The 144,179-nt window shown below is 39.4% G+C and overlaps 3 protein-coding genes across 7 annotated transcripts in view; 1 reads left to right on the top strand and 2 right to left on the bottom strand.

Annotated features, from left to right (window-relative positions):
* LOC106881776 (anaphase-promoting complex subunit 5) overlaps window positions 1–27,119 on the bottom strand; it is a 41,137-nt gene extending 14,018 nt beyond the window's left edge. For both annotated transcript variants that reach the window (XR_016238640.1, XM_014932281.3), the window contains exons 1-11: window positions 26,516–27,119; window positions 25,026–25,289; window positions 22,161–22,243; window positions 20,306–20,418; window positions 17,322–17,487; window positions 16,050–16,110; window positions 14,025–14,126; window positions 4,902–5,107; window positions 2,540–2,621; window positions 1,588–1,662; window positions 665–732 (exon numbers count right to left, since the gene is read on the bottom strand). Coding sequence is in view for 1 of the 2 variants with exons in the window: in XM_014932281.3 (XP_014787767.1) it covers window positions 665–732; window positions 1,588–1,662; window positions 2,540–2,621; window positions 4,902–5,107; window positions 14,025–14,126; window positions 16,050–16,110; window positions 17,322–17,487; window positions 20,306–20,418; window positions 22,161–22,243; window positions 25,026–25,271 (1,202 nt within the window). In the remaining variant the exon portion in view is untranslated. The remainder of the gene's footprint in view (window positions 1–664; window positions 733–1,587; window positions 1,663–2,539; window positions 2,622–4,901; window positions 5,108–14,024; window positions 14,127–16,049; window positions 16,111–17,321; window positions 17,488–20,305; window positions 20,419–22,160; window positions 22,244–25,025; window positions 25,290–26,515) is intronic.
* Window positions 27,120–30,590: 3,471 nt separating this feature from the next.
* Window positions 30,591–102,481, top strand: LOC106881777 (ubiquitin carboxyl-terminal hydrolase 20). Of its 2 annotated transcripts, none has more exons than XM_089343401.1 (23): window positions 30,591–30,845; window positions 36,192–36,253; window positions 42,801–42,902; window positions 51,828–51,947; window positions 55,795–55,892; window positions 59,671–59,798; window positions 61,037–61,106; window positions 62,541–62,654; window positions 65,225–65,303; window positions 66,241–66,991; window positions 69,275–69,363; window positions 71,533–71,693; window positions 74,187–74,291; window positions 77,761–77,806; window positions 82,318–82,429; window positions 83,610–83,675; window positions 84,361–84,487; window positions 86,026–86,089; window positions 88,975–89,080; window positions 92,954–93,035; window positions 93,284–93,392; window positions 94,125–94,227; window positions 100,813–102,481. In XM_089343401.1, exons 3-23 carry the CDS (start codon window positions 42,825–42,827, stop codon window positions 101,790–101,792), a joined length of 3,588 nt encoding a protein of 1,195 aa, XP_089199527.1. In that variant the 5' UTR covers window positions 30,591–30,845; window positions 36,192–36,253; window positions 42,801–42,824; the 3' UTR covers window positions 101,793–102,481. The 2 variants fall into 2 exon arrangements, with proteins under 2 accessions (XP_089199527.1, XP_089199528.1); XM_089343402.1 differs by having other exon boundaries at window positions 30,591–31,078.
* A 22,535-nt stretch (window positions 102,482–125,016) lies between these two features.
* The window catches only part of LOC106881775 (uncharacterized), a 74,116-nt gene continuing 54,953 nt past the window's right edge, over window positions 125,017–144,179 (bottom strand). For all 3 annotated transcript variants that reach the window (XM_089343681.1, XM_089343682.1, XM_089343680.1), the window contains one exon: window positions 125,017–132,937. In XM_089343681.1, coding sequence (XP_089199807.1) covers window positions 131,391–132,764 — 1,374 coding nt within the window. In that variant the 5' untranslated portion in view covers window positions 132,765–132,937 and the 3' untranslated portion in view covers window positions 125,017–131,390. The remainder of the gene's footprint in view (window positions 132,938–144,179) is intronic.

Raw genomic sequence — 144,179 nt, 5'->3', positions numbered from 1 at the left:
TTGTGGCATGGTTTCTATGACTGGATGCCCTTCCTAATGCCAACCACTTTACAGAGTGTGTCAGGTATTTTCTACGTGCCACCGGCATGGTTGCATTCATGTGGCACCAGCACAAGTGCTTTTTAAGTGGCATCAACACATGAAAGGACAAACCTCTATGTATGGGAGACAACGATTTTACTTAGCTTGGCACATCTTATCAAGTACAGCAAATCACCACATCTCCTGGTCCCCAGTCATTTCCTCAATGAGGCCCAGCATCCAATGATCCTTTCTCACCACTTCGTCCTACATCTTCCTGGGTCTACTCCTTCTACAGGTATCCTCCACATTCAGAACCAACAAGATCTGACGAATGTAGGAAAGACAGTCCAGAGTTGAGAATGGTGGAGAGAGATCATCAATGGCTCATGCTCTGTAGAAAGCAAAGGGCTTAAGTGAATGAAAGTTCTCTATTGCAAGCATTCATGCCACATCTCTGATCTGAATCTAAAGTCCTCCTTTCTACTCATCAGACTCGTGAACACAGCCCTTCCTCTTCTCTAAGCCAAAGAAATTCTAGAAAAAAGAAACTGAAGTGGAAATTGAGATTTTGTCAGGTTGAAATGGTCACACATTTCAACTCTGTAACTTTGTGACCGAATTTAAAAGTAACCCTACTTACTTGGCTGGTTTCATTTTAGCAAATGCATTGTACTTAGCAAGGGACTGGATATTCAACAATGCCAAAGCCTGAATAAAAAAAGAGCATAAGACACGATTCCATGACAAAAACGTTAACCATCATCAACAGATAAAAGTGAATACAAAGAAATACGATTAAAGATTGTTGCTTCTTATTATTTTCTTTATTTTTCAATAGATTAACAATGGTTTGGCAACAGCTAAACAAGAAGAGCTAACTGTTGAGATATTTATGTAAGTATCAGAAATCCTAAGTGGCATGGCTGTGTGGTATAAAGCTTACTTCTCAACCACATGGTTCCGGGTTCAGTCCCACAGCAGGGCACCTTGGGCAAGTGTCTTCTACTATAGCCTCAGGCCAACCAGAGCCTTGTGAGTGGATTTGGTTGGTAAGACGGAAACTGAAAGAAGCTCATTGTATATGTATACACATGCACGTTTGTGAGCGTCTTTATGTTTGTGTAAGTCTCCCACCACTGCTTTCCAACCGGTGTTGGTTCGTTTAAGTCCTAATAACCTAGCGGTCTGGCAAAAGAGACTGATAAAATAAGTACTAGGCATAAAAAAAAAAAAATTACTGGAGTCGATTCAGTCGACAAAAAAAATTCTTCAAGGTGGTGCCCCAGCATGGCCACAATCTAATGACTGAAACAAGTAAAAGACACAAGAGACAATTCAAGAGGAAAAAGTAACATTAATAGTACAACTAGGTGAACGAAAACTATGTATAAGGGCTGTCCCCTTTTAAGTCCATAGGGGTTGCCTGATAATTGATAGCAGTTCTTCATGTCAGTGTGGTAAACAGACATATGACAATGATGGTCATGATGACAAACAGTGATGACAATGATGATAATGGCAACAATGATGATGATGATGTAGATTTTATATTTCAATACTTACTGGGAGAGAGATTTGTCTCTTCATAAGTTTTGCTGTTTCAGCACTTCCCTCATCTCCAAGACGATGCAGCCAAACCTGGAGAAAAATGGATTGAAAGCAGTGAATGAGCGAAAGTTTAATTAATTAAGCTTATAATCGTACTTGGAGAGGCCACAAGACAAGGCATGTTGGGGGGGGGGGAGGTGACATCTTTTCTACTCTAGGGGAGAGGGGTGCTGTCAATTAGATTATCCCCAGTACGCAACTGGTACTTAATTTATTGACCCCCTGGATAAAAAGCATAGTCGACCTCGGCGGAATTTGAACTCAGAACGTAAAGACAGAAAAAATAGTGCTAAGCATTTCGTCCAGCGTGCTAACATTTGTTATTTCTTAATTGCCCACAAGGAGCTACACACAGAGGGGACAAACAAGGACAGACAAAGGGATTCAGTTGATTACATCGACCTCCAGTGCGTAACTGGTACTTAATTTATTGACCCCGAAAGGATGAAAGGCAAAGTCGATCTCGGCGGAATTTGAACTCAGAACGTAGCGGCAGACGAAATACCGCTAAGTATTTTGCCTGATGTGCTAACGATTCTGCCAGCTCACCGCCTTAGGAGGTGACATAATGTAAAAGAAAGAAAGAGAGAGAGAGAATCAATTAGAACAAGCAGGGAGAAAGAGACAGGTTGATGACAAAGAAGAGAGAATAAGGGAGAAAGACAAATGGAAAGAAATAGAGAAAGAGACAACAGACAACAGCAGAGAGCGAGAGCATAGTGACAGCCAGAGAGAGAGAGAGATAGAGAGAGAGGAAGGTGAGAGACAGGTGAAAAGAGAGAGAGGGAGGATAGTGACAGACAGGTGCTCAGGTTGATGACAAAGAGGAGAGAAGGAGGGAAGAAAGAGAATAAGGGAGAAAAAGAATAAGGAAGCTAGAAAATGCCAAACTGTATATTGTTCTTACCAAAGCATGCTGGAGACATAAGTGATCGTTATTTTCCTGAGCCATACGAATGGCTTCTCGCAATGCTGCGATAGCTTGTTCTCTGAAAAACGGATGGAAGTTGGTTTAATGGTTGTTAAACAGGAAATAAAAAATGGTTGGTTGGTTGACTAATTTGTTAGTTACATACGTACATAATACATGCATACGTACACACACACACACACATACATACAGTGCAACCTCAATTTATGAACAATTTTCCAAATACAAAACATCTTGGGTGACAAACAGTGTTTCAAGTAATGAACACACAAGCTGGGAGTATAAGCGGGAGAGCTGTTTAGCTTTCACTCAGAGCATATCCCTGCTCGAATCTAACATTTCTCATCTTGAATTAAATTCATAAGCCAAGGTTCAACTGTATGAATGTTGTTGTCAAAAGCAGGATACGTGAATCATACGAAGTCACATGAAAATCGAAATGCCCAGGTAGCTAATAATCTTGAACCCCAACTGCCTCTTACAACTTGTGTTATATGTCACAAAAACTTATAAGACAGTATCTGGGCTAAAAAGACATATGCTGGCGCAAAGAAACATTCCTTCAGAATCAGATTCCGAAGGGCAAAGATGCAGAAGAAACTTTAATAATATCTGTTGCTTGTGTTTTAAACCCTATCGGTCAGCAGCTGGTCTTAAAAGTCATCTGAGGGCTCATCAACAGAGGGATGGTGCTATGTGACGGGGTGTGGGGTGTGTTGCTGAGACAGCTATCATCTGTCAAGATGAAGCAATCATCATCGTTTAACATCTGCCTTCCTGCTGGCATGGGTTGGACAGTTTGACAGTAGCTGACCAGGCAGAAGACTATACCAAACTTCTGTGTCTGTTTTGGCAAGGGTTTTACAGCTGGATGCTGCCCTTCCTAACACCAGCCATCCAGCAGAGTGGCATCAGCACAGGTGAGGTCAGTTTTGCTATGGTTTTTACAGCTGGATGTCCTTCCAAATGCCAACCACTTCACAGTGTGGACTGGGTGCTTTTTAAGTGGCACCAGCTCTGGCAGGGGAGAGGGCATTGGAGGAGGTGATCTTGTGCCAGATGACCAAAAGGTTAGAGTGTGATAGAGGGGCAGACCAGTGTGAGAGAGAAAAATAGAGAGTTAACAAGCATGAGGACAGAAACAGGTGTACTGCTCTAAAGGAGATACCTGGTTATCCAGCCAGAGGGAAGAGCAAGGAGAGAGAGAGAGAGAGAGAGTGATCAAGAATAAGGGCAGAAACAGGTGTGCTGCGGTAGAAGAGATACACTGTGTGTGTGTGTGTGTATGTATGCATGTATGTATGTATCTTTTGCTAGCTTCAGTCACCAGACTCAAAAAACTGTGTGCAGGGGATGATTGTTTCGCACTGCTCCAGCATGACTGCATATTTACTTGATTTTTCTTTCCTCCCAATATAAACAAAACACAAAGTCTAACAGATGCACCATGTATTAGCACACCTTTGATGCAGGTCTGAGGAAATGCCACTCATAAATTTTCACTTTAAACTTTTGCATAAACTGGCAATGAAAGCAGTGCTGGTACAGAAACACTTGTGAGGAAATGTCCCTTTAATGTTTAACCCTTTAGTTTTCAGATTACTCTGTCAAATCTAATGCTTATTTATTCACATTGTTTTGAATTAATCCTGCTTTATCTCATAGCATTTAAGATTTCAATGACGTGATTGTTTATTTTCACAATGACATTGTGAGGTAGATATGAGAGACCAGATCTGGCCAGTTTGAACATAAAATGGGTAGATTATATTGGTCGAATATAGCCAGATTAAATGCTAAAGGGTAAAAACTACAAATATTACATAAGCTTTTGCGTGAACTGGCAATAAAAGCAGTGGTGGAACAGAAACACTTGTAACTGGTCAATAACGACATGCTAAAGTTTTTCTTTGTCTTATTAATTGCATTGTGTGTGTGTGTGTATGTGTGTGTATGTATTTGTCCTCATTGCACTACTCGACAACTTGTATTATTTTGTTCATGTTCCCATAACTTCACAGTTCAGCAAAAGAGTCCAAGATAACAAGTACCAGACTCACATGTGGTCTAGTGATTAACATTTCTGCCTTTCACCCAGGGGGGTGAGGAGAGGAGGTTCAATTCCAGGCACGGGAACACATATTTTGTCCAACCCATGCCAGCTTGGAAAAATGGGTGTAGAATGACAATGACGATGACTTTAGCAATAAGTTCTGAAGTTGATCTATTCAAACAAACCCTTCAAAGCTGTGTCACAGCATGGCTGCAGTCCAATGACTGAAACAAGTACAAGATAAAACAAATTCAAGGTCTTAACTGAAAAATCAATGAGACTTACTTGTGTCCAAAACTAAAGTGCAAAGCTGCAAGATTCAGTGCAGCATAACGACGGTTGCTGTCGTCAATATTCTCTTTAGTTTTGAACTGCTGGACATTGCTTTGGTCCACTGACGGCAGGACATATCGGTCAAAATAGTGATAGAGGTTGTGAGAAGCTGTGCAGAATTCCTTGACACGGATGTTGTTTAAGTAACTCAAGAAGTGCTGAGGATGAAGAAGAAAAGAATCAAAGGTCATGACCTTCACCAAAACCTCAACAGAAACACAGATAAATGAATGAAGGTGCATCTATTCTTGATAACAGCCGAACCAAAGCTAAACAACAACATGGGAGCGTTAATTAAATCTTTAATAATCCCTGCATTAAATATGTTAACACAAACACAGTACGTGTAGGTTATGGTTATGTGGTAAGAAGTTTGCTTCCCAACCACATGGTTCTGGGTTCAATCCCACTGCAGGGCAATTGGCAAGTGTCTTCTACTATAGTCTCAGGCCACCAAAGCCTTGTGAGTGGATTTGGTAGACAGAAACTGAAAGAAGCCCATCACATATATATATATATATATATATATATATATATATATATATACTCTTTACGCTTACTCAGTCTTTTGACTGTGGCCATGCTGGAGCACCGCCTTTAGTCGAGCAAATCGACCCCAGGACTTATTCTTTAGAAGCCTAGTACTTATTCTATCGGTCTCTTTTGCCGAACCGCTAAGTTACGGGGACATAAACACACCAGCAACGGGCGTCAAGCGATGTTGGGGGGACAAACACAGACACACAAACACACACATATATATATGTATATATATATATATATATATATATATATATATATATATATATATATATATATATATACATATATACGACGGGCTTCTTTCAGTTTCCGTCTACCAAATCTGCTGACAAGGCTTTGGTCAGCCCGAGGCTATAGTAGAAGACACTTGCCCAAGATGCCACGCAGTGGGACTGAACCCGGGACCATGTGGTTGGTAAGCAAGCTACTTACCACACAGCCACTCCTATGCCTATATATATATATATATATATATGGGGGAGGGTATTTATATATATATATATATATATATATATATATATATACTAGCAGAAATACCCGGCGTTGCTCGTGTTACATGCAATTGAAAAATTAGACTTTTCTGTTATATTTTCTCTAATGAACTGGAATACCTATAATTCAAATTTCATCAAAATTGCAGATGAGGGCTCTTTCCCCCTGTACACACCCTAAAAAATTCTAATCATGACACATGTATCCCATACTACTGATCTTTATGTGCAGAATCCAAAATTCCAGTCTTATGGAACCTGTTAAAAGGATTTTGCTCCTGAAAAATGGATATCATGGAGCTCTAAAATGTGGGAGTTAAGCCCCTATTGGGGGTGCGTGTCTTAATGTAAATCAGAGAAGTTGAATTGTTGAGAATCTTTTTAACTTGGGTCTTATATGTATTGTTCGAATTTCTTTGAAATAGGAAATATGTGTATGTTCACTGGGTTTGTAAAAGAGAGAAAAGCTACAGGAAACCAAAAGACGAATGATTACAATAAGCAGTCAGCTACCCTAGCCTAGTCGTTACTACTCCCCAATGTAGGATTCTTCACTATACAGGTGACAGGCACAGCCGTAAGATGCATTACGGATCTATAGCAATTGGAAGGGTGTGACACAACTCAAACATTAACAACTATGTGACGTGAGGGCTAAAGAGAAAAGAAAGTGTCACCTCTGGAGTTTGCAAATAACCACTATACTGAGAGGTAACTGGACAGAATAAATTTACAATCTATAAATGTCTTTCAATAACCAGTCACTCATCTGGGAAGGTCTTGAAATCAATGTTACCAATCGAGGGACACTATGTGTGACCCAGTGATAATACACACATAATATATGTATATTATATATATATGTATGTATGTATATAGGTATGAATGTATGTATGTATGAGATAATAGTTTCACTTTAATAGTTTCAGTATTAAAGTGAAAATATCTGACATTACAATAGAGAGATGTTGTTTCACTTTTGACACATAATACTGAAATAGTGGAGGAGATATGATATTGCTCTGGGCTCACACTAGGCAAGAAGTTATAAATTTTTTTAGCCTATGACACTACATGGACCCTAAGTAAGGCATGTGTAAAATTTGAATGAAATTGGTTGTGTAGTTCTCAAGTTTTAGGGATTCACACAGACAGACACACATTATCATCTTTATATATATATAGATATATATACATAATATATATATATATATATATTATATATATGTATGTATGTATATAGGGAGAATTCACAAAAAAACAACAGATGAAGACAGGTGGTGTAGAAAACAAACAGATGTATTAGTATAATGCTCGGGAATTGAAAAAGTCTTTAACATTTCGAGCCTACGCTCTTCCACAGAAAGGAACACAGAAAGAAACAAGGAGAGAAAAAAAATGTGTGTAGTGGTTAGCGATTTATCATGGCGATTATATGTATGTATATAGGTATGTATGCCTGTATATATGTGAGATAATAGTTTCACTTTAATAGCTTCAGTATTAAAGTGAAGCTATTAAAGTGAAAATATCTGACATTACAATAGAGAGATGTTATTGTTTCATTTTTGACACATAATACTGAAATAGTGGAGCAGATGTGATATTGATCTGTGCTTGCACTAGGCAAGAAGTTAAACATTTTTTGGCCTATGACACTACATGGACCCTAAGTAAGGCATGTGTAAAATTTGAATGAAATTGGTTGCGTAGTTCTCAAGTTTTAGGGATTTACACAGACACACATTCTCATCTTTATATATACAGATATATATACATAATATATATATCTATACTATATATAAAACAGAGATGTGTGTGTAATCGCTTATCACGTGAAAACGGCTTCACCATTTACTTCCATACTTGTGATGCATGAATAATTTGACCTCGGATAAATGTTACGCTCTTCATTTGATTTTTTTTATCTCTAATTAAAAATAAATAATATTGCTTTATATTTAAGATTCACTTCTTTAAAAAGGTTTCTCAATGTCAACTTCCGGTACGGACATGACAAAAACGGCGACGTCTCTCACTCTCTACTTTTAATGTTCGCTTTCTGTAAACAACTACGATCAATTACTAAAACACATATTTACGAACTTCATAAATTTAAATATTCCGTACAAGATAGTTTTTAACATGCTTTTATTTATACGATTTTTGGGCGTTCCATGTTCATCTCATTCATTCTTTGCAATGTTCTCTCTCTCTCATTCACACACTCCCGGTTTGATTTCGTTCCAAACTCGCACACTTCGTTAATTTCTGTAAATAAATTTTTTATTATTTTTTTTATTTTGGCACGCCGTGTTCAGCTCTATGTATTCGTAGTGAGTCACACACGCACATGTGTGTTTATGTGTGTGAGTGAAGGGGTGTTGTGATGTCTACGTACATACATAAATACATATGCATACATCTTTTCCGTGTGTATATCTGCACGTGTATGTGAGAGAGAGAGAGAGAGAGAGAGAGAGAGAGAGAGACAGAGAGATGTTTCAGTGAATCTCTCTCTCTCACACACACACTCACACATACGTACAAGAAATGTATGACTATTTATGTATGTACGTATAATTGTCGACACACCCCTTCACTGGCTCTATCTCTCTCTCTCTCTCTGTCTGTGTCTCTCTCTCACACACACACAGCACGCATACACACGTGTTTCTTTGTAAATATGTTTGTATACATTTATGTATGTGTGTTTGTAACAGACAGAGTGTGAGTGAGTCAAGGGGTGTGTTGTCATATGCATCCATCATTTTTGGATGTATGTGTGCGTGTGTATGTGTGTGAGACAGAGTGAGAGAGCGGTGTGTATGTAGTATTTACTCTCTCTCTCTCTCATACACACGCACACACACACAAAGATGTATGCATATTTATACATGTACGTATACATAACAACAAACCTCTCTCTCTGTCACACACACACGTCCATTTCATCTGATGTGTGATACTCTGTGTGTGTGTGTGCGCGTGCGTGCATGAGGGGTTCCACAATCGCCATTTATTTCAATTACTCTTGTGAGGATATTCGCGTAAATCATTTTTTTCATTTAATCCCCATTTTAATTTTCGTAAAAATTTCCAAGTACCAATGAGGCTTTTTGGCGCATCTTCAATTGTCCAATTCATGAGAGGTGCCCAGTCATCATTCATCTGAGAGTCCATCTACAGAATGTCCTCAGATTTCTATACAGCATATTTTGCTTTTTTCCTTCCAGTATATAAGCAACAATTTCATTCCCGGGCAATGCCGGGTTCCTCTGCTAGTATATTATATATATGTATGTATGCCTGTATATATGTGAGATAATAATTTCACTTTAATAGTTTCAGTATTAAAGTGAAACTATTAAAGTGAAAATATCTGACATTACAATAGAGAGATGTTATTGTTTCACTTTTTGACACATAATACTGAAATAGTGGAGGAGATTTGATATTGCTCTGGGCTCGCACTATGACACTACATGGACCCTAAGTAAGGCATGTGTAAAATTTGAATGAAATTGGTGGTGTAGTTCTCAAGTTTTAGGGATTCAGACACACACACACACACATTCTCATCTTTATATATATATATATATATATATATATATATATAATGAATTTTCATGCTTATTCATGCTTATTCATTTTCTAAGCTTCCTAAATTCATGCTACGTTATATTCTAATCACCTAGAATTCATTGCTCTTTTAAAAATTACGATTTATGCATTGTTGTCTCTCAAATATTTAAAATCTACAATTAAGAGCCCTATCTACTCGCTGGCGGTAACCTGCCCTCCCAACCCCCTCCACCCTCCCCACCGGAAGTTCATTCCTCTGTCATCCTGTCAACCTCGGCTGTCTCCCGGAACCCATCTAGTGGCCTTGGCCATCCTCTCCCCTACCTTTGGGTAGCGCATTAAGTTTGAGAAATGTTTGCAGGTTGTAGGTACTGTTTTGCTTATGAATTCTTCCAATTGCAAGTTTTCTTTTCAGGTACACGACACTGCTTTTCCCCTTCCCAGGCTACAGGCCCACACCCCCAACACCCATACTGTTAGGATTGGCACTCTCAACGTCGGCACGCTGAAAGGTAGATCTGGTGAAATTGTTGAGATGCTTGAACGGAGACGCGTAGATATGTGCTGCATCCAGGAAGTAAGATGGAGAGGAGGTTCTGCGAGGTTCCTCACAGGCAAAGAACACAGGTACAAGATTTTCTGGGCAGGGAACACTGACGGGGTCGGGGGCGTAGGAATACTTCTAGCGGAGAAATGGGTGGATAAGGTAATCGAGGTCGTTAGAGTAAGTGACAGAGTACTTAAGATCAGACTAGTGCTTCATCATAGATTAGCTACTGTCATCTCAGCCTATGCACCTCAACCGGGGCTACCAGATGGTCTGAAAGACCAATTCTATGACACCCTCTTGCAAACTACCTCGTCGACGAGTGACAGGGACCTTCTCTTTGTGGCTGGAGACTTCAACGGTCATGTCGGACGTCGTGCTGGGGGCTTCCATGGCATACATGGAGGCTATGGCTTCAGTTCCCGCAACGAGGAGGGAACCAGACTGCTGGAGTTCTGTGATGCAACCAATCTTATGGTCTGCAATACCAACTTCAGGAAACCTGCCAGTCACCTAGTCACCTACCGCTCTGGCAGACACTCTAGCCAAATCGACTACATCCTCGCCAGAAATAGGGAAAGAGGGCGGCTTATAAATGCCAAAACCTACCCTGGCGAAGAATGTACCCCACAACATAGATTAGTAGTTAGCGACTTTGGGATCAAGGCAAAATGGGTGCCCAGAATTAGACAGGCTTGGAGAAGAAGGGTGTGGAAGCTTAAAGACCCTGCAAACGGACAGAGACTTAGAGACAAGTTACTTGAAGTATTTAACGAAATAGAAGGGGATATAGCATCATACAACGTGGAAGACAATTGGAGATTTCTGCGGGACAACCTGTTGAAAGCCACCGACCAGATTTGTGGGTGGTGTAAGGTCCCCTCCCGACCCAGAGTAACGTGGTGGTGGAACAAGGAGGTAGACAGGGCTATTAGACAAAAGAAACAGGCTTGGAAGGATTGGAAGAACGGTGGTAGCAGGGAATTGTACCAATGTGCCAGAAGGGAGGCTAGGCGACAGGTTTATTTAGCCAGAGGGGAAGCAGATAAGGAAAGATTTGCCAATGTTCTGCGCCGTGAGGACCAAAGACTCGAGGTATTTCGTGTTGCAAGACAGTGTAGGAGAGAGAATAGTGATGTTGTAGGAGAGAAATGTGTTCGCATGGATGATGGTACGTTTGCATTAAATGAGGATGCAAAGAAAGAGGTCTGGAGATGCCACTACGATAGATTGCTTAATAAAGAGAATGAATGGGAGAAAGAGAGCCTGCCGTATGTCGACCCAATAGAGGGACCAGCTATCCGAGTTGATAGTACCAGGGTAGATAAAGCAATTAAGAGTATGAAGACCGGGAAAGCCCCCGGCCCATCAGGAATCACTGCAGAGATGCTCAAAATATCTGGCAGTGTTGGCTATAGCCTAGTCACCCGTATTACGAACCAGGTGATACACGAAGGAGTCATACCCAATGACTGGTGTAGCAGCATCATAGTCAACTGCTACAAAGGTAAAGGGGACGCTTTAGATACAAATAATTACAGAGGCATCAAGCTGTTAGATCAGGTTATGAAAGTTACAGAGAGGGTCATAGCCCAACTAATTAGGGAGCGAATCAATTTAGATGAGATGCAGTTTGGGTTCGTGCCAGGTAAAAGCACTACTGATGCCTTATTTCTAGTGAGACAGTTGCAGGAGAAATACCTAGCTAAGGATAAACCTCTGTACCTGGCTTTCGTTGACATGGAGAAAGCCTTTGACAGGGTCCCCCGATCCCTTATCTGGTGGTCAATGAGGAAACTTGGGATAGAAGAATGGTTAGTGAGAGCTGTGCGAGCCATGTACAGAGATGCTGCCAGTAAGGTGAGGGTTGGAAATGAGTACAGCAATGAATTCCGGGTAGAGGTAGGGGTCCACCAAGGTTCCGTCCTCAGCCCCCTATTATTTACCATAGTCCTCCAGGCAATCACAGAGGAGTTCAAGACAGGTTGCCCCTGGGAGCTCCTCTATGCTGATGACCTTGCCCTAATTGCGGAGTCACTATCAGAACTAGAGGAGAAGTTTCAGGTGTGGAAGCAAGGTCTAGAATTGAAGGGCCTTAGAGTCAACCTAGCTAAAACCAAAATCCTAATAAGTAGGAAGGTAGATAAAACACAAACCCCTTCAGGTAGATGGCCCTGCTCAGTATGTAGAAACTCTATAAGATGTACCCAGTGCAAGCTATGGACACATAAGAGGTGCAGCAACATCAAAGGCAGGTTAACTAGCAAGTTAGCTTTTGTTTGTGGCAGATGTTCAGGTGCAATAAAGACTGCAAACAAACAGGAAACAACTTCTATCTCATTCCAGGGTGAAAAACTAGAGGTAGTCGATAGCTTCCGCTATCTGGGCGACCAAGTTAGTAGTGGGGGTGGGTGCGCTGAAAGTGTAGCTGCTAGAATAAGAATAGCCTGGGCAAAGTTTAGAGAGCTCTTACCCCTGCTGGCGACAAAGGGACTCTCACTCAGAGTAAAAGGCAGACTGTATGACGCATGCGTACGAACAACCATGCTACATGGCAGTGAAACATGGGCTGTAACTGCTGAGGACATACGTAAGCTCGCAAGGAATGAAGCCAGTATGCTCCGTTGGATGTGTAATGTCAATGTGAATACCCGTCAGAGTGTAAGTATCTTGAGAGAAAAGCTGAACATTAGAAGCATCAGTTGTGGCGTGCAAGAGAGACGATTGCGCTGGTATGGACATGTGGTGAGAATGGAGGAGGATAGCTGCGTGAAAAAGTGCTACACCCTAACAGTTGAGGGAACCCGTGGAAGAGGTAGGCCCAGGAAGACCTGGGCTGAGGTGGTGAGGCAAGACCATCGTACATTGGGCCTCACCGAGGCGATGACTATGGACCGAGACCTTTGGAAATGTGCTGTGCATGAGAAGACCCGGCAAGCCAAGTAAGATCGTTGCCAGTGCCCCTGGACTGGTTCTTGTGCGGGTGGCACATGAGATGCACCATTTTGAGCGTGGCCGTTGCCAGTACCGCCTGACTGGCTCCTGTAGGATTTTCGAGCGAGATCGTTGCCAGTGCCCCTGGACTGGCTTGTGCGGGTGGCACATAAAAGACACCATTTCGAGCGTGGCCGTTTTCGTGCGGGTGACACGTAAAAGCACCCACTACACTCTCTGAGTGGTTGGCGTTAGGAAGGTCATCCAGCTGTAGAAACTCTGCCAAATCAGACTGGAGCCTGGTGTTGCCATCCGGTTTCACCAGTCCTCAGTCAAATCGTCCAACCCATGCTAGCATGGAAAGCGGACGTTAAACGATGATGATGATGATGATGATGATGAATTTATAATGAAGAAGAATAGAGATTTATATCTAGTTTTATTCAGCAGTAAATTATTTCTTTTCATTTCTGCACTTACATGTTTCTGCAGCAATTAACTAATGCACACTGCATTAATTTAGATTCTATCTGAACAATGTGGTTGTATCCACCCTGAAAAAGTAACAACTAACAATAAGTGCACATAAAGATGCACATTTTGCAGTGTGCATTAGTTAGTTGCTGCAGAAACATGTGTAGGTGAAAAAACGAAAAGAAGTAATTAACTGTTGAATAAAACTGGATATAAATTTATAAATTCATCACACACATACATATATATATATATATATATCTGCTCGTGTGTGTGTCCCCACCCCCAACACTGCTTGACAATTGATGTTGGTGTGTTTACGTCATTGTAATTTAGCAGTCAAGCATGAAGATGTGTGAAATAAGAGATCTCTTACTTGAAAAACAAGTAAGTGTTAGCAACAGCAAGAATATCAGGTTTTGAAATAACATTTTAAATAATGTATTCACCTAACCCATGCTATCATGGAACAATAGAAGTAAAACAAACAACAATACTTACAGCTTCTGCTAAATTTGGATTCTCCTTAAGTAAGTTTCTGATCCGCTCTTGTAATTCATTGGGCGGTGCAGCTTTAGTGACATTATGGTGAATGAGGAATGCCTGAAAAGAGAAGATGAAAGAAACAGAATGAAAAGAATATTAAAATCTATAGGTGTGACTGTGTGGTAAGAAGCTTGCTTCCAAACCACATGATTCCAGGTCCAGTCCCATTGCATGGCACCTTGGGCAAGTGACTTTTACAATAGCCTTGTTAGTGGATCTGATAGTCAGAAACTGAAAGAAGCGCATCATGTGTGTGTGTGTGTGTGTGTGTATATATATATATATATATATATATATATATATATATATATATATATATATATATATATATATACATATATATACATACACATATATATATATATACACATACATACATATACATACACACATATACATATATATACATGCATATATATACATATACATATATATATATATATATATATATATATATATATATATATATATATATATACATATACACACACACACATATACATGTATGTACATATACATGAAGATATATATATATATATACACACGCACATATATATATAGGTATAAGACCCGGCAAGCCAAGTAAGATCGTTGCCAGTGCCCCTGGACTGGTTCTTGTGCGGGTGGCACATGAGATGCACCATTTTGAGCGTGGCCGTTGCCAGTACCGCCTGACTGGCTCCTGTAGGATTTTCGAGCGAGATCGTTGCCAGTGCCCCTGGACTGGCTTGTGCGGGTGGCACATAAAAGACACCATTTCGAGCGTGGCCGTTTTCGTGCGGGTGACACGTAAAAGCACCCACTACACTCTCTGAGTGGTTGGCGTTAGGAAGGGCATCCAGCTGTAGAAACTCTGCCAAATCAGACTGGAGCCTGGTGTTGCCATCCGGTTTCACCAGTCCTCAGTCAAATCGTCCAACCCATGCTAGCATGGAAAGCGGACGTTAAACGATGATGATGATGATGATGATACACATAGCCATATATATACTTCATCATCATCGTTTAACGTTCGTTTTCCATGCTGGCATAGGTTGGATGGTTTGACTGGGGACTGGCAAGCCAGGAGGCCACACCAGGCTCCAGTCTGATCTGGTCACTCCCAGAGTGTAGTGGGTGCTTTTTATGTGCTACCGGCACAGGAGTCAGTCGGGGCAGAGGGGCTGGCATCGATCATGTTTGGATGGTGCTTTTTACATGTCACTGGCACAGGGAGCCAGTCAGGCAGCACTGACATCTGCCACAACTACAATTTCCATTTGATTGTGATTTGATTTTGATTTTACTTGACTCAATAGGTCTCCTCAAGCCCAGCATGTCATTCGATGATTCAAGGGTACTTTTTAAATGGGCTGGTTATGTGACACTGGTGTAGGCTAAGGCTGTGATCTCACTTTACTTGCAGTCTCCTCAATCACAGCATATCTCCAGAGGTCTCAAGTCATTCATCATTGCCTCTGTAAGACCCTCGTTCAAAGGTCATGCTTCACCACCTGATCCCATGTCTTCCTGGGTCTCTCTCTACCATGGGTTCCTTCCACTGTTAGGGAGTGACACTTCTTCACACAGCTCTCCTCATCCATTGCAGCACATGACCATACCAGCAGTCGTCTCTCTTGCACACCACATCTGATGCTTTGTAAGTCCTTCCATCATTGCTTGACAAACGATGTTGGTGTGTTTACGCCCTGTAACTTAGTAGTTCGGCAAAAAGAGACCAATCGAATAAGCACTAGGCTTACAAAGAATAAGTCTTGGGGTCAATTTGTTCAATTAAAGGCGGTGCTCCAGCATGGCCACAGTCAAATGACTGAAACAAATAAAAGAATATATACTTGCATATTACTTGCCAGTATTTGGTACCACACAAAAAGCATCCAGTCCACATTGTAAAGCCGAAAACCCTATGAAGCTGGCAGAAAAACAAAAACACAGAGCATAAAAGCATCAAAAAAGAATCCAAGAAATGAAGACTCTCACCTGGTTGGCTATGTAATATTCTGCCTGTTTCTGAGATTTATACGTCACAGGGGGCGGTTGTCTGTTGGGGGCAAGAAATATAAACGCTTGGTTAGGCAGGAATATATGAATAAACTTTTTTTTTTTTCGCCCTTTTAAAGCCTAGCCAGGCTTATGGGCCCGGTTTCCCGGTTTCAATGGTGTATTTGTTCCCCAGCTGGACGGGACGCCAGTCCATAGCAGCATTACTCATTTTTGCCAGCTGAGTGGACTGGAGCAACGTGAAATGAAGTGTTTTGCTCAAGAACACAACACGTCACCCGGTCCAGGAATCGAAACCTCAATCTTACAATCATGATGCTGACACCCTAACCACTAGGCCACGTGCCTCCACATATTAATAAACTAGCAAAACGTAACACAGCTCTCACACACGCTTCACATCTTGACCCCCACCCTGCCCCTCCATTTCCATTCTCCCCACACTGCCGTCGCTATCACCAACACCATCAAATAACCTGGCTGCACTTTACTCCAGCCATGCAACACAACCACACCACACAACATTCACACAAATGCACACATGGCTAAACTACACCTACCACACATGTACACATACATACTCGCACATGGTTACACTGAGCACCTACACCACAACTTGCACACACACACACACACACACACACACGCATCCATGTTACAATCGCGACAAAGCATGGTCAGACTACTACCACCACACATCATCATCATCCTTTAACCCTTTAGCATTTAAACCAGCCATATCCAATGCAAATATTCTACCTATTTCAACCAGCCAGATCCAGCCTCTCACACCTACCCTACAGTGTCATTCTAAGAATATGCAATCGCATCATTGAAATCTCAAGTTTACAAGATAATGCAGGATTAATTCAAAACAATGTGAATAAAAAAGCATTGCATTTGACAGAGTAATCTGAATGCTAAAGGGTTAACGTCTGTTTTCCGTTCTGGCATGGGTTAGATGGCTTGATAGGAACTGGTAAGGCCAGGTGCCACAACAGGTTCCAGAGTCTGATTTGGCTTGGTTTCTACAGCTGGATGCCATTCCTAATGCCACCTACTTTACAGTGCATACTAGGTGCTTTTTATGTGGCACCATCACCAGTGTTTTTCTCATGTCACCCTAATTCTTTTTACGCATCCACAAATACACATTCAGGTTACAATATCTCCACCACACAACACCCAGAAACCATCCTCCACACAACAGGGACAGACATTTCAATATATGTTACAGCAATCAATACTAACGTCTTGCCCTGACCGAAAGCATCGTCCGGACCAACTGAGTCTCTACAATTTTTCTCTTTATCAGCAGTAATACTCATCATTTCAGCATGAAAACGGTTGAATATGTTGACCACTTCACTCAACGATAACATGTTGAAAGTTACCATCATCCTCCGGGCGAACAGACCTGAAATGTTAATTAATCCAGTTAATTAATAATTTCTAATTTTGACACAAGGTCAGTCATTTTTGAGGAAGGAGAGAGTCAATTACTTAGACCTCAGTGCTCAACTGGAACTTACTTTATCAACCCTTTGAAGACGAAAGGCAAAGTCAAAGTTCAGCAGCATTTGAACTCAGAACACAAAGCATTTTGTCCAGCATGCTAACAATTCTACCAGCTAACTGGTTTAATACTCCACTTAATATAATACATTATTATAATTAATATAAGTCAAAATTAAAAAGCACCATCGAATGTGGTCGATTCCAGTGCCCCCTGACTGGCTCCTGTGCCGGTGGCACGTAAAAAGCACCATCTGAACGTGGTTGATGCCAGTGTCCCCTGACTTGCACCCATGCTGGTGGCACATAAAAAGCATCATCTGGACATGGTCAATGCCGGTGCCCCTGACTGGCTCCCGTGCCGGTGGCATGTAAAAAGCACCCACTACACTCTCAAAGTGGTTGGTGTTAGGAAGGGCATCCAGCTGTAGAAACCTTGCCAGATCAGATTGGAGCCAGGTGCAGCCTACTGGCTTGCCAGTCCTCAGTCAAACCATCCAACCCATGCCAGCATGGAAAGCGGATGTTAAACGATGATGATAATGATGACATTATCATCATCTTTATTTAACATCCGTCTTCCATGCTAGCATGAGTTGGATGGTTTGACAAGAATTGGTAAGCCAAAAGACTATGCCAAGCACAGCTGTCTACTTTGGCACAATTCTTACAGCTAGATGCCCTTCCTAATACCAACGACTTTCCTTTATAATTAATGTAAACCCATTATCATAATATAAATGAATTATCTTTAAAAGAAACACATTATTGCTATTACCGTAGCATTTTTCCCAAGCATTATTATTATTAACAGTCTGGGCTTTTTTCACATTATTGTTTGGGCATGAGGAAAAGGAGCTAATCAAGATCCCTTTCAGGGCCTCCAAGACAGGTGGACAGAAGGAAGGGAGAAAGTGAGGGAAAGACATTATCTTCAAACTGGAGACATGACTCAAATAAAGACTCAAGGGGTCAGGTGACGATGTTAAACAGGGTGAAAGTTTAAGTTTACCACCTAGGTAGACCCTGGCAGGATTTGAACTCAGAACACAAAGAACCAGAACAAAAAGTACAAAGCATCTTCTCCAATAGTCTAACGGTTTTTGTTTACAATTCCCCAAATTATACTTTTGTCACTTTAGGAAAGATAGCAGACGATAATGAAGATGATGATAATGACGGTGATGATGATGGTGATGATAATGATGTTGAAGAAGATGATGATTACGCTGGTAATGATGATGACAATGATGATGATGGGGATAATGATAATGAAGATGATGATGAAGATGGTGAGAATGGTGCTAGAGATGGAATACATGATAAAATTGGAGATGAAGTGATTGGAAGAAGACAATGATAATTAAGAACATGGCAATATTCAGTATGATGATGATGATGATGATCATTGTTGTCGTCATCATCTAACGTCTGTTTTCCATGCTAGTATGGGTTAGACGGTTTGACAGGAGCTGGCCAGCCAGAGAGCTGTCCAGACTCCAATTGTCTGTTGTGGCCTGGGTCCAGATGGACTATATGTAATCTGAACCTTTCCCCCCTTATTTTTTTTTTTTTTTTTTTACGGAATCCCACGTTTTAGGCTATGGAGATTCCGATTCTGAAAATTTTTTTTCAAAAATCTCAATTTCAAAATTTCGATCCCCCCCACCTCGTTTTTTATATAGATCCACAGGGTAAACCTAACCCTAACCGTAACCCTGAACCTAACCCTGACCCTAATCCTAGTTTTGTGAGATTTGGCTGTTATTTGTAGCATGTAAATAGCCTGCTTGGTGGGGGGGGGTGTATTGAAATTTTTCAAACAATTTTTTTTTCAGAATCAGAATCTCCATAGCCTAAAACGTGAGATTCCGTAAAAAAAATTAAAAAATAAGGGGGGGGGGTAAAGGTTCAGATTACGTATAGTCCGTCTCTACCGTGGCCTGGTTTCTACAGCTGGATGCTCTTCCTAATGCCAAACACTTTACAGAGTGAGCTGGATGCATTTTACATGCCACTGGCATGGGTGCATTTAGGCAGCACCAGCATGAGTACATTGGAACCTGTAAAGGACAAGCCTGTATCTATCATCAACATCATCATTTAACGTCCACCTTCTATGCTGGCATGGGTACGATGGTTTGACAGGAGCCAGCAAGGTAGAAGCCTGCACCAGACTTCTGTGACTGTTTTGGCAGGGTTTTAATGGATGGATGCTCTTTCTAACACCACCACTCAGCAGAGTGGACTGAGTGCTTTTTATATGGCACAAGCACAGGTGAGGTCAGTTTTGGCAAGGTTTTTACACCTGGATGCCCTTCCAAACACCAACCACTTTACAGTGTGGACTGGGTGCTTTTTAAGTGGCACCTGCACTGACAGGGTAACCAAGTAACCTGCAAGACAAAAATCATTTGAGAGAGGAGGAGGCATTGGAGGAGGTGACCTTGTGTCAGATGACGAAAGGTTATAGTGGATGAAGATAGAAATGATGTGAATAAAGATGAAGTGATTGATAAGGATGGTGATGATGACAATGATGAAAACAATCACAAAAGAATTCAATGCATGCGTGTGTTAATGTACATAGGGTATGTTTTAAACAATCATTAAATGAAACAAGCCCCACCACCACCACGTCTGGAGCATGGAATGGGAGTGGAGACGGATACAGGAAGGACAAAACAAAAACAAACAAAAACTAATTTTTCCAAACTTACCGAACAATGATGATTTATGCATTAATGTTTCTGAGAAATGCAAAAAATCGTCTGTAAATTGATTAAAAAACTCATTGAGGGCTCGGATTCCTCCTTCAGCTATGACAGTCAACCTGGAAATTAGAGAGAGGAATTGTTGAAGTGCAATTTTATGAGAAAGCAAGCCACAAGACATAGCATAACAAAAATCTTTGACTCCAACTCCTCTACTATTGGTACCTCCAACTCCAACTCCACCTTATGTAATTAAGTGATTGGGATCTTTTTTAAAACGGGGGCCACATTTTTCATTAATGTTTTACGAAGTGTTTTTGGTACCGAAAGACTTTCAAACTTCGTATACTTATCTATTTTGTGTTGTAGAACAGAAAAATATTTTTGTATTCAAATTTATTTCATGTAAAAAATTGTCTTATTTCGATAATTTCAACCAATCACTGACAAGTATTCAGTTGTTTATATTTACTCCTTTGGCTGATTAAGCCATAGCTTCGTTTTATTTGGTTTTTTCATTTTAAATTTGCTTTTTTCATCATCTTTTTTTTCTTCGTTTTATTTGCTTTTTTCTTTTTAAATTTGCTGTTTTACCCTAACCCTAACCCTATCACCGATAGAATTGTTTCAGAATCGTTTGTTTATGTAGTCGGCACTTAATGTATATCGGCTGAATGGACGTCAGTGATTGGTTGAAATTACAGAAATACGACAACTTTAACATGGAATAACTTAGGGATTTCTTTTTTTTTAAAGAAGACTAAGAGAAAAAGATGTTTTATGACACATTCTACCAGTGTTCCAAGTTTCAAAGTGTTTCGTTAATGAAAAATGTGGCCCCCGTTTTAAAAAAGATCCAGTGATTGTGGTTTACATATCTCATAAAGCATATGTAAACGCTTGTACTTTGAGTAGGCCTATATCTTATAACCGGTTCATATTAAAGAATAAAGACATTGTGAGTTGGAATCAGAGTCAGTATCGTTTTACTGACTCTGACTCCAGCTACCCCTTAATTGTTTCTGACTGACTCCATAGCCCTGTACTTTACATAATTAACTAAGTAACTAACATGCTACATAACTGACCTAAGCACATAAACCTATCTACCTACCTACCTCTTTACCTAGTTGACATGTAGAAAGAAGATAGGGGTACCATAATGCCACAGGTACCACCCACACATCATATTTACATAAGCACCTTTGTAAGTAGACAGTCAATGTGACGATCACATGCTACACACCTTCCTTCCAAGCATTGCCGTAAACAGCGGAAGTGAGCTAGAACATTAAAGCATAGTATGCATGCACAACAGAGTCCAAGGTCAGTCTGTGCCAAGTGGCTTCACTCTGCATGCTTTAGCTTTGTTACTGTGGCAACAGTCTGGATACTTATTGATCAGACCATATATACATATAATGGGTAAGAATGTGTCAGATGGCATATAATTGATACAGATTAGTGCTCAGACTAGATAAGATGTCTAAACTCCATCTTTAAACAATGGGGGAGACAATCCAGGCAAACAAGCGTTGACTATAGGCTTTGTACATGTCAAGCTAAATATATATAGATACACATGCATACACACACAGATAGACTCAAGCACATGCACAGAGAAGCAGGCTCAGCAAGACTTATTAGGCTAAAGCTTAGGGCTGGAAAATCTAGAGAGCTTCTGACCAAGTTGTATAATATTTTTGATTCTGTCATAGGCCCTTAACTACAGACAAGTTTTCTTCGACTGACCACATTCTGATAAAGGAATCCCCCCAACCCCAACACACACACACAAAATAAAAAAAAACAATGAGGACACTACAAATTAAATAAAAATATTACAAAAATCTTCTCAAACCTTCCTGTAAATCTGTCAGCCAACTTTGCATTGGTCACTTTCTTCACACGGGGAATTAAGTCACGAAGAGCTTTTTCAGGTCCCTATAATGTGGATAAAAGATTAAAAAATAACATCATTGGGAAGGAAAATTATTTATGAATTCCCTTTTCACACTTTCATAATCATAATAGTTTTAGATCATCATCATCATCATTCAGCATCTGTATTCCATACTGGGGAGGCGCAATGGCCCAGTGGTTAGGGCAGCAGACTCGCGGTCATAGGATCGTGGTTTCGATTCCCAGACCGGGCGTTGTGAGTGTTTATTGAGCGAAAACACCTAAAGCTCCACAAGGCTCCGGCAGGGGATGGTGGCGAACCCTGCTGTACTCTTTCACCACAACTTTCTTTCACTCTTACTTCCTGTTTCTGTTGTGCCTGTAATTCAAAGGGTCAGCTTTGTCACACTGTGTCACGCTGAATATCCCCGAGAACTACGTTAAGGGTACACATGTCTGTGGAGTGCTCGGCCACTTGCACGTTAATTTCACGAGCAGGTTGTTCTGTTGATCGGATCGACTGGAACCCCCCTCGTCGTAAGCGACGGAGTGCCAACATATTCCACACTAGCATGGGTCAGACACTTTGACAGGATGTGACAGTCAGTGGACTGTGTCAAACTCCAATGCCTATTTCAACACGGTTACACACTGATGATGCCCTTCTTAACACCAACCACTTTACAGAGTGGATTGGGTACGTTTCTATTTTTATGTCACTGGCACTTGTGAGGTGGCAGGCACCCTGCAAAACAAGACTCCTCGACTGAGTGGAGTGTAGTACTAATGGAGGTAGCTTATACCAGGTGTTGAGAGGAAAGAATATGATAGAGGAATAGGAATAGGAGTCTTGCTGTAGAGGGGGTACAGAGAGAAGAGTGATGATGTGTAATGAAAGTTTGTTAGAAGCACAAAATATTGGTTTCAAATTTTAGCACAAGGCCAGCAATATCAGAGGAGAGGGATAAGTTGATTACATCAACCCCAGTACTTAAGGAGTCTTGCTGTAGAGGGGGTACAGAGAGAAGAGTGATGATGTGTAATGAAAGTTTGTTAGAAGCACAAAATATTGGTTTCAAATTTTAGCACAAGGCCAGCAATATCAGAGGAGAGGGATAAGTTGATTACATCAACCCCAGTACTTAAGGAGTCTTGCTGTAGAGGGGGTACAGAGAGAAGAGTGATGATGTGTAATGAAAGTTTGTTAGAAGCACAAAATATTGGTTTCAAATTTTAGCACAAGGCCAGCAATATCAGAGGAGAGGGATAAGTTGATTACATCAACCCCAGTACTTAAGGAGTCTTGCTGTAGAGGGGGTACAGAGAGAAGAGTGATGATGTGTAATGAAAGTTTGTTAGAAGCACAAAATATTGGTTTCAAATTTTAGCACAAGGCCAGCAATATCAGAGGAGAGGGATAAGTTGATTACATCAACCCCAGTACTTAAGGAGTCTTGCTGTAGAGGGGGTACAGAGAGAAGAGTGATGATGTGTAATGAAAGTTTGTTAGAAGCACAAAATATTGGTTTCAAATTTTAGCACAAGGCCAGCAATATCAGAGGAGAGGGATAAGTTGATTACATCAACCCCAGTACTTAACTGGTACTTATTTCATTGACCCCAAAAGGATGAAAAGCAAAGTCGACCTCAGCAGAATTTGAACTCAGAAGGCAAAGACAGACATGATGCAGCTGAGCATCTAAAGATTCTGCCAGCTTGCTGCCTTATGCCTTAGAAGCACAAAATATTGACACATAGTATCATTACCCTCACCTTAGCAAAGGCGAAAGTATTGTTTTCAGTTGTGTTTGTTTGTTTGTCCATGGACAAGATATCTCAAGAACCGCTGGATGGATTCGGCTGAAACTTTCAGGGATGTTTGGCCTCATGACTGGCACAAACTGATTAGATTTTGGGATTGATCCAGCACCGGACAAGGATTCTAAATTATTTTTCCAGCTTTTTTACTTAATTTTTGAGAGTAGTCAGGTTCATATTTAGTATTCTCATTTGTGAGAGCAGTTGGGTTTATTTCAGATATCCTTATTTTAAAAACCATCTCTGGCTAATCATTGAGAGGACGTTGGTGTTGCCATGGTGGAGGATTGCGCTCTCTGAGTACTCTTATGATTATTATTATTATTATTATTATTACTATTATTATTATTACTATTATTATTATTATTATTACTATTATGAGTGAAATCTGTGGAAATTCCACTAGTTTTGCAGTGAGAAATTTAGTTGTCTGTTGTTGACTGGAACTGATAAGCTGGAGAGCTGTAGCAGGCTCCAGTCTGGTCTGGCTCGGTTTCTATGATTGGATACCCTTCCTAACACCAACGACTCTTCTCAAGCACAGCAAATTGCCAATGGTCTCGATCACTTGTCATCACCTCCCTGAAAGCCAACATCCAAAGATCATGCATCACCACCTCGTCCCATGTCTTCCTGGGTCTACATCTTCCATAGGTTCCCACCACAGCCGTCCTCATCCATATGTATCACATGACCATAACCAGGTCTTCCTGGGTCTACCTTTTCCACAGGCTCCCTCCACAGCCGTCCTCATCCATATGCATCACATGACCATACCAGTACAGTCTTCTCTCTTACACACCACATCTGATGCCTCTTATGCCCAATTCTTCTCTCAAGAAGCTTACACTGTTTTGTTCATGCACACTGACAGTACACACCCAGCAAAGCAAACTGCTTCATTTCTTTCAAGCCTTTGCATGTCTTCAATAATATATTCTTCTAACCCATGCAAGCATATAAAAATGAATGTGAAAACAAATGAAAGAATCCTGTGTAAGCTTACCTGATAAAGATCTAATATCAATGTAAGAATAGCTTTCACTTCTACATCAGTAAAATCCATTTCCACCTTGAGGTCCAAATTCTGTTGGTACTGTTCTCGAATTTGTGACTTTTTCTCATAAGCATTTAGGAATTCATAAAGCAGAACAAGTAAGGTCACTTTGTGAGAGGTGACTTGTTCCTTTGATGATCTTTTAGTTGAGGGTTCAAACATGAACAAATCTGAACCTGATGAGACGTAAGACATTTTCAGAGTTGGATGATCCTAAAATAAAATGAAAATAAAAATGATTGTTGATTATATTATTGATTTCCCTTAGTACATGCGTTCCTCCCCATACACACAAGGCGCATGACTCAGTGGTTAGAGCATCGGGCTTACAGTCATAACATTGTGCATTCGATGAACCGGACCGAGCTGTGTGTAGTGTTCTTCAGCAAGGCACTTTATTTTCATGTTGCTCCAGTTCACTCATCTGTAGAAATGAGTTGCGACGTTACTGGTGCCAACCTGTATCGGCCCCTTTGCCTTTCCCTTGGGTAACAACGGTGGTGTAAGGAGGGGAGACTGCTGGTCTTCCATAAGTCAACCTTGCCCGGACTTGTGACTAGGAGGATCACCAAAGGGGACCTTTACTCTTTTACCCTATATATATATATATATATATATATATATATATATATATATATATATATATATATGTATATATATATATATATATATATATATATATATATATATATATATATATATATATATATATATATATATATATATCGCAGGAGTGGCCGTGTGGTAAGTAGCTTGCTTACCAACCACATGGTTCTGGGTTCAGTCCCACTGCGTGGCACCTTGGGCAAGTGTCTTCTACTATAGCCTCGGGCCAACCAAAGCCTTGTGAGTGGATTTGTAGACGGAAACTGAAAGAAGCCTGTCGTATATATATATATATGTGTGTGTGTGTGTTTGTCCCCCAACATCGCTTGACAACCGAAGCTGATGTGTTTACATCCCCGTAACTTAGCGGTTCGGCAAAACAGACCGATAGAATAAGTACTAGGTTTACAAAGGATAAGTCTTGGGGTCGATTTGCTCGACTAAAGGCGGTGCTGAAACAAGTAAAAGAGTAAAGGGTATATATATATAGGCATATAATATATATACATATATTTCTTTTCCGGATAATATTATATATATATATATATGGTTAATGTTTACAATATTATCCGAAAAAGAAATATATGTATATATATTATATGTCTATATATATATATATATATATATATATACTCTCTTGTGATCAAAAGTGATCGATATTTAACTGAAGCAAGAGATATGTGGGTGCAGAGCCATGGCACCATTTGTTGGTGACTGGTTGCTAAGTAAAACTAGACTAAGACCTACACTACGTGTAAGCGATAAAAAAAAAAACACAAAGCTTAGAAAGAATTTTAAAAGTCAAGTATCAAATAAAAATAGTCAAAACTTACCAATTACTTTATCTAAAGAGAGGAGAGGAAATGTTCTATTCTAGTGGATGCTGCGATTTGGAGAAAGATGTGCGATGTGTATAACAGTTAGAAAGACAGATGCATATGAGGTGTGTGGGTTGTATTATTGTAACATTTCTTCTTTTTTAATAATATCCTGGGCTTCACGTTGAATTTTCTCCAATTTCTCTAAAGTGACTGACCGAAGCGGCAGTAATTTCGGTTTACAGAGGATGGCAGATGGCACTGCCCTGTCGTAGACTCGCTCTTTCTTCGGCAATATTTCTTTGATTGTCACATTAGAACTAGACATATTCAGATAGGTTTAAATATTCTTCTGTAACTTTTGTTTCTAGTAATTTATTTCCCGTCTTCGGTCTTTTTCTACAAGAAAAATAACTGCTTTAAACCCCAATTATAGTTTAAGACAACAAATACATGATTGGTCTTGTAGTTGAAGAAACTGTGTCGTAAGACAGCTTTGCTTTATATATCTCCTTGTGTTTACCCAATACTTAGTTTAACATACTAATCCTATTAAGCACAAAATCTATCGATCACCGTACCGCCACCTCTCACTCTGCTTAAACAATATTTATAAAACAGAATCCGCGCCGTTCTTTTAATGTCACTTCCGCCTAACATCCAAGGGAGATAATGTAAACGCTCCCAATTTTAGGGCAGTCATGGGAAACCTGTGACCCGCGGTACTTTCTGCATACTCTTTTACTCTTTTACTTGTTTCAGTCATTTGACTGCGGCCATGCTGGAGCACCGCCTTTAGTCGAGCAAATCGACCACAATGACTTATAAGCCTAGTACTTATTCTATCGGTCTCTTTTTGCCGATCCGCTAGGTTACGGGCACGGTTGTCAAGCGATGTTGGGGGACAAACACAGACACACATACATATATATATACATATATACGACGGGCTTCTTTCAGTTTCCGTCTACCAAATCCACTCACAAGACTTTGGTTAGCCCAAGGCTATAGTAGAAGACACTTGCCCAAGGTGTCACGCAGTAGGACTGAACCCGGAACCATGTGGTTGGTAATCAAGCTACTTACCGCACAGCCACTCCTGCGCCTATAGTACACCTAAACGAAAACTTACCTTCAATATTTAAGTCGTGCAGCCCACCTAATGATGACTTATATCTCGTGTAGCCTGCTTCTAGAAAAAGGCTACCCATGCCAGTCTTACAGCCTATGCAGTGGCTCGCTTGACCTGTTAGAGATAGCAGTCAGATTTCTCATTTACACTGTGTCATATGTGCACACTGACATTACCCATCCAGCAGAGCATGCTAGCTGCATTTCTTTCAAGCCTTCGCATGTCCTTTGTAGTCACAGCCCATGTTTCACAGCCATGTAGCATGGCTGTCCATACACAGACTTCACCTTTCGCTCTCAGGGAGAGGCGTCTGTTACCAAAGCTTTCTGAACTTTGCCCAGCCAGTTCTCAGTCCAGCAACTATGCTTTCAGAACTTCCTCCTTCACTGCTAACTTGGTCACCTAGGTAGCAGAAGCTATCTACTATTTCTAAGGACCCCCCCCCCCACTCACCCACCAAGCATTTGAGGAAGTCTTTTCTTTGTACATTCTTTGTCCTAACTGTTCCTGCACATTTACCATCACCTGCATCCCTATCCTTGTTCATAACTCATTACCTTAACCTCCACTCCTCACTCACCCTCAAACAAAAGCATCTATCTCTTTTCGAACCCCTCCCAAAACCCACTGTCCACATCCTCTCCTATGTTCATCTTCTTGCTCTTTGAGAGTTTGTTCTTGTATCTTATCACTATCTTCCTATTCAGCCATGTATCTCCTCTCTAGTAAGACATCTGTGCTTGTCCTCATAACATACTTTAACCTTTCAACATTTGGCATAAAGCCACCCAATCTCCACTTTCCCCTTCCCCTCCTAAATACTTCCTTTTAGTAGTGAGAGTTTTTTTTTTACCTTTTCCACTCCCTCTGTTCCCTCCTGTCTTGCAAATTACATGACAACATCACTAGCACTGGTAACATGCAAAAAAGCACTAACCCACCACCTTCTCCAAAAATTGCCAGTATCAAAATTCAAAACCCCATAGTACTCACTTCCCTTCTTCAAGTGCCTGTTGTATTCAGTAACATCCTTGGAATTTCAAACACAACCCTTTATTAAATCTACAACAATAGAGTGTTCTCATTCTGCTGTCCGTACTTGGTTCAAAACCCCAAAAATATAACCTGAACAGGGCTGGAAGGTACATTGGCCCAAATTTTGCATCTATAACCACCAAAATGAGGACAATCCTTTCTACTACAGGCACAAGGTCTGAAATTTTGCAGGAGTTTTTTTAGTTGAATACATTGACTCCTTTACTCAACTGGTACTTGTTTTACTGACTCTGCAAGGATGAAAGGCTAAGTTGACCTCAGCAGCATTTGAACTCAAAACATACAGATGGATGAAATGCCACTAAGCATTTCATCTGGCATGCTAATAATTCTGCCAGCTTACCACCTTATCTGTGTCTAATAATGGTTTCAAATTTTTGCACAAGGCCAGTAAGTTCAGGGGAGGTAATATGTCAATTACATCGACACCAGTGTTCAACTGGTACTTATTTTATTGACTCCGAAAGGATGAAAGCAAAGTGAACTCCAGCAGAATTTGAACTCAGAACCTAAAGACAGACGGAATACCACCAAAGATTTTGCATCTGTGTCTAATAATCCTTTTTACTATAGGCACAAGGGCTGAAATTTGGTGGGAGGGACTAATCGATTTAATCGACCCCAGTGTTTCACTGATACTTAATTTATCGACCCCCCCAAAAAGGATGAAAGGCAAAGACAACCTTGGCAGAATCTGAACTCAGAATGTAAAGTCGGACGAAATACCACAAAGCATTTCGCCCATTGTGCTAACAATTCTGCCAGGTCTCTGCCTGCATTTGTGTCTAATAATGATAATATCTCAGAAATTCAAACAGAAAAATGTGAGGTGTATCTATTTATTTAAGACAGTATGTGTAGGGCAAGATTTACATATAACATGGGCCATAGCCCAGAAGCCTCCAAGCTTAGGGGTCCCTGAGTATTGGAACCTCCATTTAACTCACAGAACCCTTTAGTGAGTTGAAAATTAAAAATAATATATTTACAGTAATCAAATAGTTTGTAATTTTAATTTTAAGATATTTTTTAATCCAATCGACTTCTTATAAAATTACTGAGCCCTTATAGATTTAACAAGCTATTAAATTTAACTGAGCCCCTCTTAATGTACTGAAGTCCTTTTAAGTTTTGGGGCCTCTTCAAACTGTTTGCAACTACTAAATTTAATGGGGATCTCTATATTATCTCATGTTTTGAATTGTCATCGTAAAGCCTTTGCCAAAACCTATTGAACCAGAGACCCCACAGGGTCTAAATCAGGCTCTGAGTAGGTGCTTGATTAGAGGGAGATTTAGTTACTATTTCTAGCAGGTCAAGTGGCTACGTATAGGATTCCGCGAAATAATACATTTATGGAAAATAGTAGCATCCTAATTTGTCATAGTAGTATTGATACATCTGTAGTAATAGTAGCCGTGGTGATATATTGAAAATTTATTACCAAAAATTTAATCGATTCTTACAAGTACATTTACCAATAACAACAACAAAAAAATCCATCTATCCGCTAAAAATAAAAACAACAACAACGACAACAGAAATAGGCTAACATTAATTATATATCACTAATTATACAACATTAATTAGGTTCCGAAAATATAAAAAACTGCATAAAAATGGATAGATAAAAATTAAAGTGTTCGGTAATCTCCGTAATTTTCCGTCAATGAATGTTAACTCAGGCGTCGTGCATTTACGTAATTATTTCTGATGCTTTCATATTACCGAACTTGCTTTGAATCTTTATTCATTAATATTAATAATAATAATTTTTTTTCAAATGATATTTTAAAAATTAATCAAAAATTACTGTTTCATTTATCAAAATACTTGTATATATTATATCACTAGTTAAAAAAAATAAGATTGAAAATATCGAAAAAAATTTATTTATTTATTAGTACTGTTCCTCGTTTCAAACAAGGTCCATGTCTTGGACAATGAATGCTACTGGCTTATGACTTATATTTATATACATATGTATATAAATATATAACATCAAACTATATATGTCTCTATAGACGATCTTAGGCTATTTAAACCTTAAATTAACAGCTGCTATATTACGAAAAGGGCCTTTATTTTGCTCCCCCCCATCATCACCTCGTTCATTGCTGCAGGTTTTTCTGTTCGAATTCTTTGGTTTTATTTCAGGTAAATTTAATTCCTTTCCGATTTCTTCTTTTGTTTCCTTATCTCAATCTTTAACATGATTTGTTATGGTGCGTTATGTTTGTTAAGGTTTCTATTTTTGGCCAAGCATTCTTGTACCTATTATTTATTATATACACGAGAGTGGTCAGTGTGAATATATTTGTGTTGGTCAAAAGAGGTTTTCGGACAGACACAAGACACAGTACACGGCCAATGGAAGGAGGGGCCGAAGGGTCAGTTAACGGTCATCAGACTAACATATACATTGCTGAGTGTGTATGTGTTTTTGTATGTGCGTATATATATATATATATATATATATATATATATATATGTGTATATATATATATTGTGTATATATCTGATGAATTAACAATATTTGTCCAATGTATTTGATATACTAACAATGAATGTATGTTATTTTTGATGTAGGCCTATTGACCATGTGTGTGTGTGTGTGTGTGTGTATCTATATATATATAATATTGATTGTCAATGTATCATATATATATACTCTTAAAGTATAGAGCAGTAAAGTATTGAATATATATATACACACATACTCGCACATCCATTATATATTTTATATTTTGTTTTTCAAATGTTGATGTTTATACTGTATATTTAAATTTATTAATGATGTGTGTGTGTACATCTATCTATCTATCTAGCTGTCTGTGTGTGTGTGATGTATTAACGTATGTCCAATATATTTCATGTTTCAACGGCGTATATGTATGATTGCATATGCGATATTGATTTACAAGCATATTAAACATGATGCATTGACCATGTGTATACGCTATATAGTTAATGTATGGTATATGTGGTGCGATACACTACTTTTGATATATTGACGATGTATATACAGTATATGTATAAGCTATATTCGGATGGTCTGTTTGTATTAGCAATGTATGTAGTTTGATGTTTTAATGTCATCAACTATGCATTAGCACTGTATATATGGTGTATATAATGCATTGACCATGTACATGGTGTATGAGACATTAACGCTGTATGTATATCTAATACATTGACTCTGTGGTGTATATAATACATTAACGCCGTTTATATGGTGTATATAATGCATTAACGCTGAGTTTGTGTATATGATGCATTAGCGCCGTGTATATAATCTACATCTCGAGCATGGACCAATATTAGGGTCGCGTGTGGCTCTTAATGACTTTCTGTGTGGCCTGCGAAAGGTCATGCTTATAAATCGTAAACATCACTTTTGTTTTTAGCTAAAATTCCACAAATCTTTAGGCATATCCCTGTTAATATGAACAATTCTCTCTCTCTTCCTCATTCGCTCCCGATTTCTCTCTGGTTGAGTAAATGTTGTTAAGACTTACTCTGTACTTAGAGAATTACTGTTTTAATAATGGCGTGGATGATTAACGACGAGGATGAATGAGCAGTTTAATTAAAGCTTACTGCTACTTAAAAGTTATCCACGCCTTATGTAATATGAAGGATTGCATCACATAACTGGCCCTTGTAAAGGGTTACGGTCCAGCTAGGCCAGATGGTAAGGTGCTTCACTTTTAAGGAAATCTCCCAATGACAAGAAGCTATAGGGAGCTCTCACGTAACGGATTATGATCATACTTGTTCTTTCATTTCGTTCTCTTGTAGATACATTATCTACACTGCTTAGAGATAGGTGTGGCTTCATGGTAAGATGTTTGCTTACCAACTACGTAGTTTAGGGTTCAGTCCTACTGCATGGCACCTGGGGCAGGAGTCTTCTATTATATCCCCGAAGCAATCAAAGCTTTGTGAATGGATTTATTAGACAAACTAGAAGAACCTGTTGCATGTGTGCGTGTGTATTTGTCCACCACCGCATGACAACTGCTGTTAGTTGACTTACGTCCCCGTAACTTAGCGGTTCGGCTAAAAATGACCGAAAGAATAAGTACCAGGCTTTTGAAGCAAAAAAAAGTACTGGGGTTGATTTGTTCAGCTAAACCCTTCAAAGTAGCGCTTCAGCATGTCCGCAGTCCAATGATTGAAACAGGTAAAGACTCACAGATACATCAGTCATCCAGCATTTTAAAAATTTAAGATACTTGAATTGTTTGAATGGGGGTGTCTTCATATCACATTTTGCCATGGACCAAATTATCAGTTGATCTATATTTAAGGGTATATATTTCACATCTGGCCTGGGCTTGTTAGCAGTTTTTGCACAGTCATGTGTGTATGTGAGACATCGATGTTATTGTCTCTATGCAGTCCTTTCTGGTTTCTACTGGAAATCATTCACGTACATCTTTGACAAGTTTACGGACACTATATGCCTCCACACAACTACATACGCCCCAAGAAACCATACACACCCTAAAAATCTGCACAACCAGACCTCTCCCACATCCATCTCTACACGTATACCCCTCCCCCCTTCTTAATTCCTCCCATAGAATCGTATTCCCACCTGACCTCTATCTACTTTGCTTCACCTTTTCTCATTCTCTTTATTTTTTACTTCTCTTTCTCCTGACGAAGAATTAGCATCCAAAACGTCAGGTTCCCTTTTTAAGTTTTAAACTTAAATTTTGTCTCACATGTGTTTTCTTTTTGTGCTGTTGCCTTATAAAAGCTAAAAAATTCTTCACAAGCTGTTCCTCAGTTTCACATTTGTTGGAGAGTCGTGATCATTCTGCCTAATGAATGGTAACCGGAAACTCTTAGTAGCAGTTTGCCAAGATTTTTTCCAGCTTTAATAAAAGCATGGAACTCTGCCTTTTGGTATTCAAGTAATATTTTTTTCCACCTTGTTTTGCATTTAAGTGCTTACTTTGTGTGTGTGTGTGTATATCAGGGACGTGCCGCTTGGGTAGGTAAGGTAGGCACCACCTACCTTGAATAAAATAGATTTATAGCAACATTTCCCTTTTATGGCAAAATATGCACCTAATTCAATAAAATTATGAAGGTTACTCTCATTACTATGCATAAAATGCAAAATATTTGATTTTTTTTTTTGTAGATTAGGTAGGCATAATTTGCACCTGCTTTTCAGTCTTGGTATTTAAGCTACGCATAATACTGCTGTAGTACATGTGATGTGTACACTCCTACAACTCTGTTTTCTTTACATGCTATAAAGGCAGAAGTAAATCTGCCTTCAACTCGGTCGCACGCCTGTGTTTTGCTTATATCTCATCATTGTCATTTAATATCTGTTGTCCATGCTGGCATGGGTTGAACGATTTGATCAGGGCTGCACCAGACTCCAGTCTGATTTAGCATGATTTCTATGGCTGGACGCCCTTCCTAATGTCAACCGCACCGAGAGTGTAACAAGTGCTTGTTATGTGCTTTTTATGTGTTACTGGCATGGCTGCCAGTTGCGTGACTCTGGTATCTGCCACAACTATGATTTCACTTGGCTTGATGGGTCTTTTACTCAAGCACGGCATATTGCTGAAGGTCTCAGTCATTTGTCATTGCCTCCGTGAAGCTCAACGCCCTAAAGGTGCTTTCTATGTGCCACTGGTATGGGTACTAGTTATGCAACACCAGCCTCGAACACATTGCCTTATATGATGCTATATATACAGTTTATTTGATGTATTGACAGGTTTGATGGGAGATGAGGTGTTAATCATGAAGATGCTCTTCTTGACTGAAGAAAACGAAGCCCAAATCTGATTTTTATGCACAAGTTAATTGATTTGAGTGTTTATGTCAGTTTAGCAAGTCGTTGGTTACCTGTAATACACTGGGATCTTGGAGATTATTTGAGCTTTTGTTCTTGAAACCTTAGAGAATATTTAGATGTTGTTGTTCAAATCCAGGTCTCTTTTGATCCTACAAATCAATGCTCAAACCTGTACCTGGTGTGACCACACAGTCTTTTCTTTTCAGACCTTGTATCCAAGATTATATTATCCATGGCCTTTTGTATTTCAAAATGGCCGAATTTTATTTGAAAGATTTTTAGTTGCCATTTCAAGCATGTTGAGTGACTATGCACACGTTCCCTTTATTAACTCAACATCTCAGTAAATATGACATGGAATCCAGTGTTTGACAAGAACACTGAAATACTACTCCCAGAATGAACATGAACTAATACCTCTCTCCTCCCCTCTCTTTCTAACTGAGGCAGCCATATATCTCCTCTACAGCATGACACCCGAATCTGTACCTTCTCATCACCTGGCACAAAGGCGCCTCTTGTGCTGCTCTCTCTTTCAGTTGAAGGGTCTTGTGTTGTGAGTTAATTGGTGACCTCACTGGTGCAACATTAAAAAGCACCCAGTTCACTCTGTAAAGTGTTTGGCATTAGGAAGGGCATCCTGCTGTAGAAACCAGGCCAAAACAGACAGTGCTTGGTACAGTCTTCTGGCATAACAGTTCCTGTTAAACCATCCAACCTATGCCTGCATGGACAACAGATGTTAAATGGAGATGATGATGAACTAGTAAACTAGTATTTTAATAACTGTATCCACTGGGTCATATTGCTATTTATAGTTCCTATTAGAAATTCTTCAGATAAAGAATAATTATGATAAAAGTGTGTGTGTGTGTATATATATATATATATATATATATATATATATATATATATATATATTCTTGTTTCAGTCATTTGACTGCAGCCATGCTGGAGCACCGCCTTTAATTGAACAAAATGACCCCAGGACTTATTCTTTGTAAGCCTAGTGCTTATTTTATCAGACCCTTCTGCCAAACTGCTAAGTTATGGGGATGTGAACACACCAACATCAGTTGTCAAGCTATGGTGGGGAAACAAACACAGACACACAAACACATACATATATATATGACAAGCTTCTCTCAGTTTCTGTCTACCAAATCCACTCACAAAGCTTTGGTTGGCCCAAGGCTATAGTAGAAAACACTTGTCCAAAGTGTCATACAGTGGGACTGAACCCAGAAACATGTGGTTGGAAAGCAAGCTTCTTACCACACAGCTACGTCTGTGCCTATACATAAATATATTTATGAAAGGCAACCTTTATGTCCAACTTAATGTGAATGCTTTGTCAGAACACTAAATGCTGCATTATTTACTTAGAGAGAACCTCTTGTATAAACTTGCGGTGCATAAAAGCACTCCTATCATTGACAGACAATCACTTGCAGTTTCCAGCGGCTGCAGCAGATGATTCTCGTTTGCCAATGATATAGACATGAGTGCTTTTATGCACCAAGGGTCTGTATGAGAGGTTCTCTCTCGGTAAATAATGCAGTATTTGGTGTTCTAACACAACATCCATGTTAAGTTGGATATAAATATTGCCTTTTGATATTAATACTGCTTCTGTCACTAATAATTATTTATATTTTCCAATGTTTCAGATGCCTTTAAAAGCTTTAGCTAACATTTGATCTTCTTGAAGACAGCTGCTGTGTTTGATTTGGTATGTACTGCTGATTGTCTTTTTTTTTTTAAGTTTGTATATGTGTGTATCTATATATCTTTTACCTTTTACTTGTTTCATTCTTTAGACTGTGGCCATGTTGGGGCACTGCCTTGAATTTTTAGTCAAATGTATTGACTATTCCAGTCTTTGGAATGTCATCCTCACTGTGTGTGGCTGAGCATTATCCTGATGGAAGAACATCTTTCGTCTTGAAACCAAACATGGTCGTTTTTCTTTTAGTGCCCACTTAAGCCAATCAAGCTGCTTGTAGTAGATCTTTATTGTTTGCTTTGGGCTTAAAAGTTCAAAGTGGACTAAACCTTTCATATCCCACCAAACAGATAACAACACCCTAAATGGGTGAAGACCTTCTTTCGCCCGGGATGCCAGTGTTTCTCCTGCCCCTACCCACTGTCTTCGGTGCTTGATGTTTTTCTATAGAGAACCCATTTCTCATCACCAGACACTATTCAGCCCCGAAACGATTCATTCATGTGACATGACAGCAAAGAAGAGCACACATTCACTCCCTGCATGTGATTAGACTCAGAAAGTTTGTGAGGAACCCATTGACCCAATTTGCTGACTTTTCCAATGACACGCAGGTGTCGATGGTTGAATGACCAAATCCAAGTCTCTGCTAGTTCCTCAACAGTTATAATCAAAGTCCAAGGCAAAATTACTACCTGCTTTTATAGCAAGTTGATGCAGGTAGTTTATCCCATCTCTCTCTGACTTTTAGTTCTTGCAATTGAAAAAACTGCATTATTTATGGGATGACCCAATATATGACAGGCTTCTTTCAGTTCCCATCTACTAAATCCACTCACAAGTCTTTGGTTGATACAGACACAAGGTGCCACACAGTGGGACTGAACCAGGAACCATGTGGCTGGGAAGCAAGCTTCTTACCACACAGCCATGCCTGTGCCTACACACCCATGCCTGTGCCTACACACCCATGCCTGTGCCTACACCCCCCCCCCCACACACACACGGATGAGGTGGGGCTGAAAACTTCCTGGCTTTGGGTAAAAGAAAATGCAGGAAGATCAGTTAATTATGATTTTATTCAACATATTCCCCTTTCAGATTCATACAGTTATTGCAGCAGCCCTTCAGTTTTTCTCAGCCCTGTAAAAGAACTTGGAAGGTTGGGCCTCAAACCAGGCCTGTCACAATACCCTTAAAATCAGAAACTTTTCAGCACCTTCTCTTACATATACATGTGTGTAATATACATACATACATACATACAAACACATACATACAAACTCTTCCATTGGTTGTTGTGTGTTATTTCAGGCATTCTTTGTCTGACACCATATTCAGTTCCTGGGTTGTGCTAATTGGCTGTTAAATTGCTTAAGAGCTATCATCTTCATTATTTAACATGCTGTCTGCCATGCTTGCATGGGTCAGATAGAATTTGGTGATGCAGATTTGCTACAGCCAGATGCCCTTCCTAATGCCAATCCTCACCTGTTTACAAGCAAGGTAATATTTTTCATGGAAGTTTCCATCTACAAAATCCACTCACATGACTTTGGTCAGCCTGGGGCTGTAGAAGACCCCCTGCCCAAGTTGCTGTGCAGTGGGACTGTACTGAACACCTCATAACTGGGAAGCAGTCTTCTTAACCATGTAACCACATCTGCATCTTGGCTGTGTGTTTAAGAAACTTGCTTCATAACTATGTGGAGGGTACCTGTGGAAGTGGTAGGCCCAGGAAGACACGGGATGAGATGATGAAACATGATCTCTGAATGTTGGGCCTTGTGGAGGCAATGACTAGTGAGATGCCATGCTTGAGAAGACCTGTCAAGCCAAGTGAAATCTTTGTCATGACCAATGCTGGTGGCACATAAAAACCACCTATTGAGTGTTGGGCCTCATGGAAACAATGTGGCTGATGCTGGTGTCGTGCAAGTAGCACCTGTGCTGGTGACAGTGTTGGGCCTCACGGAGGCAATATGACTGATGCCAGTGTTGCACAACTGGCACTTGTGCTGGTGGCATGTAAAAACCACTTTTGAGTGTTGGGCCTCATGGAGGCAACCACAAATGACAAACCTTTTAGTAACATGCCTTGCTTGAGTACAAGACCCACCAAGCCAAGTGAAATCAGTCATGATGGATACTGGTGTCACGCAACCAGCACCCGTGAGCTGGCAGAAACGTTAGCACGCCGGGCGAAATACTTAGCAGTATTTCGTCTGTCTTTATGTTCTGAGTTCAAATTCCGCCGAGGTTGACTTTGCCTTTCATCCTTTCGGGGTTGATAAATTAAGTACCAGTTGCGTACTGGGGTCGATCTAATTGACTGGCCCCCTTCCCCAAAATTTCGGGCCTTGTGCCTAAAGTAGAAATGAACCAGCACCCGTGCCAGCGGCACGTAAAAGCACCCATTACACTCACGTAGTGGTTGGCATTAGGAAGGGTATCGAGCCATAGAAACCATACCTAATCAGACTGGAGTCTGGTGAAATCCCTCAGCTTGCCAGCCCTGGTCAAACCATCCAATTCATGCCAGCATGGACAATGGACTTTAAATGTTGATGAAGATGATGTACATTTCTCTGGTCCAACACTCAAGCCAAATTGATCCACAGAGGGAGGCCTCTACGTCTAGGGCTCTGAAATTAAGATGAATTTTACCTTCTCATTAGGTAATTTTGCTGGTTCTGAATTTGTACTTTTTTTTTTTTTCTGGTTATAATTCTTCAAAATTTGATGTTGAGAAAATATGAAGTAATCCTGTTTTGTGAAAGAATACCAAATCTGGTCATTGTTTCACTTAGAATTTAACAATTTGTATTGTGTAATTCATAATTACTGTTGTTAATTCAGTCTAATTTAGAAGAATGTGTTTGGTTCTGGTATCTATTCATTAGGTCATTATTAGGTGTAATAACATTGTGATGTAACTGTTTTTATTGTTATTTGTAATTAAAAGAATAATGTTGAAAAACAGTTATTTAAAAATTTCCTCTTTGTTTGTTGTTTTAGCTTGATAAAAGTGCAAGGTCATATTGAGCAAAGTAAGGAGAGTGGGTGGGGTAAATTTAGTTTTGAAAAATTGCCAGGAGGTGGGAAATGGAACGAAAAATGGTGGGAATGCTTTCAATCAACCTATTAGGAATAAGTTAAATATCCCTTATAAATAGCAGGGAAGGACATTGTATAATATTTATTCGTAGCTAGCTTTAAAAAGACAGGATTGTCATGGCTGGAATACTTTTCATCATAAGTGTTTTTGATCAAGACTGACCAAGAGGTAAACAACTACTTGAATATATCGAACTCCTTTGATAACCAGCCCATCATTTTAAAGTGACCAAAACTAAAACCTTCCATCAAAATTTCATGTCCATTTATATTCCAAACATAGGCTTAATAATGACAAAGTTAATATACCAAATTCTTTAGTTTCAAAATTAACTGAAGTAGAGGTAGTGTTTTTCAAGAGAAAGGGTTAAACATGTAAGTGCTTTCAGTTCAGTTTTAGTTTGGCCATCTTCCCAAATGCTTCAGTGATTTCATACAAGCACACCATCCACCACGGTCCTCCATGTATTTTCTTAATTTCTCAACATTTGCCATTCCACTGTCCTTAAAACAAGTTGTCCACATAGGTTTGATGCTTTCTTCCCCTGTTGATTCTTCTCTCAACTAACTGTCATAAGACCAATTGACACTGACACAGGTTCTTCTGGGTGACCGATGCAATGACCAGCAATTCTCATTCTTTTCTACTGAATCTTCTCAGTCACTTTGGGTAAATCTTGGTTGTTATTTTCAGGCCTGCAAAACAATAGGACGCTTGGACCTTCCTGCAAATGTATTATTTTAATTTATGTTCTGCCCATGTGAACCTGATCAAGCATTTCAGCCTTGTTTATTTCATGAAGTTTATTTGGGTGCTATTTCTAGCAATTCAAGCAACCACATACAAGCTCCCTCATTGACTCAGTTTATTAATTGTTAATTTTAAATTACTTCCAAGTCATGTGACAGTGATTGTGGGTAACATGATTACAACAAAGAAATAATTCAGAACTTGTTTTAGTTGTAGTTCATCCCCGGTTGAGCTAACCCATAATCAAAAGTGGTCCAACCATGACCATCTCATCTGTTTGCATGTGTTGAGCATTACTCAGTGTATCCCTTCTTTCTCACTCAGTACTCTTTATTTTACCACTTCCAAACAGCTGTTCCAATAGTCATCTCTCCAGCATACTTTAGCCCAGTGGTTCCCAAAGTGGGTGGTATTGCCCCCCTGGGTGCAGTGGAAAGGTCCAAGGGGACGTTGAAGAAAAGTGGGGCAATAACAGGGTAGCGATTCATGTAAAAACAACAAAATAATGGGTTCATTATGTTAAGTTTTTATTTGTTAAATACAGTTGTTTTGAATTTGCTTCAGAAAGAGGTCTATGTTTGTGATGGTTAGTTGGGGTGGGGACTGGGTGTCAAGAACGGCAGCTCGAAAATGTTTGGGAACCACTGCTTTAGCCAACGTCTTCAGCACCCAGCCATCAACCTCAAAGCTCACTTCTGCTGCAACTTTGCATTCTGGATAACATTACACATCCAATAGACTATACCAACTTTCTTACACAAGCAAATGTCTTTAGTGACCATCCCCTCTCACGCAGCTCACTTGTGCTCCAGGTTTCATGCTTAACATCTCTTATTTGTTTCAGTTGTTAGACTGCGGCCATACTGGGGCACTGCCTTGAAAAATGTTTTAGTTGAATGAATCTGGTACTTATTCTATTGGTCTCCCTTGCCAAACTGCTCAGTTACAGAGACATAAACAAACCATCCCTGGTTGTCAAGCAGTAGTGGGGGACATCTGTTTCAGACCCTCTATCCTACTTTAACCTTTCATCACCTAGTATAAAGCCACTTTCCTCAATATTACTTCCCCCTCTCAGTTAAGGGGTCCCATCTTTTGAGTTACCTTGTGGTGTGCCCTCACTGTTGTTGGTGCTACAGTAATCCCTCGCCATATTGTGGTTTATTATTTAAGCTTACGTCAATTCCTCCGTGGTGTTGTCTTGCATTTATAATAAAATATATACAAATTATGAAAATGATAATACTGTTTCTACTTTGCGGATTTTCACCTGTCATGGTGGGTTTTGGAATGTAACACCTGCGATAGTCAAGGAATTACCATATTTAAAAAGCATCCAGTACATTCTGCAAAGTGGTCGGCATTAGGAACGGCATCCAGCCATAAAAAGAACCATGCCAAAGCTGATATTGGAGCTTGGTGCAGTTCTCTGGCTTGTCAGCTTCTGTTGAACCATCCAGCCCATTCCAACATGGAAAAACAGGCATTAAAAGATGATGAATATCAGTTAGGAATTTTGGCATAAGGCTGGCAACTTTAGGGGTTTGGGTAAGTCAATTGTATTGACCCCAGTGCTTCATTGGTACTAATTTTATTGACCCCAAAGGGATGAAAGGCAAAGTCCACCTTGGCAGCATTTGAACTCAGAATGTAAAGATGGACAAAATGCTGCTAAGCATTTTTCTCAGTGTTCTAACAATTCTGCTAGCTCACTACCTCAGTAATAATAACAATAATAATAATAATAATAATGGTTTCAAATTTTGCAACAAGGGTAGCCATTTTGGGGGAAGTGATGAGTCGATTACATTGATCCCAGTATTCAACTGGTACTTAATTTATCGACCCTGAGTGGTATTTGAACTTGGAATGTAGTGATGGGCGAAATACTAAGCATTTCGCCCAGCATGCTAACAATTCTGCCAGCTTTCTACTAAAGGCACAAGGCCTGAAATTTTGGGGAAGGAGACTAGTCTATTACATTGATCCCAGTGTTTCACTGGTACTTAATTTATCGACCCCTGAAATGATGAAAGGTAAGGTCAACCTTGGCAGAATTTGAACTCGGAACGTGAAGACGGATGAAGTGTCATAAAGCATTTTGCCTGGCATGCTAATGATTCTGCCAGCTTACCACTTTAATAATAATAATAATCCTTTCTACTGGAGGCACAAGGCCTCAGATTTGGTGGGAGGGAACTAGTCGATTACACCAACCTCAGTGCGTAACTGGTACTTAATTTATTGACCCCCAAAAGGATGAATGGCAAAGTCAACCTTGGTGGAATTTGAACTCAGAACATAACAACTGGCAAAGTACTGCTAAGTATTTCATCTAGCGTGCTAACAATTCGGCCAGCTCACTGGCTTAATAATAATAGTAATGATTATGATTTCAAATTTTGGCACAAGGCCAGCAATTTTTAGGGCAGGTGTAAGTCAATTACATAGACCCCAGTGCTCAACTGGTACTTATTTTGTTGACCCTTGAAAGGATGAAAGGCAAAGACCACCTTGGTAAGATGGACAAAATGCCTTGATGATGATGATGATGATGAACATTGCTACTTATTTATTTACTTTATTGTGTGTGTTTTAATGTTTTAAAAAGTAACAAACCAAAAAATTCTTTATGATTAATATAGATGCTCGTTAATTTTTATTCGCTTTTTCTTTCTCTTGTAGAGTGTCCAAACGAAGCCAGCTATAATGCGCCAGTCATCCAATTGTCCACATGTTCATGTGATCAGCGAAAACCAGTCGTGGGAAATATGCAAGAAACATGATGTTAGTATTTATTTTGATTTCTGTCTGTCTTCGGAACCAGTTTTTTTTTTTTTTAAAGTCAGGTTGGATCATGCAATAATTCTTCACCCAATTTGCATCCTTCATGAACATAACATCCATACAAGCAGTTTTCCTTGTCTGACATTACTCATCAATTTTGCCTTTCACCCTTTCGAGGTTGATAAAATAACATACCAGTCACACACTGAGGTTCGATGTAATTGACTAAACACCTTCCTCAACTTTCAGGTTTTGAATTGGAATAACATGCACCAGCAGTGACCCACAATGCTCTGCTACCCAGAATGCATTAACTGTTGCTTGTGTTTATATGACTGTTGGAAGGCTTCGTATTTTTTATACAGTTCTACATATTCATACCCATTGACTCAATGCCCCTTCCTTCAATGCTCCACCCCTCTCAAAGGATCTTTTGCTTATGAGTTACTCAGTGATCCTGGTGCCATGTAAAAAAACATCCAGTCCACCTTGTAAAGTGGTTGGTGTTAGGACAGGCATCCAGCTGTAAAAACCATGCCAAAACGGATCTTGCTGGTGCCATGTAAAATGCACTGAGTCCACTCTGCTGGTGATTGGTGTTAGGAAAGGCATCCACCTATAAAATCCGTGCCAAAACAAACACACAATTCTGATGCAGTTCTCTGCCTGGCCAGTTTTGGTCAAACCATCCAACCCATACCAGGATGGAAGGAGGACGTTAAACGATGATGATGATGATGATGATCATGATGTGCCTATAGTAGAAAGGATTATTATTATTATTAACACTGTCATATCACTAATATACTCTTTAACCAGTTCTGAGTTCTCACAGATGATAGACACACATTGAATATTTTGCACTATTCACATTCGTAGATCTATATTCTAATCCCTCAGAAATAGGTATTGCGTTTTTTTTCCTTTTCTCTTTTTCTCATCTTTTGCACATCCTCTGCATTCAACATATCTCACCGCCATGTAATTCTACACTTTGCCTACAAGCAAAGTGTGATATTGTAATCGTTCTTCACTTGAAGATGGAAACCTTTTATTGCCAGCAGAGGTAATAGTTCTCTCTTGTAACACTGGTTCCTATGTAAATCTTTATTTTTTTTATCTGTTACTTGTTTCAGTCATTAGACTGTGGCCATGCTGGGGCACCACCTTGAAGAGTTTTTAGTCAAATGAATCAACCCCAGTACTTTAAAAAAAATTTTTTAAAGTCTGGTATTTATTCTATTAGTTTCTTTTGCTGAACTGCTAAGTTACAGGGACGTAAGCACACCGACACCGGTTGTCAAGTGGTGGGGGAGATACACAAAGATACACAAAGATGCACACACACACACACACACACACACACACACACACACACACACACTCACACACACACACACACACACACACACACACACACACAGTGAACTTCTTTTCAGTTTCCATCTCCCAAATCCACTCACAATCCACCTGGAACCATGTGGTTGGGAAGCAAGCTTCTTACCACACAGCCATGTCTGCTCCTATTCATAGTCATAACAACTTTAATCGCTCTATTTTTACAACACTCACTCCCACTGCTGAATCTGTTGCCTAGGTAACAGACCCTGTCAACCCCTTCTAAGTACAGTCAGTTACAATATTACATTTCAGTGATACTCTATCTCTAATTACATCTGTATGTCTGCTACTTATGTGCACCTTCTTCTCTTTCAGCCTGCTTTGCATCTCACTGCGTCTTTTGTGCACCCTTTGTTTACATTGCATAATCAGTATGGAGGTTGTGGGTTTATCAATGCAAATACCACCACGACCACCACTAATTAGCTATTTACCCATGGTAACTCTCCCTCCTACCAAGATGAATGTCAAACTAAAATCTTGTCACTGATGGTTCTTGCAGATAGGGAGAAAATGCCAAGCCAGACATGAGAAAATACCCAGTTCTTAACACAGGAGAAAACACACAGCTTATACATTGGAGAAAGCTCACACACACACTGAAGAAATCACCCTCACACGCACTTATAGAAAACACTTCCATATAGAAGACACTACTTACATCGGAGAAAAGATGCACCACATACAAGACACACACGAGAAAACATGCTACATATGCATAGCAGAAAACACTACACACACCTAGAATAAACTCAGTGTTTTGATGCATCATTTCTTTTTGTTGCAAATCAAATGTTGTGCCGTCTGACAGGCACGTAAAAAGCACTGTTCAAGCGTTGGGCTTCATGGAGGCAGTGACAGGTGACTGAGGCCTTTGGTGATATACTGTGCTTGTGTAGACCTGTCAAGTCAGTGGCACCCATGCTCGTGGCATGTGAAGAACACCCACCACAGTCTTAGATTGGTTGGCATTAGGAAGGGCATCCATCCATAGCAACCTTGCCAAATCAGATTGAAATCTGCTGCAGCTCTCCAGCTTACCAATTTACAGTCAAACCATCTAACTCATACCAGCCTGGAAAACAGATGTTAAATGAAGATGATGGCTTAATCCATTGCTTTTCAGTCTCTGAGGTACCACAACATATGTTATGGATACCACTTTTCCTCCTCTGTCAAATTTCAAAAAGGGGAGATAATTATGAGTTGCTTTTTTTTTTTTGTGTCTATCATAAATTGGTTTTTATAATGTCAAATCCTATTAATTTTATTTACCGTTGAATTGAAAATATGGAGAAATTCCTTTTTATTTCTATTTTAATCGGTTCAAGTAAGGAGCTGTTGAACATAATTGTGTTGACCTTGTTGACTTATTCTTGTTCTCTGTGGTTTGAGTTTAACCCTTTAGTGTTTAAACCAGCCACACCAGACCAAAATATTGTTTTATGTTCAAACCAGCCAACTCTGGCCTCTCACGCCTATCCTACTATGTCATTGTATAAATCATGGCTGTGTGGTAAGTAGCTTGCTTACCAACCACATGGTTCTGGATTCAGTCCCATTGCGTGGCACCTTGGCCAAGTGTCTTCTACTATAGCCTCGGGCCGACCAAAACCTTGTGAGTGGATTTGGTAGACGGAAACTGAAAGAAGCCTGTTGCATATATATATGTATATATATGTGTGTCTGTCTTTGTCCTCGAACATCGTTTGACAACTGTTGCTGGTGTGTTTACATCCCCGTAACTTAGCGGTTCGGCAAAAGAGACCAATAGAATAAGTACTAGGCTTACAAAGAATAAGTCCTGGGGTCGATTTGCTTGACTAAAGGCGGTGCTTCAGCATGGCCACAGTCAAATGACTGAAACAAGTAAAAGAGAGAGTAATCACATCATTGAAATCTCAAAGCTGTGAGATAATGCATGATTAATTCCAAACAATGTGAATAAAAAAAAATCATTACATTTGACAGAATAATGAGTACCAAAGGGTTAAATATTGCCGGAATCAACTTTTCCTTTGATCTATTTGGGGCTCAATAAATAAAGTTCCATTCCAGTGCAAGTATCTGGGCAAGTATCTCCTACTAGTTGCGTATTGGGGTCGATGTAATCAACCTACCCCCTTCCTGAAGTTGCTGACCTTATGTCAAAATTTGAAACCAATATCAACTTATTTCTAACAGCTGTGCTCCAGCATGACTGCAGCTCTTGACCTGAAACTACTACAGAAAACATAAACCCCCCCCCCCCACCGTCAGTTATTTCACCTTATGGAATTGTGCCCCTTGCTCAAGTACTCTCTCCAAATGTTCTAACTGCATATGAATTGGAGCAATGTCATTAACCTGACAGAACTTGACTGTCTCTTCTCTGACTGAACAAACAAACACAATAATACTTCAGTCTGGCCTGATTATTAATAATTCATTTAGTTCAATTTATTCTCCATGTAACCTAGACCTAAATTCCAACATTAATAGTACAGGAACAACAAAACAATTAAAAATGAATCAATATATACTAATATATACCAAATAGCAAACATATGGTAATAATAATAATAATGGTAATAATAATGACAATAATAATAATAATCATCATCATCATCATCATCATCGTTTAACGTCCGCTTTCCATGCTAGCATGGGTTGGACGATTTGACTGAGGACTGGTGAAACCGGATGGCAACATCAGGCTCCAATCTAATTTGGCAGAGTTTCTACAGCTGGATGCCCTTCCTAACGCCAACCACTCAGGTAATGATAATGACAATAATAATAATGATAATAATAATAATAATAATCATTTCTACTCTAGGCACAAGCCCAAAATTTTTGGGGAGGGGGCCAGTTGATTAGATCAACTCCAGTATGTAACTGGTACTTAATTTATCAACTCTGAATGATAAAGTCGACCTCGGTGGAACTTGAACTCAGAACGGAGCAACGGGCGAAATACTGCTCAGCATTTTGCCTGGTGTGCTAACAATTCTGTCGGCTTGCTGCCTTAATGATATTAATAATAATGTTGTGTTCAAATTTTGGCACAAGACAGGCAAGTGGAGGGCGGGTGGTGGTGGTGGTGAGGGGGTAAGTTGATTACATTGTTTTCGGCACTTAACTGATGCTTAATTTATTGACCCCCACCAAAAAATAAAAAGATGAAAGGCAAAGTCAACCTTGGTAGAATTTGAACTCAGAGCAAAAACATGAATGAAATGCTACTCAGCATTTTGTCTGCATTTTTATGATTTTATTAACTTGCAATGATGATGATGATGATGATGATGATAATAGTAATAATTTCTATTATAGGCGCAAGGCCTGAAATTTTGAAGGGGAAGGGGCAGTCAATTACATCAATCCCAGTAATGCACTGGTACTTATTTCATTGACACCGAAAGGATGAAAGGCAAAGTTGACCTTGGTGGAATTTGAACTCTGAATGTAAGGATGGATAAAATGCTGCTAAGCATTTTGCTCAGTGCATTAACAATTCTGCCAGCTTAATAATAATAATAATAATAATAATGATAATAATAATAAGTTTCAAATTTTGCCACAAGGGCAGCAATTTTGGGGGTGGGGATGAATTGATTACATTGATCCCCAGTGTTCAACTCATATCTATTTTATCTGACCCAGAAAGGATGAAAGATAAAGTCAACCTCGGTGGAATTTGAACTCAGAACATAGCGATGGGTGAAATATTGCTAAGTATTTTGCCCAGCACGCTGGCAATTCTGCCAGCGTGCTGCCTCAAGTAATAATAATCATCATCATCATCGTTTAACGTCCACTTTCCATGCTAGCATCGGTTGGACGATTTGACTGAGGACTGGTGAAACCGGATGGCAACACCAGGCTCCAGTCTGATTTGGCAGAGTTTCTACAGCTGGATGCCCTTCCTAACGCCAACCACTCAATAATAATAATAATTTCTGATTTAGGCATAAGGCTTGAAATTTTGAAGGGTAGGAGGGTTAATCTATTACATTGATCTCAGTATATGACTGGTACTTTATTTTATTGATTCCCCCAAAAGAACAAAGAAGTTGACTTTGGCAAGATTTGAACTCCAAATGTAGCAAGCTGAAAGAAATGCTGTAAAGTATATTCTATACTCCACTGATTCTACCAACTCACCACTTTAATAATTCTTTCTACTAATAGGCACAAGGCCTGAAATGTTGTATCGGTTGAGTACTGGGATCAACCTTGAAAGGATGAACGGCAAAGTTGACTTTGGACTTTGCTGTTAAGTGTTTTTTCCAGCATGGTTACTATTCTGCCAGCTTGGTCTCCAATTCTCTGATGCCGTACCAGGCAGTGGCTTTCATGGCTTCTGATCTTAACTGATTGGAAGTGTTATCATGTACATTGTTTTGTCTTGGTATAAAAGATGGGCTACAGCATATATTCTGCTCAACACCACAGATTTGCTTGTCAGCTGCTCAACCAGTTGAGCATATTCCTTGCTGGCTGACAATATGTGCATCTCTGATCATGAGCAGAAATTAACATCAAAGCCAGGTGTTGAGAAGAATTCTTTGGGGTTTGGATAATTCACCTCTGGAAACATAAGTGTGTCGTTCAACATCCTTAAACAACCTTTATTCAGGGACTTTTTGAGTGGGATAGGCTACTCAACCTGAAGAAAATTCTAACTGGGCCTCATCTGTAAGGTCATGCACTGTTTATTTTGCTTTGAGATCACCATGTCGTGCACATATAGTTGTGATGCATGTGCCTAGTGCACCCTTATCAGACGGGTAGTCATGATGGGTATACTGGGCTTCGTATATTTTACCCCAGTGTCACTTTGATGGCATGCATTGCTCCTTCACTCAATGATAACGATAATAATAGTTTCAAATTTTGGCTCAAGGCCAACAACCTCGGAGGGGTAGGTAAGTTGATTACATTGACCCCAGTGTTTTACTGGTACTTATTTTATTGACCCCGAAAGGATAAAAGACAAAGTCGACCCCGGCAGAATTTCCACTCAGAACATGAAGACAGACTAAATACCGCTAAGCATTTTGACTGGCATGTTAACAATTTTTCCAGCTCACCATGTTAATAATACTAATTATTCATTTTAATGATGAATACAATTGTTGATAATTAACTGCGAAGAGATCTATTAATCACTTAAAATCTTTTTATGTTGTTGTTGTGTTGTTCTCCTGAGAAGCTCCCAGCTCTGTCCACTCCAAATTCCCTATGTAGTATGTCTGGCACCATTGACCAAATATTTTCTCCCCTAACCCTCTCATTGACCTCCTCTCCTGACCGGCATTGCCAGATGGGGACTGTGGAAGTACATTAGATGCTACTACTGTAGCTGTTTTTTTTTTTAGGGGTTCAAAACATGAATAAAGAAGTATTATATCTTGACAGTAATCTGACTGCTAAAATGTTAACCCTTTTGTTACTTTGTTTCTGTTAACATATGTTGCCTTTGTTTCAATTAATTTTTAAAATAATGAAGAATTTAGTAAAATAACTTTTGCATTATTAAACTGGGACCTGGAACAATTTAGCGAAAACATTTGATGGAAGATCATAATTTAGACCTTTTTTGAAACAATAAGTTTGTCATAGAGCCTGGGGCAGTCTCAGGTAGTTGGTATCAAAAGGGTTAAATAACTTCACAATATAAAAAGAAAAAAGAAAAACTGGGAGTAGGAAAGTCATTAGTCTAGCTGTAAAAACAATTTTATCAACAAACAATATTTCTCATACCACCACAAGCTAGTGAGGAGGCCTCCAAGTGCTTAGATTTGAGGAAGATTTAAGACTATCATTTCCAGCATGTTCCCTGCAATGCAGCACTGTCTTTTAATCTTTTTGACTTGATGACAAGCTGGAGATTAAGAAATTTCTGGTAAATTTCACATAGGGAAGTTACATAGGAAAGAAATGATGCTTTCAAGTTGAAAATTTAAGGAAAAATATAAAAATAAAATCCTGCTTACCTTGTTTATTTATTGTGTTTGTTTAATGTCTGTTTTTAATGCTAGTATGGGAAGAAAGGGTAGAATAAGAGGTAGGATTTTTACAGCCAGATGTTCTTCCTGTCAATAACCCTTACCATAACAGTTTTTCATTTTTTTTTTTTTTTTTGTATTCCAGAGGAATCTCAAAACACAGAGTTAACTGATTCCTTGTTGATAGACAATGGGAACAAATGTCACCAGTTGAAACTCAGCTGCAAATCTACAAATGGGGACATTTTGTGACTGTAGCTTCTTGCTGTCTCTGTCTACCATATTCGTTTATAAGACCTTGCTCATCCTGGTGCCCAAAAAAAAAAGGGCACTTGCCCAAAGTAACATGTGGTAGGATTGAACCTGAACCCATGTAATTGAGAAAAGAACTTCTTACCTACATGGCCATATCTACTTTTTTAATCACATGTAATTAGAAATAACCTCTTTTACCGGATACTCAAGGTGTCAAGCATGGATTTTCTAAAACCCCAAGTTGTATTTTAAGAATGTCTCTGGTGCACATAGATATCCCTTAAGGCCCCTCATCTGAAAAGGTGTGATGTTGTGACTTAGTTCCCTTGTTGGTTGAAGTTCTATCATTTATCTGTGTTGGCAGCAATGACCTAAATCTATTATTCATTGACACAGCTTTTACAAAAGAACAATGATCTGTCAAACAAATAAACTGATTTATTCCAGGCGGTGTTATTTAAATGTACTCTTTGTGAGTAAATAGCTGGAGTTGAGTCAATAATTTATTCAGTGAGAGGTCTCTTAATGAGTAAACAACTTGATGAAGAGAGTTATGGAATATATATACTGCTTCATCTTCAGGCTTTTGTTATGTTTTCTGTGGGTTTCTTTTTTTTTTTTTTCTGTTGAGTCCTGGGTCAGCTTTGACTAGCCATGAATACCCTGTCTGTTTCTCCCCACCTCCTCAGGGACACAGTGTTCCAAAGCCTCCATGTCCTTTTTTAAAGCAGTAAGGTGGGGTTTAGGAAAGATTCAGGTGTTACACCTTCAAGGTGATGTTACCCACATAGAGCAATTCACAATCTTTTTGATTTGGTGACACATTGTTTTTTTTTCACTTTCAAATTTTCAAAGCTGAAAGGTTAGAAAAAATGTAAATAAAAAAACTAGTGTTTATCTTCCTGATGCCCCCACCACCCCTGTTTTTATTTTTTTAACAACTTATTCACTGTTCACTTCCTGTCCATATTCTATGTAATGTTCATGCAGTTTTGTTACCTTGGTTACCTGCACATGAAGGTGATGCATTGGCAGAATCATTAGCATGCTGGGCAAAATGCTCAGCAGCATTTTGTCTGTCTTTACGTTCTGAGTTCAAATTTTGCTGAGGTCGACTTTGCCTTTCATCCCTTTGGGGTCAATAAAATAAGTACCATTTGAGCACTAGGGTCGATATAATCAACTTAACCCCTCCCCTGAACTTGTTGGCTTTATGCCAAAATTTGAAATCATTATTATTATTATTATTCCTATTTCTGTTTTCTTTTTCTTTCAGGCACAAGAATGTCACACCTGTCACGCACAGCCTCCCAATCTTTGGTTGTGTCTCGTTGGCAACTGCAACTATATTGGATGTGGGGAATCATCCAGTGATCATAGTGGATATCATGCAGTGGTAAGATCCATTGTTTTGTTGTTTTTTTCTTTCTTTCCTTTGTCGTACATTCAACATAATTGATTTGTCATGCCTGCCACTCTCTCTTTCTCTCTCATCCCTATTATGGATCAAATTGCAACACCCAGCGCTAAGAACTCTACCGATATAGCACTAGTGACAGGATTAGAACCCTTCACTGCTTAGATGGTTATTTGGTACCTGTTAACAGTTGGGTAGACTGGGCTGTTCAAGAATTGTCTTGGCTCCTGTCACAGAGTAGCGAGAATGTCTTATTGTGAACTATTGTCTTTTTGGTTGATTGTCTGATGCCTCTTTACAGCTGGTTAGACCAGGCTACATAAGAGTTAAGACATAACAGTGCTGTTGATTAGATTTGAATTTCTGCCTTCGGTCAGTCTAATCAACTCTCTGTAGTTGCAACATTTGCTCAAATGGTTGTTGGTTTCAGGTATCACCCATCCTTCTCTTCCTCCTCATTATTTTAACATTCACTTTTCTATGCTTGCTTAGGTTAGATGGAATTTTTTCTTGCGATAGATTTTCTATGGCCAGAGGCCCTTCCTGTTGTTGAACCTCCAGCAAGAGGTAATATTTCCCTGTGATTGGAAACAAAAGACGCTGTTTTCATGACAATGACATTTGCTTACAATTAGCATACAATGTCAAAGCAGGGTGTCAGTAATGCACACACACAATATATATATATATATATATATATATATATATATATATATTTCAGGCATACCTTGACTTAAGTCGTTCTTGATTATTCGTTGGTTTTCAAAAATAATATATGGAAAAATAAAAATCAAATTAAGTCATTTTACTCAACTTTACATCTGTCCACCACAAATATTAGAATCATAAAATCACTAGAAAATCGTTAAAAGCACATAAAATCCTGTTACTGTACAATAAATAAGAATAAAAGCATATAAAATCATATTAAAATCTGTTCAGTAAATGTTAAGATACACACCATAAAGTAGTGTAGCTTAGTAAACGAAATCATGAAATCAGTTGTGTTGTCTTATCTATCAGTCTTTTGGAGCTCATATTGCACTGTCGTTGTCACTCATGATTCCTGCGACTGTTTTGAATTCAGATTTGTTTACGTCTGTTTATCGGCTACTTTCTTATTCCCATTCATTTGTGACTTTTTTTTTTTTTTGTCCCTATGGAGCCAAAGAAAATTCACAGTGGAAGTGCTAAGCGTCATGCTATATCACTGGAAGATAAACTGGGTATGATAAAACACCATGAAAAAGGTGAAAAAGTGATAGCAATTGCATGACCTTTTGGGATGAGACAGACAACTGTATCGATGATTGTACATAAGGACAAGAATTTAGCACACATGGTTTTTATTAACCATGTATTATTGAAAATGCATTCATAAATAAAGTACAGAACTGGGAATGGTTATTATCAGTTTAGCCTAGAGACAAGTAAATTCGGCCTAAACTAGCCTAGGGACAAGTTAATTCAACTTAAGTCATGTCTCCTGGAACCAATTAACGATGTAGGGTGAGGTATGCTGTATATATATTTAACAGGCTTCTTTCAGTAACATACACAAAATATATATATATATCTATCATCATCATCATCATCGTTTAACGTCCGCTTTCCATGCTAGCATGGGTTGGACGATTTGACTGAGGACTGGTGGACCAGGTGGCTACACCAGGCTCCAATCTGATTTGGCAGAGTTTCTACAGCTGGATGCCCTTCCTAACACCAACCACTCTGAGAGTGTAGTGGGTGCTTTTATGTGCTATTAACAGACTTCTTTCAGTTTCCTTCAACTAAATCCACTCACAAGGCTTCAGCCAGCTTGGGGCTATGGTAGAAAACACTTGCCCAAGGTGCCTTGCAGTGGAACTGAACCAGAAATCGTGGTTGGAAAGCAAACTTCTTACCACACAGCTACACCTGTTTCATCACAAGTTTTTACAAACCTCAGCATTTGTCATATTTTCATCTGATTCATCTCATTCACTGACTGCAGACTTGTCTGCTGTTGTTTGTTTTGATGTTTTTTTTTTCTTTGCTTACTCTATTTCTTTTTTTTTTTTTACTCTAATATGAAACAACTGAGGACATTAAAGCATGTAACAATGTCTCTATGTTAAGGGGGAGGTGGGGGATCAGTTTGAATATTATCTGTTAATTATCAGGCATTTGCTTCCATTAAGATTTGGAATCTTACAGTACAACCACAAATTACTACTACTACTACTACTACTACTACTACTAGTAGTAGTAGTAGGACATAGGTGCAGGGAGGTGTGATGGTGCTGGTAGGGAGAAGAGACAGTTAACCCTTCATATTGTTGGAAATTTTTGAGCAATTACAATCCCTGCTAAATGTTGCTAAGGAATGTGTCAACTAGCTACATACCATGGGGCTCCTCAGTCTGGGACTACACAGCAACCATCATCACCAACAACACAACTATTACATTACCCATTGTTGATGGTGCTTGAGTGGAGGAGGAGGCAAAGGTGTGGTGGGGGAATAGGTATACTTTTATTTAAAAGTAATTTTAATGCAGAGTCACACACTCACACAATGTTTAGAGAAAGAAAACGAGCTCTAATTAGTATTTTTGTTTATTTATTTTACTCTAATTTCGTTTCCCAGTTCAGCTTATTAAAGCTGCCCTTATCACCTTCGTATCGCTGCCATAATTTATTTAAAACACAACTGGGACTTGTCTTCCCTTTGGTTTATTTAGCAATGGTCTCTTGCTATCACTGCCACTGTATCACCATCAGTTGTCTGCTCTCTGAGTTAGTACCTACTGAAATATGTTCTTAGGGTCCATATAATCAGCTAAACACTTGAAAGTAGTACCCAGCATAGGGGCTTGAACCTGGAGCCAAGTGATTACAAAGCAGACTTCTTAAACATGGAGCCACATCTGCACTCTTAAGATATTTATTAAAGTCTGAGTTATTATAGCATTGATGTCATTGTCATCATTTTCACATCCACTTTTTCATGCTTGCATGGCTCAGGTGAAGCTTTTACTGAGACAGATTTTTCTATGGCCTGATGCCTTTCTTAACACCTGTTTCCAAGTAAGGTAACATTTCCCTGTGACCTGATATGTTTTCATGGAATATTGGAAACGAATGGCACTGTTTGGATGACAGTGGAAATCATTTTACAGCTATCACATAATATCAAGACAAGGGAACACAAACATTCACAGACAAACATAGGTCTTCTTTCAGTTTCTTATTTCTTTACTGCCCACTAGGAGCTACACACAGAGGGGACAAAGAAGGACAGACAAATGGATTAAGTCGATTATATCGACCCCAGTGCGTAACTTGTACTTATTTAATTGATCCCGAAAGGATGAAAGGCAAAGTCGACCTTGGCGGAATTTGAACTCAGAACGTAGCGGCAGACGAAAATACTGCTAAGTATTTCGCCCGGTGTGCTAATGTTTCTGCCAGCTCGCCACCTTTCAGTTTCTGTCTACCAAATTCACTCACAAGGTTGTGGTCAGTCTTGGGTTATAGTAGAAGGCATTTGCCCAAGTCGCCATGCAGTAGGATTGAACTTGAAATTATGGTCAGGAGGCAAACTTCCTAACCACACAGCAACCCCTGCAAAGACGCTAAATGATGATGATGATAGTGATGATATATGTGCGTGTCAAGTACTTTTCCTCACATTTTAAATACAAACGTGTATATGTATCACGTGGAAAGCTTTACGTAGGTTGGAAGGTGTGTTATTTACATGTAGTTTCATAGATAAGATGCTGATGGCTGTACCAATTTCGATGCTAATATATGTACATGACGTCTATATGTTTATATTTAGGAACACAATCACTGTCTGACTATCAACTTGACTACCATGAGAATCTGGTGTTACTCTTGTGAAAATGAAGTTTTGGATCATAACAGCCCACCGTTACAGTAAGTGCCTTTGGATTTTTTTTGTAGAATTCTGTGTTTCTATGTATTTTCTTTAACATTGTGTGTGTGTTTTGTTGAATAGGTTGTACTTGGAATTCGTAAGCCTAACCTTGTCACTTGTTTAGTATGTTTGCAGGGTTGTGTTCAGGATAGAAGTATTTGTGGAATACTCGGCCAGTTTGTGTATCTATATACATTCTTAAGCAAGAATATTGTTAACAGTGGTTTTGAAGTTTTGGCCGGTTAAGCCAAATCAGTGAGGAGGTATTTGTGGGTGGATGTGAATGTTTCTGGTCATACTTATTCTACCCTTGGATAATGTTAAGGGTACAGATGTCTGTGGAATATTCTGTCACCTGGTGTCATAATACAGTGACTAGGTAGTTATAGTGTCTGTGTGTGTGTGTGTGTGTGTGTGTGTGTGTACTATTAAACAAGAATAATGTTGATAGTGACATTAAAGTTTTAACCAGTTAAGCCATCATCTGACAATGGCTTAACTGTCCAAGACTTCGAAGTCACTGTCAACATTATTCTTGTTTAAGAATCAACGTGTATTCTGCAGATGTATAGTCCCACTGCATGGCACCTTGGGCAAGTGCTTTCTACTATAGCCTCAGGCCGACCAAAGCCTTGTGAGTGAATTTGGTAGATGGAAACTGAAAGAAGCCCGTCATATATGTGTGTGTGTGCATGTGATTGTGTGTCTGTGTTTATCCCCCCCCAACATTGTTTGACAACTGATGCTGGTGTGTTTACATCCCCGTAACTTAGCAGTTCGGCAAAAGAGACCAATAGAGTAAGTTCTAGGCTTACGAAGAATAAGTCCTGGGTTCGATTTGCTCATCTAAAGGTGGTGCTCCAGCATGGCTGCAGTCAAATGACTGAAGCAAGTAAAAGAATAGTAACTCTTCAGGTTAATGTAAAATTGTTTTTATTATGAATAAACATGAAAACAAACATCAACACACACACACACACACACACACACACACACACGTATCTAGAGGCAGACAATAGACATTTGATGTCTGTAACAATGCAATAAAATGTTCCCCTGATGACGATGATCCATTGTGGTTAAGCATCAAATTTTACTGGAAACATTCAGTGCAAAGTTCCAAACAGCCACAATGGTGAAACATCTGTCGGGAACAAAGGATGTAAACTAGTATTCATCATAATTTCTCCCGGAGCTTCAAACTCAACAAGAGCAGTTGTACATCCAACTGAACACACAAGATGTACTATATATTCTTTTGTTCTTTTACTTGTTTCCATTACTTTGACTGTGGCTATGCTGGAGCACTGCTTTAAAGAAATCAATCCCAGGACTTATTCTATTTGTCTGTTTTGCTGAACTGCTAAGTTACAGGGACATAAACACACCAGCATCGGTTGTCAAGCGATGGTGGTGGTGGTGGGGGAGGGGACACACACACACACACACACACACACACACACACACACACACGACTGGCTTCTTTCAGTTTCTTATTTCTTTATTGCCCACAAGGGGCTAAACACAGAGGGGACAAACAAGGACAGACAAAGGGATTAAGTAGATTACATCGACCCCAGTGCGTAACTGGTACTTAATTTATCGACCCCGAAAGGATGAAAGGCAAAGTCGACCTCGGCGGAATTCGAACTCAGAACATAAAGACAGAAGAAATACCGCTAAGCATTGCGCCTGGTGTGCTAACGCTTCTGCCAGCTCACCACCTTTGGTGGCTTCTTTCAGTTTCTGTCTACCAAATCCACTCACAAGGCTCTGATTGACCCAAGGCTATAGTAATAGACACTTGCCCAAGGTACCATGCAGTGGGACTGAACATTGTACCATGTGGTTGGGAAGCATGCTTAATTACCACACAGCCATGCCTGCCCCTATATATATATATATATATATATATATATATATATATATATATATATATATACATATATATATATTCATTCTCTCTCTGTTTATTTCCTCTTTATGATTGTGTGTGTTTGAGAGGGAGAGTGAGGGAGAGAGACTGACTCCTTGTGATAGTATGTGTGTGCATGCTTGACTTCACCTGTGTGCATAACTGTGTGACTGGTACAGTTTTTCTGCATCAGAACACCAACCAATCACATTCAAATCCCCCACAATTATTAATCTGGGACACATACCAAGATTCCAGGAGGAAGTTGTGGAATTCCAGTGGGATTTTTTTTTTTTTTAAGGTCGAAAAATAATTTTATTATTTTCCATTTTTTTTCTTTTCTTTTCACCTGATTTATTTTCTTTAATATTCATTTTAACGATGCTAATGTTTAATTAATATAAGGTTAGTGTTAATGTTATGCAATAATACAGTGTGTTGTGCAAACAAGCTGTCTTATCGTAGGTCAGAGGGGGAGGAGAGTATCGTGGTGGTGAGGAAATATATAAAAAAAAAGAAAACAATGCTAAAGAAACTCTGATCTAGATTATTCTAACCTGATTTGTCCTTGCTCCATGACAAAGCAGCAACAATAATGATGTTTACCTTGTGATATTTGTTCTGTTGTCTTTGATTGTGATTAGAAGTCACAATAATATGGAATATAACTTTACTATTATTGGTCTTTTTATTAAACCATGTCATGTTTACTGTTGTGTGTATATGTGCGCATATATATATATGTGTATATATATGCATATATGGGTACAGGATGTCATCAACTGTGCAAACAACATGAAATATGTAAAACAGGACAAGTAAACACAGAGAAATGACCCTTTATCAGTTGTTGGCTGTTTTCAAGTATTCAACAACAATATGAGTCTTCAAGGACAGTTGCTCCCATAAATTCTAAAATAACATTTAGGATTTATGGAAGGTCAAAGTTGGGAACAAAAACAGGATTGGTGTGACTGTGTGGTAAGAAGCTTGCTCAAGGTGCCACACAGTGGGATTGAACCTGGAACCATGTGGTTGGGAAGCAAGCTTCTTACCACACAGTCATGTGTGTGCCTATATATATATATATATATGCGAACACACAACTTTTATATGACTTGTTTCAGTTATCAGCCAGCAGCCATGCTGGAGCACTGCCTTCAAGAGCCTAGTCAAACAAATCATTCCCAAAGCATGCTTCTTAACCACGTAGCCATGTCTGCGCGCACACACACATAAACTACCAGTCATTTACTAGGGTCAACTATCTCCCTCAACTAATATTATTGTTATTATTATTGAGAGAACAGTGCATGCCATCAAAGTGACCCTGGGGTAATATATATGGAGCCTAGTATACCCATCATGAGTACCAGGCGCATGCATCGCAACCATATGTGGGCAACATGGTGATCTCATATCGAGATAAACAAGCACATAACCTTGCCAGTGAGGCCCAGTTAGAATTTCCCTCTGGTCAAGTAGCCCATCCTGCTCAAAAGGTCCCTGAATAAGGGTTGTTTAAGGATGTTGAACAACACACTCATGTTTCCAGAGGTGAATTATTCAAACCCCAAAGAATCCCTCTCAACACATGGCTATGATGCCTCCCCCACTACTTCTGCTCATGATCAGAGGTGCACATATCATCAGCCACCAAGGGACATGCTCAACTGGTTATGGTCAAACAACTGACAAGGAAATCTGTGGTATTGAGCAGAATATTTACTGTAGCTCATCTTTTATACCAAGACAAAACAATTTACATGATAACACTTCCGATTACTTAAGATCAGAAGCCATAAGAGCCACTGCCTGGTACTGCATCAATATTTTTTTTTTTTTTTTTTTTTTTTTTTCAGAATATTAGACCGGCCTTACCAGATGCTAGACCACCAAGATGTTTCAACTGACAGCTCACCACAGAGAAGTGCATTTGAACCTGAAGACTCGGAGTCTGATATGGATGATGATACTATTAAACCCAGAGGTAACTAAATATGTTTTGCTCCAGCTAAGTCATGACTATTGCATCCCATTTGTGTGTAAAGGACTACATTGTTCAATGTGTCTTCTTTTTTTTTTTTTTTTTTTTTAATACATTGCTGTGATTTTTAGATTTCACTGCTATTTCTAGTTTGCCATTGAACCTCCAGAGGCTCCCTCGTTGGATTGTACAGATATTTGTTGTTGTTTAGGTCCTGATGGAGCAAACCTACCATCAAAGGTGTTGAACCCATTGCAAACCCTATCTTCTTGTATAATAGGACTACACTGTTCAGTGTGTCCCTACAGTTTTTTTGAAGACAGTAGTGCTTTGAGGAAGCTTTGATTGCTATTTGTAGCATGTCGAGTGACCATCTAGAGGCTCCCTTAAGTTATATATCTATGTTTGTATATATATATATATATATATATACAGGATGTGATATGTAAAATGTCGCCATTTTATATTTTTGTTTGATTTTGTTGACTACACATTATGGTAGGGTCAGTTGGGCACTGTCTGAGAAAAACACCACTGATGCAATTCACTCTGCTAGAAATTTGGAAACGACAAGCTGTACTGCTTGGCATTTGCACCAGGAGCTCCAATACAAACATTTCAGTGTTTGGGTGTTAATGTGTGGACAGATTGTCCCCAAAACTTGTACTGAGTGATAAAAATCAAACATCCAGTCAACATCAGGGTGTTTGGAGTGATCACTAGTGATGGTGACATTATGCCTCCGTTCATCTTCTCACACGGCTTCAGACTCAACAAGAAGGCCTAAATCAAGTGTCTAGAGGAGGTAGTACTGTCCTGGGTCAAGAAGGTGGCTGCTAGAACACCCTATGTCTGGCAACCAGACTCTGCACCATGCCACACAAGCAGGAGATCTCAGTCATGGCTGACAGACAATTTCTGTGACCACATCACTCCTAACATTTGGCCACCTAACTCCCCAGACTGCAACCCCCTTGACTATTATGTGTGGGGCACAGTTAAGCGAGCGACCAACAAAACTCCTTGTAACACCAAAGATAAACTGAAGGCAAGGATTATGGCAGCATTTACCAACTTAAACAAGGAGACTGCCCAGAAAAGTTGCATGAGATTCTGAAGTGTCTGGAGGCTGCAGTTGAAGGCAATGGCAATTTTATTGAATAAATTTACTCTTTAGCGTTTCAAGATATTTTTTATGTAATACCAACACAGTATTAACCTACTCTCGTCTCTCTTATCAGGTTTAACTGGTCTACAGAACTTAGGCAACAGTTGTTACATGAATGCTGCTTTACAAGCTTTATCAAACTGGTAAGAAGTTTTTTTTACTCCATTAGTTTCCCCTTTTGTAAACCTCATTATTGCTGTTGCTGTTGTTGATTTGTTCCAGGTGAGCCCTAATCAAATGGACTAATGAAAAAAAAAAAAAGACATTCTATCCATGGCCAGCTAATCTCTTTTTTTTCCTTTTTCTTTTCTTTTTAATAGTTACTGTGTGCCCAAGACCATTTTGTGTAATGTGTCCCATCTAATAAAATAATAGGAAAAGGTGTTATTAAGGGAGATTAAGCTACTGCCTCCTGCACGTCAGGCAATTAAGTTGTTGGTTATGGTGTTGTGGTGTAGCTTCAGTTAAGACCTGACTAGTTTCAAGTCATAGCTCCTGATATGGCATACCTCAGTCTGGTTGAGGGCCATACAGCACATTGGTAAATTGGCAAAAGTGGTTGAGCACGAGATGAAATGCCTTGCAGTATTTATCCAGGATTCTTGTAGTCTGAGGTCAGCTTTGCTTCCATCCTCCCTGGCTTGATAAATGAAGTACCAGCCTTAGGCAGTGGATTAACAGAATCTGTAAAGCATCAAGCATAATGCCTTGTGGTATCTGTTCTGGTACTTCATGTACTGAGTTGAAATCCTACCATGGCTTATTTGTGAAGGGTGCCTTTAGTATGGTGTGCTCTATTGCAAGTGTTTGAGGCCAAGTGTCTGGTTTCTGGACACTTCCTCTTTTTCCTCCCATTTTAGAGATTCTGGAATGTGTCATAGGCACCACCTTATCTCCTGATTGAACTATGAAAACAAATCCTAACATATTCTGATTAATTATATGTTGGACAATGTGACAGTCAAGGTTTTTATTCCTTCTGCTGTCCTGTGTGTCTGTCCTCTCTCTCTTATATATATATATATATATATATATATATATATATATATATATATATATATATACACAAACACACACATAAATGTTGAACAATGAGACTGAGTGCTCAACACCACATTGGTGAATAAAATTTGTGTATTAAAGCTACCATTGGTTTCATGTTAAAATATCTTAATATCTGAACAATTTTTCTAGCTGATCACATGGAGGAATGGTGTTTGTCAAGCTTTTGTGTGCCACTGGCATGGGTGCCATTTGCGTGACACCGGGGTGCTTTTATGTACCAATTTGTGTAAAATCGGTATCTGCCACGACTGATTTTGCTCAGCTTGATGGGTCTTCTTCTCACGCATGACATAATGCCATAGATCTTGGTCATTGCCTTCGTGAGGCCCAACACACAAAAGGAACTCCTCCACCTTGCCTCTGTGAAGCCCAGTCTTCTTTATAATGCCCCTACTGCAGTAAACTACCTACTCTTGGTACCTAGCTTCTCCCAAATATTTAATTGTTCATATTATGTTTTAATTCTTCAGTTTCTGTTGAATGATTCTCCTAAAATTGTCTTCATTCTCCAGTCCTCCTCTAACCCGGTTTTTCCTCGACTGTTATGGCTTTGTACGACCTGACAGAAATCCAATGCTATCACGTCATTATCTGCGGCTTATTTCTGAAATTTGGCACAAAAAGAGGTAGGTTTTCTATTTTTTTCTTTTTTGCTTTCATGTTGCTGCTCTTGTAGGTGCTGGTATGACTGTGTGGTAAGGAGATTGCTTCCCCAACTACATGCTTCTGGGTTCAGTCCCACTGCATGGCACCAAAGCTTTTTGAGTGGATTTGTCTGATGGAGACTGAAAGAAGACTGTTATGGATATGTATATATATGTTTGTGTGTCTGTGTTTGTCCCCCATCACCATTGCTTAACAACTGATGTTGGTGTGTTTATGTCCCTGTAACTTAGCGGTTCGGCCAAAGAGACCAATAGAATACGCACTAAGCTTACAAAGAATAAGTCCTGGGTTCAGTTTGTTCGACTAAAGGTAGTGCTCCAGCATGGCTGCAGTCATACATGCCAATAGTTTGGTGGTTGAGAATAAGTGTGTGTGTGGAGGGGGGTGGGTGGACAAGTCATGTACATGGATGCTATTAGTAAGGTGAAAGTCATCACTAAGTGTAACAACAAATTTGGTGTGCAGGTAGTTCACCAAGGCTCAGTTCTCAGCCTCCACTCTTGTCTATCACAGTCCACCTGACCCTATGAGAGGAATTTAAAATTAGTTGCACATGGGAGCTTCTCTATGCTGATGACCTTGTTCTTATAGCTGAATAGAATTAGACAAGGCTACATGTTGAATGAGAACATGCATGTATGCATGTGAGCTACATGGTAACCTCACTACTGTCGGGGACACGACAAAAGCACCCAATACACTCTGTAAAGTGGTTGGTGTTTGAAAGGACATCCAACCATGGAAACCATTCCAAAGCAGACACTGGAGTACAATGCAGTTCTTGAACCCTTCGGATTTTGTCAAACTATCCAACCTATTGCAAGTATGGAACATGGACTAAATGTCGATGATGATTATATATGCTAATAGTGGATGAGTATGCATGTGTATATTTGTGTGTATATGTGCGTGCGTGCTAGATCGTGGGTTCAGTTCCCAGTCTGAGCAGTGTATCATGTTCTTGAGCAAAACACTTCATTTCACGTTGCCCCAGTCCACTCAGCTGTTAATGGGTAACCATGTAACAAGATAGCCTTCCAGTCAAGAGCAATGTTGCCCTGCTTGCCAAGCCAGCAGGGTGGCATCATTTGAAAGCTAAAACAATGCAAAGCGCACTGTGACTAGCGATATGTAATACCCAATAGTCTGGTTGATACCATGATATATCATCATCATCATCATCGTTTCACGTCCATCTTCCATGCATGCATGGGTAGGACAGTTGACAGGAGCCGACCAGGTAGAAAAACTACCCTAGGCTACTGTGTCTGTTTTGGCATGGATTTTATGGCTGGATGCCCTTCCTAACACCAACCACTCTGCAGAGTGGACTCAGTGCTTTTTACGTGGCACTAGCACAGGCAAGGTTAGTTTTGGCACAATTTTTACAGCTGGATGCCCTTCCAAATGGCCACCACTTTATAGTGTGGACTGGATGCTTATGTCTGTGAGTGGTATGGTGGCTGAGAATAAATGCGTATATTTGTCTGTCAGTGGACTGATAGATAAGAACACTTATGTGCAAGTGAGTGGGTGATAGGCCTTGTGAGTAAAGAACACCTGAACGTGTATCATTGCTGCTTTCTACTGCAGTGACTCATTAAGTTTGTGAGGCCTTCTCCCCTCCTTTCTCTCTCCCTCTTTACTGTCTCAGTGGCCCTGGAAGAAATGATGAATGTTGGCTTTCCTTAGCCTCACTAAACAGTAAGAAAGTTCACACTGTTGAGGCCAGCATCGGGTCTTCTACTACTACTACTACCACCACCACCACCATCATTGTTTATATCTTTATTGCCCTCAGGGAGCTAAACATAGAGGGGACAAACAAGGACAGACAAGGGGATTAAATCAATTACATTGACCCTAGTGCATAATTGGTACTTATTCAATCAACCCCCCGAAAGGATGAAAGGCAAAGTTGACCTCGGCAGAATTTGAACTGGGAATGTAACTGCAGATGAAATACTGCTAAGCATTTTACCCAGCATGCTAACAATTCTGCCAGCTTGCTACCTACTACCATCATTGTTACTACCCCAACAGCTGTTGCTGTTCAGACAACCATCACCAACATTACTTTTAATTGTTATTATTATCGTTATTAAGGTAGTGAGCTGGTAGAATTGTTATCATGCTGGGCAAAATGCTTAGTGGCATTTTGTCTGTCTTCACATCCTGAGTTCAAATTAAGTACCAGTCATGTACTGGGGTCAATGTAATCGACTATCTCCCCTTCACCAAAATTTCAGGTTTTGTGCCTATAATAAAAAGGATTATTACAATACTTAAGACTGTGAACTGGCAGAATTGTTGGTATGCCAGGCTGCTGAATGGTATTTCTTCCAACTTTGTTTTGAGTTCAAATCTCGCTAAGACTTACTATGCCTTTCATTCTTTCAGGGTCAACAAAATAAGTACCAGTGGAGCACTAGGGTTGATATAATTGACTTGCCCCCTTTTCCGAACTTGCTGGCCTTGTGCCGGAATTTGAAACCATTATTATTCCAACACTTCACCTTGTCTGTTGCAGGCCCAGCTATGTCGTTCCGAATGGTATCGCAAATGGAATAAAATCTGTTCACCCCATGTTCAAAGGATATACCCAACAGGTTAGTTGTTTTCTTATAGATTTTGTATTAGTATCTCGTCCAGATGCTAGCTTATGGCCGCAGGCAATCCAATGCTGACCATCGTGTATTTTTCAAGTGTTTGGAAGGGCATCTAGCTGTAGAAATGATGCCAAAGCAGACATTGGTGCTTGGTGCCGTCTTCAGGCTCATCAATTCCTGTTGAACGATGCAACCCATGCTAGCATAGAAAAAGGGGTGTTAAATGACTGATGATGATAGTAAGGTGTGGTTTGAGCAAGATTTGACTTCTATATCTAGCAGGCTGCATGACCACAATAGAAATTTGCTCATTGGCTAGACCAGTTGTTCTCAGGCATTTTTTTTTTTATCTATGTACCCCTTCAATTCCTTTTTACTCCACTGGACTCTCATATCCATTCAATGTTTTAAAAAAATCCTATCGTATTTTTATAATTAAATGTTATTAAGAATTTTATACAAAATTGTTAAAATATTTCATGTATTGTAGAAATAGAGCCAATTTATTGCGCATAAATTTTAACACCAAAATCTTATATGGTAACAGAAGGGTCATGTGAACTCCAGTTAAGAACACCTGGGCTAAACTATAAATATGTGAACACATGGTGAGCACACCAAAAGAGAAATTGTTACTGTTACATCACCATTTTCAACCCATTTTTTCTTACTTGCATAGGTTAGATAGCATCACACCACTTGTAATCTTTTGTCATCTCTTTTATGAAGCTCAGCCTCCTCAGATCATTTCCCCGTGTTTTCCTCTTCCATCAATCCCTTCCACACGGATTGCTTGGTACCTCCTCATAGCTACCCTCCTTTCCGTACACATTACATACCCACACCACCTCATATGTCTCTCTTTTCACTCATATACCTGCATTGGAAAATGTCCACGCTATTTATTAATGAATTGTTTTTCGCTTCTGTTTGAAAGGATACTCAGGAATTCCTGCGATGTTTCATGGATCAATTGCACGAAGAATTGAAACAGCCAATGTTTGACATGGAAGTTGTGAACTCGGTTGCCATCTGCTCCTCGACATCAAACCCTTTGCTCCATGAATCAACAGGGAAATCGTCTTACATTAATGGCCACGAACGCCAGTCATCGATTGACTCGTCAAGCAGCCACTCAGACTATGAAACTTGTGATTCGGCACCTTGCAGCGAACGCGGAGGTACACCAGAGGTCAATTTGTCGGGGGACGAGAGCAGTGACACCAGCGAAATGACACAGTTGAGTGGCAAAAAATCCAATTTCAAGGTTGTGACTGGTGGTGGGGGAAGTAGTTATAATGACATGGACAATAACGAGAATGTGTTGAACCATTCAACCAACTGTAAAGATGGCGCCGACCTTAACGTCCAGATAGAATCAATGACGGACAACAAGGAATTCGTAACGGTCTCAAAGGAGATGAAAGACACAGTGAATTTACTCTACAAACAGACATCATCACAGAATGAAGCTGGAATCGGAACAGTATCTGAACCTTCAGATGACCCTGCAGCAGCACAAACCACAGCGGCAACCACTAACAAAGCATTCACCAATTCTGAACTACATGATATTCCCAGTGATGGCGAGACCAAAACGAAAACGGCGTCAACAGCAAAGGTGAAATCGGAACAATCCCACACTGAAAATAATCCCAAAACCTCAAAAATACCAACAAATAATAGATGTAAGTTAAATTCATGTTTTTAAGATGTTGTAACTCTTAATAAGGATTAAGATGGAAAGTTTTCAGACCATTAGCCCCACTAGGCATGGCTGTGTGGACAGGTGCAGGCGTGGCTGTGTGGTAAGAAGCTTGCTTCCTGACCACACAGTTCAGGGTTCAGTCCCACTGTATAGCACTTTGGGCAAATGTCTTCTACTATGGCCTTGTGAATGGATTTGGTAGATGGGAACTGAAAAAAGCTTGTCATAAACATATTTATATATATATATATATATATATATATATATATATATAGGGGGAAAGTAAGCAGAAAAATAAGCGAAAATGCACATTGGAAATCAAAAAGAAGGTAAGGCTTTTTATGAAAAGTAACGATGTTAAAGAGATTTAAAAGCATACCGGTTTCGTAATGACTACATTGCTTTGAGTGCACACCAAATTCTGAATGGTGTCAAGTCTATTAGTCCCTTAGTAAAAAGATTATGTGTAAGGGAGGTAAGTAGTTCTGGATTTGGTGCAATTAGGGTAGATCTGGATTTGTAGTATGAATGGTGTATGGGGGTTAGTGATATTAAATGGAAGATTAGTGGTGTTCTATATTATGTTATGTGTTCATATTTAGTTGAGGAAGATATTTATTAATGAAAATTGCCTCTTTATTCATTCTTTGTTGTGTTGATGTGATCTGTGAACATTGATAGAAGGGGGAAATTAGGATTAAGATTCCTCACACACCTTTCTATGTGTCCACTGACCTGTATCTGTCTGTAATGTGGGTGGCGGATTTGTTCTTTGTGGAGAGTAGTTCTTCTACAGAGTGATATAATTGTTTGGCCAATATAGTTATTACTGCACCCTAAGCATGTAATGGCATAGATTAGATTTTCCGAGGCACAGGTGAAATTTGATTTAATCTTAAATATATTTCACCTTGTTTAAAGTGGAACTTAGAACCCTCCAAACGGTGGGGGCAAGTACCACAGTTAGGTCGACCACATTTTTTAAACTGTGTTCCTTAGTGAATTGTATGTTGCTATTAATATTGTTAAGCATTATTTTGAAATCGAGGAGTTTGTCCATGCTGTCTTTCCAAAGTATAAAGCAATCGTCCAAATACCTCTTCCAGTTCTCCTTTAAATAGCAATGAAAAGAAGTGCCATATTTTTGTAGTGATGATCGATATATTTTAAGCTCTAGGTAACCCATTACAAGGTTCACAATCACTGGAGCAGCTCGGGTTTCCATTGCAATTCCACATTTTTGTCGATATTAAACTGTATCGAACATGTAATAGTTGTTCAGTAGGATGAATTTGAGTGCTGCGATTATGAATCTGTGGTTGATGCTCAATAGTTTCATTGTCTGGCTGATGGTACTTTGATATTGTCTCTATATTTAATCCTGAACTCCCTTCGTTAGTATTATCTATCGGGGACAGGAATTTCTGGGAGTTATCCATACTTCCTAAGCTAAGAATTTTCTAGGAGTTTAGTTCGATCCCTCCTTGAAGAACACAGTCCACCACTAATGTTCTCTAAATTGTAAGGGTTGGCATTCAACTGACCACATTACCCAACTGGGAGAGGTCAACACTAATGATGATAATGACAATAGTTCTTTCTAATTTCGGCACAAGGCCAGCAATTTCAAGAGGAGGGGAAGTTGATTACACTGACCCCAGGTGCTCATCGGGTACTTACTTTATCCAACCTGAAAAGATGAAAGGTAAAGTCACCACTACTACTAAATAATAATAATAATAATGATGATAATAATAATGGTGGTGGTGGTGGTTTCAAATTTTGCCACAATTTTGGGGAAGGGGATAAGTCGATTTCATTGACCCCCAGTGTTTCACTTGTACTTAAATTATTGACCCCAAAAGGATGAAAGGCAAAAGTTGACCTTGACGTAATTTTAACTCAGAATGTAATGATAGGCGAAATACCGCTAAACATTTTGTCCAGCTTGCTGCCTTTATTATGATAATAATAATAATACAAACGAAGTTCATTATTATCATTATTAATTAATAAATTATCATTAATCATTCATATTACAAACGAAGTTCATTATCATTAATAATAATAATAATGCATTCATCACCAAAACCTCAAACTAATGTAGAATTAAGTGACTTGCTACTACCAAGAATCCAGTGTTTTAGTCACCATTTTCTAACTCCACAACTACCAATTCTTCTGTCTTCCTAACGTTACCCTCCTCAACTTCTCATTAATACATGTTGTTTACCGTTTTTTCTCTGTTTTGTTCTCTTTCCAGCCAAACGACCTCTAATACATCAAAGTGTCATATCAGATATATTTGATGGCCGTTTATTGAGTTCTGTACAGTGTTTGACATGTGAACGAGTAAGTTGATAATTTTTAAAAGATGAGAACATTCTTTACTTTTTTTTATATCGGTGCAGGTGTGGCTGTGTGGTAAGAAGCTTGCTTCCCAACCACATTGGTGGGAGTTATGCCACCGGTGGGGGAGGAGCCACTGTCGATGGGAATTGTGCCACCGACGGCGGAAGTGGCTACCTCGTCCCTGGAGGAAGAGGAATTATTGGTCTTCTACAGAGGCGGAGAGGTTGAGGGGGTGTTGGAAAAGCACCAGAAGGGAGCAACTTTGACCTGCACACGTGATCCCGAATGGCCTCCGCAGATAGCTGTGGAGGTCATAACGTTGTCAGTGTTGCAGAGGTTGAAGGGGCTTAATGAGGAATATCGCTTGTGGCCGGGCGACGCCGACACATCACCTGCTTTGAGGCGTGGGCGATGGCGGAAGATGTGGTCACAAGTGATGCTGGGGAGGAATATGGATAAAAAGTTGAAAAGCCTCAATGTTATGAATTGAGGAGGGGTTTGAAACCTCATTTTGTTTAAACAAAGTAAGAGGTGTAATGCCTCCTTTTTGTATCAATGAGCGAGATCGTTGCCAGTGCCACCGAACTGGCTCCTGTGCAGGTGGCACGTAAGATACACCATTTTTAGCGTAGCCGTTGCCAGTACCGCCTGACTGGCCTTCGTGCGGGTGACACGTAAAAGCACCCACTACACTCTCAGAGTGGTTGGCGTTAGGAAGGGCATCCAGCTGTAGAAACTCTGCCAAATCAGATTGGAGCCTGGTGTAGCCATCTGGTTTCACCAGTCCTCAGTCAAATCGTCCAACCCATGCTAGCATGGAAAGCGGACGTTAAATGATGATGATGATGATGAACATTACGAACAGTGTAAGAGGCTTGTTGCCTCATATATAAGATAACAATGTTTTCGGGGATCAGACAGTTGACGGGTGCTGCTTGTCCCCCCCCCCCCATTTATTCATTAATCATCTTTTTTACATTCACATAACATTATGTCTATGTCCAGCCCACAGCTTCCCTTTTTCTGTATGAGGCCTTTATGGCTAATCTTGATGAAATAAAGAAGCTTACTTCCCAACCACACGGTTCCGTGTTCAGCCCCACTGCATGGTACCTTGGGCAAGTGTCTTCTACAGCTTCAGGCCTTGTGAGTGGATTTTGGTAGACAGAAACAGAAAGAAGCCCATCGTACACACACACACAAGTATGTGTGTGTGTGTGTGTGTCTTTATGTCTGTGTTTGTTCCCCACCACCACTTGATAACCAGTGTTGGTGTTTTTATGCCCCTGGAACTTAACAGTTTGGCAAAAGAGACCAATAGAATAACTACCAAGTTTAAAAAGAAAGTCGTGGGATCAATACATTTGGCTAAAAAGAAAAAAATTCAAGGCAGTGCTCCAGCATGGCCACAGTCTAATGACTGAAACAAGCAAAAGATAAAAGATGGCTTTGTTAAGATTGGTGGGAAGGTTGACAGTGATGACCTTTGTTTTTGATGAAGCTGGCCACAACTGGATGGTCAAAGGGTCAAAGAAGCTGGAGATTTGGTCTGAACGATTATAAACAGTGTGACATCTGTTAAAAGCACCCAAGGGCCAGCTGGTGGTAGTGATGGTGTTGAAGTGGGCAAGGAATTAAGCTGGCCATGCAAGAACAGAAGCAGTTGATCTGACCACCTTCCACAAAGTTTCTGTCTAATTTCACTCACAAAGCTTGAGTTGACCCAAGGCAGTTTAAGAAGCTACCTGCCCAGGCTGGCTTACCCTGGGTCAAACTACTTTTTCTATTTTTGGTGGGAGAGGTGCACGAATGTTTTTATGTTATTGAAAGGAAATTATCATTATTGTTGTTGTTGTTATTATTATTATTATTATTATTATTATTATTATTATTATTATTATTAAGGCAGTGAGCTGGCAGAATCATTAGCACGCCGGGTAAAATGTTTAGCGGTATTTAGTCTGCCGCTACATTCTGAGTTCAAATTCTGCCAAGCTTGATTTTGCCTTTCATCTTTTCGGGGTTGGTAAACGAAGTACCATTTGAGTACTGGGGTCGATGTGACTGACTGTTCTCCTCCCCACAAATTTCAGTCCTTGTGCCTATAGTAGAAAGGATTATTATTATTATTATTGTTTTTGTTGTTACTGATCTTTTTTTTTTTCTCAGATTTCTACGACAAAAGAAACATTTCAAGACTTATCACTGCCAATTCCCAGTAAAGATCATTTACTTATGTTGCATGCCAACCAAAGTTCAAACACCAAAGGTGGGGCTTGTGGAGAAGTAAACCAAGGTTGGGTGGCTACGATATTGATGTGGCTCAAAAGGTAAGTTTTATTGCAATTCAGGATTTCTCAGATGAGGAATTTTTTATTATGTATTCGTCAGACTGGTGTCCTCATCTTGGTCATTGCCTTCCACTATGTTTTGGCTGTGTACACTCCAGCATAGTGGAGTTAGGTGCTAGTTCATACAGTGCGGTCACCAAAGAGTGCTGATTTCAATCCCAAGCAAGACAGTAAGGTGAATCACAATGGCACCTGAAGAAAGCTGGAGCATTGGGAAAGCAACAATGAAGATCTTGGTCATTGCGTTTCAGCTTTTCACTACATTTCGGCTGTGTGCACCCCGGCATAGTGGGTAAAGGTGCTAGTTAATGCAGTGCAGTTATCTAGAGGTTTCGATTTCAATCCCAGGCAAAGTAATAGAGTGAGTCATAAGACACCTGAAGAAAGCTGGAGTGTATGCAGCTGAAATGTAATGAAAGTAACAATCAACATGAGGTCACCAGACCGACTAATACACAGTAAGTTTTATTGTTTGTATTGTTAAACTTAGGGATGGTCATGTTTTGCCAATTAAACACACACACACACACACACACACACAGACACTATATATTTGGTCTTCACTTCAGCTTTATTATTGTTGTTTTACTTTTTGTCAAAGTTCTTTTGTGACACATCCTGTGACCTCTTCAGCAACTCTCCATCCCACGTATCTCCTCCTGTTCTGCTTATTTCATTTTGTGTTCATTGATTTCTACAGTTTTACCTCCTTGCTGAAGTTTGTTCTTTTTCAGTAAGCCCTTGATTAATTCTAAATAATCTTTAAAAAGGGTATATATTTTACTGTGACATTGGATCTGTGCTAGAAATTTTAATATTCTAAAGCCATAATTCTTAAACAGGATAAAATCATTTTCAGATTAGAATTTTTTATTTTAGCTGATTTTTAGTTGATTTATTGTCCTTGAAGTTGTCAAATTAATATAGGATTGTTAATGTTATGCAATAAACTGTGTTGTGTACTAGGGTGTTAATATTAAATTACTAATGTTAATATTATGTAAATAGTGTAAAGACTAAACTTTTATAAGAGAAAATATCTGAATGGTGAACAAATAAAGGGAAAGAATCAAGATGATTAATTTGATGAAGGCGGGGTTGGGGTTATAGGAAACAGGTAAAGAAACGATTCTAAAGTGGAGTTGAGACAACATTGTATTTCCTGAATTAACAGTATACAATAATATATATAGTGTATAATGTAATGGTATATAATAATATTGTGTCTCCAAGCCTGAAGATTGCTTGGAGACACAAGGCATGCTGATGCCCATGTCTCCAAAGCAAGAAGCTATTAGTTGCTCATATCTCTATTCTGTGTTCATTAAATGATAATAATATAATAATATTTGTAGGGTTTTTTTTTTTTTTTTTGGTGGATGGGGCTTGCCTGAAGTTTTTTTTTTAATCAATTTTTGCCCAAATATATATCTAACCTATTAATAGGATAATAAATTCCAGAGAACTATTAACTTAATTGTATTAGTGACCTAGTGACTAAGAATGTTATTATTTATGTCTAGGTAAGAAAAAACAGGTATCCCTGGTTCTCAGAGACTAGGCATGCATCCAAGGAGGAATAAAATACCTAGATTGAAGACCAATATTTCCATTCCAAAGTGTAGAAAAAGGTTATTTTCATTCCTAAGTACGGGATTAATAGTACCAAAAAGTTTCCTGTGTCTTCAGCTCGCAACTATAGCTGATGTCATAGCAGCGTTGTTGTGCACCAGCTCCTTTTTCTGCAAATGGTTTATTTCCTTGTTAGTGAAGGTGGTTTGGGTATTTGACTCGTGATCGAGAGGTTGTGAGTTCGATTCCTGGTGGTGCATTTGTGTCCTTGAGCAAGATGTTTTATTTCACATTGCTCCAGTTCACTCAACTGACAAAAATGAATTGTCCCTGTATTACAATGGGCCAGCCTTGTCACATTGTATCATGCTGAATCTCCCTGAGAACTTTGTTATGGGTACGTGTGTCTGTGGAGTGCTCAGCCACTTGCGTGTTAATTTTACAAGCAGACTGTTCCATTGATCAGATCAACTGGATCCCTTATAATCAATGGAATGCCAATTTATTTCCTTGTTCGTTCCTGTGTGTTGCCCATCTATCTTTTCCTCTGTCCTCCACAGTTCCTTAAACAATGATCTTTACAAGGTCTCTGGATCTCATTACATGGCCATAATGTCTTTTTCGTTACCATTGTGGGCCTTAATGTAATACTGCACGATTTCACAGACCTGCATGTTTGTGATGTGGTCCAAGTCCCAAGATGGGGTATCTATCCCTGCAGTGAGGGTTGAAGATTCATGTCTTGCATGCATACAAGAAGTCAAATAACCAACCAGCACATGCAGGAGTGCATTGTTAATTAAAATTTATCAGTTTATTAAATTTTTTGAAGTTTATTAAGTTTTTAAAATTTTTTTGCTTTTCTGTTTATTATATTTTATTTTATTCTTAATTTATCAGCTGGATTATGGGTCCAACTATAACATTACAAGACTGTCTTTCTGCGTTTTTCTCTGCTGACGAACTAAAAGGTGACAACATGTACAGCTGTGACAAATGTAAAAAGTATGTAAAATTTTCTATCATTTTACAAATATTTTCTATTTATTATTATTATTGAAGTCGGTGAGCTGGCAGAATCGTTAGCATGCCGGGCAAAATGCTTAAGCGGTATTTCGCCTGTCTTGACGTTCTGAGTTCAAATGCTGCTGGGGCCAACTTTGCTTTTCATTCTTTCGGGGTTGATAAATCAAATACCAGTGAAACACTGGATTTAATGTAAACTGGCTGGTCCCCTCCCCCAAAATTTCAGGCCTTATGCCTATAGTAGAAAGGATTATTATTATTGAAGGTGGTGAGCTGGCAGAATCGTTACCATACTGGGCGAAATGCTTAGCAGTATTACAATGTGAATTCAAATTCCTTTGACTTTCATCCTTTCGGGGTGGATGAATTAAGTACCAATGAAACACTGGGGTTGATGCAATTGACTTGTCCCCTCCCCCAAAATTACAGGCTTTTTGCCCATAGTAGAAAGGATTATGATTACTATTATTATTAAGGCAGCGAGCTGGCAGAATCGTTAGCATGCTGGACAAAATACTTAGCAGCATTTCTGGGTCTTTACATTCAGAGTTCAAATTTGGCTGAGGTCGATTCTGCTTTTCATCCTTTCAGGACGATAAAATAAGTACCAGCTGAGTACGGAGCTTTATATAATCGATTAAGTATCCCCTCTACCCCGCCCTAATACTAAATAATATAAATACTGGGGATTAATTTAAACAAATGTTCTCTCACCCTAAGTGTCATCACTCATTAATATTTAGATATTTTATTATGATCATCCTTAAAAGTAGGTGCTACAGCATGTGTCTTCTACTCTGCAGTAGAGGGAAACTGAAAGAAGCCCATTATACACACACACATACACACACTGTAAAAAGCACTCAGTACACTTTGTAAAGTGGTTGGCATTAGGAAGGGCATCCAGCCATAGAAACCATGCCAAATCAGACTATGGAACCTGGTGTTGGGCCCCTGGTCTTGCCAGTTCCTGTCAAGCTGTCCAACCCATGCCAGCATGGAAAATGGACATTAAATAATGATGGTGATCGCGCACACACACACACACACAAACTCATATGAGTATCACCATCATACAGGCAGGTTTCATTTGTTCAGTCTTCTATGAACATTTGTCCAACTGTAGAGAAATCTCACCTTATTTGTAAACAGGTGTGAGTTGGTGATAGGAAGAGCCTTCAGTTATAGAAAATCTGCTTCAATTACTCTTCTCACCCATGCAAGCATAGAAAAGTAGACATTAAAACGATGACAAAATATTTTATTTTGATAGTCTCTGTTCGCCTTTCATTATCTGACACAAGATCACCCCCTCCAATGTCCTCCCCCCACTCTCAAAGGATCTTTGTCTTGCAAGTTACTTAGTGACCCAGCCAGTACTGGTGCAATGTAAAAAGCATCCAGTCCACACTGTAAAGTGGTTGGCATTTGGAAGGGCATCTAGCTGTAAAACCCATGCCAAAACTGACCTCGTCTGTGTTTGTGCCATGTAAAAAGCACTGTCCACTCCATTGGGTGGTTGGTGTTAGGAAGGGCATTCATCTGTAAAAACCCTGCCAAAACAGACACTGGAGTCTGGTGCAGGCTTCTACCTGGCCAGCTCCTGTTAAACCATCCAACTTGTGCTAGTCTGGAAGGTGGATGTTAAATGATGATGATATTTCTATATGCCTTTTTCCCAACAGTAATCTTTTTGCTAACCATTTACTAGAATCTACCAATTGAACTCTTGGTGGAAATAAAGAGTTGAGGTTGAGCTTCTTTGAAGATGGTTTAGATATTGTAGGTTTTGGTGGTATTTCGTCCGTCTTTATGTTCTGAGTTCAACATCCTTTCAGGGTTGATAAATTAAGTACCAGTTGCATACTGGGGTCATTCTAATCGACTGCCTCCCCTCCCCCAAAATTTCAGGCCTTGTGCTTAGAGTAGAAAAGATATTGTAGGTTTTGGAGTGAGAGGAGGAGAAAAATAACAAGAGCAGCCCTCTATCCAGAGGTTGCTGTCACTAGGTTGTTAACATGCGTGCATCCTAGCTGTAAGCATGGTTATGGGGTAGTGAATTCACTCTGCAACCATGGTGTTTTCGGTTCCATCCTACTGCACGGCACTTTTTGAAAGTGCCTTATCTTTTATTTTTGACATGTTTCAGTCATTAGACTGCGACCATGCTGGAGCACCATCTTAAAGACTCAAACCCAGTACTCATTAATTTTGTAAAGCCTGGAACTTATTCCACCAGTCTCTTTTGTCCAACTGCTAAGTTACTACAACGTAAATGCACCACACTGGTTGTCAAGTGGTGGTGGGGGGACATAAACACACACACACACACACACAGAAAATCGAACACACATACACAAGGTGTGTGTGTGTGTTGTTAGTTGGTGGGACAGTTATACACACTTTGCCAAAGTACTACACACTGGGACCGAATTCAAAGCCATGTGGTTGCGAAGCAAACTCCTTGCTGCACAGCCTCACCATATATATATATATGCATGGCAAGGGTTCCAGTTAACCCGATCAACTGAACAGTCTGCTCGTGAAATTAACGTAGAAGTGGCTGAGCATTACACACACTCACTTGTGCTCTCTCTCTCACACACACACTCACTTGTGCTCTCTCTCACATACACACACACACACACACACACACACACACTTGTGCTCTCTCACACACACACACACACACACACACACACACACTCACACATACACCCTCATGCTCTTGCACACACACACACACACACACACACACACACCCTCACACTCTTGCACACACACATGCTCTCACACACATTCTCTCGTGCACACACACAAACACACACCTGATGGGCTTCTTATAATTTCCATGTATCAAATCCACTCACAAGGCTTTGGATGGCCTGAAGCTATAGTAGAAGACACCTGCCCAAGGTGCCACACAGTGGGACTGAACCTGAAACCATGTGGTTGGGAAACAAGCTTCTTGACTACACAGACAACCATGCCAGCATGGGGAAAATGAAGATGATGATGATGACCAACTTTATACTCCTCTTGAAAGGTTGGTTAAATCAGTTTACAAATTAAAATCACTCACCCAAATGCAACAGGTAACAACCTGTCAAACGCATTCCTCAGACAACATGTTAAATGTGAAACTAATAAAGCTGATTCTGTATTTCATGACTATCAGAAATGTTGATTGAAGAACATTTCTAATATATTTTTGCTAGTTGAAAATTTTGGTGGGTTCTGTTATCTGTTGGTGCCTGGATATTGAATGTGTTCTGTGTAGGTTTGATCCCTTCACCTCATCAATCACACAAAATATTTCATGTGTTTGAACTTTCAGTAGAGACCCTACTTTCTCTTGCCAGCATTTATGTTAACTACATTCATCCTTTTCTCTCTTGTCTGTTTAAATAAAGTTTTTTTTTTCTTTCCATTTTTTTCTTTATCTCAGGTTGAGGAATGGTATGAAATATTCAAAAGTTCTTAGGTTACCAGAGGTATGCACTCTTTAGATTCAGTTTATACCCTCATCTCCATACCTGTGTGCATGTGTGTGTGTGCAGGTGTGTGTGTGTGTGCGTGCATGTATGTATGCACGTACCTGTGTGTGTGTGAAAATACCTGCATGTGTGTATGGTCACCCTGACCATGTAGACCAAGAATCATAGACATTCCAGCCATGACCATCCTTTTTTTTTTTCCAAGTACAATGTAGTTAGGATGAATCTTTCCATGGCCCATTGCGTTGTAGCCAATCAATGTTCTTTTCTCCATGTAGTACCTCACAACTAACCTGCATATAAGAGCAGAGGTAGGCTGTTACTATTGAAGAGACAAAATATATCGGAGTCTAGTCCAGCTTTGTTTTGAGCACATTTTTTTTTATTGAAGTGAATGCATTTCCATCCAGCCCTTGTTCTCCTCAAGATTTCACTCTTCCCCGTCTCGGAGCATATTCACTGTGTGCATCAAGTAGACCTGTTTCTTTACCTTTTTGATTTCATTGTTTCCCACCTTTATTTGGCTCTGTGCTAAGTTTTCAGATTCCATATCCAAAATGAATTGAAGAACAGAGCAGAGTGAATAAGATGATTGCAGGATACCAAAAGCACGGGTTCTACTGGGCTGGACATACGAGTACAAGGTTCACTAATTACAGGTGGATTTGTACAGTTGCCAAGTGATATCCAAGAGATCAAAAAAGTGATATCCACTTGGAAGGCTTCCATGATGATGGAAAGACAGTTTAGTAAATCAATTTGGGCCAAGATGGAAAAGAATGGCAGAAGCCAGAAAACTATGGAAGCACATTGTGACCAGTAATGTATAACAAAATCTGACAGTCTGGTCAATGCAGTGATTATGTATCTAGGATTGCATTGTACTGTATAACATGACTTTTGTCCTAGGGTAGCAACTGTTATTTCCTATTTACTTACCTTTACAAAGTATGAATAATGGCTAATATTTCCTTCAAACGTTGCTTTTGTTACATTTATTCAAACCCCAAAGAATCCCTCTCAACATATGGCTATGATGCTTCCCCCCCACTACTCCTGCTCATATTCAGATATGCCCATATTGTCAGCCACTGAGGGACATGCTCAAACAACTAACAAGCAAATCTGTGGTATTGAGCAGAATATTTGCTATAACGATATTTCTGCTTTAGCAACTCAGCACTGAATCTTTGAAATGTAATGGAAAATAGGTCAGTTTGAAAACATAGATGTTCAGGTGACAAAAGCAGAGTTTCAAGGGAATAGTAGCCATTTCCTTTTGATTTCTAGATTGAAGCAAATTGGAAATAACACTTATTGACCAAAGACAACAAGCAAATTAAAATTTTGTTACATTGTTATTCAATGTATCCAGTTCGTTTTGTTCGGATGATGGTATGTGTTTGGCTTCTATTTCTAGCAAGTTGAGTGACCTAGTTGAGGTACCCTCATTAGTTCTACCTAACCCCTTACATGTTGGTGTGCAGTATTGTTCTCAGTGAAGCATGGTATATCTTGATTACTTAACCCTTTAGCATTTAAACTAGCCATATCTGGCCCAAATATTCTGCCTGTTTCATGTTCAAAGTGGCCTGCTCCAACCTCTCACACCTACCCTACAATGTCATTCTGAAAATAAACAGTTACATCATAGAAATCTCAACGCTGCAAGATGACCCACTTAATTCAAAACCATGCTTGAGAAGCCCCGTCTAGCCAAGTGAGGTCATAGTCATGGCTGATGCTGATGTCTTGTAACTGGTACCCATGCCGGTGCCATGTAAAAAGCACCTTTCGAGTGTTGGGCTTCATGGAGGCAATGACAAATGACCGAGACCTTTGGCAGAAGACCGATTAAGCCAAGTAAAATCGCAGTTGTGGCAGATACTGGTGGCACATGAAAGCACCCATTACACTCAGTGGTTGGCGTTAGGAAGGGCGCCCAGCTGTAGAAACCATGCCAAATCAGACTGGAGTCTGGTGCAGCTTTCCTGCTTGCCAGCCCTGGTCAAACTGTGCAACCCATGCCAGCATGGACAACAGACGTTAAATGATGATGATGATGAATATATTAAACAGAGAAATCTGAATGCTAAAAGGTTAATGGATCACTGCATCACTGCTGTTCTGTTAGCTACAGGCCATAACTGCGTGCTCAGTCCATGTTGATATGGAGTCCATCACTGTAACCATCAATATCTATAAAACAGAGGATGTTTGTGTGTGTGTGTACGTGAATGTGGTTTATGCACGTCTACAAATTAGCACACATGTCGCTCCAATTTTAGAAGATTCGGAATGACCCTATGTGCATTTTAGTGAACTTTCTCTCTCAGAGGTACCCGCGTATACCTGTAAAAATCAAACTTTTGCCAATTTTGAAGTTTGTTGACATGGCGAAGTCAAATCTGTACATATGCGCATGAAGGCGAGAGAGAGAGAGAGAGAGAGAGAAATTGTATATTTGTGAGAGGGAGGGTGAAGGAGGCATACATTTTATTTGCCAGCGTCTGTGTGGTAGGCAGCAAGCAAACAGGAAAAAAATACCCCCTCTCTCTCTCTCTCTATCTCTCCCTCCCTTACATACACATGCCAGTTATCTCTCTTTCTTTCTTTCTTTTTTTCTTTCTCACACACACACACAGCAACATTACACACAAAACAGATGTTGCCAAAAAGAAATAGAAGCTATCTTTTTATAGTGAGTATGCCAGACAGAAAGTGTGGTGTGTATGTGAAGTTCTTTTGTTAGTGTGAGAGAGCAGCATGTGTGTGTGTGTGTGAGACAGGGAGAGAGAGAAAGAAAGAAAGAAAGAGAGATAAATGTGTGTAAGGGAGGGAGAGCGCAATCTCTCTATCTCTGCAGAATTGATGTAAACAAACCCATGTGGTCTGATTTTCACATTTAAATCGCCATTTCCAAAATATATAAGGTAAGGTGTGTGTGTTTTATTGATATACGGGCAACACACACACACACATACGAACATGCATGTGTGTTTTGCTCATATATATATATATATATATATATATATATATATATATATATATATATATATATTTATTTATTTATTTATTTATTTATATAGATAGGATGATAAATTGAATATTAATTCAATTTAAAACCAAGTGGCCTAGCATATAACAAATCTGAAAATTCAGAAAAAATTGTATTACACGTGTATAAGGGATGACCACTAGGTGGACATCCAATATGCTAGAAAGAGGTCATCAATGACCCAACCACAAAGAAAAATAATGTTCTCCAGAAAAATTTCGCAAAACGCCAGAACAGGACAAAATGAGAAATATACAGAATAAAGAATTATCTATGGCCTGCTGCAGTTTCGAACATTAACGTTTTACTTTCGTAACATCCGTGTTCTCATATCTGAACAGAACCGCTTTTGACACAGAGAATCGGGAGCCCTTTTGGTCATTCTATTTTCCTTGCTGGAAGGGTTCCTAACCCATGAGCAAAGAGGGGTTAGATGATGGCGGTGGTGTTTTCAAAGGGATGGCATGTGTAACCTGATCACCTCTGCCGATCAAACTCTCAACCCATGCACTCCAGTTGCAACACTGATTCTGCCCAAATTTGACGTCATGTTACTTAGTTTGGTTTGAAATAAAGAACTTGATTAGCTTAATAATCCCAACTTAATCCCGGGCAAAGCCGGGCTATACTGCTAGTATTCTCTATAACTGTAGATAATGAGGGAGCCTCTATGCAGAAGCTAGATGCAGGCCCAAATTTACTGCTTCACAGTCACCAGGTCCCAAGTTCAGTTTCACTATGTGGTACCTTGGGCCAGTCTTTTTTATATTATATCCTTGTGAATAAAATTGAGGAGCCAAAAACCGTGAGGTAGCCTGTCGGATAGAGTGTATCTTTGACTCAAATGTCCCCTGGATCAGTCTGATTTTCATTGAGTACTTGGGTATCTATGGAATACTCAGTCATTTATATGTTTATTTAACAAGTCAGTAATTTTATTGATTGAACACCTGAATACTTATTGTTCAGATGCTCAACCTGCTGGAAATAGCAACCAAATTTCCCTCAAATCACACCTTTCTTAAACAAATAAGGGCACATAAAATAATATTTTACTAAATCTCATCTCTTTAAGATGGGATGGTCACAGCTGGAACAACTTGATCTTTGGGTTGACCGGAGACCAAACAGCAATCCTGTACATAATAAATCCCTTTGGCATTTAATCTGGCAATATCCAGCCAAAATATTCTGTTTTTATGCTCAGATTGGCCACATCCAGCCTCTCGCACCTTTCCTACAATGTCATTCTAAAAATAAACTTATCACATTAGAGAAATCTCGAAGCAGTGAAATAATGCATGATAAATTCAGAACAATGTGTCTAGATAAGCATTATATTTGTTAGAGCAATCTGAGTGCTAAAGGGTTAAATGTTTTTTGGAGATTGTTTATTTATTTCTATTTCTTTGTCTTTTTGATTTTCCCCCCTCTCCCTCTCTTTCCTCAGATCCTGTGTATTCACTTGAAGAGATTCCGACATGAATTTTACTCTTCAAAGATTAACACATATGTCTCTTTTCCGCTGGAAGGTTTAAACATGAAACCATATCTTCATAAAGGTAAGTATTGCAGGTAATTTATTAAATAATGTAGCATTCAGTTATACTGTTATAAAGGTAAGCAATGGTGTTTCTAATTAAACAATACTTTTATAAATTTCACTCGCAGGGCATTAGTCAACACAAGGCTACAATAGATGATGCATATATCCAAGGTGCTGTGAATGTGGGATCAAACCTGGATCCCTACAGTTGTGAAACAAACTTCTTAATCACATGGTCATACCAGTTCATATCATCATCATTGTTTAACGTCTGCTTTCCATGCTAGCATGGGTGGGATGGTTTCACAAGAGCCAGCCAGACAGAAGCCTGCACCAGAATTCTGTGACTGCTTTGTCAGGATTTTTACAGCTGGATGTCCTCAGCAGAGTGGTCTTAGTGCTATTTATGTGACACAAGCACAGGCGAGGTCAGTTTTGGCAAGGTTTTTAGAGCTGGATTCCCTTCCTAAAACCAGCCACTCAGCAGAGTGGACTTAGTGTTTTTTACATGACACAAGCACAATCGAAGTCAGTTGGTTTTTACAGCTGAATGTCCTTCCTAATACCAGCCACTCAGCAGAGTGGACTTAGTGCTTTTATGTAGCACCTACACTGACAGGGTCACCAAGTATTTGGAAGATAAAAAAAAAGTTTATAGTGAGACAGAAAGATAGAAACAGGTGTCTTGCTGTAGAGGAAGTACAAGGTTACCCGTCCAGAGAGTGAGAGAAAGATCAGGAATGAACTTACTGTTCACTGAAGGCAAGTGGCTTAGTGGTTTGGGTATCTGGCTCACAATCGTAAGGTTGTAAGTTCAGTACTCGGTGGCACAGTGTGTCCTTGAGCAAGACACTTAATTTCATGTTGCCCCAGTTCACTCTGCTGGCAAAAATTAGTTGTACCAGTAATTCAAAGGGAACAGCCATGTCATAGTGTCATACTGAATCTTCCTGAGAATGATATTAAGGGAACATGTGTCCATGTACCCTTAATGTAGTTCTCAACCACTTTACATGTTAATTTCACAAGCAGGCTGTTCTGTTGATTGGATCAGCTTGAACCCTCATTGTCGTAAGTGACAGAGCGGTCGTGTTTTAAGCTGCTTACTATCAAACCAAGCAAAATGTCTAACTTTCAACATCAACAGATATATTTTAAATTGAAATGAAATTTATTTATATTTCATGCCTTTCCAGATTGTCAAGATGAAGTCACGTCGTATGATCTAATGTCTGTGATATGTCACCATGGAACTGCCGGAGGTAAGAACAAAGAGATCGGGTAATATAATTTTGTGATAACGTGTGTGTGTGTGTTTGTGTGCTGGAATTTGTCATTCTCTGAAAATTTTATCCTAACGTTTGGGTGAACAGTAACTTTTTGTCTACCTACAATTCTGTCAGATTAGCTATCTACCTCTCTCCATCTGCCTGTCGTCTTTCCAATCACTTGTCCATCTCTCCATGTGCCTGTTTGTTTTTCCATTCACCTGTCCATCTCTCCATGTACCTGTCTGTCTTTTCACTCACCTGTCCATCTCTCCATCTGCCTGTTTGTTTTTCCACTCACCTGTCCATCTCTTCACCTGCCCGTCTCTCTTTCCACTCACCTATCCATCTCTCTACCTGCCTCTCTTGCTCTCTATCTATCCATATTTCTCCTTCCCTTATCTAGCTGTGCGTGTCTCTCTCTCTCTGTCTACCTGTTTGTATGTCAGTCAGTCTCTTTACCTCTCAACCTACTTACCTAATCTGTCTCTCCATCTACCTGTTTGTCTTTCCACTTAACTGTCTTTCTCTACCTTCATACCAGCTACCTACCTCTCTCCTAAATTTTCTCTGGTGCAACTGGGTATAGAAGGGAGGTAATTAATAACTAATTCACTTCAGACAGAATATACTATAAGACGTTTCTCATATCTCCTCTCATCCTCTCTCTCTCTGCCAGGAGGCCATTATACAGCATATTGTCTGAATTATGTAAATGAGCAATGGTATGAGTTTGATGACCAATATGTCACAGAGGTGGACTTTCAACAAGTTCTTAGTTCCAGTGCCTATGTTCTTTTTTACAGGTGAGTCCCCTTTCATTCTTCCTTTCTTTATTCGCATATCTGGGACAGCACAGTTATTAAAGTTTTTATTGAATTATTATTGTGTAGTTTGGGAACAACATCCTTGGTCATTGAAGGCTTCCTGTGTCACTAAATCACCAATTGAATAACAAGGGAGTGTCTCTGACTCATAGGTTGAACATATACCATACAGGGTGTTCTTGTATGAAAACACTGGTTTACCAGTTTTTATCACCATGTTTATATCATCTACCGATTCTATGTCAGGTGTGAGCATAGCTGTGTGGTTTTTAAGAAGCTTGCATCCCAAACATGTCACTAGTTCTGTCCCACTGCATGGCATCTTAGGCAAGTGTTTTCTACTATAGCTCTGGGCCAACCAACGCTTTGTGAGTGATTAAGTAATTTAGTAGACAGAAACTGAAAGAAGCCTGTCATACACACACACACACACACACACACACACACACAAATGAGGGGTGTGAAAAGTTCCTGGCTTTAAGGGTATCGTGAAAGACCTGGTTGGGGGCCCAACTTTCTAAGTTTATTTACAGGGCTTAGAAAAACTGAAGGACTGCTGCAATAACTGTATGAATCTGAAAGAGGAATATGTTGAATAAAATCATAATTAACTGATCCTCCTGTACTTTCTTTTACCCAGAGGTAGGAACTTTTCAACACCCCCTTTGTAATATATATGTACATATATATATATACCTTGCTTCTCAATCACATGGTTGTAGATTGAGTCCCACTGCATGGCACCTTGGGCAAGTGTTTTCTACTATATCTCTGAATCAACAAAAGTCTTGTGAGTGGATTTAGTAGACAGAAACTGAAAGAATCCCATCGTGTGTGTTTGTGTGTGTGAAGGTGCATGGTATAGTGATTAGAGTATACCATCACAGAAAACATGCTAAATGGGGATGATGATGATTATCATCATCATCATTTGCTGATGCTGATAATTAATTTTTTCCTTAGGTTCTCTTGTTTCATACTAATTTAACCTTTGACCTGATTGGTAAATAGGTTCTTCAGTACTAGAATCCTTCACTTGATAGAATCAACACAAACACAACCTGTGCCAAATCTCCTTAGCATGGATTTTCAACACAGGGACAAGGCCACAGTGGCAAAGACCGTTAGATCAACTTGGTACTTCACTGGTCTCTATTGTAGGATCAATCTCTAACAGTGAACTGGCCAAACCGGTAGAGCATCAGATGGAAACACTTTGTAGTATTTATTATGATTCTTTATGTTCTGATTTCAATTCTGCTGAGGTAAACTTTGCCTTTCACCTCCCTGGGGTTGGTGGCATTGACTAACCCCATCCCTTCAAAATTGCTTGCTTTGTGCTTCAACCAGTTACAGTTGTTTTCTCAACCTCAGGAAGGATAAAAGACAAACAAGTTGACATCAGCAGGGTTTGAATTTAGAACATTTTCTACTTGTTTTGTTTTTATTTGTTTTTTTAATTTTTTTTTTTTTTTATGTCAGATATTTATTTCTGTATTTCTTTCCTTTTCAACCAGGAAACAAAATGAACATATGTTACCGATGAGGGAGAGTGCAATGGCTTTGATGGAGGAGCGTGAAGTAAGTTTTTGTTTTGATTCCGGACCTTCCTTGAAGCAAACGTATAACGCCATGGGATCATTTGCCAACAGGCATAACTCCATACCATCATTATCGTCACTTTATGGTCGCTTTTCATGTTGGAATTGGTTGGATGGTGTGACGGGATCCAACTGGCTGGAGCATCACATCCTACTCCAATGTCTAAACAATATATATATATATATATATGTGTATATATATGTGTGTATAATGTGGTTCTTAAAATGTTTGAGGCACCAGAATTTGGTAGGGTAAAAACCAAAAACAAAATCAAGACTGTTGAATGGCAGCACAGTCAAGATGGTATTTTTTCTTCTCTTACTCTTGTTTTTTGCACACATCTACAAAATGACTTTCTAAAATGAAATTCCATTATGCAGCTGAGGAGTACATTTTCATTGCACATTTTATGTAGTGTTCTCACTACATAAATAAATGAAGTTTGTACGAAACGTACGTACTGCTATAACCTATTGAATTTTTGTTGCTTTTCTTCAAATTATATATATATATATATATATATATATATATATATATATATATATGATGAACTCTCCCATTGTTAGATGACATATGAGGGTTCCACTATTATTGAACAACCACACAAATGATTTGTTTGTGTAGACATAAGGTCACTCCCCACTCCCCAATCAAATCGACATTACTTGTACAGGTGCAATGGGTGCCACATGTCAGATGACAAAATGATCGCAGAGCAACAGGAAATGAAGTGCTTTGCTCAAGAACACAACGCAATGCCCGGTCTGGGAATTGAACCCATGATCTTGAAATCCTGAGTGCAACATCCTTACCACTGAGCCATGCACCTTCGTGTGTGTGTGTGTGTGTATGTATATATATATATATATATATATATATAAAAAAATCATCATTTTACATCTGTTGTCCATGCTGGCATGGGTTGGATGGTTTGACCAGGGCTGGCAAGCAAGAGAGCTGCACCAGGCTTCACTGTCTGTTTTAGCATTGTTTTCATGGCTGGATGCCCTTCCTAACACCAACCACCTTACAGGGTGGACTGAGTGCTTTTTTGCATGGCACCAGCACAGCTTGTTTGGGGTTTGTTTTTGTTGCTGGATGCCCTTCCAAATACCAACCATTTTGCAGTGTGGACCAAGTGCTTTCTATGCAGCACTAGCTGGTGAGGTCTGTTTTGGCTGGTTTCTATGGCTTGATGCACTTCCTAACACTAACCACTTTACGGAGTCTGCCGGATGCTTTTACATGGCACTGCACAAGTGCTTATACGTGGCACCAGCACGAGTACTCTTTATGTGGCACCAGCACAGGACTCTTGCAGGCCAATCCTCTGTACTGGAGTAGTGGAGTGGGGTGGCCTTGACACTTCTACTCTGGAGTATGGGTCTTCTTGAGTACAGCAGGGGGCTTGGTATCTCAGTCCTTTGTCATCTCGTCTGAAAAGTTCAGTGCCCTCAGGTCGTCCTTCAGTACTTCGTCCAATAACTTTGATTCATTTGATTCAAGGTATTTTAAAAGTAAGGACATATAATCAGTCAAGATTAGCATAGCCATATATATACTGTATACTGACATTCATGTGTATACAGACATCTGTTAGCACTTACACATACATGTACATGAATAAATCATTACACACATCCATATAAGTATACATGTATATGAAATTATATACACATGCAGGCTGGTAGGCAATTTCACAATCCACTGTGAGTTCCAGATACAACATAGGGATCTGCCAAAATAAGAGGGTCAACACCCATTCCACATCTTGATATTTTCCAAACCAAGTTTTTAATTCACTTGAAAGAAACAGTTTCTATCATGATGTAATCAATTTATTCATCAGCATTCATTTTTGTTCTTTATATATATGTGTATGTGTGTGTTTCCTTTCACATTTGTTCTAGTGAAGCACAAATTATTTATTAAGCACAAATATAAACATTAAAAAAAAAGCACCCTCAGGAATAAACCTTCAGAGGACCTGTTTTTGGTCATTCTACTTTCTAGAAATAACATCCAAATCTCTCCTGTATTGCATTCTACTGTCTATAATTATATGTATTTATTTTCTCTTAGTAAACAATTAATTCTGACAAAATAAATTGGTGAATAGTTACCAGAGTAGCAAAGTACACAAAATAATTGGATGTAACTCCTGTTTATGAGGTAGAAACTCCCTGTTAATTTGAGGTATTTTGAATAAATATAAGATTGAATAAATGGAGTTATACACATGTGTTAAACGATTCCTTTTATTTCAGACATATGTTTCAGAGATTACAATTGATTCATTCCAAGGGAATGAATGATGTTGAGAAAGATTTAATCTTCTCTTCAGGGAAATACAGTAGATTACATCTTTCTCGACATCATTCATTCCTTTGGAATGAACCAATTGTAATCTTCGAAACATATGTCGGAAATAAAAGGAATTATTTAACACATGCGTATAACTCCATTTATTCAATCTTATATATATATATATATATATATATATATATATTATCAAGGACACATTGCAGAATATTATCCTGATGCACTGTGTGTGAATGAAAGAGGTGTAGCTCATAGCTAGAATGTCATTGATTATTGATTTGCTCAATGACAGTTGCCCTGGAGCTAGCCCTACCCTCCTCCCCCACTCAGAAGGAATGCCATTTGTCATTGGCAACATATCCTTTGGTGATTCCATGTTTAGTTCTTCAAAACTCTGCACACAACTATAACAGCTGCGAGTTGGCTTTCTTCACTCTCCCTTTTTATCAAACTTCATCTTTTGTGTCTGATCTCCCCCCCCCCCCCTCACAAAAGCTAATTCAACACTTTGGTTTAAATTTATTTAATTTATATCATTTCAGCCCAGTTTATTACATTTCTATGTGTCCAAACAATGGATAAATCGGTTTAATACGTTTGCTGAACCGGGGCCAATCACCAATCAGGACTTTCTTTGCTCTCATGGAGGTCAGTCAATTCAGTGCTTATTTTTATTTTGTTTGCTTTTTTTTTTAATAATTTCTTATTTGTTTTTTTTTAAATTTATTTTTAATTATATTTATTGTTCTGTAAATCTCAACCTATGCTATCTGCTCTTGCTGGCTGTTGTTTCAATATAGCCAGGTATTTCAAATTTCCTAGGTCTTACTAACAGTAGTATTATTCCCTTCAGGGGACTGTCACATTAAGTTGACAGCATACAACTACTTCATAGCCAGGTATGTTTGACCTCGAGGTAGCTTGACCAAGCATTGGTCAAGCATTTGTTTCCACTGAGCTTCTCTGAATGCCTGGCGGGCAAGAGCATGAAAGCAAGGTAGGCTCTTAAGATACATAAATGAATGCAAATAACAAACCAAATTTTAATATTCATATTTCATTTTTATGAGGGACAGCTGGAAATAGGGGTAACTACCCTAATATAATCATATGGGTTTGATTTTTAACCCTTTAACATTTAAACCAGCCATATCCAGTCCAAATACTCTCCCTGTTTTATGTTCAAACCAACCAGATCTGGCCTGTCACACCTACTCTACAATGCCATTCTAAAAACAAACAGTCACACCATCGAAATCTCAAAGATATGAGATAATACATGATTAATTCAAAAGAATGGGAATAAATAAACATCATGTTCAACAGAGTAATCTGAACGCTTAAAGGGCATAAAATAGTTTAAGTACCGGAGTTGGTCAAGGGTGTGTCAACATTGGTTATGTAGGGGGGGGTCGTTATCAAATGGAAACTCTTTAATGTTCCGGGTCCACTATGGAAATTAAACTGTTTTCTTGATTGGATTCTTTTTATTATTATCAATGTGTTGAGTGGCGGTGAGCTGGCAGAATCGTTAGCAAGCCGAGTGAAATGCTTAGTGGTATTTCTCCTGTCACTATGTTCTGAGTTCAAATTCCGCCAAGGTCGACTTTACCTGTCATCTTTCCAGGATTAATAAAATAAGTACCAGTTGAACACTGGGGTTGATGTAATCAACTCCTCCCCTCCCCCAAAATTGCTGCCCTTCTGGCAAAATTTGAAACAGTTATCAATGTGTCGAGTTAAGCATGGTGGATTAGCAGAATTGCTGTATTTAGTCAGGGATCTGTATATTCCGAGTTCAAATCTCACTGAGGTCAACTTTGTCTTTTAATCTTTCCACAGTTGATATAAAATCAAGTCAAATACTGGGGTCATTTTCAGCTGTTCAATAGAAACCCCAACTAAATCTCTGTCACTGGTCATTCTTAGAGGGTCTATGAATGTTTTGGTCTTAGTCTCTTCATTTAGACCAGGAGTTCTCAACCATTTTTTATCTGTGGACCCCTTTGATTACTATTTTATTCTGGTAGACCCCTTCCATCATTTTATATTTAAAAACTAGTTTTATAGAAAATTCTTTCATAATTCCTATTTTGTTTTTCACACATTAACATTTTACATAGTTCAACCTACAGAAGCTAGAGAAAGAAACCCAGCTGTTTCTTGCAATACATACCAAATATATACATTCAAAGCAAAATTTTTTCAGGGGCCCTTAAAGTACTATTGGGGATCTCCAATTTACTATTTTGTTTCATGGACCCTGATTGTTGTTCCTTCTACATTTGTTTCCTTGTGTAAACATGGGGGACATCACTTTAGCAGAATTGGTAGAGCATCAGACAAAGATGTCTTTTAGTCGTGCGGGTGACACGTAAAAGCACCCACTATACTCTGAGTGGTTGGCGTTAGGAAGGGCATCCAGCTGCAGAAACTCTGCCAAATCAGATTGGAGCCTGGTGTTGCCATCCGGTTTCACCAGTCCTCAGTCAAATCGTCCAACCCATGCTAGCATGGAAAGCGGACGTTAAACGGTGATGATGATGATGTCCCCTGATGTTTATAGTTTGAATCCTGCTTGGGTCAACTTTGCTTTCCATCCTTTTGGAGTGAATAAAATAAAATACCAGTCAAATACTGGAGCTGATAATTTTGATTGGACCCCCCCCCCCCCACTCCATCATATGAGTCTGTGTAAGAAGATATTATTATTGAAAGATAATAATAATAATAATAACAGTAATGGTTTCAAATTATGGCACAAGGCCAGCAGTTTTAGGGGAGAGGGGAAGAGTCGATTACATCATCCCCAATAGTCAACTCACAATGTAGATGGATGAAATACTGTTAAGCATTTTGCCTGGCATGTCAATGATTCTGCCAGCTCACTGCCTTAGTAATAATAATAATCCTTTCTACAATACGCACAAGGCCTGAAATTTGTGGGGAGGGGAATAATCGATTACATCAAAATCCCCCCCCCCCCCCAGTGTGTCACTGGTACTTAATTTATTAACCCCTGCTTAATTTATTAACCCCAAAAGTTTGAAAGGCAAAGTTGACCTCAGCAGAACTTGAACTTAGAAAATAGTGGCATTTCGTCCGGCATGCTAACGATTCTGCCAGCTCACCGACTTAATAATAGTAATAACATTGTGGCATTCTGTTCGTTACGACATCGAGGGTTCCAGTTGATCCGATCAGTGGAACAGCCTGCTCATGAAATTAACATGCAAGTGGCTGAGCACTCCACCGATCGGTGTATCCTTAATGTAGCTCTCAAGGAGATTCAGTATGACACACAGTGTGTCAAGGTTGGCCCCTTTGAAATACAGGCACAACAGAAAACAGGAAGGAAGAGTGAGAGAAAGTTGTGGTGAAAGAGTACAGCAGGGTTCACCACCACGTCCTGCTGGAGCCTCGTAGAGCTTTAGGTGTTTTCACTCAATAGATACTCACAACACCTGCTCTGAGAATCGAAACTGCAATCCTATGACCACAAGCCTGCTGCCCTAACCGCTGAGCCATTGCGCCTCCACAATAACAACAACAACAACAGTTCTAATTATAGAATTGTAGTATCTAGTCTGTACAGGGGCTGGTATAAAACATCAGTGGAGGTTTGTAAGCCTAAAAAATTCACTCAATCACTGCCTGCAGGTGTGGCTTAGTAGATAAAATTGTTTAATGCAGTGCAGTCATCTACGGGTTCTGAGTTCAATCCCAGGCAAGGCACTAAGGTGAATCACAGGACACATGGAGAAGATTGGAGTTGAAACGTGGTGAAAAGCAACCATGAAGATGAGGCCACCACCCTGACTAATGTAAACAGTGTATATAATAATAATGGTTTCAAAATGAGTCACAATGCCAGCAATTTTGTGGGGGAGTGGGTAAGTCATATTATTTACATTGGACGGATGTGTCCTCATCTTGTTTGTTCTTACCACAACGTTTCGGCTAATTTACTCTCCAGTTTTCATCAGGTGTCCAGGTGGAATTTTGGACCCAAACCTGGGTTCTCATTCCCAAAGTAATTTTTTGATATTATTATTATTACTCATTCAAGGAATTGAACTCAAAATCTTGAGGTTAGTAGCCCACGCTCTTAACCACTACGCTATATGCCCGTGGGCAATTATAGAGTGAATTTCAGGGATTATAAACTTAATATTTTTGTATCCTTCCTTAATACCAGTTCCCATATTCTACTTGTATTTGCACTAGGTCTACATTGACCCTAGTGTTCAGCTGGTACTTATTTTATCAGCAATGAAAGCATGAAAGGCAAAGTTGATCTTGGCGGAATTTGAACTCAGAACGTAAAGACCCAGAAGAAATCCTTCCAATCATTTTATCCAGCATGTTAACAATTCTGCCAGCTCCATCACTTTGATAACAAAATGATTGTGTTGAATGGTGAGATGCTGATGGTGATAAGTGTCCAGAAGATGCCAGCACAAAAAAAAGAAAGAAAGAAATCATGTAAAGCAATATTTTTTTTTTCCTTTTAATTTGTAGGTGTACCTCCATCCAAAATTGGTTATGTTGAGAATCTTGTGGTTCTTCTGAGCCAACCAGTCTGGCAGTATTTGCATGACAGGTATGTTGGTATTGCTCCTTATGTCCTGTTAGGATATTAATGATGATGATAAACCATAACTATTGTAAAAGATTTCCAACCATGGCCATCCAGACATTGTGTATTGAAGTATGCATTATCCAATGTGTACTTCTTTTTTTAAAGAAGTAGGGATGGTGTCATTTGAAGGATATTTGGCTGTTATGTCTAATAGAAAAGGTTGACAGTGTGGAAGTTCCTTAATTGGTTTGTTTCTTTTCTCATTTCAGATTTGGTGGTGGTCCTGCCTGTACACACCTCATACATTGCAAGACTTGTGAAGCTCAGCTGGAAAAACTAAAGATCAGACAAAATGAAGAAATAGCCTCCTTTGTCAAGGTAAATAGATATTCTCCTGCATCACTAACCAATCTTTTCTTCCATCTAACATAACTAACCACCAAAAATATTGTTTTCTTGGTTGATTTAATTTTTTTCACTGAATGTCCTTCCTCAAACACTTCAACTGAGTAGAACTCTCAATTGATGGTTTAGCCCTGGGGTACAAATTTTTGATGCACAGTACCACATTTCCAGGGGTGGCTGGTCTTCCAGATTGCTTGTTGTCTTCCAGGGACACTCTTCCACTACTGAAGTGCCTGTACTGCTCGAAACGTTGCATACAACCCATTGCCTTGTTGTAAGTATGCTCAATGCCCAAGCATGCTCGTTGGTTCTTTGTTCCTGTCCATGACAAAACAACGGACTACAGCATACATCATCATCATCATCATGTGATCACAAAAACATATTTTGTAACTTGAGAAGTAAACACACTCAGTGCACTGCTACATGAAGGTCACTGTTAGCTCTCGCTGCACATACAACTATGTGCTGCCATTTGTTGGTGTGCTACCGAACTAGTCCAGGTGCTTTTTGATACCACCTTGTACACAAGAGAGAAGCTGAGAGAGACAATTTATGATGATGGGTAAAAAGCCTCAATGCCCAAATCTAAAGTTGTTCTTGATAATCGTAGACAAAGAAGTAGGTTGGTGTGAATTGAACTTACAATGTTTGTATTTATTACATGTTTTCTTAACTGTTTTTTTTTCTTTATCTAATTACCAGCTCCATAACAAGTTCCGAGCTGAAGAAGATCCCAGCATCATTTATGCCATCAGCATGGCATGGTTTAAGGAATGGGAGAATTTTGTCAGAGCCAAAACTGACAGTAAGTTCTTCGACTTCCCTTCACTTTTTATCAATTGTTACTGTTTAGCCCCAGGTCAGCTCTGGTTGAACAAACTTATGGTCAAAAGTATGCCAATCATGATCATTCCATTTATTTTCATTATACAGCACTCCGTTTGCTTTGTCACATGGTATTATTTTTATTTATTTCTCCTGGTTTCAGTCATTAGACTGGCCATACTGGAGTACTGGTTTTAGTTAATCAAATCTACTCCAGTATATGTTTCAAGTTGGTACTCACTTTATCAATTTTAATTTACTGAAGAGCTCAGTTGTTTTGTGAAATGAAGGCTTGTACACACACACACACACACGCGTATACACTCTATTCCATATGTCTGTTTCATGTCTCTCTCTGTGTTTTGATTTCAAATCTCGTCTGCTCAAGTTTGTCAGGAGTTGATAAAAAGCAAATACCTGTCATACATTGGAGTCCAACTCAGTTGACTATCCTCTTGTCCTTGAGAACGAGAGAGCTTTGTATGTGTAAATGCACATGTGTATATAAGTATGTGTGTATGTATGAAGATATATAGGAGTGTCTTGGTGTGTGCATGTGTCTATATACATGATGGCTTCATAGGGTGCAATACAATGGCCTCCACTTTGAGTGCTTGACTGCTGGTTGCTTTTGTTGTAACTTGAAGAATAAAGCAAATAAGTTACCAAAATATTGCAAAACTTTTGACTCTATACAATAAATATATGTATAAATGGATGAAGAGTAAAGCACCAGCACAGTTTCGATTACCTGTTATCTTTAGATTTACTGCAGGAACCTTGTAGTGGCAGTTGGGCTAACAGTATTAATAAAATAGATGGAATGTGTAATAGACTTTATTGGGTACAACATGTTTCAACCTATTCTGGGTCTCTTCAGGTGCATCAATAGAAAGTCTCACTAGAGATTTCTTGAGTTGGCTTATGTACTGCTTTATGTCCATCAAATTCCAACTCCTATTATATATATATATATATATATATATATATACACACACACACTGGAGTAAGCACATAAATGCGAAACAAGGTGGAAAAAATGGTACTCAAATACCAGAGGTAGAGTAATATGCTTTATTAAAAAGCAGCAGAAATATCACAAAAACTGTTACTCTAAGTAACAGTTTTTGTGATATTTCTGCTGCTTTTTAATGAAGTGTATATATATATACACACACACACACACACACACACACACACACACACACACACACACACACACACACACACAGACACACATGCACATACATATATATTATGCAGTAGAAGCCACTCTAGATTAAAATCTTTATACAACTGACCTGGCGTATTTATATCATAGAAAAGCCAGAGGCTGTCATGGTCATCTTTATAGACGTGTTAAAAATGCACAGGCACGGCTGTGTGGTAAGAAGCTTGCTTTCCAACCACATAGTTGCGGGTTCAGTCCCACTGTGTGGCACCTTCGGCAAGTGTCTTTTACTATAACCTTGGACTGACCAAATCCTTGTAAATGGATTTGGATTTGGTAGAGAGAAACTGAAAGAATCCTGTCGTATATAAATATATATATATATTTTCAGGTACACGACACTGCTTTTCCTCTTCCCAGGCTACAGGCCCACACCCCCAACACCCATACTGTTAGGATTGGCACTCTCAACGTCGGCACGCTGAAAGGTAGATCTGGTGAAATTGTTGAGATGCTTGAACGGAGATGCGTAGATATGTGCTGCATCCAGGAAGTAAGATGGAGAGGAGGTTCTGCAAGGTTCCTCACAGGCAAAGAACACAGGTACAAGATTTTCTGGGCAGGGAACACTGACGGGGTCGGGGGCGTAGGAATACTTCTAGCGGAGAAATGGGTGGATAAGGTAATCGAGGTCGTTAGAGTAAGTGACAGAGTACTTAAGATCAGACTAGTGCTTCATCATAGATTAGCTACTGTCATCTCAGCCTATGCACCTCAACCTGGGCTACCAGATGGTCTGAAAGACCAATTCTATGACACCCTCTTGCAAACTACCTCGTCGACGAGTGACAGGGACCTTCTCTTTGTGGCTGGAGACTTCAACGGTCATGTCGGACGTCGTGCTGGGGGCTTCCATGGCATACATGGAGGCTATGGCTTCGGTTCCCGCAACGAGGAGGGAACCAGACTGCTGGAGTTCTGTGATGCAACCAATCTTATGGTCTGCAATACCAACTTCAGGAAACCTGCCAGTCACCTAGTCACCTACCGCTCCGGCAGACACTCTAGCCAAATCGACTACATCCTCGCCAGAAATAGGGAAAGAGGGCGGCTTATAAATGCCAAAACCTACCCTGGCGAAGAATGTACCCCACAACATAGATTAGTAGTTAGCGACTTTGGGATCAAGGCAAAATGGGTGCCCAGAATTAGACAGGCTTGGAGAAGAAGGGTGTGGAAGCTTAAAGACCCTGCAAACGGACAGAGACTTAGAGACAAGTTACTTGAAGCATTTAACGAAATAGAAGGGGATATAGCATCATACAACGTGGAAGACAATTGGAGATTTCTGCGGGACAACCTGTTGAAAGCCACCGACCAGATTTGTGGGTGGTGTAAGGTCCCCTCCCAACCCAGAGTAACGTGGTGGTGGAACAAGGAGGTAGACAGGGCTATTAGACAAAAGAAACAAGCTTGGAAGGACTGGAAGAACGGTGGTAGCAGGGAATTGTACCAATGTGCCAGAAGGGAGGCTAGGCGACAGGTTTATTTAGCCAGAGGGGAAGCAGATAAGGAAAGATTTGCCAATGTTCTGCGCCGTGAGGACCAAAGACTCGAGGTATTTCGGGTTGCAAGACAGTGTAGGAGAGAGAATAGTGATGTTGTAGGAGAGAAATGTGTTCGCATGGATGATGGTACGCTTGCATTAAATGAGGATGCAAAGAAAGTGGTCTGGAGATGCCACTACGATAGATTGCTTAATAAAGAGAATGAATGGGAGAAAGAGAGCCTGCCTTATGTCGACCCAATAGAGGGACCAGCTATCCGAGTTGATAGTACCAGGGTAGATAAAGCAATTAAGAGTATGAAGACCGGGAAAGCCCCCGGCCCATCAGGAATCACTGCAGAGATGCTCAAAATATCTGGCAGTGTTGGCTATAGCCTAGTCACCCGTATTACGAACCAGGTGATACACGAAGGAGTCATACCCTATGACTGGTGTAGCAGCATCATAGTCAACTGCTACAAAGGTAAAGGGGACGCTTTAGATACAAATAATTACAGAGGCATCAAGCTGTTAGATCAGGTTATGAAAGTTACAGAGAGGGTCATAGCCCAACTAATTAGGGAGCGAATCAATTTAGATGAGATGCAGTTTGGGTTCGTGCCAGGTAAAAGCACTACTGATGCCTTATTTCTAGTGAGACAGTTGCAAGAGAAATACCTAGCCAAGGATAAACCTCTGTACCTGGCTTTCGTTGACATGGAGAAAGCCTTTGACAGGGTCCCCCGATCCCTTATCTGGTGGTCAATGAGGAAACTTGGGATAGAAGAATGGCTAGTGAGAGCTGTGCGAGCCATGTACAGAGATGCGGCCAGTAAGGTGAGGGTTGGAAATGAGTACAGCAATGAATTCCGGGTAGAGGTAGGGGTCCACCAAGGTTCCGTCCTCAGCCCCCTATTATTTACCATAGTCCTCCAGGCAATCACAGAGGAGTTCAAGACAGGTTGCCCCTGGGAGCTCCTCTATGCTGATGACCTTGCCCTAATTGCGGAGTCACTATCAGAACTAGAGGAGAAGTTTCAGGTGTGGAAGCAAGGTCTAGAATTGAAGGGCCTTAGAGTCAACCTAGCTAAAACCAAAATCCTAATAAGTAGGAAGGTAGATAAAACACAAACCCCTTCAGGTAGATGGCCCTGCTCAGTATGTAGAAAAGGAGTAGGTAGTAACTCTATAAGATGTACCCGGTGCAAGCTATGGACACATAAGAGGTGCAGCAACATCAAAGGCAGGTTAACTAGCAAGTTAGTTTTTGTTTGTGGCAGATGTTCAGGTGCAATAAAGACTGCAAACAAACAGGAAACAACTTCTATCTCATTCCAGGGTGAAAAACTAGAGGTAGTCGATAGCTTCCGCTATCTGGGCGACCAAGTTAGTAGTGGGGGTGGGTGCGCTGAAAGTGTAGCTGCTAGAATAAGAATAGCCTGGGCAAAGTTTAGAGAGCTCTTGCCCCTGCTGGCGACAAAGGGACTCTCACTCAGAGTAAAAGGCAGACTGTATGACGCATGCGTACGAACAACCATGCTACATGGCAGTGAAACATGGGCTGTAACTGCTGAGGACATACGTAAGCTCGCAAGGAATGAAGCCAGTATGCTCCGTTGGATGTGTAATGTCAATGTGAATACCCGTCAGAGTGTAAGTATCTTGAGAGAAAAGCTGAACATTAGAAGCATCAGTTGTGGCGTGCAAGAGAGACGATTGCGCTGGTATGGACATGTGGTGAGAATGGAGGAGGATAGCTGCGTGAAAAAGTGCCACACCCTAACAGTTGAGGGAACCCGTGGAAGAGGTAGGCCCAGGAAGACCTGGGCTGAGGTGGTGAGGCAAGACCTTCGTACATTGGGCCTCACCGAGGCGATGACTACGGACCGAGACCTTTGGAAATGGGCTGTGCGTGAGAAGACCCGGCAAGCCAAGTAAGATCGTTGCCAGTGCCCCTGGACTGGTTCTTGTGCGGGTGGCACATGAGATGCACCATTTTGAGCGTGGCCGTTGCCAGTACCGCCTGACTGGCTCCTGTAGGATTTTCGAGCGAGATCGTTGCCAGTGCCCCTGGACTGGCTTGTGCGGGTGGCACATAAAAGACACCATTTCGAGCGTGGCCGTTTTCGTGCAGGTGACACGTAAAAGCACCCACTACACTCTCTGAGTGGTTGGCGTTAGGAAGGGCATCCAGCTGTAGAAACTCTGCCAAATCAGACTGGAGCCTGGTGTTGCCATCCGGTTTCACCAGTCCTCAGTCAAATCGTCCAACCCATGCTAGCATGGAAAGCGGACGTTAAACGATGATGATGATGATGATGATGATATATATGTTTGTGTGTCTGTGTTTGTCCCCCACCACCATCGCTTGACAACCAATGTTGGTGTGTTTACATCACTGTAACTTAGCAGTTTAGCAAAGGGGGCTGATCAAATAAGTACTAGGCTTACAAAGAATGAATCCTGGGGTCACCTTTCTTCGATTAAAGTTGGTGCTCCAGCATGGCTGCAGCCAAATGGCTGAAACAAGTAAAAGAATACCTCAGAGCTTGATGAACTGAATTTGTCTCAGAATTGACCATTAGGATGACAGATGCACATTTCAGTGTTTTTGCAGCTTGTCAATGCCATGCACTTGGATCACCTCCAACATGGTGTGTGTGTGTGTGTGTGTGTGTGTGTGTGTGTGTGTGTATGTATATTTAGGCACAGGTGTGGCTGTGTGGTAAAAAGCTTCACCCTTCCCCAATCTGTCCTTGCTCATTCACCAACCACACTACAGAGTATACTGGGTCCATTGTTCAATGGCACCAGCAGAAGTGGTGGGGTGACCCATAAGAGTAAAGTGCTCACACTACTCCAAGCCATGTTTGGTTGCTCAAAGCAATGTAATCAATTTGAGAAGGCGACTAGAAGAGAGAGCCATGACAAAAAGATTAACCAGAGTGAGTGGTTGAAGGGAGCAAGAGTGACTGGAGCATCGGAGTGGTGGGTACAGATGGTCAGATAATAGCAGGTGTGGACAATGGAAAGAATGAGTGATGAATGTTAACAATGAGTGGCCTGGGGGAGAGGGAGTGATGACTGGCAGCAAAGAATGTGTGAAGCTAGAGTGTATTAGGTACAAAGACATCAAATGTACATTGTGTATGTATACATCTGTATATTTTTTATAGGTGCAGGTATGGCTGTGTGGTATGAAGCCTCCTTCCCAACCACATGGAATCGGGTTCAGTCCCACTGCATGGCACCTTGGGCAAGTGTCTTCTACTATAGACTCAGGTCGACCAAAGCCTTGTGAATGGATTTGGTAGACAGAAACTGAAAGAAGCCCTTCATATGTGTGTCTTTGTGTCTCTGTCTTTCACTACTGCTTGACAACTGGTGTTGGTGTGTTTACATCCCTGTAACTTAGCAGTTCGGCAAAAGAGAATGATAGAATAAGTACTAGGTTTAAAAATAAGTCTTGCGGTTAATTTGTTCCACAAAACAAGCCCTTCAAAGCTGTGCTCCAGCATGGCCACCATCAAATGACTGAAACAAGTAAAAGAAATACAAACACACACATTCTGCCAAAAAAATGTATACACACTTCAAGAAAAGATAAATCTGTATAAAAATTTTAATTAAGTGTAATTGCAATAAAACATCAAAAGAGGTATTTATATTTATAGAGCTACTTATATAAATTAAATATTGACACCAGATATTTCCTTTCCCGAAGTATGTATACATTGTTTTTGGCGGACGCTGTATGTATGTTGTATCTACCTGTATATGTATTCATGTAATCTAAATAAGTAATAACCCCTGTATTTATACATGTCTTCTCTTCTTTCCACCTGCAGCTCCTCCTGATGCCATTGACAACACTCGAATAATGATTCGCAAGAATGGTAAACCGGTGTTAAAGAGCAGCTCCGACCATGGCCAGCTGTCTCGAGAGATGTGGCAGTTCCTACACAACGTGTATGGCGGAGGCCCAGAACTGATTGTCCGCCAACACCCCACACTTGCCACCATCACTGGCACTGGTGGCAGCAGTGGCAGTGGCACTGGTGGTGGTGGTGGTGGCGTAAGTGGTAGTTGCCCTGGAAATGCTCCACCAATTTCAGCGCCACCCCAGATGACCACAAACACTGCAACAGCGATGACAACAACTCCTACAGTGTCACCAGCACCTGCGACAACGATAACAACTACAACAACAACGATAGCAACAACAACAGTACCGGGTGGAGGAGGAGGAGGGGTATCATCATCATCATCGTCAACAGCAACAACAGCAGCAGCATCATCATCATCATCATCATCTGTGTGTTCACTGAAGGCAACCTGTGCAGATACAGCAGCAATAACACTGAAGGCAGTTGCAGCAGCATCATCATCATCATCACCATCATCGACAACAGCAATGCTGGGGAAGAGGCAGGCCGAGGAGGCGGGGGGAGGAGGGGAGACGAGGCAGCAGAAACTACAAGAACAACAGCAGCAGCAGCAGCAGGAGGCGGAGAGAGGGGAAGTGGGGGAAGAGGAGGAGGAGGAGGAGGTGGAAGTGGAGGAAGAGGGGGGCGACGTGGTGGTGTTGGTGCCGATGTCTGACTCAGTGTCGGCCGGGACGGAGAAGGTGTACAAGGAGAAGCAGGAGAAGCAAGAGCAGGAAGAGGACGGGCCGGAGAAGGAAGAGGAAGAGGTGGTGGAGAAGAAGGAGCAGCAGCAGCAGCAGTGGGGGGAGAAGAAGAAGAAGAAAAAGAAGAAGAAAGAAACAACAGCAACAGCAACAACAACAACAACAGCAGCAGCAGCAGTCATCGATACTCGTTTATGAAAAATGAATTTCGATATGGTCTTTGCTCTCTTTTTTTTTTTTTTTTTTTTTTTTTTAATTGAAACTTAATTACCATTCCTCTCTATTCAGAATTTTTTGGGTTTTTTTTTTTTTATATAAATTATCCTTATTTTTATTTATTTTTTGTAACATTTTCTTCAAATAAAAATGTAAAAAAAAAAGGAAAATAAAAACCACATAAAATACAAACCCCCCCTTCCCACCCCCACACAACAATTTTTAACTGAACAAATAAAAAGTAAACATTTTCAATAATAATTATAATTTCTAATTAAGCTACAGAGCCAAGTTTCGAAAGGAGTGGAGGGGGTGGAGTTATAGACAATTGCATTGTTCCCCCAAACCAACACAGAACTGGTTTTCTGTCGTTTTGCTAGGTCCTTTGTAAGTAAATCTTGTGATAATAATAATAACAATAATAATAATAATTGCTTAAAACTTAAGAATGACAACAAAACAATTATTATTCCAGCAACAACAAAAAATAACTTTGAAAAATTTACAAAAAGCAGCTCCAATCCACATTGTTTTCTTAAATCTCTCATCTCCCCTAAAATTGGAACTTTCTGAAACAAGACAAAAAAAAAAAAACCCAACAAAAACCACATTCTAAACCCTGTTTTTTTTCCTTTATTTTTCTTTTAATCTTTTTTTCCCCTCTCATCAAACTGACTTATTATGGTTGTTGTTGTTGTTACTACTACTACTACTACTACTACTACTACTACTACTACTACTACTACTCTTCACGTTCTTTTTCTCATATATGAATGTATATTGGGTATATATATAGATATGTGAGTGTGTGTAAATGTTTGTTGTTACATGTTTGTGTGTATGCATGTGTGTGTGTGTAAATGTTTGTTGTTATATGTTTGTGTGTATGTGTATGTATATATATATATATATATATATATATATATATATTACTATATGCATGTATTTTGTTAGTTTGTAAATATATACGTGTGCTTGTATATTTATGTGTGTATATATATTGTGTGTGTGTGTATGTATATATATATATGTGTATGTATATATATATATATATATATATATACATATATATATATATATATATATATATATATATAAATAAATTAAACCATGCCAGCATGGAAGAGGACCTCAAATGATGATACATATACTAATTTAGTTACCATCAAAAATTTAATTAGAAATTACTTGAGTGGTGATTAAAAGAAGCCAGCGGCTAACATTACAATACCAGTACTTAGGGGGAATAACTCTGAACAGGATTCATTCTTAATCTCTTCAGCAAAGCGAACTTCAGCAGACTTGCCAAGGCTGTCATGAGAGAATCAATGAGATGATGTACAAAATTTTAAGTGAAGAAAATTACCTTCATTTAAAATAATTAATCCCTGAGATTCTTTGATTATTTTATTTCTAAATATACTAATTACTTTTTCTCTCATAATTACTTTGGTATACACAGATTGTGGATTGTTGAATAAAACAAACATATTTGGAGTTTTGCCTCTAACGAAATTATTGCTATAATATATTAGCTATTATTGAGCTAATATTGTCATTTCCTCACCACATAAATGCTTTTAGTTAAATTTTTTTTGATGCTCACTGCATTGAATTTAGCACTAATTTAACTGTTGTTTTTCCATGTAGATGATGTCTCTGAGAGGATTACTTAAATACTTTATATATGATTTGTGTTTGTATGTTTGTTTTTACATATACATGTATGAATAATCTATGTATGTATTTATGTGTGTAAATGTTTGTGTGTGTGTGTGTGTATATATATATATATCTGTGGCGGTGGGGGGGGTATGTATGTTTGGATATATATCTATATGTATGTGTGTGTGTGTGTGTATATATATATATCTGTGGCGGTGGGGGGATATGTATGTTTGGATATATATCTATATGTATGTGTGTGTGTGTGTGTGTGTGTATATATGTAATGTACACTCTTACCTCAGTACTACGAACTAAAAGTGGGAAACATTGGTCCGATGAAGCAGATTGTCTGTTGGTACCGATACTAAGGTTAGGTTACATTCGGAATGGCTAATATCAAGAATTACATTGCGAAAGACAGAGGAATAAATAGAGTACTGTACTTCTAATCAAGCACGCTATCCAATATGACAGTGTAGAATAGCTGTACACTGTAAATATACACTTACAAAAATGCAGTTAAGTCAACATTTTAAATGTAAAACCAGACTTACTGTGGATTGTGAAGAGGTGTTGTTGATATGCCATGATTTTGTTTACTGCTTCCAAAATCTGTTAAAGGGAGGTCCCTAAGTAGTATTGAAGTGTGTGTGTAGTCTAACCCATGCCAGCATGGAGCAATTAAATAGTGATGGTGATGTATATACACAAATTTTTGGATGTATATGTATATACTTACGTCTATATGTGCCTGCATATACACACATATATTGATATGTGTAAGAATGTATCTCTCTCTCTCTCTCTCTGTTTATCTATCTTCCTATATATATGTGTGTATGCATGTATGTGTATGTGTATGCATGTATGTGTATGTGTATGCATGTGTGTATGTGTATGTGTGTGCATGTATGTGTAATGGTTTGTATATATATGTATGTATAGGTATGTGTATATGTAGGTATGTATGTATAGGTATGTATATATACATGTATGTGTATATGTATGTATATATAATATAATGTATGTCATTTTGTTCCTTTAACATGTTTTTCTTTGTTAGTATGGGTTATATATATTGTACATAGTGTGTGTATGTATTTACATACACACGTGTATGTAGATATGTGTGTGTATGTTAGACATGGCTGAGTGGTTAAGAAGTTCACTTTGCAAACACAAGGTCTCAGGTTCGATCCCACTGCATGGTTTTCTTTGGCCAGTGTCTGTTACCACAGCCAGAAGTTGAATGTCGGACAGATGGAAACTGTATGGAAGCCTGCAAGTTGGAGACTGTTCAAGTCAAAGGATCTACCTTGTCACACACAATGCCACACTAATTCTGGATGAGGATTACATTAAAGGTACAAGTATCTGGTTAGCTCAGCCAAGTGGCTGAGTATTCCAGACAGAAACATTGTCAAAACCAACAGAGATCCCTTCCTCCTCTTTCTTTTTTGTTGTTGTTTTTTTTTTCTCATCTTGCATATACATGTATTTGATGTATATGCATGTGTGTATGTATACATATGTATATACTAATGATGCATATATGTATATACTATAGGTATAGTATATACATGTATACTTCATGTATGTGTATATAAATTATATATAATAAATATTCAATTGTCTTTTTTTTTTTTAATTTAATTGTTGTTGTTATTGTGGCAGTGGATTTGGTAGAATCCTTAGAGCTTCAGAGAAAATACCTTGTAGTATTTCTTTCGACCCTTTTCTGCTGTTTCAATACTGCCAATGTCACCTTTGTCTTTCTCCCCTATAGGGGGGGGGGGGTCAATAAAATAAAGTACCAACCAAGTACTAGTGTCAATGGTATTGACTAGCCCACCCCCTTAAAACTGTTGGCCTTGACTGTAAACCAGAGACCATTGTTATTCTTTTATGATTATTCTTTTTCTTTTTTTACACAGGTGACTAGCTGGCAGAGTGGTTAGCACACCAGTCAAAATGCTTAGCAGCATTTCCTCTAGCTTTACATTCTGAGTTCAAATTCCACCAAGGTTGACTCTATTTTATTAAACCTGAAAGGCTGAAAAGCAAAGTACCTGCCAACTACTGGGGTCCATGTAATTGACTTGCCCCCTACTCCTAAAACACAGCTAGTCTTGTGCCACAATTATTATTTATTAAGGGTGGAGGTTTGGCCAAAATGTAAACAATGTCTTGCAGTTTTTTTTGTCCAGTTCTACATTCTGAGTTCAGATTTCACTGAGGTCAATTTTATTTTTCGTCATAATTTAATGCCTGTTTCCCATGCTGACATGGATTAGATGGTTGACCAGTGGAAGGGCTGTTCAGCTCCCTGTCTGTTTTGGCATGGTTTCTACAGCTGGATGTCCATTCTAATGCCAACCACTTTACAGAGTGTACTGGGTGCTTTTCACAGTAATATTGTGGGGTCAATATAATCAGCTCATCTCCCTTTCCGCCCAAGTTCAGACCTTATTCCAATATTGGAAACAATTTAAGGGCTGTAGATTGGCAGAATTCTTAGAGCAAGGAGCAAAATGCCTTGTAGTGTTTGTTTCAGCTGTTTATGTTCTGAGTTCAAACCCTATCAGGGTTAACTTCATCTTTCATCCCTCCAGTGAGGATAAAATAAAGCATCAAGACTTGAATTGATTTCATTGACTAAACACGCCCCTCCCCTCAAAATTTCAGGCTTTTTACCAATATCGGAAAGAATTCTTTAAGCACAAAAGTGCTGTGGTCATAACCTTTTTCAAGCCCTCCAATCTCTTGAAGTCAGTGGTGGTTGGCATGAGTGGAATCATTGAAGGAAGAGGGTGGGGGAATGCATTTCAAAGAACAAGGGACAGGAAACCGGGTGGTGAGTGGAGTTACACAAAGTAACAATGATAGAGGAGGTGTGGTTCTTGTTATGAATCACCCTTTAATAAACCCTGATGGGTTGGACCTATTAAGAGGATTCCACCTATAACCATACCACCTTTTGCTCTTTTCCTGCCACTTAAAAGGTAATGAAATCTTTGAGTGAATATATCTGATTCCTGCAATAAAATGATTGATGTTCCTCTCAAACTTCCTAGATGGGAATGAATTTATAAAAGGTTAAGACTACCTAGTGGCTCACTCATTGATTTGTATAAGTAGCAGTTAAGTACAGGGGTTGATTCAAACCTGTCAATAAGTAACTCACTATATTAATGCTTTATGTGCTGTGGTTGACTTTGCCTTTTATCATTTCGGGGTTGATAAAATAAGGACCAGTTAAGCACTGGGGTCAATGTAATTGATTTAACCCCTCCCCCAAACTTGCTGGCTTTGTACCAAATTTGAAACCAATATATTAATGCTTTGTCTTATTGGTTAATGTTACTGTCAACTCCATGGTGCAAGTCTGATGCACAAATTCTTTATAACCAATAATATGCTGCTGTCTTCTCAACCTTGTTGGAGAACATTATGTTGTCAGTGAATAGAAAAATGTGACTCATGTAGCAAGGTCCAATATAGTTTCATTCTAGAAGTCCTCAGCGCCTTTAGCAATTTAAACACAGAGGGCACTAGTCCACACAAATGTCTACGTGTAGGAGGACATTGTGTTATCAGTGAATAGAAGAAGGTTACTGATGTAGCAAGGTCCAATATAATTTCATTGTAGAAGTCCTCAGCGCCTTTAGCAATTTAAACATAGAGGGCACTAGTCCACACAAATGTCTAGGAGGACATAGTGTTATCTGTGAATAGAAAAAGGTGACTGATGTAGCAAGGTCCAATATAATTTCATTCTAGAAGTCCTCAACTTCTTTAGCAATTTAAACACAAAGGGCACTAGTCAACACAAATGTCTATGTGTAGGAGGACATAGTGTTATCAGTGAATAGAAAAAGGTGACTGATGTAGCAAAGTCCAATATTTCATTATAGAGGTCCTCAGCTTTAATGATTTAAACATGATGATGATGATAATGAGGGCTCTAGTTCAGACAAATGTCTATGTGTGGGTGGACATAGTGAAACATGACTGATGATGTAGCAAGGTCCAATATAATTTCATTATAGAAGTCCTCCCCTTCAGTAATTCTCATAGACGTTTAACAGAACGGACAGGACACAAACCCCAGCAAAGATCTTAAAAAAAATTGTTGGATGAGGTAATAATACAAAAAAGTCTGAATAAAATACTATAGTATGGAATTAGCTTCACTTTAATTTAAAAACTGTTTCTTTAAATTCAGACTATGGAGTGGGGTTATTTGTAAAATATCACTCTGTGAAAAGGGGACGCAATTTTAAAAAATGGTTGAGAATTATTGACAGTGAAGAAATTGGTCTTCAGTTTGTGACTGGACCTGGGTGGTTTTTGTGTTTGAAGACCACTTCATTAATAACCTTACTTAAAAAAAACAAAAAATTGGTGAAGGCTGGTTAGTGACAAGAAGGGCAACGTTTGGCCCTAGAATCCTGCCAAAACAAATCTTATCCAATGTCTACCAGCATGGAGTAAAAATCAAAGAAGTAGTGATGATGATGATAATGAAATTGATCAGCAAAGTGAAAAATTTGCGAAGGGAAAAGAAAGGATGGGGAAGAGATGTTAAAACGTGCAGAGGTTGATGTTGATATTAGAAGCAGAGAGAGATGGGGGGAGGGGGACAGTATTACTGAGAATGTGAATCCAATGACATGGTATTTGGGGACAGAGGGGTTCTAATGGTAATTTCTGCCCATCGTCTCTCGATCTCCGTCGACACCCCTTCACATTACTGTAAACAACGGATGTTTGCAATGTGGCCGACAATATGGCTCAAATAACTCTGGCATTCTCAAAATAATATTTCCTTTTGCTACACAGGATGTGTATGTTTATGTATGGAAGTGTGTGTTTGTACATGCATGAGTATCTCTGTGTGATGTTTAGACCTACCTACTGCAGGGTGGTGGAGGATGAAGTGAAAGTAGATGGTGGTTGTTTAGCTACAGATAAGTCCTGATCAAGCAGACAGGATCAAAGGTATTCCTATTGTGACCAGTCCATAGCCGTTCAGATACAATTCATTCAAGACTACATTATCTAGTGCATGCATGGGCAACCTGCAGCCCTTGACGAGTTTCTGGGTTACTAATTTGCAGCATAACCTAAGAATAACGACATCTCAAATTCTACCTAATATTGAAAATATGGTTAAGAATGTGAAAGTGCAAAAATCTCATTGATACAGATAATGGAATTTGTTCTTTAATAAAATATCAATGAACTTTCTTTTTTTTTTCTTTTTACTTCAATATTTTAAACTATAATTTATTTACACTTGTAATCATTATTGTCATTAGGAAATAATGAAAGAGATGCCAGCTTAATGTAAACTTTCATACTAAGACGAATAAAATTAAGAACTGCAAAAAATTCAGTGTAAAGTGGGCAAGTAATATTTCATGCGTATGTGTTTTATCCTGCGGCCCCTCTCTCTCACATGGAAGTGGTACAATGCAGGGCCCCCAGTTGATGAAAAGTTGCCCATCCCTGACTAGCATATCTTTATTTAAACCAGGGGTGGGGAAACCCCTGCAAGCCCAATACTCATATGTACAAAATAAAGTAAATTTTTCAATTATAAAATTTTTGCAATACGCGTATACCTTTTTGTGACACAGGTCGGGTTTCCCCTGTGACTTAAAACAGTCAGACTCCAACAGAAATCGTCCAGTAATTGTCATTTGAATGGAAATTTTGTTTTCACTATAACACATATTACTAAGTTTGAGACCCAACTACACTTTAGCTGAGAAAACTAAAAATATATTGCATGTATCGAAATAATTTTTATATGAAATGAAAGCTGAAGGATTGTAGAAGATACTGTGTAAAAATTATTCATATCCAAGAACCCCAAGTATTGAAATTTTCCTCCCTGTTTCATTTGTTATGTTTTTATGAAAAAAAATCTCTGAAATTGAGTCACCCTCCTTCTGTCAATCGATAAGCAAAAAATATTTTAAAATCTATTAAAAATCAAAAACAAATTGGTAAAGCTTCATCAAAACAGAAACTACTAATTTGGTGCTTTGTGAATAGGATTATAAAAAAAATATCACCAACTTTTTTTCAGATATGTGTCCTCATCTTGTTTGTTGTTAACAGATATGTGTTCTCATCTTGTTTGTTGTTAACACAATATTTCGGCTGATATACCCTCCAGCCTTCATCAGGTGTCTTGGGAAAATTTCGAATCTGGGTTCTCATTCCTAAGGTATTTTTCCATGTTATTATTATTATTATTCAGGTCACTGCCTGGAATTGAACTCGGAGTCTTGGGGTTAGTAGCCTGCGCTCTTAACCACTACGCCATATATCCGTCAAATGTAAATAATGTACATAATTCCTCATCTCTTAAATAAAGAGCTGTATGAAAGGGTTGTCGCATTTTTGCTATCAGTCGGTGTCAAGAAGGTCAACAGGAGTTACTTTCATCTGCCATCGGCTTATAAGTTATCGCCCTTCCCTATCCACTCACCAATATAAGGATTAGGGAGAGCGACAAACCAAGTTAAACCTTGCAGAAACAAACAATATCTTAATTTTAAATGCATGCATTGCGACTACGAACCAGTTGGCTTTTGTTTTTCCCAGGCAGTAGTAATAACAAAAATTCCAAAAGTGATAATATAAATTTCATCGGGTTATAACTTTGTTAACCTTGTTAAAGCAATTTTTCAACACCCTTATCAATATGGCAAGCGGTTATAAAAATCCTGAAAAAAAGAAATGCTGGTGAACGTGCTTTGTTTGAAAAATGGACTGAGCTTATTTTTTTATAGAAATAGATAATGAGTGCATTTGTCTTATTTGCAAAGAACAAGTAGCTGTTCGTATAAAATATACTGAGAAGCATTTTGTGAGTAAGCATAAGACCTATGAAAATTTGAAAGAATCTGGGCGTTTAGACAAGGTAGCCTCCTTGAAAGAAAATCTGACTAAAAGACAAACTCTTTTTAAAAGGCCGATTCTTGAAGATGAATTAGTAACTTGAGCTAATTATGTGGTATGCGAAAATATTGCTAAAAAACTCAAACCACATAGCGATGGTGAATTCGTGAAAGAATATATCCTTACTGCTGTTAAGAACATGAGCCCAGAAAAACTTAGTTTGTTTGGAAATATTAGTTTATGAGGAAGAACTGCTTCTGGTCGTATTAAAGATATTACTGATGACATTCAAAATTGCCTAAAATCTGATTCAGCAGAATTCGTATTGCATTCATTAGCTATTGATGAGACAATCGATCTGTCTGATATTGATTAGCTGGCAATATTTATACATGGAATAACTGCAAACTTCAACATTCAGGGAGAATTTCTTGCCTCGAAATCAATGTATGGAACAAATAGGGGTGAAGATTTATTTCAAACGGTCGACTCAGCCTTAAAGGATTTTTATTTATCGTATGAAAAAATGAGTGGTCTTGCTGCAGATGGCACTCCGTCTATGATAGGTCGTGACAAAGGGTTTGTAGCTCTGATTAAGAATTAATTTAAGAAGTGTCTTTTGGATCTAGAAACTTTATTCATATGGAAAGAGATGGACAATGTAATGAAAGTTGTAACTAAGGCTGTTAATTTGATAAAAAGCAAGGGGTTGAATAATAGGGAGATTAAAGAACGTTTAAAAGATCTTGAAGCCGAATATGGGGGTTTATTGTACCATTGTGAAGTTAAGGCCCAAATGCTAAAGCGATTTTATGAACTGAAAGAAGAAATGAAAATTTCTATGGATATAAAAGGTGTTCCTATTATAGAAGTGGAAGATAAAAAGTTTCAAAGTGATTTAGCATTTTTAGGAGATATAACAAGTCATTTAAATAATTTGAACTTGCTTTGAATCGATGCTTCATTTATTTGTCACACAACTGAAAAGAAAGTGCATCACATATTTTCCAAAATTGAGCAAACAAAATCCCAAATCAACAAAGGAATATTCTGACGAGTGTGAAAGTGTTTTGAAGAAATACAAGATAAAATCAAACTACATGTTTTTGAAACACCTTTTGATATGTGTCCTGACGAGGCTACGGATTCCTTATAATTAGAATTAATTGGTTTGCAGTTGGATAACTTAATAAAATCGAAATATTATAATCTGTTTTTATTGGATTTCTACAAATCCATCAATCCAGAGAAATGCCCTGCTTTACATAAAAATGCCTTGAAATTCGCATCTCAATTTTCGACAACCTATCAATGTGAGCAGTTTTTTTTCCAAATTGAATTCTGCAAAAAATCGTCTTTGTACCAGATGGAAACCTGAGTAATGAACTAAGAATAGCAGTTTCTTCCAAGGCCTGTGATATTCCTAAACGGAAGTGAAGGCTGCAAGGACCAGCGGAAGACACAGAGCACGTGCGGGCAGTTCGATGAAAGACGGCGCGTGTGAAAGGTCGTGTTTTTATCTGGTCAGAGATCGCTCATCCCGCTACGGTCAACAGGTAAGGTCTCTGTATTTATTTCTCCCTTTTACTTCTTTTTCTGTTGTCTTTTTCCTCCATCACGCTACAAGCTATTTTGGCTCATAACAAAAAAAAAGTAAAAGAAACAAAACAAATGATGAGTGTAGTCCGTATTTCGAACGATATGGTCAAACCGTTTTGCGGTGACACGGATGTAGTCGCTTGGTTAAAGAAGATGAAGTTGGCTGCGAAGCTCCACGGGATAGAGTTTTCTACCGCTGTACCTAGATGGTTCGGCGGTGGCGCTATGCTTAGAAATGGAAGAAAGGGACCAACTTAGCGCGGAAAAAATAGAAATCCGCTTGATGGAGGCCTTTGCAAAAGCAATGTTCGAAGCGTACGCTCACCTGGGGAAAGCAAAGTGGACTGGCGAACAGGTCGACGTATTTGCCAACGAACTCAGGAGATTGGCTAAACTGGCGAGATATGAAAGAGAATCGCTGGACCGAACGTTTAAGTTAGCGTTTGTAACTGGCTTTCCTGACCACATGTCGGTCGAGTTGCAAAAGCTAGCAAAGAACACTATGCTGCGCACACCATTGAAGACCAGGACTTTCGTGCTGTCTTCGATGGCCAGAGGTGGACAGTGGAGTGGCACTGGAAGGGAGAACCCCTGACGTTAAAAAATAAAGTGGGCTGCTATAAGCATACTCTGAAAGGAGATGCCAGAAGTGAGTTCGAGGGGGAGGTGGATTAAGGAGGGCATATTGATCCCTTGGGAAGAAGAAGTAGAGAGTGGAGTCCTGCTGCTGATGGTGGTGGTACAGCCCACAAAGCATAAGGTCATACCAGTGCTTGATTTCCGAGAGCTGAATGACCACGTATCATGTTATACGGGTGGCGAGGCCACAGATGTCTGCGGGGACACCTTGCGAGAATGGAGGCAGATGACAGGGGCTTCTACGATCATCGATTTGAAGTCGGCATACCAGCAGGTGCATGTGGCTGAGAGACTGTGGAAGCATCAGCTTGTCAGGTATAAGGGCCGGACATACTGTTTGACCAGGCTGGGGTTTGGGCTAAATTCAGTGCTAAAGATTATAGCAACAATTTTCAAGGCCATCCTGGGAAAGGTGGACAGAGTAAAAAGGGCCACCAATTCATACATCAATGACATCCTTGTGGATGAAACCATAATGCCAGCAACGGAGGTCATAGGCCACCTGAAGAGTTTTGGACTGATCGCTAAGCCACCAGAGGCAATGGAGGGAGGCGCTGCACTGGGCCTCAAGCTATGGAGAGACAAGGCTGGTGTGTTGGTGTTTCGGCGAGGGAACGAGATCCCCGAACTGGGCACCAGCATGAGTAGACGGGAACTGTTCTCGGTGTGTGGGAAGCTGGTGGGACACTACCCGATTGCAGGATGGCTCCGGACAGCATGTAGCTTCATCAAGAGACGAGCCGAAGGAGCGAAGTGGAACGATAGAGTGGGGGAGAAGACGACCGACATGATGCAGGAAGTCTTGGTCAGAGTGAGAGCAGAGGATCCAGTGAGGGGCAGTTGGTATGTTCCCAAATCAAAGAGCGGGATCGTATGGTGTGATGCCAGTAGCATTGCAATAGGGGTTGTCTTGGAAATGGGAGGTGTCGTGGTGGAAGATGCAGCCTGGCTCAGGAAGACGGATGACTGCAACCATATCAATGGAGTTGGATGCAGTGTTGAAGGGGGTGAACCTGGCCTTGAAGTGGGGGTTGCGCACCAGAGAAATTTGGACTGATTCGGCCACTGTGCTTGGTTGGCTGACGGCAGTCATCACCAATGAGTGGAGGGTGTGAACTAAAGGGGCCACAGAGATGTTGGTAAAGTGTCAATTGGGGATACTGCATGAACTAACCGCTGAATTCGATCTGAAGCTGAGTGTGATTTTTGTGCCTTCCGAGAAGAACAGGGCAGACGTCCTGACCAGGGTAAAGCGAGTCTGGTTGCAGGTGCCAGAGGATGCGGAGCAAGCTGTGGCTGCAGTATGCTGTCTGAGTGACTCGGAGTTGAGGAGACTGCATACCATGCATCACATGGGAGTGGACAGGACATTGTTCCTAGCCAGGAAAGTCGACTCCGATGTAACAAGACGAAGCGTGCAGAGAGTGATTAGCAGCTGTGACAGGTGCCAGTCTATCGACCCTGCTCCAGGCGTACATGAGGCGGGAAGTATTCCAGTGGACCACAACTGGAAACGACTGGTAGTGGACATAACACACTACTGGCAGGGGACATACCACTCAATAGTTGACGGGAACTGCAGAGGAAATCGCGAGAGTATTAAATGAGATATTCCTGGAACGAGGCCCCGTGGATGAGCTGCTTTTGGATAATGGCACTGCATTTCGCTTGAGGTGCTGAAAGAAATGCTTGATGGGTGGCAGGTCAGCTGCTTCTTCAGGGCGGCATACCAGCCAAGTGGAAATGGAATGGTGGAAAGGCATCATCATACCATTAAGACCATGGCAGAGAGGGGCCACATTTCACCAATCGAGGCCATATTTTGGTATAATATGTCGCCCAGGTCAGGACAGGCTGAGGTGTCTGTGCCACTGCATCAATCGACCTGGTGGGAGAGGAAGAGCACGCCATTGTGCAAGTCGGTGAAGAAGTTTGGGTAAGACCCCCAAATGCACGGTGTACATCACAATGGAGAAAGGGAACAATAACCTCCATCAATTTGAAGAACAACTTCTCTGTCGATGGTATGCCACACCATGTTTTGGATGTGCAGAAGATTGTCAATGCCTCAGAGGATAAAACCAGCAGCAGTGGGCAAGAAGATGAAGACAGCAGCTGTAGGCAAGGTGATGAAGACAGCAGCTGTAGGCAAGATGATGAAGCCAGCAGCTGTAGGCAAGATGATGAAGCCAGCAGCTGTAGGCAAGATGATGAAGCCAGCAGCTGTAGGCAAGATGATGAAGACAGCAGCTGTAGGCAAGATGATGAAGCCAGCAACAGCATGCCAGGAACTCAGGCCAGTCCCGGGGTCGCACAGCGACCACAGAGGGAGCGGCACCCTCCTCCCTGGTTGGCTGATTACGAAACCAATTAAGGTGTGAGTTCGGGATTGAGGAGTGGGTGGGAAAGCTGGTTGAGTGATTTGTAGATTGGGGTGGGGGGGCGTGTGGTGTTATGGGCTGTGATGAGGTATGTGGTGTTGGTGGAGAGGATTGCAGATGAGGCAAACGGAATTGAAGACTGCAGGGGCCGGTAGAAGAGCCACGGGGACATGCGTGGACACAGAGCATGTGCAGGCAATTCAATAAGAGTTGGCACATGTGAAAGGTCGTGTTTTTATCTGGTCAGTGATCACTCATCCCGCCACGGTCAACAGGTAAGGTCTCTGTATTTCTTTCTCCCTTTTGCTTCTTTTTCTGTTGTCTTTTTCCTCCATCACGCTACACTTTCAAACAAAGACAAAAAGTAGTTTCATCCTTTTCACTAAACAAAACCAAATTTTAAAGTTAAGGTTGATTAGCTTTGATAAATTATCACTAGGATAACATTTTTTTAAATATGTCATTTACATATAATGTTATTCAAGTATTAATATAATTTTTCAAAATTGAATTCAGTCTGTGCTTGATTGTTATGGTTTCTCCAACATTAAGATAGGTACATTTTGAAAAATATAGAATACCTCATAAGTAATATAAATGTCTTAAATTCGGTGGTGGTGTTAATGAAGATATGTGTCAATTTAATGTTAAACTTATCTTTATTAATGTTTATTGAATTATACATAGATATATACAGATATAAGAGTTAGAACTTGTGATTTGCCAACACCTTTTTTCGTTAGAAATTTTTCCCTGCCACACTAAAAAGTTTCCCCATCCCGATCTAAACAAATAGAAAAGTGTGAGTTAAGGTAAATTTGGCTGCTCTTTCTAGCATGTCTAATGACTACGTGGAGACTCTTGTAGGATGTTGGTGTTTGGTAGTTGTTTAACCCCAGGTCTACACAACCATCTCTGATTGAACAGATATGGTCAGAGTTGTTCCAATGGTGTCAATCCTGTCATCTATTCAGGAACAATCTATCTAGGATTACACTAGCTTCCCACCATGACAATCCAGTTTTTTGGAAGAGAATGTTAGAATTCAGTGTGGTTCCTAGAATGGAGGTGACTATCTTCAGGCTGTTTTGATACATAAATATATGTCTAATGGGAGATTGTGTGGAATAGATGTCAGGAACCATTCAGAAGCAACACGGTCTGGTCTTGATACCCACCCTCTCAAGACATTATAAAAACGTGTTGCTGGTAAACAGAATCAGAATATAGTGGATTCTAATGAATGTTCTCAAGGAGCAGTTGATGTAGTAGCTAAGCTGATTCATAGTCGAGTGGACTGTAATGAAGGAGTCCAAGGACAACATGGTGGTTTTAAACAAACTGATAATTGACTGCACTCTACTAATTGTTCTCAAGGAGCAGGTGGTGGTGTGAAACTGGGTAATAAAAGTGGAGTTTACTGTATCCAAGGACCAAAAACATGCCCATTTATGGGCCTTCGTCATCATCATCATCCTCATCACCATTATCATTTAATGTCCTCATTCGATGCTGGGAGGTTTGACAGGAGCTGGCCAGGCAGGGGCCACCACTATACTTCTGTGTGTGTTTTGGCATGGTTTTTACAGCTGAATGTCCTTCCTAACACCAACTGCCCCACAAAGTGGGCTGAGTGCTTTTTACATGGCACTCACACAGGAGGGGTCAGTTTTGGCATGGTTTTCAAACAGCTGGATTCTCTTCCAAATGCTAACCACTTTACAGTGTGGCCTGGATGCTTTTTAAGTGGTACCAGTTGTGGCGGGGTCACCAAGTAACTTTGCAAAACAAGGAATTATGAGAGGGCATTGGAGGAGGTGATCTTGTGTCAGATGATAAAAGTTTAGGAGAATATTCTGGAAGCTTCTAGAAAGATGCATCACATAATGTTTGGATGCTGATTGGTCCATAACTTGACTGTTATGCACATGGATAAGTTTTTTTTTTGTCAAACTGAAGGACATCACCCACTTCAGATTGAGTGGCTTCTCACAGACTTTGGCATCTTTTCTATCATATCGTTCTGCACCAGATGCAGTAATTGTGGTTTCTGCAATCAAGGAGAACAGGGATCTTGGTTTCCTTCCTTCTCGTTCCACTTTTTGCATCAATCTTCTTTGCATTTTCTTCTTATTTTCCCACAATCTAATGTCCTTGATTTTAAAATATATCTAACATATAAGCACTAAACACAACCTGAAAGATTGCTTGGAGATACATGGCATGTTTCATAAATCTGATTATTTCAAGTATCATAAAAGCATGAAACTATTAGTAGCTCTTTTCATAATTTATGTATTATCTCTCACTGAATGGAGTACATTTTTTGTTGATTCTACCTATATCAGGTCTATCTGTCTGTCTGTCTGTCTGTCTGTCTGTCTGTCTGTCTGTCTATCTATCTATCTATCTATCTATCTATCAATCCATCCATCTATCTTTATCTATCTATCTATCTTATCTATCTATCTATCTTATCTATCTATCTATCTATCTTATCTATCTATCTATCTATCTATCTAGGTAGGCAGGTAGGTAGGTAAATAAGTAGGTAGGTAGGTGGATTTTATTGAAACTGAGAATTTGTCCATATCCTCAACAGCATGCACTGAGCACTCCTTTCCCATTTGTTTGGCATAAAGCAATGTACATATATATACGTGTGTGTGTGTACTACTAACATGGAATAAAAACTTATTATGTTAGCATGAAATTGTAGCATAATCACTAACTTCCTATTCATGATTAACATAGCAGAACCAGTCAACTAGGTGACTATTTTATTTCATAAAAGTATATATACATACATATATTATATAAATATATACAAAGGGTGGCCCAAAAGTAGGTTTACAGTTATCACGTAGGCACTTGAAATTTCTTTTCAAACATTTTATTATATTTAAATTTTTACCTTACAATTAACTAAATGAGCATAGAATAATGGTTTCATATTTTTTGTATTTAAGATCTAAACTGTTAATATATGAGAATGTGAAAGAGCTAGTCGAATAACCATAAACTGACTTTTGGGCAACCCTGTATATATATATATATATATATATATATACATACACACACACACACATATACATACGCACACATATATACCCCAGCATTAAACTAACACACCTGCTTGTTGTTCCTACACTTGTCTTTGTCTTTTGTTTTCTGTAAATTTGAACTATATATATATGTGTGTGTGTGTGTGTGTCTCTGTGTGTGGAGGTGCAATGGCCCAGTGGTTGGGGCAGCAGACTTTTGGTTGTGGGATCGCGATTTCGATTCCCAGACCAGGTGTTGTGAGTGTTTATTGAGCGAAAACACCTAAAGCGTCACGAGGCTCCAGCAGGGGGTGGTGGCGAACCCTGTTGTACTCTTTCACCACAACTTTCTCTCATTCTTTCTTCCTGTTTCTGTTGTACCTGTATTTCAAAGGGCCAGCCTTGTCCACACACTGATGTCACGCTGAATCTCCCCGAGAACTACGTTACAGGTACACGTCTGTGGAGTGCTCAGCCACTTGCACGTTAATTTCACGAGCATTGATTGGATCAACTCGAACCCTCATCGTCGTAACCGATGAAGTGCCATGATATATATATATATATATATATATATATATGGTGGTTGTCTACTCTTTATGCAGAGTTTGACCACCTCCTGTGCCTACACCTTAGACCATCATGGCATTTGATGTAGCTTTTTAAATCAGACAATGTATTGAAAAGACACCCACATAGATTGCATATCTGCTTTGGACCACCAAGAGCTGCAGTTAAGTTCTGATCTTTGTGGATTGCCCATGCATACCAGCCTCCCCTCTCCATGCCACCGATGTTATCCAAAGGAAAGGCAAAGAGGCCAATACAACATGGCACCAGTGACATCACAACTCATTTCTACAGCTGAGTGAACTGGAGCTACGTGAAAATAAAGCATCTTACTCAGGAACACAACACACAGCCTGGTCCGGGAATTGAACTCACTACCTCATGATTGTGAGCCTGATGCTTTAACCACTCAGCCATGTGCCTTCTCTCTCTCTCTCTCTCTCTCTCTCTCTCTCTGTATACATATATATTGGGTTGTCCGGAAAGTTTGTGCCGATTTATAGTAGTTTACCTTTCAACTTATTTGCCACGAAACCACCTCAATTCTGGGAAGAGAGTATTTTCAAGTTAAAGGAAAGATGGAGACGCACTGGGCAACGAAATGGTTCATATTTGGTTGATTAAAAATGTAATGGCAAGTATTTATTGACCTTTTTCTTTCCTTTAAAAATCGGCACAAACTTTCCGGACAACCCAATATATATATATGTGAGTGTGTGTGTCAATATTTATGTCCCTGTATGTACAATACATAGCCCCATCTCTGTTTTTGTCCAATTTTAAAACCTATTTCTATTTTCCTAATAAAAGTTTCAAGCAGTTAATGGTGGATCATAACACTTTTATTTGTTTGTTCAGTGTTTTATGAATGTTGAGCTGATAAATATAAAAAAACCTAATTAACTGTTTCAGACCAAACCAAAGCTGTCTCACAGTGACTTCTTGTATCATCCTGGGCCAGACAGGACACACTTAAGGTCTCTGACACTTAAACTTCTAGTATTTAAACCAGCCAGATCCAGCTTGTCATACCTACCCTACAATGTCATTCTAAAAAATTATAATCATAGGTGCAGGCATAGCTGTGTGGGAAGAAGCTTTCTCTCCAACTACATGGTTTTGGGTTCAGTCCCACTGTGTGGAACCTTGGGCAAGTGTCTTCTACTATAGCTTCAGGCCAATCAAAGCCTTGTGAGTTTATTTGGCAGATGGAAACTGAAAGAAGCCTGTTGAATATATATATATATATATATATATATAGCGGAGTAAGCACATAAATGTGAAACAAGATGGAAAAAAGAGTACTCAAATACCAGAGGTAGAGTAATATGCTTTATTTAAAAGCAGCAGAAATATAACAAAAGCTGTTACTCACAGTTTCACGTTCCCATTCTTCGGACAGGTTTTTTTTTTTAAGCAAAACTGTCAGATGAATGGGAACGTGAAACTCTGAGTAACAGCATTTGCTATATTTCTGCTGCTTTTAAATAAAGTATATATATATATATATATATATATATATTTATGTGTGTCTGTGTTTGTCCCCCCGCCACCATCACTTGACAATCGATGTTAGTGTATTTATGTCCCCATAACTTAGCAGCTCGGCAAAAGAAACTGGTAGAATAGGTACTAGGCTTACAAAGAATAAGTCCTGGGTTCAATTTCTTTGGTGTTCCAGCACAGCTGCAGTCAAATGACTGAAACATGTAAAAGAATAAAAGAATCTCATTGAAAGTTCAAAGCTATGAGACAATGGCAATGAATAAACCTTCCATTCGGCAGAGTAATATGAATGTAATATGAGGTTAAGCAAGTTCCTTGTTTCATTCACCCATCAAATGTATTCTACAATTTCTAATAAAAGAAGGACATTGATTAAAAAAGATGTCTTTGGTCCCCGTTCTACCATCTGTTCCCTGGGTTTTATGACTGACCTGTAAAACCCACTTCCCAACCATGCCACCCCAACCTTTTTGTTTAATTCCTCTCCGCACCCACCTCCATTTCCAACGCCCACCTGTCCACTGCCTCTGCGGCCACCACCACTGCTGCTGCTGACATCGACAACAACAACAGCAACTGACAACTTTGTTTCTTTCATTTTCTTACAAATATTTCCGCTGTGTGTATATGTGTGTGTGTGTGTGTGTGTGCAAATATTTGTATCTAAATACATATAGAGATGTGTATGTGTGTGTGTGTGTGTATGTATGTATGTGTATATGTCTGCTTGTATGTGTGAGTGAGTCTGTTAACATACAAGTATAAACAAACATTATTCTTATCTTTATACGCATTGCGCATAGATGTGAAGATGTGTATAAAAATGTATATGCATGCACTCTGTGTGTGTGTGTGTGTATATATATATATATATATATATATATATACATGTATGTAGGTATGTGTGTGTATATATATATGTGCAAATATATATGTATATGCATATATATGTATATATATGCATACATTTATATATATGCATATATATGTATATATGTATATATATGTATATATATGCATACACACATCATCATCATCATCATCGTTTAACGTCCGCTTTCCATGCTAGCATGGGTTGGACGATTTGACTGAGGACTGGTGAAACCGGATGGCAACACCAGGCTCCAGTCTGATTTGGCAGAGTTTCTACAGCTGGATGCCCTTCCTAACGCCAACCACTCAGAGAGTGTAGTGGGTGCTTTTACGTGTCACCCGCACGAAAACGGCCACGCTCGAAATGGTGTCTTTTATGTGCCACCCGCACAAGCCAGTCCAGGGGCACTGGCAACGATCTCGCTCGAAAATCCTACAGGAGCCAGTCAGGCGGTACTGGCAACGGCCACGCTCAAAATGGTGCATCTCATGTGCCACCCGCACAAGAACCAGTCCAGGGGCACTGGCAACGATCTTACTTGGCTTGCCGGGTCTTCTCACGCACAGCCCATTTCCAAAGGTCTCGGTCCGTAGTCATCGCCTCGGTGAGGCCCAATGTACGAAGGTCTTGCCTCACCACCTCAGCCCAGGTCTTCCTGGGCCTACCTCTTCCACGGGTTCCCTCAACTGTTAGGGTGTGGCACTTTTTCACGCAGCTATCCTCCTCCATTCTCACCACATGTCCATACCAGCGCAATCGTATCTCTTGCACGCCACAACTGATGCTTCTAATGTTCAGCTTTTCTCTCAAGATACTTACACTCTGACGGGTATTCACATTGACATTACACATCCAACGGAGCATACTGGCTTCATTCCTTGCGAGCTTACGTATGTCCTCAGCAGTTACAGCCCATGTTTCACTGCCATGGAGCATGGTTGTTCGTACGCATGCGTCATACAGTCTGCCTTTTACTCTGAGTGAGAGTCCCTTTGTCGCCAGCAGGGGTAAGAGCTCTCTAAACTTTGCCCAGGCTATTCTTATTCTAGCAGCTACACTTTCAGCGCACCCACCCCCACTACTAACTTGGTCGCCCAGATAGCGGAAGCTATCGACTACCTCTAGTTTTTCACCCTGGAATGAGATAGAAGTTGTTTCCTGTTTGTTTGCAGTCTTTATTGCACCTGAACATCTGCCACAAACAAAAACTAACTTGCTAGTTAACCTGCCTTTGATGTTGCTGCACCTCTTATGTGTCCATAGCTTGCACCGGGTACATCTTATAGAGTTACTACCTACTCCTTTTCTACATACTGAGCAGGGCCATCTACCTGAAGGGGTTTGTGTTTTATCTACCTTCCTACTTATTAGGATTTTGGTTTTAAGGTAGGGGTATGTGGGTAGGGTGGGGTATGTGGGTAGGGGTGGGTGGTGGGTGTAAGGAATTGGATGGGGTGGAGTGGGAAGGTAGAGTAGGAGTGTGTTGGGGTGTGGTGGGATGAGCTTATGAGGGGGTGTTGACGAGGAGGGAGAAGGGGAAGGTGGATGTAAGAGAGGGGGAAGATGGGTGTGGGAGGGGAGAGGAAGAGAGGAGAGAGAGGGTGGGTATAAGAGAGGGAAGGGGGATTGAGAGAGGGGGAAGGTGGGTATATATATATATCTATATATAATTATATATATATGTATATATATATATATATATATATATATATATATATATATATATATATATATATATATATATATATATATATATATATATATGTGCATATACATATATATATATATATGCATATACATATATACGTGCATATATATATATATATATGCATACACACATATATATGTCTATAAGTGTGTGTATCTGTATGTCTACCTATTTCCTCGTTTATGTGACACTTGTTTGAGACAGGTGAGACGTGTCATTTGGACTGGACTAAACCAGATTGAATCATCATCATCACTATCATCACCACTTCCACCAGAGGCAGGATGGCCACCACCACCACCATCGTCGTCAGTGTTGTATAAACCAACAACCCACCAATGCAACCATTATTACTGTTAGTCATCCAGTCTGTTCATGGTGTTTACTGAGGGGTGGGGTGGGAGGGATGGACTGTGGGGTGCAGAGGTAAGGGTGGCAATGAGAGCAGCAGGGAGCAAGAGGAGGAGGAGGAGTTTGTGGCTGTTATATGCTTCCTGTTATGACCTCGACAGACCACCGCTACCCCACCCCCACCCAGTTTAGTAATTAGGTACATGTTGGTAGAAAGAGTGGATGTGGTGTTGGTGGTGGTGGTGGAGTGAAATGAAATAGAACCAATGGAGATGAGCAAGGTGAAGGTCGCTGGGTTTTGTTATGTAGAGCCAGAGCAGTCTTAGTGAAGCAGACAACCTATAATCAAGGGTGTTCCAGCCATGACCACCACATCTTTTATCCAGACACAGTGCTCCCACCTAACCATCCATCTCCCATGTGGCTCTCATATCCAGCATGTTTCATTTTTCTTTGGTAGATGGTGATGTGAGGAATATTTGGCTGCTGTTTCTGGCAGGTCAAGTACAGAACAAAGTGATGGTGATGGAAGGGAACTTTTTCTTTTTATATCTGAAGGCCACATGGAAGTTAACTGCTTGTGCAATAAGGTTGAATTACAAACAACCCTCACCATTTCTACTACTAATTCCATTTCTTCTATAAAGTATAAATTTTGATAAATTAAATCTTCCCCTCCTTGGGACCTCTGTCCGTCAAAATCGAACATTTATTGGTATCAATAAATATATGGGAAGAAGGCGGTGAGCTGGCACAAATGTTAGCTCACCGGGCGAAATGCCTAGTGGTATTTCGTCTGCTGTTACGTTCTAAGTTCAAATTCCGCGAAGGTCGACTTTGCCTTTCATCCTTTCGGGGTCGATGTAATTGACTTAATCCCTTTGTCTGTCCTTGTTTGTCCCCTCTGTGTTTAGCCCCTTGTGGGCAATAAAGAAATAAGAAAAATTAGCATGCTGAGCGAAATACTTATCGGTATTTTATCTGTCTTTACGTTCTGAGTTCCAATTCCGCCGAGGTAGACTTTCGGGGGTCTATAAATTAAGTACCAGTTGTGTACGGGGGTCTATCTAATCGACTGGCCTCCTCCCCTAAAATTTCGGCCCTTGTGCCTAGAGTAAAAAAGAATAAATATATGGGAAGGTTTGGACAAAGGTTTTGTGGAAAACTGATAGTTGCATATGCATACAAGCCTCCTCTTCTCCATCACACCAATATTCTTTTCTACTCTAGGCACAAGGCCCCAAATTTTTTTTGGAGAGGGCCCAGTATGCAACTGGTACTTAATTCATCGATTCCAAAAGGATGAAAGGCAAAGTTGACCTCGGCGGAATTTGAACTGAGAACGTAAAGACAGACGAAATACCGCTAAGCATTTTGCCCAGTGTGCTAACGATTCTGCTAGCTTGCTGCCTTGTCTGAACCTTAGGTAAAGTAGTCCATCTCAAAAAATATATCAGAGTCTCCACTCAATGCTGATACAATCAGCTGTAAACCTGCAACATATTCTGGAAGGCATGGGGTGGGAGCACAAATGATGTGGGTCCCAAGACCCATAGAGCAGGTCCAGGTGGGAGCAACCATTAGTCATTGGGAATTAGAATGTCACAATCTTTACAAGTAAAGAACATGTTCTAGTGGAGGAGGCCAAACTCTACTAGCTTAATACAGTCATTGTCTCTTCTACATGTTTCCGTGGCTCTGTACCATAGATTTGATGGTTGCTTCTGATAGGACCGTATGAAGGAGGGGCCTAAGGACTCTAAACCATATGACCCTCATGAGTATAGTGGGTGGAGAAAATGAATGAACCCTGAAAGAATAAAAGGCAAAATTGACTGTGGTAAAATCTGAACTCAGAACATAAGGAGTTAACACACAACATTTGATCCAATATTTTAACAACTCTGCTAAACAATAACAAAACATTAAAAAAGAAGGCAAATTTCCAGAAGAATTTCTCCAACTTCTTTTAATTTACTTTTCCAAAGATTTCTTGAGGTTTTTTTTTTTTGGTTTTCAACATAATTTTAATTACTTTAAGCAAGACAAAGAAATAAATACTGCATTTGATGGCATAAAAGACACATGTTTATTAGATGCACTACTATTTCAGCAGTGCACATTCAGGAAAAAAATTGGTTTTTAGTGCATTGATGCTTTTGATACCAACCAACCTGACTCCACCTTTGGTTTTATGATATAAACTTCATGCTTTAAAGCAGGGGCTCTCAACCATTTTTTTTTTGTCTATGGACACCTTTGACTACTATTTTATTCTGGTCGACCCCCATAGGCACTTGAAATTTGAAACTAGTTTTACAGAAATTTCTTTTAAAATTCATATTTTGTTTTACACACATTAACTTGTGTAGGTTGAACTAAAATGTTAGAGAAAGAAACCTAGCTGTTTCTTGCAATACATACCAATACATAAATCTAAAGCAAAATTTCTTCAGGGGCCCTTAAAATACTATTGTGGATCCCCAATTTACTATTTTGTTACATGGGCCCCTCCAAAATCTTATATGGACCCTGGTTGAGAACCACTGCCCTAAGCAGATGCTTGTTTTGCTTAATGAAAACCTAGCTGTTTCTTGCAATACACACCAATACATACATCAAAAGTAAAGTTTTTCAGGTGTCCTTAGAATACAATTTACTATTTTGTTACATGAACCCCCAAAAATCTTATATGGACCCTCAGGGGCCATATGAATCCTGGCTGAGAACCACTGCTTTAAAGAAATCTCAGATAAAACTTTCCATCAAAAATCATGTTAATTTATGTTCCAAACACCAGCTTAATAACGGCATGGTTATTTTACTAAATTCTCCATTATTTTCAGAATTAATTGAAAGAAAAGCAGTTATTTCAACAGAAATATGGTAGCAAAAAGGTTAAAATATGTAATATTTGAAGCAATCTAGCAAAAGTACCTGAGCTATAAGCAGGAAACATCATTGTATAATAATAATGTTTAAGTAAATTCTATTATTATTAAGTAGTCAGGTTAGGTAGCATGGACTGACATGATAAGAAATCTATATATATAAAAATGAGAATGTGTGTCTGTCTGTCTGTCTGTGTGAATCCCTAAAACTCGAGAACTACGCAACCAATTTCATTCAAATTTTGCAGATGCCTTACTTAGGGTTCCAGTTGTGTTTTAGTCAAAAAATTTTTTAACTTCTTGCAGAGTTCGAGCCCACAGCAACATAATATCTCCTCCACTGTATCAAAAGTGAAACAAAAACACTCATGTCAAATACTTTCACTTTAAAAATGAAACTATTCTACTAACTGAAACAATCACATTTCGATACTGTAAAGACAGATACTTTCAGAGAGAGAGAGAGAGAGAAAGAGAGAGAGAGAGATGTATATGTATACATATAGATGTATATGTACACGTTATTCCACTAACTGAAACAATCACATTTCGATACTGTAATGACAGATACTTTCAGAGAGAGAGAAAGAAATGTATATGTATACATATACATGTATATGTACACGTATATGCATAGATATATATATATAGATATAGATCTATATGCATACATGTATATGTATACACATGTGTAGATGTATATATATATATATATATATATATATATAGATGTACATGTAATATGTACACATATATACATATATATACATGCATACAGATATCTATACATATATACACCCATCACACACAAATACATGCACACAAACACACACATTAGTCATTTGTTTTCTTATCCAAAACTACGTCAAAACTACTGAACGGATCTTTATGAAATTTGGAAATTATATTCTATGCATAACGGCCATAACTCCCATGAAAATTCATATATTTTTGATGTTGATGAAATTTTAACCCGAACATAACAGATGAGCATTATTTGTAATTCAACGGTACAACAGTGTAAGACTACCCTTTCAGATATACTTTCATTGTGATTTCTGAAATGTGGTACATAAATTGTCAAGTAAATGAGACGCATCTTTGCCTCCACTGATTCACTTGCAAAGTGTTGAGTAAAATTATTTCGTTGCAGACCTCCTTTGGGTCTTTTTATTATCACTACGACACACATAGTCCCCAGTTGGTAACATTGATTTCAAGGCCCTCCTAGATGAGAGACTGGCATTCCACTTAATGTCTATGTTCCATGCTGGCATGGATTGGAGAGTTATTAATGTAGAAATATGGTATCGTAGCTACTAACAGTTGAGGGTTGCGTAGTCTAGATGGCGTTTTTAGATTTCATTATTCTCTTTAACCCGGGCAAAGCCGGGTATTTCTGCTAGTTAGTCAATAGTTGTGAGTGTCAGGGACAAAATTAGTTTATGGGAGGCTCAGCTTCGCATATAGGACCCAGGATGATGTTTTTAGACATATTTTGGCTGAAAACATGCATCTTCTATGCCATCAAATATGGTATTTAAAAAATAAGGTTTTTTTTTTCTTCAAAAATTCACAATTAACTGAAAAATAAAATTTAAATAAAATTAAATCAGAAAAAATATAATCTGGTCTATTTTCAGTGTCTTTTATTATTTCATAAGGCTAAACTTAGCCCTTCAGAAGGCACTTGGTACCCCAATCTCTACTGGAGGGCCTCATGTTCCTCATCTCTGGTGAAGTGGCTTAACAGTGACTATGAAGTTATGTGTAAAATCATTTATCTGAATTTCAGATTGGAACAGATCCTCAGAGGGTTACTGTCTGACGACTACTACTACTACTACTACTGCTACTGCTGCTATTACTACTACTACTACTAGCAGCAGCAGTAGTAGTCTGTTGTTGTTTAACTGCAGGTCAGCTGTGCATGAACAAACCTGTGAGCAAGAAAAGAGTTCCATCTATGACTGTATGGTTTTAATTACATTTTATTTTTAAGGCTAGATGGTTTAAAAGATTGTTTCACAACCACAAGGCCCTGGGTTTAACCCACTGCATGGTACATCGAGCAAGTGTCTTTTACCATACCCTCAGATCGACTCAAGTGCTGTGAGTGAACTTTAGGGTAGACATGAACTGGCTGTAGTAAGGGCCTTCAGTGGGGCTGTGTGGTAAGAAGTTTGCTTCCCGATGACATGGTTGCAGGTTCAGTCCCACCGTGTGGCACCTTGGGCAAGTGCCTTCTACTACAACCTCGATCTGACCAAAGACTTGAGAGTGGATTTGTTAGATGGAAACTGAAAGAAGGCCATCATCATCATCAACTTCATTTTGTGTGTGTGTGTGTGTGTGTGTCCCACCACCACTTAACAGCCAGTGTTGGTGTGTTTATATTCCCATAATTTAATAGTTTGGCAAAAGAGACCAATAGAATAAGTACCAGGCTTATAAAAAAAAAAAATTAAGTACAGAGGTTGGTTAGTTTGACTAAAGCTCTTCAAGGCAGTGCCCCAGCATGACCACAGTCTAATGACTGAAAACAGCAAAATATAAATAGATAAAAAATAAAAATGGATACATATGGTTAGTCTCTTCATGTAGGTGTTACAAACTGCAAGGTAACTGCACTCAATTGATCTTAGATTTTCTAATACACACAGTTTGAACATCTAAATATTCAGTAAGTGTCTGAACATGCCATTAACTAATGCATGATATGCAAATTAGTCTATCCACTGTAAATAAGTATTGGTTTGTGACTGATTTATAGAGCACTTACTATGACGTTATCATATGTAGGTTGCAGATTAAGGAATGGTTGGCCTCTGAAGAGCAGTCAAACAGCCTTCAAATCTGTAAAGACAGACAAAATGCCACTAAACATTGAGTCCAGCATGCTAACAATTCCGCCAGTTTGTTGCCTTAATAATAACAATAATGATAATAGTTGATAGATATGACAGGTTAGCTTGTGAGGTTAAGCAGTTGTGGTCGATGAAAAAGGTAGCAGTAGTACCAATAATTATTGGAGCCCTGGGAACAGTGAGTAAAAATCTTGAGAAGTACATGGAACAAATAGGGGTTGTAATAAGGGTGGAGCACTTGCAGAAAACAGCACTGCTTGGAACTGCGTGAATACTCCGGATGGTGCTTGAAAAATAAGGGATGTTACCTTGGTTCACTGGTAGTGAACAGCTGACACTGTAGCACATCTCCAGTGCTAGGAGCTGTGCAAAGACAATAAATAATAATAATGATTTTAATTTTTGGCACAAAGCCAGCAACTTCAGAGGAGGGGATAAGTCAATTAATACATTGACCCCAGTGCTTAACTAGTATCAATTTGAATTCAGAACAGAAAGACAGACAAAATGGCGTAATGCATTTTGCCTACTAACGATTCTGGTGTGCTAACGATTCTGCCAGCTCACCGCTTTAATGATAATTATAATCCTTTCTAATATAGGCACAAGGCCTGATATTTTGGGGTTTGGGGTAAGTTGATTACGTTGACCCCAATGCTCAGCTGGTACTTATTTTATTGAACCTGAAAGGCCGAAAGGCAAAGTTGACCTTGGCGGAATTTAAACTTAGAATATAAAGAGAGACAAAATGCCAGAAAGCATTTTACCCAGCATAATATTGATTCTCCGAGTTCACTGCCTTGAATAATAATAATGATAATAATAATAGTGGTGATGATAATAATAATAATAATGATAATAATAACAACATATAGCCAGGGGCATATGGTGTAGTGGTTAAGAGCACGGGATACTAACCCCAAGATTCCGAGTTCAATTCCAGGCAGTGACCTGAATAATAATAAAAATAATAACATCAAAAAATACCTTAGGAATGAAAACCCCAAGACACCTTTAATCACAGTAAGTTTATAGGCACAGGAGTGGCTGTGTGGTAAATAGCTTGCATACCAACCACATGGTTCCGGGTTCATTCCCACTGCATGTCACCTTGGGCAAGTGTCTTCTACTATAGCCTCGGGCCAACCAAAGTCTTGTGAGTGGATTTGGTAGACGGAAACTGAAAGAAGCCCATTGTATATATGTATGTGTGTGTATATGTTTGTGTGTCTGTATTTGTCCCCACCATCATTTGACAACCGATGGTGGTGTGTTTACGTGCCCGTAACTTAGCAGTTCGGCAAAAGAGACCAATAGAATAAGTACTAGGCTTCCAAAGAATAAGTCCCGAGGTCTATTTGTTCGACTAAAGGTGGTGCTCCAGCATGGCCGCAGTCAAATGACTGAAACAAGTAAAAGAGTAACAACAACAACAGTGGTTTCTGATCAAGGCACATTGCAAGAAGTCTGAGGTGAGTGGGGAGGAATTGACTCTAGTTCTTCAATGGTATTTCTATTTTATTGACCATGGAGGGATGAAAGTTAATGTTGACTTCAGTAGGATTTGAACCAGATGATATGTAAAAAACCAGAACAAATACCACAAAGTGCTTTTTCTGACACTTTAAAGAATCTGCCAGCTAATAATAATGATAATAATAATAACAACAATAATAATAATAATAAGGAATGGATGTGTGGTAAGTAGTTTGCTTACCAACCACATGGTTCCGGGTTCAGTCCCACTGCACAGCACCTTTGGCAAGTGTCTTCTACTATAGCCTCGGGCCGACCAAAGCCTTGTGAGTGGATTTGGTAGACGGAAACTGAAAAGAAGCCTGTTGTATATATGTATATATATATATGTGTGTGTGTGTGTGTCTGTCTTTATCCCTCTAACATCACTTGACAACTGATGCTGGTGTGTTTACGTCCCCGTAACTTAGCAGTTTGGCAAAAGAAAGCGATAGAATAAGTACTAGCCTTATAAAGAATATGTCCTGGGGTCGATTTGCTCGACTAAAGGTGGTGCTCCAGCATGGCCACAGTCAAATGACAAACAAGTAAAAGAGTAAATAAAATATATATAACATACAGAAAATTACACTACTGGGCACTGTACACATCCTACGCAAAACACTTTCAACACAGTAACCATAAGAGCACCACAGCAAACCACAGCACATACCCAAGGCGCACAGAACTGTGCTCGGTAGTGAAGTGAAAGCACGCTATAAAAATAAAACTACTGAATAATAATAATCTTTTCTACTATAGGTACAAGGCCTGAAATTTACTGGGTGGGCGCTCGTCAATTACATTGACCCTAGTTTTTGACTGGTAATTATTTTAGTCACCCTGAACGGATGAAAGGCAAAGTCAACCTTGGCAGGATTTGAACTTAGAATATAAAGACAAGCAAAATATCACTCAGCATTTTGTCCAGCATGCTAATGATTCTGTCAGCTTACCACCTTAATAATAATAATAATAATAATAATAATAATAGAACTGTTAGCAGTTTTAAACTAAATTGAATAAGGACTAGTTAAAATATTTGAAAGAACTCAATCAATACTTAAAAATCCTGGAATTTCATAACGTTCTCCTAATTTTGGTAAAGAATATTTCTTTAAAATTGCATCAGCCTCGGCTCGTTTTTCTGGTTCAATATTCCTTCTTGTTTCATTCTTTAATGGTAACCTGGCAAGAATTGTTGATGCTCGTCTTGTGTCCTTTCGAAAACCATCAACTGCCAAAGTTACATTTTCTTCAGGAATATGGAAATATTCAAAGAGAAGCTCACAAGTTTTACGTGGATATTTAATGAGGTCTTCAAAAATAACTGGTAGAATTGGTATGTTGTAATTACGAAGTTCCTCACATTTTGAAACACTCGAAGCCCAACCAGCAATGATGATTCCAACAGTGCTAAAGTTTGGTGCCGTATCTTTCAATGTTTTGTCACTCTTGTTTAAATGACCAAACATGTCATACATCTTACGGCGCACACACGGCAGTATTTTGGAGAGGCTGTTGTTGTCAACAATAAAACGAACAATTTGGAAGAGAATATTAGAATTCAGTGTGGTTCCTACAACGGATGTGACTGTCTTTAGGCTGTTTCGGTACATAAATATATGTCTAATGGATGGCTGTGTGGAATAGATGTCAGGTACCATTCGGAAGCAACATGGTCTGGTCTTGATACACACCAACTTAGCTCGTTCATTTGGTTTACAAAGAATTCGAATGGTACTTTCTAAAAGCTGCTTATATTCTGACTTTGAAATGATTTGATCTCGTTCCAGGTTGCTTAAACTTGTTAAAGCATCTGGCTCACCAATTACCATTGTACCAGGTATACTTTCAAACATCTGTCGCATGATTGCTGAACCACAGCGCCATGTTCGAGAGATCCAGATGATAGGCATGCGTGGTTCACCAAGATCAGAAGCCATTTTATGGAAAGAAGCTAATGGCATGGTAATAATCTTTTGAGCATGTTTAAACTGAGCATTATGAAATGCTGGAATCACATCTGAGCTGTATATGTCGACATTTTCTGTCGTCTCAACAAACACAGCTTCATGTTTAGTGAGACAGTAGAGCGTCACCTTCTGTTTCAAGACATATGTCGGGTGTTTGAAACCATTATGGACCGTAATGAAATTCACTGGATGTGCTATGCTGATATCATACAACTTCCTTCTCCAAATTATATCTTGGACATGTGCACTCTGCTTATATTGGAGTCCCCGGCGAGCGTCCCTGCGAATGTATTCTACTCCCATGATGCCCCATGATATCCGCTGGAATAACAACACGATGTATCGTGTGATACAGTAGGCGACATATGTGAGGATGAATATCACATACTTACGGATCCTCTGAATGGTTTCTGATAATTTTTCTGACCAGTTGTCATTGTTTGATTCCATTGAATTTTATGGTTGATTGACTGATTGATTAATTGATGTATTGATTGATTGACTAGTTTATTGACTGACTGATTGATTGATCAATCAATTGAGTGCGTGAGTGATTGATTTGTATCAGTTTGATTCCGGGTTTTCATTGGTGTTATTGCTGGAGTTGTTGCTGTTATTTCACTCTGCAATAAAACAGAATAAAAAGAGATCAGCAATAAAATTTACTTAGCACAACATAATTAATACTTAATGATGATATGAGGAGAAGGAGGGGAGAAAGTGGAGGAGGAAGATACGATGATGATTATAAGAAAATAACTTGCCAAATCCTACAGATAATGGTTCAATGTTCATGCGTTCTCTAACTCCTGTAAAAATTTCAGTTTAAAGAAGACCAAAATGATGAATGAACCTGCTCCAGGAAAGACATACACTGGACCCAACATCTTCATCAATGAATGATGGCTGAATGTGGTGGACAAGTTCACCAACCAGGGAAACATGCTCACTCTAACTGTCATCATTGATGATGAGTAGAATATCAGATTCACCAGGGCCAGTGCTGCCTTAAGTAGATTCCATGAAAATGTGCGGAATGGGAGAGACAAATATCAAAATGTACTTGCTCATAGTCCTCACCCTGACTGCTCTATGGCTGTGAAGTGTGGACCACTTATCAATAACATAGAAGGAAGCTCAACCTCTTCCAGACCACCTGCTTCAGAAGAATTATTTGCATTTAATGACAAGACAAGATTCTTGATAGAGAGGTTCTCTCTCATGCTAAACTTCCCAGTATCCATACAATACTGATGCACTCACAACTGTGCTGGGCAGGTCTTGGAGTTTATATGTCAGAAATTGTTTTGGATCTCAAAGAAAATGTTCTACAGCAAACTCCAGCATAGTGGAGAGGCCATAGAAAATACTACAGAGACACACTGAAAGCTTCCCTGAATGCCTTCAACATCAATTATAAAGAGTGGGAGCAGACAACATGGGATACAAGAGAGGGATGTGCAACATGTAAGGGCAATGGAGTAACTGAAGCTGAGCAATGCAGGAATGTCAGAATGAAAAATGTGATCTGTGTAGTGGTGTCAGATGCAGAATTTTTTCTGGGGGTGTAGGTATATAAAGCTGTGTTTGTTGGTCTATTTTCTTTCTGGAAAAGGTAAGGTCATGGGGATGTCTATATATGTGTGGGGGTAAAATATGTGTGAAGGGGTATATGTTGTGGCGTGGGAAACAGTCTATTTTGTGGGGTCCTCGCATTATAGGGGTGTGCGTCTGTGTGCATGGATGCATTGGCGTGTGCTTTGGTCAAACTCTATGTCAGGTCTGAGGGCATTGGTGGAAGGTCAAGGCTGGAGACCTGTGGTTGCAGTCATGTTGGGGCACACAGATACGATAGGATGTACTTCCTTTCATGTGGGCAAGGATTAAACACCTCGCTCCTGCTATTGAGGTAAACAGCCAGGCATTGGGTACCCTTTAAAATTGTTCTCTTCTCAGCCATTCAAATATATTGCAAGAGTAGACTGACAATTTAATAATATGTTTTGGGGTTGGGTGTTTAGTCACAATATGGAATATTTGTGTATGTTAATAATATGTGCTGTGGGTGTATGTCTGTGTTTATATATATATATATGTACAGATACATAAACAGGCATATTTATGCACACATATCCATACACATATACATAGACACATAGGTATATACATACATAACCTCAGTTATAAACACAAATATATATACATGCACAAACATGTATCACATGTGTGTTGTATGAATGAATGAGAGAAAATCCAGAATCCTAGCAAAGAAAATCAAACCTTAACTCACAGACCACTCAACACCTCTAAGCAAGAATATTTAACCAATATTTATACAAAAGTTAAGAATCAGAGTTTCTCTGGTGATTGGTTTATAAGTAGGTAGATTTGATATATATTTTGATAGGTCTGATCGTATGACTGAAGGAGGCCAGAATTTAATGAGAATTTGATGTTAATGAGGAACAATATGTTTAATTTATTTAATGTTTCCTAACGAACTGGACGTTTGCTTCCACCAACAAAAGGAAAAAAATGGATAGTTTGTTTTGTGTGAGTGTGTGTGCGTGTGTGAAGACGGAGAGAGAGAGAGGAGAAAGTGAGGTAGAAAGACAATATCTGTGAATAAATATGCATAAATGTGTGTATAGATGATATAGGTGTATATGTGTGTGTGTGTGTGTATACATATATATACATACACACATGTATATGTGTATATATATATATATATATATATATATACATGCATATATATATTTACATGCATATACAGGTGCACACACACATATATACATACATATTTATATAGTCAATCCAAACATGAACAAGCAAGAAAAAACAACAACACGAGGACGTGGAATAAGTACAGTGTTATTGCACGCTCAAGAAAGGAAAGAAAAGAAAGAGGATTTCACGTTTCGAGCAGAGCTCTTCATCAGAAATATAGAAAAAGTCCAAAGAAGGGAAGACGGAGAAAGAAAATCGCCAACGATACAAACACGGTCAATATCAACCTATATGCACATACACACACATGTATATATACATACATATATGTATATATTCCTGCCACACACAAATATTCACACACAAAAATAGACACACACATACATGAGCATGGACATGCACACACACACACACACACACAAGTATACACAAGCACAAACACCCTGCAAGAGCTCCATAAATAGATTTCTAATTGGAGACAAGGAGATATAGAGATGAAGTGGGAGGGAGAGGAGAGAGAGAGAGAGAGAAAGACCATCAGACATTAGGTCATGTCAGAGTTGGGTTGGTTCAGAGCATGGGGAAAGGGGAGGCTAAAGCAGCAAGGAGGCATTGAGCATTGAGGAAGGATATTGTCTGTTAAAGTATGAGTTCACCAGAGAAGGCAATATTGTAATGTTTAAACAGTTGAAGGATGTATAAAATAGTTGATTTGATCAAAATATCATTGGTTAATATTTTTTTTTAAATATGCAATAACATTGGCCCATTTATTTACTTTTGTGTGTTCTTTTCCATGTGTCCGCGTTAGGGTTGGGCAGCGATCATATAGGTTAATTACTGGTTTGTGATTATAACGAGGGTATTATTGTGCAAAGAAGGTGGTCTCATTAGGTTGTTTGATGAGTGAGAAATAGTAGCTAATTCCCCCTCAAATTACACCCTAACATTTTAAATAAGGAAAGGATGTAGATAATGAATTATAGCAGGCAAGGGAAATCTATTTTGAGAAGTGGGTCACAGGAGTCATGAATCATCACCAGAAGAGCTGCGCTAATAAAAAAAAATTGAAGGTGATAGTTTTTTTTTTTTTTAAGCATGCTATTTAGAAAGTCCCATGGGTTACAGTCTGCCCATGACTGGTTTAGAACCAGAAGAACCAAGACAGAAGACTCGAACTGAATACTTACAACAGACTGGACAATTCTACTAAAAGTACCCAAAGAGTAAATGGTGATATTAAAATGGGTGACAACAGAATGGACTCTGCTAAAGGTAGCCAAGGACCAGGTAGAGGCGTGACACTGGGTGACAACAGGGTGACCCCAAGGGCCATGTGGTGATATTAAATAGGGTGATAACAGAGTGGTCTCTGCTAAAGGCAGCCAAGGGTTGTTAAACCAAGTGATGATTAAATCTGCCATGCATAATGTGGAATGGTCAATTAATGACATAAATGAATTAATTAAGTTCTGGGACATTCTAGTACAATATTGATAATGGATAATGGAAGACAACCAAAGACCATAGAAAATGCAAAGGACAAAAGGCCTGGGATATTCATAAGGCAACCAGCATTTTCAACAAATTAGTTAACAACATTTGACATATTTGGTGACAAGGAGAGAGAGAGAGAGAAAGTCAGGAGTAAAATCAGTCTTCACACAACTTCCTATGGATTGGCTGGTCCTTTCTGTTTCGTATCTTAGAGATTATATGTAACTTGATAGGAATTGTAAAACCAGATATGGTTGTGTAGCTAAGAAGATTGCTTCTTAATGACATCATGGGTTCAGCTTTAGCCCCACTGTATGTCATCTTGTGAGGGAATTTGTCAGACGGAAACTAAAAGAAGCTTGTTGTGTATATAATGTGTGTATGTGCATGTGTATCTGTGTGAGTGTGTGTATGTACATGTGCAAGTGAGTGAGTGTGTTTGTGTATATTGTGTCTTCTTGTCTTGACATTATGTGATAGTTGTAAATGAGTGACACTGTTATACAAGTGGTGTCACTTGTTTCCAGTATACTGTGAGAACATGTCTGGCAATGGGGAAACATTATCTTGCTTGGAAACAGGTGGGGGGTTGGCCACAGGAAGGGCATTCAACCTCAATAAACTCCATCTGAACCATGCAAACATGGAAAAGTGGATGTTAAAATGATGATGATGATATATATATATATATACACACACACACACATACACATGTAATGTGTATAGATGTATGTGTGTGTATGTATTTGTGTCTCCTTGTTTTGGTATTTTGTGATAATTGTAAATGATTGTCATTGTCATAAAGCAATGCTGTTCATCTTCACTCTTCTGCAAGGTCATGTCTGGCCATGGGGAAATATTACCTTGCTTGGAAACAGGTGAGGGTTGGCAAAAATGGACATGACATGGATGAGATGAGAAAAATTATGCAGAATATTTAAGCCAACTAAACCTAAGAACCTTAAAGAAGTTAATTTCTTAGATATTAGCATGAAGCTTAGTGCAGGCAAATTGAAATCCTACCATAAACCAAATGAGGGTGCCTCTTATATTGGTATAGGCCCTAACTACCTACCATCAATCATGAAACAATTAGTTAATAAGCGTTAGCAGGTGAATTTCCAACCTATTTTCTGATAAAGCTACTTTCGAAAAGGCTGCTCCATGTTACAGTTGAGCGTTAGAAAGATCTGACTTTAAAAGTAGCATAAATTATATTGAAGCAAATGTAGATAGACCAAAAAGATGCAGGCAGAGGAAAATCTTATAGCACAATCGCTGATATAGTATGAATGTAGTCACTAACATAGCCAGAAGATTCCTAAAGCTCCATAGATAACCACTTTTCTCATTCACACAAATACCACAAAATCTTCAATAGAAATATGGGTAAAGTTAAATACAGTTGCATCCCTAATATAGGAGCGATTATATTCAATCACAGTAAAATAATTACATTAGGAATATCTCCCAAAAATTCTGTAATTGTAGATCTCTGGACAGCTGTCCCTTGAACAATAGGTATTTGGAAAAATAACTAGTGTAACAGGCCAACATAATGGATTTGAAAGGAATAACAAAAGAGAGTAATACTCAGCATTTGGCTTCGTTCAGGGATAAAAAAAAGACACACAACATCTTTATCCAACGTGGTATGGACACTTAAAGACATAGATATGAGCACCATCCTCCTCTGATAAACTGAAATATTTCATTTCTTTATTGCCCACAGGGGGCTAAACATAGCGGGGAAAAACAAGGACAGACAAGGAGATTAAGTCGATTACATCGACCCCAGTGATTAACTGGTACTTATTTAATCGACACCGAAAGGATGAAAGGTAAAGTCAACCTCGGCGGAATTTGAACTCAGAATGTAACGGCAGATGAAATACCACTAGGCATGCTAACGTTTCTAAACTGGAATATTAAAGCTAAGGCTAGCAAATACAGGGGATGGGGCAGCAACTGTGAGTTTTGCATTACCAAAAAACTAAATGTCATAATATCAACAATGAATATTTCAAATATTATGGATGAAACCTTCTCCCCCTGCATGCATAAACAATAATTCACACTTCCAAATTTTATTATTTATTATCTATTATCCATTATCTATTTTTCCATCTTTGATTGCACTGTTGTTCACATTAGACATATTGGGATACTAAATGTTGTAACAAATCAGTGCTGGCTATAATTTTTATAGAGAATCTGTAGAGATAATCTTAACAAGGGATTTAATAGCACTGCTAACACAGTAGGATACAGTATTGACTTATAAAGTGTTTAATATATTTGTAGTATACTGTAGTTGCATAACGAAATACAGTGTCCCTACAAAGCATTAGTTCCATTGCTGAATAGTATTCAAGAGACCAGGAAAAGCCACTCAGAAGGCCACCACTATGATGGGAAGATAATTTAGTTAAACAATTAGAAACAAGATGGAAAAGAGCACAATCAAAAAAACCAAAATGAACTAGAAGTGCATTATGATCAGTGATGAATAAAAACTGATAATGTGATAATACAAGTGATATAGGTGATATACCCAACTTCTGCAGGCTGTCTCCCCATCCCCTCATCATCTGCTCATCATCATCATCATCATTTAACGTCCATTTTCCATGCTGGCATGGGTTACGTGGTTTGATTGGAGCTTGTAGACTGGAAAGCTGCACAAGGCTCCAGTTCGTTTTTGCTTGGCTTCTATGGCTAGATGCCTTTCTTAATGCCGACCACTCCACAGAGTGTAGTGGGTGCCTCAGACTTGTCCATGATTTTACTAAGCTTGATGTGTCTTCTCAAGCAGAGCAAATCACCAGAAGTGTCAGCCACTTGTCATTGCCTCAAGGAAACTCAACAACCAAAGATCATATTTCACCACCTCATCCCACAACCTCTTGGGTCTACCTCTTCCAGAGGTTTCTTTCACAATTAGAGATCATCACTTCTTTACACAGCTGTCTGATATTTTTTCTATATCTTTCTCAAGCCCTTAGGACTCATAAGACCTGGTTACCCAAGCTCCATGATGTGTAAGATCACAAAATTCTTCTTGAATGGGACACTGTTCTGTTGCAGAGTTCAAGACCAACTATTTTTGAAAGGAGGGGGTTAAGTTGATTACATTAAGCCAAGGTCTTGACCTGTACCTTTTTTTATGGACCCTGAAAGAATGCAAAGCAAAGTTGACCATAGTGGAATTTGAACACAAAACATGAACATAGCCAGGGTAGCATTTCTTATCTCTTTATTGCCCACAAGGGGCTACACACAGAGGGGAAAAACAAGGACAGACAAACGGATTAAGTCGATTATATCAACCCCAGTGCGTAACTGGTACTCATTTAATCGACCCCGAAAGGATGAAAGGCAAAGTCGACCTCGGTGGAATTTGAACTCAGAACGTAGCTGCAGACGAAATACCGCTAAGTATTTCGTCTGGCGGATTAACGTTTCTGCCATCTTGCCAGGGTAGCATTTCTACCAGGTCATCACCTTTGTGTGTGTGTTAGAGGCAAGAAAATGACAAAGAAGAAGAAGAAAATGAAGAAAAGTAGGTGCTCCAGCATGACCACAGTCAAAATGCCTGAAACAAGTAAAAGAATAAAAGAATAGTCAAAATAATTTAGGATTGTAATTTGCATATGACTCCGAGAGGTCATCTTAAGTTGAACCTCAATCGTTATTGAAGAGAATAGAGTGGAGAGTGTGGGGCGAGGGTGGCGGATAGTATGCAGGGTATGGAATGTGGAATATGGGGTGAGTGCTTGTTTGTGGTGGCTAATCAATACTGAAAAGTGTCTGTGAGTGGGTGTGTATGTGTGTGTGTGTGTGTGTGTGTGTGTTGGTATGTGTATGTATATATGTGTGTACTTATGTGTATACTGTGTACATGTATTGTATATATGTATGCGCTGGTGTGTGTATGGTTGTATGTAAGTGTATGTATATATATGTATGTATGCATGTATGTGTCTGTTCTTGTCAAGTCATTTATCCAATGCCAGCATAAAAAAAAACAAGATGAAGACAACAATGATAATGACGACTATGATGATGATGGAGGTAACGGTGGTAGTGGTGGTGATGATGATGATGATGATGGATATGTAAATAAGTTGGTAAGTAGTATAGGCATGTTAAAGCAAAGTGGTTCAAGAGGATTTTTTAAACATAAAGAGAATGTCTTTGTAGGTCAGGGTTGGAGAAATTTCGAGATTTATACGTGAGGCAGTTGAAAAGAATTGGGGAAAGATAAATAGATAAAAATCAAAAATAAAATCAAGAATAAATATGTGAAGATCTTTACAGATTTACCGAGAGGTAAAGGAATACTCTCTTTTACTTATTTCAGTCATTTGACTGCAGCCATGCTGGAGCACCGCCTTAAGGAGTTTTAGTTGAAGAAATCCATGCCAGAACTTATTCTATTAGTTGTCAAGTGATGGTAGGGAGACAAACACATAAATATATACATATACATACATCATCATCATCGTTGTTTAACATCCGCTTTCCATGATGTCATGGGTTGGACGGTTTGAATGGTGACTGGGAAGACAGAAGGCTGCACCAGGCTCCAATCTGATCTGGCAAAGTTTCTACAGCTGGATGCCGTTCTTAACACCAACCACTCTCGAGAGTGTGGTGGGTGCTTTTACATGCCACCGGTCAGGCGGTACTGGCATTGATCACGCTTGAATGGTGCTTTTTACGTGCTACCTGTGCAGGAGCCAGTCTGGCGGCACTGGCAACAACCATGCTCGAATGGTGTTTTTTACGTGCCACTGGCACAGGGGCCAGTCAGGTGATGCTGGCAATGATCACACTCGAATGGTGCTTTTAATATTCCACTGGTATGGGTGCCAATCAGGCGGTACTGTCATCGGCCACGACAATAATTTCACCTGCCTCAACAGGTCTTCGCAAGCAGAGTTTAGTGTTCAATGAAGGAAAGGTACGCATAAGTGAACCGGTTACACCCACTGGCATAGGCCATGGTTTGGGTCTCAGTTGGCTTGCCGGGTCTTCTCAAGCACAGCATATCTCCTAAGGTCTCAGTCATTTGTCACTGCCTCGGCGAGGCCCAATGTTCAAAGGTCATGCTTCACCACCTCATCCAAGGTCTTCCTGGGTCTACCTCTTCCACAGGTTCCCTCAACTGCTAAGGTGTGACACTTTTTCACACAGCTGTCCTCATCCATTTGCAACACATGACCATACCAGCACAGTTGTCTCTCTTGCACACCACATCTGATGCTTCTTAAGTCCAACTTTTCTCTCAGGACACTTACACTCTGTCCTCTATGGAACTGCCACATTTAGTTGGCAAATATATATATATATATATATATATATATATATATATATATGTATATATATATATATATATCTGTAAAAATATGTGACACTTATTCAGTAGCCATGATAAATTTCAGAGTTTTGGATGCCAGGGTGGGAGCCCACGCCAACATCTCTTCAGTTATCTGGCCAATTGAAAAGATAAATGAAGAGATGTTGGTATGGGCTCCCAACCTGGCATCCGAAACTCCGGCTACCAAATAAGTGTCACATATTTTTACAGATAAATTCCTCTATTTACATAATATCGAGGTCTCTTTCTTTCTTTTGTTGTCCTTTCTATCAATATATATATACACACACACACACATAAATGTAAAGAATAGCTTTCTAGATTCTAAGCCAGGATTCAGAACCAAATGGAATTATTTTCCTATTGTTCTCAGCTTTTGTACTGGGATATTTATGAGTGTCAATTGTTAACCTGTAACCAATTCCAGTCAAACTTGAGTCAAAGCTGATTACAGAGGAAAAATCTTTTGTTCAGCCTGACCTAATTTAGTTACGGGGGGGGGGGGGGATATAAAATACAGAACTCAAAATTGGTTCTATCTCTTTGGTCATTTGGTTCTAAGGCAAAGAGCATCTGTTTCTCTCTCTCTCTCTTCAATTATGGAATATCATTATGTGACAATACTAACTTTCACCTTATCTACTTGTCAGCCCAGAGAGGGAGATTCTCTCGATCTTTATCTCTCACTCTCCTTTTTCCACCAGTCTTCTAGCAGTCACTAACAGATGAAGTTAACTACCTACAGAATGGACACCAGTACTGCAAATAATCATTAGACTATAACTCAGTGCAGTTGTATCTTACACTGTAACAGTAAAAATAAAGGCCATTTCAACCAATAATGATATTTTTCTTCCTCTCATTTTAATTGGTACACATCCTGTTTCTTGAGTAACACTGCGATGGACTGGTGTCCTGTCCAGCTGGGAACACATACGCCATAGAGACCGGGCCCATGAGCCTGGCTAGACTTTGAAAGGGCGCATAAACTAAAATAATAATAATATATATATATATATATATATATATATATATATATATACATATACATATATATACATATATAAACTTAATGTGACAATCCCATGAAGGGAATAATACTACTACTATTTAGCCCTAGGAAGCAGCACCGCTTCCTGTCGGCCTTGACACATTTCCTGTGTCCTTATGTTTACAAGAGATGCAGGCTTAGCTAAGTGGAGGTGTTTGTCTCCCCCTTGTAGAGAGAGAGAGTCAGCTGAATATGGTTCTTAAATTGAGGCACCAGAATTTAGTATGGTATTATCCATACAATATTATCCAGTATAATTATACTAATGTGTCCATCTATTCTAATTTAATTAAATTCTATGTCATTTTCTTTTTGTGCCTTATAATTTAACACACTCACCGGTAAAATTTCCACTTATTTCTTATTTATATTTTCCTAAAATTTTCCTTGTATCTTGCAACCTTTTCAATAGTCTTGAAATAACGGACAGAGTCAAGACTATTGAAAAGGTTGCAAGACGCAAGGAAAATTTTTGGAAAATATAAATAATAAGTGGAAATTTTAACGGTGAGTGTGTTAAATTATAAGGCACAAAAAGAAAATGACTCTCCCCAGACACAACAGAATATGCTTCAACACACATACTAACATAAAGAATCTTGCAAACCAAATCCAATAACGAAATATAACATATATATATATATATATATATATATATATATATATATATATGTTTACATATATGCATATATATATATATATATATATATATATATATATATATATATATATATATATATATAATATGTACATATATGCATATTCATGTGTGTGTGTACATTCACACTCACATAAATCAGGGACGAAGAGAGGCAAAAACCAGTACAGGCAACTCCTCGTGAGTCTAGTCCCAGCTGACAGACTGTAGTGCAACCCAGTTGTGTGACCCAATTGGTGAAGATGGAGGACTGTGAGGAGTGGCAAGATGCTGTGAAATCCCCTCCACCCATGCCAGCATAGAAGAACTGTCAGATGATGATGACAATACAACAACAGGATGATGACAATGAAAACAATGATGATGATGATGGTAGTGGTGGTGGTGGTGGTGGTAGTGATGATGATGGTGATAACAATGATGATGATAATGGTGGTGATGCTGACATATCTTCCATTTATGCATCGGTGTGTGTGTGTGTGTGTGTGTGTGTGTTTATGTGTGTGTGAGAGGCCTTCACAGTACTGGAGACCTTTGTTTTTTATC

Source organism: Octopus bimaculoides, chromosome 27 (assembly GCF_046866305.1).
Source record: "Octopus bimaculoides isolate indiv1 chromosome 27, ASM4686630v1, whole genome shotgun sequence".
NCBI classification, from domain to species: domain Eukaryota; kingdom Metazoa; phylum Mollusca; class Cephalopoda; order Octopoda; family Octopodidae; genus Octopus; species Octopus bimaculoides.
This window is presented reverse-complemented; position numbering and strand designations above follow the sequence as displayed.

Bases quoted from the DNA above. Each gene is read 5' to 3' on its own strand.
- LOC106881777 (XM_089343401.1), top strand. From the start codon at position 42,825: ATGCGCCAGTCATCCAATTGTCCACATGTTCATGTGATCAGCGAAAAC. The intron at 55,893-59,670 runs GTAAGTGCCTTT...TTTTTTTTTCAG, and splicing joins CATAACAGCCCACCGTTACA to AATATTAGACCGGCCTTACC. The intron at 82,430-83,609 runs GTAAGTATTGCA...ATGCCTTTCCAG, and splicing joins GAAACCATATCTTCATAAAG to ATTGTCAAGATGAAGTCACG.